This window comes from Eurosta solidaginis, chromosome 2, assembly GCF_040869045.1.
Source record: "Eurosta solidaginis isolate ZX-2024a chromosome 2, ASM4086904v1, whole genome shotgun sequence".
In the NCBI taxonomy this organism is placed as follows: domain Eukaryota; kingdom Metazoa; phylum Arthropoda; class Insecta; order Diptera; family Tephritidae; genus Eurosta; species Eurosta solidaginis.
In genome coordinates this window covers 55,804,680-55,928,280 of record NC_090320.1, presented here as the reverse complement: position 1 = coordinate 55,928,280, position 123,601 = coordinate 55,804,680, and the positions used below count along the sequence as shown (strand labels likewise).

General features: G+C 39.3%; 2 protein-coding genes across 4 annotated transcripts; both read left to right on the top strand.

Moving 5' to 3' along the window:
* The first annotated feature begins 8,933 nt into the window (after nt 1–8,933).
* Fgop2 (Fibroblast growth factor receptor 1 oncogene partner 2) lies at nt 8,934–10,757 on the top strand. Its single transcript, XM_067765380.1, has one exon. The coding sequence runs from the start codon at nt 9,289–9,291 to the stop codon at nt 10,354–10,356; it is 1,068 nt and encodes a 355-aa protein (XP_067621481.1). The 5' UTR covers nt 8,934–9,288; the 3' UTR covers nt 10,357–10,757.
* Nucleotides 10,758–41,049: 30,292 nt separating this feature from the next.
* On the top strand, nt 41,050–92,405 carry LOC137239747 (myosin heavy chain, cardiac muscle isoform). 3 transcript variants are annotated; one of them, XM_067765368.1, is made up of 17 exons: nt 41,050–41,588; nt 64,360–64,585; nt 64,653–64,726; nt 67,988–68,187; nt 70,133–70,326; nt 70,492–71,587; nt 71,651–71,830; nt 71,900–72,428; nt 79,219–80,124; nt 85,090–85,229; nt 85,515–86,281; nt 86,348–86,450; nt 88,719–88,886; nt 88,946–89,917; nt 89,975–90,202; nt 90,265–90,507; nt 92,003–92,405. In XM_067765368.1, the coding sequence occupies exons 2-17, from the start codon at nt 64,404–64,406 to the stop codon at nt 92,054–92,056; spliced, it is 6,036 nt and encodes a 2,011-aa protein (XP_067621469.1). In that variant the 5' UTR covers nt 41,050–41,588; nt 64,360–64,403; the 3' UTR covers nt 92,057–92,405. The 3 variants fall into 3 exon arrangements, with proteins under 3 accessions (XP_067621469.1, XP_067621471.1, XP_067621470.1); XM_067765370.1 differs by lacking the exon at nt 71,900–72,428 and adding an exon at nt 78,709–78,799 and having other exon boundaries at nt 41,055–41,588; nt 68,006–68,187; XM_067765369.1 differs by lacking the exon at nt 71,900–72,428 and adding an exon at nt 78,709–78,799 and having other exon boundaries at nt 41,055–41,588.
* Nucleotides 92,406–123,601: the final 31,196 nt, after the last annotated feature.

The following is a 123,601-nucleotide window of genomic DNA, read 5'->3' as shown; positions in this document are numbered from 1 at the left end:
TTCGCGTTACAACGGCAGTTCGGATCTCAGCTAACGGATTTCGATCTAATGAGAGAGATCACGGAACGCAAACAAAAACCCGGAGAGACGATTGATGATTTTTTTCACGCTGTCGGCATACTGCGGTCGCGTCTAAGGAACCCCATACCCGAATACGAAATGGTTCGGCTCGTCAAAGGGAACTTGCGGGAATCGTTGGCCAAACTAGTATACCCCATTGCGGTCTACTCTATAGAGCAACTCCGTATGGAGTGTAAGGAAGTTGAAAGGTGTTTTCCTCGTAGGGATCGAGTTCCTCAAGGTGGATTCGTGCCTCGTTCATACCAAGTGAACGAAATAGTTGATACGTCGCCGGAAGAGCAGGAGTCCCCCGGAGATGAGGGTCAAGTCTCCGTGGAGGAGCTCCGTTATCAGCGCGTTACCAAACACCCGTCATCTCGTGACCAAGCAAGTCGTAAAAACCTGGTGTGTTGGAATTGCGGTGCAGAAGGACATGCATTCACCGATTGCATGTCACTTCAGAGGCGCATATTTTGTTTTAAGTGTGGGAAGGCGGACGTCATCACGCCGAAGTGTCCAATATGTAGCCTATCGGGAAACGCGAAACGGAACGCGATGACAGCGGGGGTATCGCGCTCCACACAATTCCCGCTAGAGTAGACGCGTCGACTAACACAGTAGATGAAGACCTCGTGAGAGGGGACCAACAGCAGATATCACGGATAAAACCAAAACTAACAAATTATACTATTAATAACAAAACAAATAACCCGGCTAGACTGTCCCTTGAAGAACGTATGAGGAGGTACAAGGAAGCCCGCGAAAGAATCTTTGCAGACGGCGTGTTATTAAGTCGTCGCAGGGTGTCACGCAAGATACTGAAGGCAAGGGATCGATTTCGAAACCGGAAGATGCTACGTCGAGCAGTTGTTGCCACTGTTAAAAGGGCAGACCGAGATGACCCACGGGTGTACGCGGACATCGAAATAAACGGTGTCCAAAAACGAGGGCTACTGGACACAGGTGCATCTGTTAGTCTATTAGGTAGAGGATGCCGTGAGTTAGTCGAGGAGTTAGGGGTACCTATCGAACGTTTCATTTCGAAGGTTACAACTGCAGGTGGTGGCGCACATACGGTATTAGGAAAGATAACTATACCTGTCAAATACAAAGATTTAGAGAATAAAATAACGTTTTACTTATGTCCATACCTGGAACAAAACATTTATCTCGGGATAGATTTCTGGCGCGTTTTCCAATTGGCCCCGAATGTCATAGATGTAAATGAAATCGATTTGTCCAAGTCAGAGCAGCAGATGGTGACGGCGGAAGACAGGAATGAACGGCGTGTGCTTCATGACCTCACGGCGGAACAACAACAGCGCTTAAATCAGGTCGTCGAAAGTTTCAAAACGTTTGAAAAGGATGGTTTAGGTCGTACACCGCTGGAAAAACACTCCATTAAACTCGTGGAAGATGCAGTCCCTGTGAAAGACCGCCATTACCCACTATCACCTGCCATGCAATCTATAGTTTACACAGAAATAGACAAAATGTTAGAATTGGGGGTAATTGAGGAAAGTGAGAGCCCGTGGAGTAATCGGACCACTATAGTACGTAAACCCGGTAAAAATAGATTTTGTTTAGATGCCCGAAAATTAAATGATTTGACCATTAAAGACGCTTATCCGCTGCAGAATATAGAAGGCATAATTAGTCGCATAGATGACACCCATTTTATTAGTAGCGTGGATATTAAGTTCGCTTTTTGGCAGATAGAACTGGAAGACAAGTGTAAACCATACACCGCTTTCACAGTCCCGGGGCGTCCCTTATATCAGTTCGTGGTCATGCCGTTCGGGCTATGCAATGCGGCGCAACGGTTATGCCGACTGATGGATCGAGTCATACCACAGAGATTGAAGGCAAATGTCTTTATATACTTGGACGATTTACTTATAATCGCTCCCGATTTTGACTCGCATCTGCATACGTTGCAAGAAGTTGCCATGTGTCTTAGAGAAGCAGGATTAACAATAGGATTAAAAAAGTCAAAGTTTTGTTTCAAGGAGTTGCCTTATCTAGGATACATTGTGGGCGGGGGCATGCTAAAAACCGATCCCGAAAAGGTAAAAGCAATCGTGAACATCCCGGTACCGAAAACCACGAAGCAAGTTCGGAGCTTCCTAGGAACAGCCGGTTGGTACAGGCGGTTCATTAAAGATTTTGCGGCGATAGCGGCCCCGTTGACCGATGCCCTTAAGAAGACGAACAAATTCGAGATGACACCTCAAGCAGTCGAGGCGTTCAATAAATTGAAAAGGGCGCTTACCTGTGCGCCTGTCCTAAGACACCCGGATTTTGCTAAACGTTTTTGGGTTCAATGTGATGCCTCGGATTATGGCATAGGAGCGGTGTTATTTCAAAAAAATCACGATGATTCCGAAAACCCTATCGCTTATTTCTCTCAGAAGCTAAACGATTGTCAACGCAAATATAGCACTACCGAGAAGGAATGCCTCGCGGCTGTGATGGCGGTGCAAAAGTTTCGCCCATATATTGAGCTGATGCCGTTCACGGTGGTGACAGATCACGCCAGTCTTAAGTGGCTCATGTCGCTAAAAGATCTGAGTGGTAGATTAGCGAGATGGTCTTTGCACCTTCAAGCATTTAATTTCGAAATAGAGCACCGGAAGGGCTCTGAAAATGTGGTTGCAGATACACTGTCACGGTGCATCGAGGAGTTAGCTCAATCATCGATAGCGGGAATGGATACGGTAGAGTTTGAGTCGGAGGAATATTTAGATTTGATAGGCACGATACAAAAAAATGCTGAACGGCTGCCGGACCTGAAAGTCGAAGACGGGTTGGTTTTCAAAAAAATGATGGCGAAAGATGCAGAACTGGATGAAAACGAATGGAAGTTGTGGGTGCCGGCAGCATTGACCTCGACCTTAATCGAGAATGCGCACGGTTGCGCAACTGCTGCGCACGGGGGTATGGCAAAAACTTTGCATCGCTTGCGACGTTTATATTACTGGCCAAACATGGTAGTACAAGTCCGAAACTACGTCCGCGACTGTCAGGTTTGTAAGGAAAGCAAGCCCAGTAACGCTATTTTGAAACCTGGTATAGGATCGGAGGTGGTTACCGAACGTCCCTTTCAGAAAATTTATATAGACTTTTTAGGCAAATACCCTAGGTCCAAACGAGGCAACGCCTATATCTTTGTAGTCGTGGATCATTTTTCCAAGTTTACATTTTTAAAGTCAATGCGTGAGGCTACGGCCACCAATGTCGTGAAGTTCCTCACCGAGGAAATCTTTCATAAGTTTGGTGTGCCGGAAATAATACACTCAGATAATGGGCAACAGTTTACCTCTAAACATTTTGCCAAAATGATAGAAACGTACTGCGTTAAACACTTGAAAACCGCGTTTTACTCGCCACAATCAAATGCCGCTGAGCGGGTCAACCAATCGGTCTTGGCTGCTATCCGCTCATATTTAAAAACAGACCAGAGGGATTGGGATCTATATTTGCCAGAGATTGAGTGCGCGTTGCGCAGCGCCATACACTCCGCAACGGGTGTGTCGCCATATTTCGCCTTATTCGGCATGAACATGTTCACCAGCGGTGCAGACTATAAGCTGGCTCGGAAACTAATTTCCCTCAATGACAACGAATTACTGTTGCTGAACGACAGCGACAGAATAAGATTAATGAGAGAGAAAATTAAAGAAAATTTACACGAAACCTATGAGACAAACGCAGCTCGGTACAACAAAAGAACCCGTGAAGTGCGCTTTGTACCCGGACAAGAAATATATAAGCGCAACTTCGTGTTAAGCGATTTTAATAAAAATATAAACGCGAAGTTTTGCAAAAAGTTTATCAAGTGCAGAGTAACGCGAGCGTTAGGTAAAAACATGTACCTGTTGGAAACGTTGTCGGGAAGAAGCTTAGGTGCGTGGCATGCCAAGGACCTCAAGCAATAGTCCGTCACGACGAGGGTCAAGTCGTCCAGAGAGCAGCAACCGATCGATGGTGTCTGCCAACCTGAAAGAAAGATAAACAAAAAAGTAACTCGCTTATATGGCAGTTTTATATATAATAATACTTCCCGTAAATCTATCTCCGGCGATGAGGGTCAAGTCGTCCGGAGAGGTCCAATATGCAGTACATACATAAATGCCCGGCATAGCTCGCGAAGCAGGAGACAGTGTCAGGGCGTGGGTCGTCCCCGCGTTGGGCTTCATGCAGACCTTGGCCCGCTCGGATGTATAGAGCCTCATATGTTAGGGTGGAGTACGCTGTTAAAACAGCAATATTGAAATACATTTTTTTTTGCTCGTTCAAAATATATGAACAAAAAAACCGAAAAGTTACCAGCGGGTCCCGCCTAAACCGGGGGTGGTATCCACAGCATGGTTGCACAGAACACCATTCTGCATTGGTGGCCGTCGGCCGCGCTTATAAAACAGCACCCTGGGTAGGTCCAACACCGGTTTGGAGACCAAAACTATATCCACGCAAAGCACTTATGTTCACAGTTTTTTTGTTGGGTATTGCACAACAGAACAACAATCACCTGAAAATCACCAACTTACACTGCAAATATCTCCGGATAGAGATACAATTCTTATTTTCCGCCTTCGGAACATTGTTTTCGACGCGTCTTGGACACCTCTCGCGACAGGTTGTGGGTAGCAGTCGATCCCTCAACTACAATTTATCATAAATAAAATTTATAAAATTGTGTTTACCAAAAAGGTAAACACGAGAAACGTCAAATGAAAATGTCGCAAAAAAAAAAACACCATGGTGAACTCACGTAAGTTCACAATTGATGAAAAAAGCTTTAGGTTGAAGATTGCCAGATTGACGTGCATGATATGTTGAGAATAAGGACAGGGATAGATATAGGGTGGTTATGATTGCAATAGACAAAAGAAAGACCGTGGGAAACGGCATAAGGAAACGGTTCTTTTCAGCGGTTCGGATAGTATAAAAGGGGGTAACTGAAGGTGAACAAGAGGAAAGTAAAATATAGCAGCATATCGGGCTAAAGTGCGCGCTCCGCTTATAAAAAGAAAAAAAAAACATTTGTGATTTTTGCGTGTGATAAAGTTTTAAAATTCCCTGTGCGCGAAGATCCAGAAAGGATCAGGTTAGTGCCGATAGCAATAATTTTTAAGTTTTGATAAGGCAAATTGCCTTCAATAAAAAAAAAGCGGTTTCGGTCGATAATTTTTAAAGAAAAAGGACGACGCTGCATCCAACCATCAGGACAGGATTTCCTTGCTGCATAAGGAGGTGGAATATTTGTTTACCTGGTGAGTGTTTAAATTATGAAGATTTTTTTTTTTTTTAATCATGTAGACTTTCGCGCCGTTTGGGGTTCACGCGACCTCAATTTCGACTTCGGTCACCAGCCTCCTCAATAAATCCGCAAGCACGGATTTTCCTGATTGAAGATTCCCACTCAATCATTGTTTTTTTGCGTAATCCCAAATTCTAAAAATTTACTATCTCTTTGATTTTTCCTTTTGATTAAAATAATAAATTTTTTGCGGATACTTTCGTTTCATATTGCGTGTAGGTATGAGGGCAATATAATATTAATGTATGTGTGACATAAGGCGCGTGAACGCCAAATCGGTTTTGGGAGCCTTAATGAAAGAATTTAATTGGCGCTAATTGAGATTTCATTCTCGTAGTGGGAACCGGAGGTGGCCAGTGAAGCCTTTTTAAAGCGCCAGGGAATCACATCTTTTGCGAATCACATCTTTTGCGAATCACATTTTTTGCGAATCACATCTTTTGCGAATCACATTTTTTGCGAATCACATTTTTTGCGAATCACACTTATTACGAATCAAAATTTTTACAAATCACGAATTTTTACGAAAACTACGAATTTCTACGAATTCGGTATCAAATTTTACAAATGCAACAATTCTTTTTGCAACTTCAACATCAAAATCGTTACGAGTATCAACCATTTTTATAAAATCAACACCGTTTTTGTACAAAGTCCATATTATTCCTACATATTCGACGTCATTTTATACAAACTCAGCGGCATTGCCTACAAATCCGATACAATTCGATCTCCGACCTATCAAAACCCTACAACATTTTTTTTATCAAGCAAAAATCGTAATTGCATCTCATCACGATTTTGGTATTACCATTTCATCACCAACAAATCCTTTTATGTGCGTCTCGGAAAGCTGCGTCCAATTGGATTTTTTTATTCACCTAGCCATTTACCCTAACGTTGGAGCGACCTACCTCATTATAGCATTCAGCAAAAAAGTTCACCATAATGTAATTTGTGCAAAAGCTTTTTATGGTAGATAGAAAATTAACAAACGGGTCAGGGTAGTCTAAGAATTGTTTTTTTTTATCCCAAATTTTAAACTGTATGAAATATGAATTTTACATTGATGTGCATGGACATATATCCGAGTCACTATAAATCTTTTCCGTTTTAGTCTTAAACGTAATATTCGATTAAACCAAAATTTATAAAATTGTAAGGCGTCTATGAGTCACAAAACATACCAGAACGATTAATTAAGCTGTTTTTTTTGTCTTACCTTTTTTTTGCAGGGGGTATGAACCCTGCACCAATGTGCTCCCCAATCCCCACATAAAAGAGCTCTTTTAGGCAGGCATTAGGGTGTGTTTAAAACTACTTTTTTTATATAACTCCACTTGAGTAGATAAGAGTTTGGTGATTTTGGCGACAGAAAGACCCAGAAATATATTTGAACATTTGTCATACAGTTTTTTTTTATGGAATTTATGAGCACATTTTGATTCTTTTTAGGTTGATAATATTTATAGGCCTGTTTGCGCGTGTATAAATACTGTTTGTAATACGTTTATTTTTACTTTTATATGTTTGCACAAGGATACACATTTTTTTTTGCGAAGAAGGAACCCATATGTGTTAAATTAAAATTTACATATATGTATATATATAAATTAAGGTGTTTGAAGAAAAATATTATTGAATATAAACGAAGCTTGATTTTTTGTAAGGTTTTATTCCATTCGTGTATAGATTTTAAGATTATGTTTATTAAAAATGCGTTATTGAAGTGAAAAGAGAAGTAATATGGCTGGCTAATTTCTTTTGGGGCGGGATGTAAGGATGGAATGATGAGGAGGTAAGTGGGAGTATGGAGCATGGCATTAGGGTGACCGCAGAGTAGGTTGCACGATGCGAGCGGTCCAAGGTTGGGTGGGATTCCTGTTGTGCGGTGGGTAAGTGAACCCGAAGAGGTGAATGGAAGTTAATAAATATATGTGTGCGTCCGGTTCCAAGATGGCGGGTTGAGAACCACGGCCTGCCAAATGTACTGAGCTAGCTAGGGCCACCATCTGAAACCAAAGCAACGTGTACGTGACAAGTTTCTGCTTTCGGATTCTGAATCTTGACGCAAATACGCGTCTTTTGATATCGCTATCGACATGTGCGACCCGAATTTTCAGTGCAGGACTTAAGTTGAAATTTTACTAAATTTGGAAATTAAAAGGCTTATATTTCATAAACTAAAAGTTTCCTAGAGTTGCGGATGATAATTTTGTGATTTTTAGGACCCCCTCTACCCCTACAAATCAGCAAAAGTTTGAAAATCGTGGCACCTTATTCTAAATATTCCCCATTAAAAAGCTTATATTTCATTAACTAAGAGTTTCCTAGAGTTGCGGACGATAATTTTGTGATTTTTGGGACCCCCTGCCCCTACTAATCAACAAAAGTTTGAAAATCGTGGCACCTTATATAAAATCCAACCCTAAAATTGAATTAAATTAATCTTTGTAATTATTAATAGGTGTTCTTGAATAAATTGAATGAAACACCAAATATCTAAGCGAGGATAAGCGTTTTTTTCACGCGCAAACGTGTGTTAAGCTGGAGACATTGGTGCTTTATCGGTAACCGTATCGGTAACCTTTTAACAGCTGATTCGACCAACCTTATGAGAATCAATGCAATCGATTATTGGTGCCGCTAAGGTCGTAACCGTATCGTAGCCAACCAATTGGGTTTTGGTTACCGTCGTAACGATAAACAGCTGATTACGTTATGGATACGGATACAGCGATACGACATACGGCACCAATGACTCCGGCTTAAAAAAATTCGGCTATTAATTTACGTCGGTTCAAAACGTCAAAAGCGACGCAATGGGAGAAACTTGGTGTTCTTTTTTATTGGTGCACTGTGGCAAGCTAACTGTTGATTGCTGTCATCATTGTTTACTGTATAGTTTGGCAGCTTAAATAGAAGTTATGTTGCGAATAGAGTGGAAGGCAGTGGACTAGGCAGTCGAATGTAATATAATGAAGGAATGGTGTTCGGAGTTTTTTCAAAGTTAAAAAAAAAAAATGATAAACCTTTAATTTAAATAAAACTATTGTTTAAATAACAAAAAAAAATGCCTTATATATATTCTATATACATAAATTCGTAAGGATTATCTCACTTTAAAATTTGAGTTAAATAATCTAAAGTTTTTGTTTGAAACTGAGTCCAGAACTGTGCGTGTGAATGTGCGAATTTTCACCGATCAGCTGTCAGTTGCACTACTTGGTAAAATTTACAATGGCTGTCATTTTGATTGAATGTCAAATGCATAGTGTACCTATACCAAGTGTGTTCACTAAGCGATAAACGTCAAAACTACAAACAGCCTCGCTCACCTGATGGAAATCTCAGGTCTAGAGTCGCATTTTTAGTCTCAACGACAACATTTTTGACTACCAATCGTATGGACTTTTTCAATTTTTCAATCATTCGGAGCATTCGGTAATGGTATCCATTTTGAATTCGCTGTCATTCCGAATCCAGCGAGTGCCTGTCAGAATGCTTGACAGATAAGTCAACACACTTGTACTTGTACACTATGGTCAAATGTGACTTGACGTCTATTAGATTTAGTTCCGTGATTTTTTTTATATAAATTTCTCAAGGTAGAATAACAAAAGGCAGAAAATTCTAAAAAGCTTTATGTTAAAGAGCAATTTTGGATTTCGAGTTGGCTTATGAGATAAATAAAGAAAATATCAATTCTAAAACAAGCATTGCGTCAGCGGAGGAGCTCGATCTGTAAAGAGCATCGCTGGGAAAGGCGTATGGACGTCAACAACGGCGAACAGCAATCAATTTGGGTGCTATAATTGGTCAATCAAAGTGTTATTAAAAACAAAAATTGGATAGGAGAAAATCAGTTAAAATTTTACAACAATTAAAACGTATAACAACCAAAGATGTCAAATATGTCTGTCGGGCAGATAATTATGGACGCACAGCGTATTGCAAGTCGCGTTAAAGATTTGGAATTGTTGGGTAATGCTTTGCTGGTAGAAGCAGAGGGTAATAATCGCTTGGTGGAAAGTTTGCGACAATTTCAAGATGACATGGATTCATTAAATCGCGTTACCAATAATAAATCCAATTCAGAAATGGTAAATCGTATACAACAACAAAATGCCACAAGTTCAGAAATATTAAAAGAGAATCGTGAATTAAAAATATGCATTGAGGACTATGAACGTACCATGGAGTTTATAATGCAAAAATATCGTGAACATACAACAAGTAAACTACTCGAAAGTAAAATAAATTTTAAAGAAGTCTATAATGAAGAATTATGGATTATTATACGCGAACAGCGTGCAAAAATCAAGGAAATGGCGGTAGTAATGCAACGTGCTGCATCAGCGGATGATGATGCTGTTCATCGTGATATAGAAACAATGTCACGGTTACGCAAAGAAAACCAAATACTACGTGAACTATTACAAATTTCAAAACAATTCGGTTCAGCTTATCAACCAATAAAAATGAATGATCATATGTTCGAAGAGAAGGGTGTACAAACAGAAGGTGCTAATGATGATTCGGCCGATGAGCTATCGCTATCTGCAACATCAATAGAAAATATTAATAATAATTCAGTGATTTCTGTATCACCAAATGCAGTTGCTGAAGTTAATACCAACAGCAGCAGCAACACTAACAACACTTGCACTGCCGATATAGTAAATGATGTAGTAAGCAAACCAACAACATTAAACAATGTTGTAGAAAATAATAATGGGCCTTTGTTAGGTGTGGATGAACCGGCGGTGACGATTTCAATAATTCCTCCAATTAAGCATGCTGACGTATTAAGTACGTCAACTGCTGTGAATTCGAATACACATGATACAGCCGTAGCAAACACTGTCGCTGTGGCAGATAATACTCTGCCAGCAACGGGGAAAATATCTAATGCGTTGACACCTACAGCCAATACAACCCCAACAGTAGAATCAGCTAAAACTGCAACATGATAGGGTGTAATTTGGAGGCGATTACCATGGTATCGCCTATCCCAACTTCTATGGTGTGAACAATTATCATTTAATTCTTCATTTTCTGCTGTTCATATATTAATAATTATTCTAAAATTTATTTTTTAATATACGTAATTTTATAATCATAAGCATTCACTATCACACTCACTAACTTATTTAACGATCATGCATACTTCAAAAAAGCAAGATATATTGTATTTAGCACTTGAAACTGTTACTAATCCAACAAAACCCAGATCTACAACACTTGCGAGCTGCATAAAACATATGTCCGCGGGACAGTTGAAATGTGCATCTTTAATTCATTATAAATAAATATACAATACATGCATATACATACATATATATTTAAAATAAAAATAATAATATGTACAATAAAACTATGATTGCTTCAAATTTGTATTGAAAGGATTCTGTGCAATGTTCTTGCATTTATAAATGTTAATCGATCTGCTTAAGTCGTAGTATAATCAGATCACCCACGAGGTCCAGACAACTTTTTCGCCACCTGTGGGTTGGTCGATCTAAGCTGCATAACACCAATTTCATACAGAAGGTTAACAAAGTAATTAGTTTAGTTTTCTACATTAAAGCCCTTATTGAACTCTGCCTAAACACGTCAAACATCTAGATACCCGATTTTGCTCAATGTTTCGCTTTTTATTATATATGTAATAAATGACAATCAAAATTTTATTTTCAAAAATTCACAAAAAATAGAAAAAGCAGGGTACTGCTGCTAAATTAACGAAAGCTATTTCCAAGAGCCCCCAAAACAGTATATGCCACCATTTTTTAGATCGCCTGCCTATACCGTATGCACAACGCAACTGATCAGCATGATATACGTCACCCGTGAATGAATTATAATCTCTAATTGCAGTTGGACATTGAACTTGCATTGCCTGACCTATATGATCTCTCTGGACAGTACTTTTCTCAGTGTCATGGAAGTTGGAAGCTAACAGTATGGTCTTGTTATCAATCCATTTAAAAAAAAATTACACCGTTCATAGTTGTTCGTGAATCGAACTCGCCTCTTCATTTTCTTGTCCGCTTTCATGTTTGAAGGAAGTCCTTTTCGATTTCCTCGTACTATACCGCAAGCAAAAACTATCTGCGTTTGTAGAAAATCTAGTAGCCTGACAGATGTAAAATAATTATCAAAGTACACGTACTTATTTTTTTCCTACTCTCGCTCCCAGGCCATATCCTTCGTACTTTTCTTCGACAGCTTCGTTCTTTCCTTGGTATATAGAGAACTTTTTGATATATCCGCGTTGATCCGCCAAGCACCATAATTTGTAACCACGCTTAATTGGTTTCATAGGGCAATATTGTTTTATAGCACTTCTACCTTTGAAAAGAATCATAGATACGACAACTGATAGCTCCTTCGTTCCATGGTATACCTGAAGAAAACGTTGATTCAGACCTTCAATCATAGGGCGAATTTTGAACAGTCGATCCTTATTGTTTTCTGGAATTTTAGAATTATCATTTACGTGCAAAAAACGTAAGATTGAATCGAATCTGTTTCGGGACATGGTTTTTGATACTATGGGCACAGCCAGATCTTCGCTGGTACTCCAATAATGACGATAACTTGGCAGGTGATGGTAGCCCATAAAAAAGTGTATGCCTATAAATTTTTTCTAAATTCAAGGTTTTGTTTTTTTGTACCGCATATAAATTCGAATGAAATATGATTCCTTCCACAATAGGCTCCATATAAGATAGGAAAATTGTGTTGGCGTTTCCATATCGTCAAAAAATCCAGTTACTGGTCCCTCTGCAGAGTCAAATTGTGAAACCTCGGTGGTTTTATCAGTTTTTTTTTATTTTCGCAATGGTTCTTCGAAAACTGCTTCTTTCGTTTTCTGGCAATATATTTGTCTCTTCATTTTCTTCTTCCTGAATTTGATTTAGGACCAATTAAAAACTGATCTTCCTCGTCCGGTAAAGTCATCGCTTCATCTTCATCATCACTCTCGATATCCGTATCTTACCAAAGCGGGTTAGGGGATCAGAATATACCCGCGGTAGGTATGCCTGTCGTAAGAGGCGACTAAAATACCAGATTCAAGGGGCTGTGTAGCGCAACCTTTCAGGTTGCCAGCGCAATATATAGCTTCTGCAAACCCAATTGTCAACCTCACCTATCCGCGGGGAATCCTGTTTCACTAACAGACGAAGCTCTGGCGGCCCCAAGCTCCTCATGGAACTTGGGGGTAGGGAGGGAGGGAATGGCCTGAAGGTTTAATGTGGCCACATAAATCGTTCCAGAGATGGTCGGGCTAGCACCTTAATGGTGCTATGGTACCGGAGCGTAACGGACTTGTATCCGGCAAAGGACCATCACATCGATAACACTCCCCAAAGCCTTCGGGGAGCAACCTTATCGCAACAACAACAACAACAACATATCCGTATCTTGCTCATTATCGATTGGACTTTCTTCGATTGGAACCAACTTCATTTTCTGACAAAAATCTTCCGCGAACTCCAGCCATTATCCACTAGTATCTGTAAAAAGCTGTGTATGAAAATCAGAAAATACAAGGGCAACATAGCCGGACGGTACTTCCAAGTCTCCTTCGGAAAATAAAATATCACTGGTAAACAAAAAAAGTAAAGCTCTTTGTATCTTCAAAACTAAACACTTAATTCATAAAACGTATACCTTCTTTTTATTTAATAGAGATATTTTAAGAATTTAGCAAAATATAATTAAAATAATACACGAATTCTAATTTGTGACCGCACTATGGGAAGCACTTACTTGAAATGAGCATAAAAAGCAAAGAATCCACGAATTTTATTAAAAATCCCATTATATATGTTCTATGTTTTTACTTTAAAGTACCGTTGGTCTGCATAATGTAAAAAAACTTACTGATTGCTTTTAAAGTAGCAAAATCAGAAGTGGTACTGGAGAGTACCGTCAGATAACAAGGGGTTAAACAAAATTGTGTTTCGATTAAACACTAGCGATAAGAACATCAGCTATTAAATTTTTTCGTTAAACTTTGTCAATCAAGAAAAATGTTGTTGCATTAACGATAAGGACACTCCAGAGGGTTAGAATATACCCGCGGTAGGTACATATGCTTGTTGTTGCTGTTGTAGCAGTGCTTCGCCCCACCTAACAGCTGCGACCAATCACAAATTGTCATCAATATCCTCTAACGGGAGTCCAAGGAAACTTGCTGTTTCAACAGGGGTGGACCATAATGAAAGGGGTGTTAGAGGCGTTGGTTCCACATTACAATTAAAGAGATGGTTGGTGTCATGTGGGGACACATTGCAAGCGGGGTATACATTTTGTATGTCGGAGTTGATTCTGGATAGGTAAGAGTTTAACCTGCTACAGTATCCAGAACGAAGATGAGCTAGATTGACTCGCGTTTCCCTAGGGAGTATGCCTTCCTCTTCCACAAGTTTTTGGTACTGTTCTTTGAGTACTGGATTCACCGGGCAATTCCTGGCATAAAGGTCCGACGCCTGTTTGTCGAGTTCGAGTTGTTTTTTTGCTTCATACGGCTTAGTTCAAAGGTGCCGTATTTCTTCAAAATGCTTAGATGACTCCTTATGCCCCTAGGCGGTGCTGGCTTATCATTCAGATGTCTGTTGGGATGCCCAGGTTTCTGGGTATTCAACAGGAACTGTTTGGTTAGCATCTCATTTCTCTCCCTGATGGGGAGTATTCTCGCCTCATTATGTAGATGGTGTTCTGGGGACATAAGACAGCCCGTGGCGATTCTGAGAGCAGTATTTTGGCAGGCCTGTAACTTCTTCCAGTGGGTAGTTTTTAGGCTTGGCGAACATATAGGGGACGAGTAGCATGCAATCGGCTGGCCAACTGCTTTGTATGTGGGAATGAGCGTTTCTTTGTATTTTCCCCAAGTACTACCAGCAAGGGATTTGAGGATTTTATTACGGCTCTGGATTTTCGGAACAAATGCGGCTCACCAAAATGTAGATCCTGATCAAACGTCACACCCAAGATTTTGGGGTGTAAGACAGTCGGTAGCGTAGTGCCATCGACGTGGATGTTCAAAATGGTCGTCATTTGGGACTTCCATGTTTTAAATAAGGTCGCGAAGGATTTAGTCGGTGATAATGCCAGGTTTCGTTTGGGCGCAGACTACGGGACGTCCTAGAGCGTGAACAGCAAGGAGTCACAAAAGATTTATAGAAGTTACGTGGACGTCTGGTTTTGGGATCTAGCCCAGAACAACCTGTCCGATGCAACCATCCCTTACACGAGACACACTGAAATATGACCGTCCTAAAAAGATTCGTTTCCCACAGATGCAGCAAAACCATTTCTCAGGACCGGAGTCAGGAGACGGACCCGGATTGGGTTCGATACCTTCCCGGAGCAAGAGAATATGGAGCAGTTCCGCTGCAAGGAGCGGCTGGGAGGATGAAAATTTGTGGGAGGGACACAACAAATTAAATGAGGTTACACTGAAATGACAGTCATTGGTCGGGAAAAATCCCGAGTGGCTCCGGTACATAGAACCGACTGCCTTGGGAAGCTTATCGTAAGAGGCGACTAAAATACCGGATTCAAGGGATTTGTGTAGCGCAGCCCTTTCATGTTGCCAGCGCAATACATAGCTTCTCCAAACCCAATTGTCAACCTCACCTATCCGTGGCGAATCCTGTTTCATTAACAGCCGAGGCTCTGGCGACCCCGAACTCCTCATAGATCTAGGGGTGGGAGGGCGGGATAGCCTAGAAGGTCGCATGTGGTCATAACAAATCTTACACCCAAGGCCTTCGGAGAGTGTCCCTATCGCTACAACAACAACAACAACAACAACAACAACAACAACAACAACACTCCCGGAAGAGACTATTCGCTTCCAACACCCCTCTCATTATGGTCCACCCCTGTTGAAATTGCAAGTTTCCTTGGACTCCCGTTAGAGGATATTGATGACAATTTGTGATCGGCCGTACCTATTGGATGGGGCGAAGCACTGCTACAACAACAACAACAACAACTACTCGCTTCCCACGGCAGCCGGTTCTTCGTAACGGAGCGACCCGGGATTATTTTTTCCCGACCAAGGGCTGTCATTTCAGTGTAACCAACAAAACTGTTAATACAACAACAACTACTCACTGGAAGAAGCTACAGGCCTACCAAAATACCGCCCTCAGAACCGCCATGGGATGTCTTATGTCCCCAGAAAACCATCTACTTAATGAGGCGATTATACTCCCCATTAGGGAGAGAAATGAAATGCTAACCAAACATTTCCTGTTGAATATCCAGAAACCTGGGCATCCCAACAGACATCTGATTGATGAGCCTACACCGCACAGGGGCTTAAGGAGTCAGAATTATTGGGAAATACGGCACCTGAGAACACAGCCATATGAAGCTAAAAAACACAAGCAGGTCCTCAATAAACTCCACAAACAGGCGTCGGACCTCTATACCAGGAATTGTCCGGTGAATCCTGTACTCAAAGAACAATACCCAAATCTAGCAGAGGAGGAACGCACTCTCCCTAGGATGACGTGAGTCATCTATCTCACCTTCGATCCAGTAGATTTTTTTCCAAAATTTATTCGGAACAACATTTTTTTCACGAAGTCCCAGAAACCCACTATTTATATGCAGTATTTGTATAAATATAATGATGGATATTTGATCGTTACTTTTCATAATGCAGTTTTTGTATGCATGCTTTAATCGAGTATCAATTTTCAAATAATATTAGCGCTCAACAGTAAGAATGCTCATGCAAATCAGTCCAATGCTCGGAAATATTTGCGCTGTTGATAACATATTGAGTAAGGTTTGATTACTTTATTGATTAAAGTTTATTCAGAATCTTCACTCTCACTCTACACATTTTTCACCACTTTCTACTGGGCATTTGTCATCTCTGTAGAAACTGCAATGCACATATTCAATTACAGTAGAATCGCGAGAAAGTTAATCGCCAGTGTTCGGACCACGCAAGCTCGAAAAAAGGTGGTAGTTTTTTTATAGAAGTTTTTTTGAAGAAGCCTTTGCTTTTCCACAATTTTTTGAGAAGAGAAACAATATTATTTGTAGAAGAATAGTTTTGTAAAACTCAAAATAACACCTACCGATGCTTTGATCACCATTGATTGAAAAGATAATAAGAAGCGACGAGCTATCAAGAGCATCAAAGAATATTTTTTCAAGCTGCCAAAACTTCGAGAACAGGTCTGCGATGATACAAATGCAGAAAACGGAAGTACCGTTCCACTCTTAGCTCATACTGATCGCGACGCTAATATATTGTTGGTTGATAATAATAATGAGAAAACGTTGCATTCAACATATATGAATACTGAATCGGGTTCGAATGTACCTATATCACTTTCACAAAATTCTATTGTTGAAAAATACGACATAGGTAATTTTGTGGGAAAAAAACATTTATTAGATGATTATACGAACTACAACTTACTAAAATATCCTTGGGTACCACCGAAGGACTATATCTTCTTAAAAAAGGAAAAATAGAAAACCGATACTTTAAACATAATATTTTAACTGAATATGAGTGGCTTGTTTATTCTGAACAAAAAAAAAAAGATGTTTTTGTAAATATTGTTTCTTATTTGCAAGTGATACTGGTGACTCGAAATCGAATGTTCCTCTCAATGCACTTGTCAAAGTTCCTGTGACATCGTTTGGAAAGTTATCCGGTAAAGAAGGTGTACTAAATAACCACGCTATTAACAAATATAACTCTAAGTCAGCCCTTTTTAGTCAAGATTTCATAAATACTTATAGAAATTCAGGAAAAGAAATCACTAATTTGCTTTTTTCTCATCGCATGGAACAAGTTGAGAAAAATAGAAGATTGTTGGGGATTATTATAAAAACTATTATTCTTTATGGGCGACAGAATTTAGCATTAAGAGGCCATAGAGATGACGGTAAATTAAACTTTTCTGAAACAGCAACAAACGAGGGTAATTTTAGGGTAATTTTGAAATTTTTAGTCGCTGCAGGTCATAAAGAGCTTGAAGAAATTTTAAATTCTACACATCCAAGAGCTACTTATATAAGCAACACGACTCAAAACGATCTTATTCAATGCTGCAAAGATGAAATTCAATCTATTTTGATAGAGAGCGTTAAAAAAGCTAGATTTTTTGCAATTATTTTCGATGAAACTACTGATTGTAGTCATACTGAGCAAATCAGCATTTGTTTGCGGAATTTATATGATGGCAATATACGAGAAGATTTTGTAACTTTCCTTGATGCGTACGATTCGATCCGAGAAGAAGATGTTATAAATGGAGAAAAAAAATTGACAGGTATAGCCTTGGCACACATAGTGATCGATATTTTTAATAATTTAGGACTACCCTTCGAAGATTGCGTTGGAATTGGAACGGATGGAAGTTAAGGGAGCTGTGCAGGAACTTCTTAAAATATGTACTAATGCTAATCGTTGTCCGTGTTTCAATCATTGTCTTAATAACTCGCTAGCGAAAACGTCGAAAGTTCTTCAAACAAAGGATTGTATTGCGTTCATGAAAAAAATTATCAGTTTTCCAAATCAGTCTCCGAAACGTACCATAGTTATCAAAAACATCTGCAACATCACAAAAATTGTTGCTTCGTTTCAAGAAATTTCTACTTGGCAAGATTCAACAACAAGTTCTGAGGTCCGTTCTATGTTGAAATGTATTTGCGAGACAGAGTTCGTGATATCAATGATTTGTTAGAGCAATGTACTTTCTGTTACACGACCACTAAGCTTACTTTTGCAAACACCGTCAATAGATTTTAATCAAGCTTCTGAAGCATTGAGTGACACTTCGCGAACATTAAAAAACCATAGACTTGAAACAGGAAGTCGTTTTCCGGGACTTTACAAAAAAATAGTGGCTTTAGCAGATGAGTTGAAGTTTGATATTGTCCTCCCACGAATTGCTAAAAAGCAAATACATCGAGCGAATTATACTTCATCAGAGGCTGAAGAGTATTATCGAAAAGCAATTTCTATACCTCTTCTTGATCATATCATTCTTGATTTACAAGGTAGATTACCTGAAGATACATTGCAAGTTTTTAATCTTAATTTGCTACTCCCATCGCGAATCATCAAAGATAATGCACTGCAAAAAAAGAATTTGTCTAAAGAGCTTGTCCAAGATCTTTGTAAACAATACGCATCTCTTATTGGAGGAAATAAAATTAATCTAGATGGAGAGTACGAAGTGTGGTGAGAACGCATGTCTGATAAGCAACACAAAAAATCAATTCCACTATCAGCTGAAAAAGCTTTAAATGATTGCAATGAATATACGTTTCCATCAATATATGCTCTTATCAAAATTCTGGACACGCTTCCAGCTAGCAATGCTTGTGCTGAAAGGAGTTTTTCGACACTTCGCCGGTTGAAAATGTGCTTACGGTCCACAATGCCCCAGAACAGACTCACTGGTCTTGCACTTTTAAATACCCATTTCGATATTGAGATAGATATTGATCATATAATTGAAAGATATGTAAAAAAAGGGAAGCATAGAATTAAATTTACTGTGTGAATGTGAACCATGCAGAAGATAAAAATGATGTCAAAAAATTGGATGTACTATTGTGAATTTGAATAACTAAATGAAACCAAATATGTGTATGAAATTATTAAATAATGTAAAAAAATACTAAGAAATTTACCCCTAAAAATTACGGTCTGCTTTACGTTTCCCTTGTTGTTTTGTCTTGCATTTTCACGTATAAAGTATCTTGATGTGAACTTTGTTCAAAACACATCAGCTATCGCCCAAATGTAAATACCAGATACATAAAAGAGAAATAAATAAGCAGTATTTGTAGAAGTCTGTTCGTAAAAAGTATAGACCCTTGGAGAGATATGCGAAAGAAGCAACAGAGAGTATAAAAGCAGCGCAAGCTGAGGAATAATGATTTAAGCACGCTATTAGTGAAGTACGCGATAACTGTAATTGTGAAGTACTACTTCGACATAAAGTTGTAAATAAAGACCATTTTGCCATAATGAATATTGAAGTTATTTATTCGACAGTTCAGCGATTCGAACGTTAACAGAAGGTGCATAATAATCAGGAATTTCCCAAAATTTGTTACAGTATGATATGTACATTCATATTTGTAACAGGATTCCCCCCGTGTGGCTGAGGTTGACAATTGGGTTGCGGAAGCTCTGAAGAAATAAAGGTTTGTATTGCGATTATCAATCCCTTGAAACCCCTTGAAAAATGAAAGCCGGTAACGATTACCCCGTTACTAACGTCTAGTAACCCAGCTAACGAAGGTAAGTTGTATCGGCGGATAACACTTTTTTTCCTTTAGAAGCCGCTCTGACCCTTATTTAACCGCATATCTTCAGCAAGCAACCATCCGCGCTGAACGCAATTGACACTAAGATAAACTATGGATTTAATCAGTAAAAATCCCATTACAGGATTCTGCTCAGGTCTTTTGACATCTCTAAAGCTTGACGCTTGGCGGTTGCCGTCGTGTGATGGTAGCGTGCTCCACCTACCACACCCAAGATCCTTGGATCACACCCCGGGCAAAGCAACATTGAAATTTAAGAAATAAGTTTTTCAATTAGACCAAAATTTTTCTAAGCGGGGTCGCCCCTCGGCAGTGTTTGGAAAGCATTCCGAATGTATTTCTGCCATGAAAACTCAACCGTGATGAAGGGGTGGGCTCTGATTTGGTAATAAACAGGTCATACAAGCTTCTGGACCACGGTAGTGTATTTCAGGCGAAAATGGAAGCAGTGACCAAAGCAGCAGAGATACTTAAATGCAGTCGCGTTAACTTTTACATTGACAGATGAACTATCGCATAAATCGGGTACGTTAAAATAAACGCAGGAGATGCACACGAGAATCACTCTTGCCAACAAGATCTACTTTGATTTGAATGGGCAATTGGCAAGTAAGGTCCTGTCTTCAAGAGCAAAATCATGCTCTATAAGCATCTCATTATACATATCCTGATGTATGGCTTAGAATCATGGCTCGCGCCACCGGCCAAACGACTGGATTCAAGGGGTTTCTTAGTTTCCACAACTCAATGGTCAACCTCACCTACACGAGACGGATCCTACTACAAATATGATCGCATCATACACATCTTTAGCAGACGAGGCTCTGGCCAGCCCTCGGTAGAGAAAAACTTCCGATTCGCTTCGGTAAAAAGAACCGTTTGCCTTCGAGGCGCATGAAGAGTGATCTCCGCAAGCACTATGAAGAAATCCGGCGTTTGAAGTGATGAGCTTTATGAGGTTCTCAGCCTCATCCACGATGATTCGGCTAAGTTCAATGCCGATAAATGCCCAGCGACGCCCGTGACTCTGGCGCAACTTCGATCTGAATACTGCAATGGGTTAAACTCTTAGTTATTCAGAATCAGCCACGTTACATGTAATGTATGTCCTGCTGTTATATGCCTTCAACCATGACACCAACCATCTTTTCAAAAGGCAATGTGGAACCTGTGCCTCTACCTCCCATGTTTTTTGGTCCAACCCTGTTAAAACAGCAATTTTCCTTGGATCTCCATAGGAAAATATCGATTACAATTTATGAATGATCACACTTTTTGGATTTAGGAAAGAATTGCTATAAGAAAATCCAGAAGCCGATTTAAAAGGATCATCATGGCCATATCAAAACGTTTCCGAGATGGCGTTAGTTTTCGAAGCACACGGATCAATATATCCAGCAAAGGACCATCAGCATCTATAACACTCACAAACCCTTCCGGGAGAATCTTCGCCGCTCGAAGAAGAAGTAGAAGTGGAAAGGAATACGACACGGGCCTCGAATTATGCGGGCCAAAAGCTCCCGCGAAGATTTTTGGTGCAGTCCTTGATGAAAACGACGTGTATGGGAGGTTTAATGATGAGCTGTATGAACTTTACGCAGATATGAGCATAGTACAACGAATAAAATCTCAAAGACTTCGCTAGGTCATGTAAGATGAATGAAAGAAAACGCACCGACCCAGAAATTAATCGTATCCTAACCCGTATTCGGCAGCGGAGGAAGAGAGTTGGCGCTCTCAATTGGCAGCTGTAATCGCAAAACAGGAATATTTGGCGTGACTTCTTATACAGTGGCCAGAATCACGTTTGAGGTTAACCGCCGATTAATGATGACGATGTAGGCCCCAAAAGCCTTATCTGACCATTCAAGCGTTGATAATCCGCCAACCCCTTTGTTTCCCTCAAATTAAACGGATGATCCACCGCTGTGTAATTAGTAATGACAAAATAACAACAACAAGAAATGATTTATTAGCCACCAATTCGATTGTTTATTCCGCAAGCACAATGGCATTTCTGGCAAAATGTCTCTGCTTATAGAAGACCACTTACAGGCCCGTAAGCGCAGATGTGTGTGTGTGTGTAATGAGGATATAATGCCGGGGAAGATATGGATGTACTATATGCGAGACGAACGAGACGTATTATATGGACTACTGAATATGAGTGCATGTTGGTACATTAAAAGGAAAGCAACAACAACAATTGAGAGGAATATAGCAAATCGATAGTACCGACAAGAATATTAATTGAATTAAAACAATTTGGTCAGAGCCAAATTCCTATTACTAGTAAATATGCAGGAGATATGTATGTATGTACGTCTAAGCATATGGACGGATGTTGTTGTAATTTGTATTAACCGAGAGTTCACTGCTCAGTATTAAAATATAATAAACTAAAACCAGAGCGTAGACGATTGTCTCGAAGATCGTCCATATTAAGATCTTGAGTAGTGTTGCCATAATAACGATTTTCCTATTGTTATTAGTGCTATTTGTTTGCTTGTGAGAACCTTTGGATGTCTTTGTTGTCAACCTCACCTACCCGTGGCGAATCCTGTTTCATTAACAACCGAGGCTTTGGCGAGCCCGAGCTCCTGATGGATCTAGCGGATGCGAGCGCAGGATGACCTAGAAGGTTTCATGTGGCCATATTGAATCGTTCCCGAGATGGTCGGGATAGTACCTTTATGGTGCTTGTTACCGGAACGTACCCGATTTGCATCCGGCAAAGGACCCCCAACATCGCTACAGCAACAACAACAATATTTGCAAGACTGATTCCCTGTTAAGCTTCGATAGGGAGTCGCCGTATCTGAAAACTCATTTGGTCTTCAACGGTTTGGTTGGGTCATCCCCAATACTGATGAAATTTTAGGTGTGGCCCAGCGTAATTCGGCATAGCTGTCTGGGTGTTGCAGAAAAGCCAACTCCAAACTAAGCCGCTTTCCTTGTTTTTCCAGCAGAAGACATTGGCTCCTGGCCTCACAAATTTGCAACTTAGTCAGCATAGATTGTGAACGACTCTGAAATGAGATAAATGCATCTCTCGTCTAGGTTGGTGCCACTTTCCTAGGTGTTGCTTGCTTAGTAACAGCAACACACAGACGGATATGTATGTTACGACATGCTACCGATGAACGGACTTAATCTTCGATGCCCAGGTCTGCGATAATACATATGAACAATCTTTTTAGCATCAAGGCATACTCAATAGTTCTTCACCCTAGAGTAATAATCTCTCACGTGTCGTTTTCCGTCTATAGTAAATATCTGCTCGAGAGGCCTTCTCGCATATGTCCATATGCAATTTGACCTGTATCCAGCATTCTTTGCTACTACAACAACAACTACAACCGAACTGGCGCGGTAAAAAAAGAGTGAAAATATATAGCCGTTCTGTGATTGGTGACACCGTTTGGTCGAAGATTACATTTAGATAGAGCCAAGCTGAGAAATCAAAAGCTATTTGTGCGCAGCTTTTCTTCTGTAATAATTCGGAGTTTTACTTAAATGAGGGCTTTGATTACGCATGAGTCGACAGACTTTATGACTGCTTCCCAAGAAAGCCGGTTACGCTTTCCACGACATCCGGTTCTATGTATCGGAGCGACTCGAATTTTTTTATCGCGACCAAGGCCTGCCATTTCAGTATAACCCCCATTTAATTAGTTGTGTCTCTTCCAAAAATTGCCATCATAGGAGCAGCAACTTGCCGCTTGACTGCTCTATCCTCTCCTGGTCCTCTTGTCAGTGTGCCACATGCAAAGGATGGCTGCATCATTTGGAATGTTCGAATGAGGTTTTATGATAAGCTGTGCAACGAAAAAAATCCTGAATGCTTCATTTGCTAGGTCGTGTTAAGCGAGGAAATGTAGATGCTACAGCCCAGAACGTATCGACAAGCGGAGCTTGGAAGCAGCAAAAGGGGGATGCCTATACTCAGTGGGAGAAGGTAGAGTTAGGAAGACTTTATCTCCTTTGAACCTTCAAATTGGCTTCAGTTAACTTGAAGCAGAGATAATTGTGCACAACGGCCAACACTTCCTAGGCGCTTAAGCTGCAGTGAGGAATCAGTTGGAATCAGTCAGTTTGAATTTTATGTAGCCAATTTTAAGAAACAATAAAGCAACGGCAATGAAACGGGTAAACTTATTATTTGTGGTGTGGTGGAAGCGCTCTCCGCACACCGAAGATCCTGGGTTCATTATCGTAATATTTGTTTCATTTCTATTCTTCTGCAATACTATAACAAAAGAAAATCAAAAACTATTACATATATTAAAGTTTACAAAAATTATAATATCCGCAAGAATTCCCGTACGGGTAAAAAGAAGACTTCTTCGACAGTACTTGCACAGATACGAAGAAGACATGCCCGATGGTAGGTGAACAAAGAAGACTTGTACGACAGTGCGCGTACAAAACTCGTATCGGTATAAAGAGGGTCTGTCCGACACTACCCGTTCAGGCATGTACAGGTACAATTGGTCACTCCATAGGACAAGCTCAAACCGAAGGGATCACTCCAACCCGCGTAAAGTTATCAAAACTAGTTACAGTCACATATTTCTTTGCGACTCATCCCGGCATCATCCTAGACTAATACCATTTTTCGCGCTTCAGCCATGTAAAAGAGTCCTGTAGTTTACGTGGGGTTTATCGCCATCGTTCCCCCATTGGGTACTTACAGCGATTGTAAAGCATATCCTATACTATGGGGTCTCTGTTTAGCGGACGGCCACACAAAGAAGAACCAACCTCAAAAAATTAGAGTAGTATGCAGGCTATCAATGCTTAGCATTACAGGAGCCCTGAATATAACCCCGACGAGTGCACTGTATGCCATTTTGCACATTTCACCTGCAGATCTGGTAGCAAAGAACATAGCGTCAACAACTGCAACGAGATTCAGTGCTTGAGAGCAGACCTTACGGCCATAGAAATATAGCGTCATCAATTACACGACGAACTTACTACCCGATGGTTCCAAAGTAGTGGAAGGAGTATTGTCTGTGGTATAAAGTGCTGAATCGAAAATAAACAGATTTGCCACATCACTATAGCGTCCAAGCGCGTGGATGTGAAGTGTTCGACACCCTTGAAGCTTGCTCCTTAGACGTCCCAATTAGGCTGTGCGAGATTAAGCGAAGGCCAAAGGTGCACATGAGCGACCAAGCGGGAAAGGTGTGCGTTCAAGCGCGGGGCTGTAAAGTGTCGAAAATTATGTGTAGGTCATACAACTGTTGCGGTCACCCTGTACTACGGATCTGGACATAAAATCTGGCAACCTCTTGTCCATGCCATGTCAGCAAATGACAATCGTCAGTTGCACGCTTATCGGTGCAATTTCCGCAGCCAACTTCCTTTTTAATAGACAGCAGGGGAGGTGAACACACGCCCCGAAGAAAGTGCTTCTCACCAAAAATCACGGCAATCATAACATTCGGTTAGCCCTTTTACAGTCGGGTTTGGAGGCCATCCAGGGGTCGCAAAGTTTAAGCGTGCCCCATCGCGAGTACCCGTTTGAACACTAAGTTTGGTAATTGTTTGGCGCAGAATCAGCAGTCATTAACAGCAGGGCCTATACGTGCCTGGGCTGCAATATTCTGTACATTTCGCATCAAAAACCATATTTTTGTAAATTGTGCACGTTCGCCAGCGGAGTTGGAAAGAGGTAAGTTAATTTAATGAATGCGGGAGCGTGCAAAAATAATAGCTCGTCCCCATAGCGGCAGTCGGGTCCAGCCGGGCGAAACAGCTGACGAATCGCCAAGACGTTCGGGGCCACGAGGTTAGTGAACCAACCACGGCACCCGCAAGTAAATTGGTCGATCCGGTACGAAAAGGCCCAGCGTAATTGGGCATAGCTGCCTGGGTGTTGCAGAGAAGCCAACTCCAGACTAAGCCGCTTTCTTTGTTTTCCAGCGGAAGACAAGCCCATTGGCTCCTGGCCTAACAAATTTGCAACTTAGTCAGCATAGATTGTGAACGACTCTGAAATGAGATAAATGCATCTCTCGTCTAGGTTGGTGCCACTTTCCTAGGTGTTGCTTGCTTAGTAACAGCAACACACAGACGGATATGTATGTTACGACATGCTACCGATGAACGGACTTAATCTTCGATGCCCAGGTCTGCGATAATACATATGAACAATCGTTTTAGCATCAAGGCATACTCAATAGTTCTTCACCCTAGAGTAATAATCTCTCATATGTCGTTTTCCGTGTATAGTAAATATCTACTCGAGAGGCCTTCTCGCATATGTCCATAAGCAATTTTACCTGTATCCAGCATTTTTTGTTACTACAACAACAACTACAACCGAACTTGCGCAGTAAAAAAAGAGTGAAAATATATAGCCGTTCTGTGATTGGTGGCACCGTTTGGTCGAAGATTACATTCAGATAGAGCCAAGCTGAGAAATCATAAGCTATTTGTGCGCAGCTTTTCTTCTGTAATAATTCGGAGTTTTACTTAAATGAGGGCTTTGATTACGCATGAGTCGACAGAGCAGACAGGGAAGCGGTTTTTGTAAATTGTGCACATTCGCCAGCGGAGTTGGAAAGAGGTAAGTTAATTTAATGATTGCGGGAGCGTAGAAAAATAATATCTCGTCCCCATAGCGGCAGTCGGGTCCAGCCGGGCGAAACAGCTGGCGAATCGCCAAGACGTTCGGGGCCACGAGGTTAGTGAACCAACCACGGCACCCGCAAGTAAATTGGTCGATCCGGTACGAAAAGGCAAGAGGCGAAACGCAGCATATACGCGACCCTGTGTGAAGGTATAACTTCCCTGGGCAACTAAGGCATACCTAAAAGCGGTATAACCACCTCCAAGGATATTTCCAGCAAGACTCAGGAACGTTCATCCAAAGCGCAAGTACACTACACGACCACATAAATTTCGTGAAGCAGCATTATGGTCTAACGACCACCAGGTTTCGCTAGAGTAGGTTTAGTATCTTGGTTTAAGTATATAAACGTACTTGTATGCAGCCATATTTGGTGATTTGGTGGTGAATTTTCGGAATGTTCGGTGGCACAGCGAACGGCGTAGTCTCGTCCCTCGAAATACAAATTCAAATTTAAGTTTGGTGGGAATAAGGCCAAAGGGAGGGGTATGAAGGGAGAGAGAAATCATTCGCCACCGCGGGATCACGCAATTATCCTGAAGGTATTATCGGATACAAGACGTCTTGTAGGGCCAGGTGGGAATTGAATTTAATCGTCTGATGAACTACTCCTAGAGGAACCTAACCCGTTCGGTTTTTTGTGTTGGTTTTCTTTTGAGTTGTTTTGCAAAAAGGGGGGCGAATCTGCGCTCCCTAAAGTTGCAATTGTGTAGCATTGATGAGCTCGGTAGTGGGTACCGATAACGCCAAATGCTGGTACCTTACATATACCTTTATTAGTTTTTTTGTAACCTATGCAACCACGAATAACAATTTGAATTCTCAAGTACTGTTGATAATAATCACTCGGGAATAAGTACAGGAACTAGGAGGCATATGCATATACGCATAAGTTAATGTAATTGTTAAATTAAACATTCGTATACACATAAACTAAGACCGGTTGAACAGGTCGGCCATTATATAACGTAGCTCATAGAACATAAATAATATCGGTCGCTGAATTAGACCCTAAACTAAATCTAGATTGTAGTGCGGAAGATCCCGGTGAAATAGAGGCATTTTTCGATGATAATGCGCCCAATTGTATGAGTGCATATATATTTTAGGAGGGATTGGGTGGGGGGATAGGTGTCTGTTGCACCAGTGAAAGCGCGTGTAGGATTATAGAAACATGTGTGCCGGGAGGCTTTAAAGCATGGCTATCGTTGCCATAGATCCCACATCCCCCATATGTACATACATATATATATGCACGCATGCAAGGTCAGGTGCGAGAGGAGATTGATACATATATATGTAGATTTTAACGCTGATTACCTATAAATTTCTGAAATCATAGCTGCATATAATAGCGTATATATACATTTACATATGTCTAATATGTTGATATAATAACCATGAATTGTTAATTTGTAGATTTGGTGACAATATTATTTTAGATGCGTGGGAGACGGACGGACATGTGGACAATAAGGCGGGTGAATTTTAAGGGGGCGGATACTGGCATTCATATTGGGGTCGGCAACAACATCATTAGCCATTGTCGACCAAGGAAGGGTGGGTTATGAATGGCTGGCCAATCGTCATCTTTGGACAAAATGGGGCTTCCCAGGGCAGCGTGGTATCCCTAGAGTGGACATGGAGAGTATCAGGTATGTATTTTTTTTCTTGTAGGGTGTGGTTGGCATGTCTTGGGGCCGCAGGAACCATCCCGTAGTCCGTCGAGCTAGCTCGTGCTAAAAGCAAGCATACCCGCGCGACGACTGGGGCATGCAACATGATGGTGCGGCAATCGGGAAAAAATGGGTTCGCCCTGTCAGAAACACTGCACATAACACAACTTTAGATAACGTTGCTTCTATCATTAAAAAGAGAAGACTGTAAACTGATTACGGGTATTCTGCCTGGACACTGCATTCTGGCGTCACATGCCTTTAAATTAGGCTTGGCCAGTGATAGCAGATGTAGGTAGTGCGGGTTGGAGGACACGTGCTCGTGCCCTGCGCTTGCCAGGCTAAGACTCCAGCTATTAGGAGTGATACAGCCGTGAGATCTAGAAGCAGCAAGTGGCATAGGGCCTAAAACCCTTTTAGTATTTTCCAAGAGGACGGAGGTTTTTTATAATATAAAAAAAAAAAAACGCAAGGCGCGATAACCTCCGAAGAGATTTTAGACCGAGCTTCTCTTCCAATTTGCGTCGTGCTCCTTTTTAATTTTTCCTACAAATTGGAGGGACGGGACCTACTTGTTTTATGCCGACTCCGGACGGCATCTGCGAGGCAGATGAGTTTTCACTGAGAGCATTTCATGGCAGAAATACACTCGGAGTGCTTGCCAAACACTACCGAGGGGCGACTCCGCTTAGAAAAATTTTCTTCTAATTGAAAAACCTTATTTCTAAAATTTTGATTTTGCCTTGCCCGGGGTGTGAACCCAGGGCATTCGGTGTGGTAGGCGGAGCACGCTACCATCACACCACGGTGGCCTGGTTTTTTATAGGGTTTTTCAGTTTGGTCGTTAAACAAACTACTGGTAACACCATGGACTTATTCAGTCTATATGAGGTCCTCATGGACCGGCCAGTGCAACCTTACCTAATCTAATAGCATTTTTCGCAGCGATCTATAATGGGTGGCCTCATAAAATGCCAATTTCAAAATTCAATAAAATGCTTTTGAAAGTAGTTTTGAATAAAATTTTTTTATATGGCAACTCTAACTTAGTGTACGAGGCTTTTACGATTTCCCATACCTCAATTTTTGTGAGATTACCGAGAACAATCAGTTGAACGACGGACGTTCGAGAGTTCGCAACGATTTTCAAATTTGAGTCGAATAAGGTTCATATCGAACAAACGTGCAACGAGCTATTAACAATAGGTGCGAAAGAGATAGAAAGATGCGGTTATTTTTGAATTTGGTCAAAAAGTGAACGGAAAATAAATAAATTTTAGTTTTTAATAGATTCATTGCAATTAATAATTGAATGTTAATTATAGAGAAAGTCAACAGAAAAAGAAAATATTTAAAAATAAAATTTGGAAAGGTAAAATATGCTGGAGTGCATTAGAGTACAAAAAGTATGAAAAAAAATTAAATTTTGAATGAGAAGTGTCGGGAGAAAGAGGCGCTGCTGGCGTGTGTGATGTGTGTCGTGCCTGTGTCTGTTTCATTCGCCAGAAACTTTTAAAGTATGCGGCTATTTTTAAAACACAGCTAAATATTTTGTTGCTCTTCAACGGCAGTTTTACAGTTTTATGTGAAAATTTCAATAAACCAGTGAATTTTCGAACGGAAAGAAATGCAATAAAAATTTGTGGAATTAATTAATTTATTTAAAAAGCTGAAAAAGTTAAAAAAACTGAAATCAAAAATAAGCTAGCAGTGAAAAAAGTTTTGAAAATTTATTTAGAAAAGTTCAAATGCAGCATAGCAAAGCATATCACATATGTATGTATGCAATTTTAACGGTAACGTGTGCTCGGCCTCAATTTTTACAGCTTGTGAGTGTGCGAAAGTGTTAAAAAAGGGCAAAATTTAATTTTTTTGTAAGGAATTTTGCTAAATCCCTACAACAAATACTGTCTGGCTTTTAGTTGTGCTTAAGTACTTATATACATACATATGTACATATACATTTGTTGGTATCTGAAAATGGTACACTGAAAAAAAGTGTTACGCAATTTGAAAATTGTGCTTTCAGAATGATGAATGAAAAACGTAATTTCAATAGCTAACAAAAAACACAACAACAGCAACACAAAATAAAGCAAGAGAAAGCGCAACAACAAGAAAAAACAATAAACAACAGCAACGTCAAAGGAAAACCAGGCAAAATAACAGTTGGTTTAGCAGCAACAAAATTAAACAAAATTGGTAGACACAAGTTTTTTTTTTTTTGAAAAACAAATTTTAAGAAAAGAATTTAAAAGTTTTTAAACAGAAAATTAAAAAAATATAATGGTAAAAAAAAACAAAATATTAAACGTTTAGACAGAGTGGCTCCGAAACTCAATAGAAAGTTAAGTTTTCATTGAAAAATGTCGATAAATTCACGAAGGTTTTTGCTCTTTGAAAAAGTTTGTAACATTATCTAGGTTAGGTAAGGTTGAACTGGCCAGTCCGTGTGGACCTCACATAGACTGAATGAGCCTATAAGGCTGTCCAAAAATGTTTAAATTAAAGTGCAAATCACAATACTATACAAAATTATTTCTACACTGAAACTATTTTAAATAAAAAAAAATTTACTTTAAATTAATGAATTTTGAATTAAATTTTTTCTCAGTGCTACAATATTTTTGAAAAATTTTTTGTTGTCAATTTGTTAGTGTAAATTTGAATATCATACCGAAGTGCCTTGGCTTCATATGGAAGTATATTTTCTTTGCACTTTCATATGAAATTCAGACACTTTCATATAAAACGAATTTATTGAGGGCATATGGGAATGCAAAGAATTTTTTTTATATTCCAAGAGTGAATTTGTGTCTGTGCTTATTCTTCAGTGCAAAACAAAAACAAAAGTGCCATAAGTGTATGGGGGTTGAGCAGCTCTGCTATAGTGTTACTTGAAGTTTGTTTAACGCTCAAAAACCAGCACCTATGTTATAAAATAATTTAGTCCTCTTAACAAATTATTATTAGGTCTGGAAATACTGCGACCTTTGTGCAGATCTATTGTGCATCCTCTTAACAAATACTAAAAGCTTTCTAGAATCACTCGCTGCTTCAAGATCTGATAGCTTTAAGACTAGCCACAAAAAGTTCAAGATGTTTCCTCCCACCAAGCTGAACTTCCTCTATCTGTTATCACTAGCTAGAACTAATTTGAAAGCATGTGTCGCTAGAAGGCAGTGTTCAGTTAGAATACCCGTCATGAGCCGACGGTTCTCTCTTTTAAATGAGAAGTGTAATGGCCGCCGTGGTGTGGTGGTAACGTGCTCCGCCTAACACACCCCAGGTTCTGGGTTCAAGTCCCGGAGAAACCAATATCAAAAATTAAGAAACACGTTTTTTTATACTCAGTTGAGCAGAGCTCACAGAGTATATTAACTTTGATTGGATAACGGTTGGTTGTACAGGTATAAAGGAATCGAGATAGATATAGACTTCCATATATCAAAATCATCAGTATCGAAAAAAATTCGATTGAGCCATGTCCGTCCGTCCGTCCGTCTGTCCGTTAACACGATAACTTGAGTAAATTTTGAGGTATCTTGATGAAATTTGGTATGTAGGTTCCTGGGCACTCATCTCAGATCGCTATTTAAAATGAACGATATCGGAAAATAACCACGCCCACTTTTTCGATATCGAAAATTTCGAAAAATCAAAAAAGTGCGATAATTCCTTACCAAATACGGATAAAGCGATGAAACTTGGTAGGTGAGTTGAACTTATGACGAAGAATAGAAAACTAGTAAAATTTTCGACAATGGGCGTGGCACCGCCCACTTTTAAAAGAAGGTAATTTAGAAGTTTTGCAAGCTGTAATTTGGCAGTCGTTGAAGATATCATGATGAAATTTGGCAGGAACGTTACACTTATTACTATATGCCCGTTTAATAAAAATTAGCAAAATCGGAGAACGACCACGCCCACTTTTTAAAAAAATTTTTTTTAAATTCAAATTTTAAAAGAAAAGTTAATATCTTTACAGTATATAAGTAAATTATGTCAACATTCAACTCCAGTAATGATACGGTGCAACAAAATACAAAAATAAAAGAAAATTTCAAAATGGGCGTGGCTCCGCCCTTTTTCATTTAATTTTTCTAGGATACTTTTAATGCCATAAGTCGAACAAAAATTTACCAATCCTTGCGAAATTTGGTAGAGGCTTAGATTCTAGGACGATAACTGTTTTCTGTGAAAAAGGGCGAAATCGGTTGAAGCCACGCCCAGTTTTTATACACAGTCGACCGCCTGTCCTTCCGCTCGGCCGTTAACACGATAACTTGAGCAAAAATCGATATATCTTTACTAAACTCAGTTAACGTACTTATCTGAACTCACTTTGTATTGGTGTAAAAAATGGCCAAAATCCGACTATGACCACGCCCACTTTTTCGATATCGAAAATTACGAAAAATGAAAAAAATGCCATAATTATATACCAAATACGAAAAAAGGGATGAAACATGGTAATTGTATTGGTCTATTGACGCAAAATATACTTTAGAAAAAAACTTGGTAAAATGGGTGTGACACCTACCATATTAAGTAAAAGAAAATGAAAAAGTTTTGCAGGGCGAAATCAAAATCACTTGGAATCTTGGAAGGAATACTGTTCGTGGTATTACATATATAAATAAATTAGCGGTACGCGACAGATGAGGTTCTGGATCACCCTGGTCCACATTTTGGTTGATATATCGAAAACGCCTTCACATATACAACTAAGGGCCACTCCCTTTTAAAACCCTCATTAATACCTTTAATTTGATACCCATATCGTACAAACACATTTTAGAGTCACCCCTGGTCCACGTTTATGGCGATATCTCGAAAAAAAGGCGTCCACATATAGAACTAAGGCCCACGCCCTTTTAAAATACTCATTAACACCTTTCATTTGGTACCCATATAGTACAAAGAAATTCTAGAGTCACCCCTGGTCCACGTTTATGGCGATATCTCGAAAAGGCGTCCACCTTAAGAACTAAGGCCCACGCCCTTTTAAAATACTCATTAACACCTTTCATTTGATACCCATATCGTACAAACAACTTCTAGAGTCACCCCTGGACCACGTTTATGGCGATATCTCGAAAAGGCATCCACCTATAGAACTAAGGCCCACGCCCTTTTAAAGTACTCATTAACACCTTTCATTTGATACCCATATCGTACAAACAAATTCTAGAGTCGCCCCTGGTCCACCTTTATGGCGATATTTCGAAAAGGCGTCCACCTTAAGAACTAAGGCCCACGCCCTTTTAAAATACTCATTAACACCTTTCGTTTGATAACCATATCGTACAAACAAATTCTAGAGTCACCCCTGGTCCACCTTTATGGCGATATCTCGAAAAGGCGTCCACCTATAGAACTAAGGCCCACGCCCTTTTAAAATACTCATTAACACCTTTCATTTGATACCCATATTATACAAACGCATTCTAGAGTCAACCCTGGTCCACTTTTATAACGATATTCCGAAAAGGCGTCCACCTATAGAACTAAGGCCCACTCCCTTTCAAAATACTCATTAACACCTTTCATTTGATACCCATATAGTACAAACAAAGTCTAGAGTCACCCCTAGTCCACCTTTATAGCGATATTTCGAAAAGGCGTCCACCTATAGAACTAAGGACCACGCCCTTTTAAAATACTCATTAACACCTTTCATTTGATACCCATATCGTACAAACAAATTCTAGAGTCACTCCTGGTCCACCTTTGTGGCGATATCTCGAAAACGCGTCCACCTATAGAACTGAGGCCCACGCCCTCTTAAAATACTCATTAACACCTTTCATTTGATACTCATATCGTACAAATAAATTCTAGAGTCACCCCTGATTCATCTTTATGGCGATATCTCGAAACGGCGTCCATCTATAGAACTTAGGCCCACGCCCTTTTAAAATACTCATTAATACCTTTAATTTGATACCCATATCGTACAAAATAAATTCTAGAGTCACCCCTGGTCCACCTTTATGGCGATATCCCTAAATGGCGTCCATCTATAGAACTATGGTCCACTTCCTCTTAAAATACTCTTTAATACCTTCCATTTGATACACATGTCATACAAACACATTCCAGGGTTACCCTAGGTTCTTTTTACAACATGGTGATTTTCCCTTACTTTGTCTTCACAGCTCTCAACTGAGTATGTAATTTTCGGTTACACCCGAACTTAGCCTTCCTTACTTGTTTTAATTAGAAACGAGTTTTTCTAAGCAAGGTGCCATTCGGCAGTGATTTGCCAAATACTCCGAATGTAATTCTGCCATGAAAAGCTTCTCAGTGAAAATTCATCTTTGCCTTGCAGAGTCGGAGTCGGCATAAAACATGTAGGCTCCGTCCCGCGAATTAGTTGGAAAAATTAAAAAGAGGGCAAATTGGAATAGAAACTCGGCCTGAATTTCTTCGGACGTTGATCGCTCCAAGTACTTATTTTTATCTATGTTATAAAATAACTCCGCCCTTTCCACATATACTATAAGCTTTATAGAACCTATGCCACTTGCTGCTTCTATATCTGGCAGCTGTATCACTCCTAACAGCTGAAGTCTTAGCCTTGCTAGCGCCTGTCACAAACTAAAACCGCGCTCGACCCTTTCCTCCTCCAACTCGCACTTCCTACATCTGACACCACTGACTAGGCCTAATTCAAAAGCATGTGACGCCAGAAAACATTGCCCAGTAAGAATACCCAACCATATCGGACATCCGTCAATGGCATTACGCTGCCGACTGTCTTACACCTAAAAGTGTGTCGTTCATTCAGGATCTACATTTTTACATTACTTACTTACTTACTTAATTGGCGCTTAACCGTCTAAACGGTTATGGCCGTCCAACAAGGCGCGCCGTCGCTCCTTCGCTCCGCCAACCGGCGCCAATTGGTCAAACCAAGGGAGATTAAATCGTTTTCCACCTGGTCCTTCCAACGGAGTGGGGGCCTCCCTCTACCTCTGATTCCATAGGCGGATTCCTATAGAAACACTTTCTTAGCCGGAGCATCATCTTTCATTCGCATAACATGGCCTAGCCAGCGCAGCGGCTGCGTTTTAATTCGCTGGACATTGTTGGTGTCTGCGTATAGCTTGTACAGCTCATCATTAAATCTTCTTCGGTACTCGCCATCGCCAACGCGTAGAGGTCCATAAATCTTTCGAAGAACTTTTCTCTCGAACACTCCCAAAGCCGCTTCATCTGATGTTGTCATGGTCCATGCTTCTGCCCCATATAGCATGACGGGTACGATAATTGACTTGTATAGTATGATTTTCGTTCGCCGAGAGAGGACTTTACTTTTAAGTTGCCTACCTAGTCCAAAGTAGCATTTATTGGCAATATTGATTCTTCGCTGGATTTTAGTGCTGATGTTGTTGCTGGTGTTGATGCTGGTTCCCAAATAAACGAAGTCTTTTACTATTTCCAAATTATGGCTGCCAAGAGTAGCGTGGTTGCCAAGGCGCGTATGCGCTGACTCTTTGCTCGATGACAGCAGGTACTTCGTTTTGTTCCAGTTTGGAGTAAGCAGAACTAACAGCGCGGGTGTTTAGGCCGATGATATCAATGTCATCAGCATATGCCAGTAATTGCACGCTTTTATAGTATATTGTTCCAATGCGGTTAAGTTCTACAGCTAGTATAATTTTCTCCAGCATCAAATTAAAGAAATCGCACGATAGGGGGTCACCCTGTCTGAAATCTTGTTTAGTTTCGAACGGCTCGGAGAGGTCCTTCCCAATTCTGACTGAGCTGATGGTGTTGCTCAACGTCATTTTGCACAGCCATATAAGAAGGTGGCTTTAAAGTCGACGAAGAGGTGATGTGTGTCGATTCTCTTTCACGGGTTTTTTCCAAGATTTGGCGCATTGTGAAAATCTGTTCGATGGTAGATTTACGAGGTCTGAATCCGCACTGATAAGGTCCAATCAGCCGGTTCACGGTGGGGTTCAATCTTTCGCACAATACACTTGAAAGGACTTATATGCGATATTAAGAAGGCTGATTCCACGATAGTTGGTGCATTTTGCAGTATCCCCCTTCTTGTGGACTGGGCAAAAAACACTTAGATTCCAACCGTCGGGCATGCACTCTTCCGCCCATATTTTGCTAAGAAGCTGCTGCGCTCACGGCCTTTTTGTTTTTCAATCTGGTTATTGCTATTCTAACTTCGTCATAATCGGGCGGGGGGACATATATTCCATCATCATCGATTGCGGGATCGGGTTCTTCTGCTGCCTCCATTTAGGAGAGCAGAGAAGTGTTCCCTCCATAATCTAAGCACTCTCTGGACATCAGTTACAAGGTCGCCGTTTTCTTTCCTACAGGAGTTTGCCCCGGTCTTAAAACCTTCCGTCTGTCGCCGTATTTTTTGGTAAAATTTTCGGGCGTTATTCCTGGTGGCTAGCAGCTCAAGTTCCTCGCACTCACGCCTTTGTGCTTCTGCTTTTTTCTTCCTGAAAAGGCGTCTCGCTTCCTTTTTCAACTCACGATAGCGTTCATACACTCCTCTTGTCGCGCTCGCTTTTAAAGTAGCCCTGTAGGCAGCGTCTTTTCTTTCGGTTGCAACGCGTCATTCTTCATAGTACCAGTTGTTTTTTCATGGCCGCCGGTAACCAATTTTTTCCTCGGCGGCAGTACGAAGTGCTTTGGAGATATGCTCCCACTGCTCCTGTATTCCTTCAGGATGAGCTGTGCTCTCAGGGAGCAGGTGTGAGAGTCGAGTTGCGAAATCATTGGCAGTCTGTTGTATTTGAAGCTTTTCGACTTTCCTTGGGTTTTTTTTCCTTGGTTTTAGCCGCGTTAAGGCGGGTGCGTATTTTGGCTGCAACGAGATAATGGTCCGAGTCGATGTTAGGTCCTCGGATCGTGCGCACATCTAAAACACTGGAGGCATGTCGTCCGTCTATCACAACGTTATCGATCTGATTGCGAGTATTTCGATCAGGAGACAGCCATGTAGCTGCATGAACCTCGTGCTGGATATGACCATGTTTCGAGCACCGGCAAAGTCAATCATCTTCAGTCCGTTAGAAGAAGTTTCATTGTGTAGGCTGAACTTTCCGACTGTAGGGCCAAAAACACTTTCTTTGCCCACCCTGGCGTTAAAGTCGCCAAGCACGACTTTTATATCATGACGGGGACAGCGCTGGTACATGCGTTCTAATTGTTTATAAAAAGTGTCTTACACCTCATCGTCTTTCTCCTCTGTCGGCGCATGGGCGCAGATGAATGATATGTTAAAAAATTTTGCTTTTATTCGGATAGCGGCGAGATGCTCGTCCACAGGCGTGAACACCAGCACTTAGCGCCAAAGTCTCTCTCCCACCACGAATCCGACGCCGAAACTGCGCTTATTCGTATGGCCACTCCAATAGATGTCACAATTTTTGATCTTCTTTCTTCCTTGCTTCGTCCAACGCATTTCTTGGATGGCGGTGATGTCAGATTTTGCTTTGACGAGAACATCAAGCAGCCGGACATCTGCATCAATCCCATTCAGGGAGCGGATGTTCCAGGTGCATGCCCTTAATTCATTGTACTTCAAACGTTTGCCATGGTCGTCATCAATAGAGAGTGTATTTATCCGAGGCTTGTTGTTATATTTCATTGGAGTATGGTTTTACGTGGCGGGTCCCAAGCCCAGCGCACAATCCGCTCAGCGGGGGTGAAAATATTACTTGCACGTTTATATAGCGAGCCGCTTGCTCCAAGATTACACTGGAAGCAAAAAAAAAAAAAAAAATATATATATATATATATAGGCAACAAAACACCCCTCTCAGAACCGATACGGGCTGTACCCAGAATACCATCTACACAGTGAGGCGAGAGTACTCCCAGGTTCTGTGGAATATCCAAAAAACTGGACATCCCAACAGACATCTGAAGACGGAAGAAGTTATTTTCGCAAGCGTTATGAGGAAAAACGACCCTTAGAAACCAACCGTATGTAGATGAAGAACACAAAAAGGTTGTCAGTTATATCCACAAAAAGGCGTCGGACCATTATGCTTAGAATTGCCCGGCGAACCTCGTTATTAAAGCTAAATGCCCTGAGCTCGCAGAAGAGGAAAGCAATCTTCTTAGGGAGATGCGCGTCACTCGATCTGGATACTGTAACAAGATAAACTCTTACCTATCCAGAATCAACCACGACATACATAAATATGTCCTAAATGTGTCCCCACTTGACACCAACCATCTTTTCAATTGCAATGTGGAACCAACACCTCTTAAAACCCTCTCTTTCTGGTCCACCCCTGTTGAAACTGCAAGCTTCCTAGACCCCACGTATACCCCAGCAATATGTTACATGCAGAGGTGCAGTCGAGGCCTTCTTCACTATCTCGTCAACGTTGAGTTTCCACGACAGCTTACTGTACAGAATGATTCCTAAACATTATGAGCAGGGATTTTCCTGCAGGATCGTCTCTCCAAGCTTAGGCGTAGTCCAATTTGGGAACTTATACCTCTTAGTAAACAAAACCGTATTCATATTCCCGGCATTGGCGGTCAACCCGACATTAGATGCCCAGGCATATATATCCCGAATCGCTCGATCCATAAAAGAGCTAATTGTTTGAAGGAACTTTCCACTTATGACAACTGCAAACGTCATCTGTGTACGACGTAAGTTTGACGGATCCCTCGTCTGAATAGTTGGTTAATAACCAGCGACAACAGAAGAGGTGATAATACCGCACCTTCTTTCGTACCTCTGTCCGCCGTTTTCGTGGCCTCATACAACCCTATTGTGAAGTAACCTGCCTGCAATTTAGCATGCCACCGACATCCCTTCGCTAATGCTGGAAGTACTGTAATGTAGTAAGAACCATCTATGATCGCTAATTTAGAGACATGGTTGAACGCTCCGGATATGTCTAAGAAGACCTCTAAAGCGTACGTATATTCCTGGGCTTTCTACATGTTTGCAGTGCCGTCTATACCAATTTGCCTTTGGTGCACAAAGTTTTCCATCCATTTTGGACTTATATACATATCTATCAGCCTCTCAACGGTCTTCAGCAGAAAGCTACTAAGCTTGTAGTCTTTGACCGATCTTTCCCGCCTTCTTGGAAAACGCACACGAGCAATTTTCGAAGAGTAGGGTACATAATTCGGTATTGTGCACTCATCGCATTTTATTTTAAGCCATTCAACGATCGCTCTACTCGATTTTTTTTTTAATTAAAGAAAGCCTTCACCACCCATTCGAATTTGGAATCGGTCACCAAGCCTGACACTATGCGCTCTGTGATCGCAGTGCAAGTGTCGTCTGCTGGCTCTTCTGCATCATCTCCCGATGAGAAATGAGTGTTGAAAAGCACCTTAAGGAACTCTTTACTACTACGTGACCTCTGCCCGTTCTATTATTTAGTCGCTAGAATATATTTCCCCTTGCTCGGACTTTCCCCACCCCTGCTGTTTCGATGGAGCACTCGATGTACGCTCAGGCATTTTTCCACGAAACTCTCTTCGCTCTAGAATTTGACGATTGTAGATCCTCAATAGCTCCCTATATTCATCCCTGAGCGTTTCGCTTTCGCCGACCTTTGCTAGTTTGAATATTTCTTCACCTGTTTTCTAAGAAGACTCAGCCCCTTCCTCCACCGTGGCAGCTTTGCTTTTCATTTGAACCTTGTCTTTAAACAAGCTCTGTTGTACGCAGTCATAAACGTCTTTCCAGTTCTTTTATATTGGTAGCCTCTTTGGTTTTTTCCAGTTGTATTTCAACATGTTTCTGGAATTTGGTCCAGTTCGTTGACCAAGGCTTTCTAAAGGTTCCTTCCTTCTCTACCTTCTTTAGGGAGATGTTGAAGCTGATACAAGTATGGTAGGAAAAAGATGGATTATTATTATATATTATTTGTGAATTTTTTTATTGAAAATCTATAGAAAAGTAATTCACCCGCTTTTTTTTTTAAAATCTTCAATAAAAATGAAAAGATAAAAAGTAAAATATAAACTAAAATTTAAATTAAAAATGTTAATATAAATAAAGACTAAAAAACTTTGAAAAAGTTATGAGTTTAAAATATTAAAAAAAAAAAAACATTTAATAAAAGTTCGAATATAAATTTAAACTTTTAAGATATATAAAAGATCTAAAAAGTTATTGAACAAAAAAAAAAAAAAAAAAAAAAAAAAAAAAAAATAAATAAAACTCGCAAATTTTAATACACATAAATGTCAATTTGCCTAAATAAAGATAGATAAATAATCAAAGACTTTAATTATTTTGAAGAATTGTAAAAATTTAAAAGTTAAAAAATAAAAAAAATATAAAATATGATAAAAAATCAACTCGTCGGCAAAAAGGACATAAAATAGACCAAATGTGTCTACGAAATGGAAAACAAACGAACAATTTTTTTTTAACTATACGAGGTAATAATGAATGAGTAAATTGCTGGTAAAAGAAAAAAAAAAAAAAAATTAAGCGCAAATCTATAGAAAATTGAATAAATATGAATCAAAAAATAAACAAAATAAATTTGAATATATAAAAATTTAATCATACAAGGAGTAAACTAATTTGCTAAAGTATAATATTAATAGTATTAATAACAATATTAAGAACAATTATAATAATATGTACTAACAAAATAATAATATAATCATAAATTAAAAACCTCAACTAATTAAAAAAATTAAAATTTTGATAATTGAAAACTAAAGAGATTCAGGTTTTTAATGAAAGAGAAAAACAATTTTTTAAAATTCATTATACGAAAAAAGTGAATTTTTTTTAATGAAATAATACAGAGATAAACAAAAAGCAAATTTATTTGAAAAAAAAAAAAAACAATATCAATTTTCATTAAAACAAATTTAAAACACACAACCATAATTTTTACCCTAAGCGAATTTGCTAAATGAAATTCAATTATATAAATAGTTAACAACTCAAATTCATGGACATCATTGTATAAATAAAAAAACAAAAATTGTAAAAATAAAAAAAATTTAAGTTTAAAAAATTTAAAAAAATTTCTATTTTGAGGAAGAAAAAAAAAAACATGAATAAAATATATGAAAAGATAATACTACAGCTACTTTACAAAATTATCAATAAAAAAAATTTACCTAAAAAAAATAAAAATATTGTGTAATAAATATATTCTTATTCGTTTCAAATAAAAAAAATTTAAAAACTATAAAACAAATTTGTAGCTCAATTCTTATAAGGAAAAATTGAACACAAATAAACCAAGAATGAACAAATTGAATATAACTTAAACATATGTACATAGAAACACCGCAATAATTTCTATTTCCGGTCTCGTCTATTAGTTCTCGGTATAAGTAATATTCAACAAGTAGTATTTTAGCCATGTTCAGACATACCAACTGATTCATACAATTATTAAGAACTCTAAATACCAAATAAAGCATCTTTGGAGCATTTCTACAAAACAAAAGCACTGTGGCAATTACCTCTACATACTCGTATATTTATCAATTGAATAACTATTGGTGCCGCCACCAGCGTCACCAGCATCATCACCGCCAACACATCTGTAAATTTTTGGTGAGTATAATGAACAATGGCAGGCGCCAGTTAATGATTACGCATATGCCATCATAATTAATGCACACATATTTTAAATTTTTATGTATTTTCTTTGTATTTCGCTTGCTTTAATTTTTTTCTAGTTTCGCTTTTCTTTTATTTAAAATAATTTTTTTTTTGAATTTTTTGTTTTGTTTAACTTCTAAATGCGTTTTACCTACATTCCGGGATGAGCTAACAAAACTAGAGTATTGCTCTCTGCCTCACAACAAAGGCAAACTCACTCTGCACTCTCGCAAATATTACTCTCTTTCTGTTTGTGCCTTTCTCTTCGTATTTGATTTGCTCGCGTAAAAGATTGCCAACAGTTTTAGTGGTAACTTTGGGCTTTTTTGACACCGGAATGGATGCATGGCGGAACCAGTAACAAGTGACTGCCGGAAATCAGCTGATTGCCACTTTCTTTAGGTTCAAATCTTGACTTTCTTGACCACCAAGCCCATCTCTACTATCGCTTTTAAGAGCAGTTCCCAATGAATTACAATTAGCATCAAAAGTACTCAACAACCATTTAGCTTTAAACTGACCGACTCACAAACAAACCAAACGATATTCTTGCACTTAAAGAGCTCAGGCGTTCATCCCAAAAGAAATCTGCATACTCGTCGACGATCTGAAATCCCATGATCATCTAGATTCTTAGAAAATGTCGCCCATGAGCCTCCTACTGCCCACGGGATACCCTAGCAGACAACTGATTGACACAAATTCCGCTCCCGCGGAAAGCTAAAAGATGTCTCGGGAATCAATAAGACGATTGGCCTATTGCTCGGGTCATCAGCGACAGCCATAAAGAATTGTTGAATTCCTTTGTCTTAATCACCTGCGATGGCTGAAGAGTTCATTTACCTCAATCTTTATCTAATATACGTCCTTGCATGGGCGGCAATAGTCGCACACAGTACTTCATCATCATTCCATATGACAATATGAAGACCATAAATGAGTAAGAAGCGGCAGCAAGGGTCCTATTTTCCAGTTGCACATTCTTAAATATTTATTTTTGTTGTTTACGGCCTTTGAATTATAACTTTTTAAATATAAACGAGCTCTAGGCCAAATATTTGTATATTCTTAATAAAACACAATACGTGAATTTTTGATATACAATTATATTATTTAATTTGTCGATATTTCGACTTCAGTCTGAAGTCATCATCAGGACTAGGTACGAAAAGAACAAACATACATATTAAAATCATAAAAATACACATTTGCACAGGTACAGAACTTACATTTTTGAATGCAATATGTCGACTAGTGTAACAAAAATATAAGTTTACGAACAGTGCAAAGCAAATAACAATAAAATGTAAATAACACACAGCCGTTATCATAAACAAAAAATGAACATAAGCAGAAAGTTATCTAAATGAGTAGTGAGCGCCGCTCAAGTGATATCAGCTGCAGCCTGTTTACCAAAGAGTTCACCTGCAGGCTGCAGCTGATATCACTTGAGCGGCGCTCACTACTCATTTAGATAACTTTCTGCTTATGTTCATTTTTTGTTTATGATAACGGCTGTGTGTTATTTACATTTTATTGTTATTTGCTTTGCACCAAAGAGTTCACCTGCAGGCTGCAGCTGATATCACTTGAGCGGCGCTCACTACTCATTTAGATAACTTTCTGCTTATGTTCATTTTTTGTTTATGATAACGGCTGTGTGTTATTTACATTTTATTGTTATTTGCTTTGCACTGTTCGTAAACTTATATTTTTGTTACACTAGTCGACATATTGCATTCAAAAATGTAAGTTCTGTACCTGTGCAAATGTGTATTTTTATGATTTTAATATGTATGTTTGTTCTTTTCGTACCTAGTCCTGATGATGACTTCAGACTGAAGTCGAAATATCGGCAAATTAAATAATATAATTGTATATCAAAAATTCACGTATTGTGTTTTATTAAGAATATACAAATATTTGGCCTAGAGCTCGTTTATATTTAAAAAATTCTTAAATATTATTATTTTAAACCTTTGCCACGGGGGTCTGCTAGTTGTGATCTTCTTCTAGCTGAAAACATCACTCTGACGATATGTCTTCTATTGCATTGTTACGAATAACTAAATGAAGTGGATTTCTGGCTGCAAAAGAGTTTAGCAGTTTTTTAACTTTTAGCACATCTGTGCTAAAACCTTCGAAGTTACACAGCTGATTGGTGAAGTGAGAACAGATGCACGGCAATACTCCACATCAAGACATGAACGGCAACAGAAACAGAAGTTATTCTTCTAAGCATAATCTTATATTTGATCTTCCTTAAGGGAGTAATTAAAACTCAGATCCAAATCTTTATATCCTATCCTAGCGAACGTACAGCAGGCGTACCTGACCCTGGGTAGGCAGAGCTGATGCATATGAAGTACTCCACCGTGTTATCGTCCTATGGCAGCAAGGGCGGTAAAACAGAAGTTAAGTTTTTGTCCAAAACGTCATACCTTTTTCTAGTGATGGTGATTATATGAGACAATATATTTTTTCCAATGGGTCTGTCCTACGTATGTACTACATTGGAAAAAAAACCATTGTCACATTTTAAAGTTGAAAGGGCAGTATATCAAGAAGCTACCCTGCTGACTCGAAGCATTCCAACTTACCTTAGAAAAGGTGGAGCAGCTGCACTGAATGTGATCCTCTGTTTTTTTTTTCTTCTGTAAGGCAGGTATCCTCCCATCTGATTGTAATAAAACCAGGGCAGATGTACAGAATACGCTTGGCCGTACCACAACACTTAGGACAGGGAAGGCAGTAAGGAGACAGAACTTACTACCAGTTAAGTATTCGACAGAACTTCAGGCGCTTCCTACGCCACCCGGCTCTATGTACCGGAGCTACTCGGGATTTTTTTGTCGGCTATCATTTTAGTGTAACCCCATTTAATTTGTTGCGTCTCCACAGAACTCCCAGCAAGGTAACCAGTAGTCCAGTAGCCGTTTGCGAGAGACAGCGGAGATACTGCAATCCATAAAACAATATCCACTGCGACTTTGCTGGTAAATGTAACATAATTAAAATTACCATCATTAAATAATTGGAGTTTTATCACCTAGGCGATTGTGGACATTCTGTAGCAATTTACGGAAGTAAACCCTGCCCCGCGATAACTGACGGCAGTTGGGATTACAAAAGGCAGACCGAATTCTCTGCTGCCTGACGGAAATCCTGTTACAAATATGGATATATCTTACACATATTTAACAAACGCGGCTCTGGCGATCCCGAATTCCTCATGGAACTAAAGGATGGCGGGGCTGAATGGTCTAAAAAGTTCAATGTGGCCATTTTAACTCGTTCTCGAAACGGTCGGGCTTGTACACTTACACTTACACTTGCTACGATAACACTCCCCAAAATCTTCATGAAGTGTTTTTATCGCTACCACTACAACAACAACAACAACAACAACCTAAGATCATGAACTCAATTCCCAGGAAAGGCAACATGAAAATACTCTAGAAACAAGGTTTTCTAACAGGCTCACCGTTGGGCGGTGGTTAGAAAAACATTCCGAGTGTATTTTGGCAATGAAAAGCGAAAATTCACCGGCATTGCTGATACCAGTCGGGGACGACTTACAACGTCAAATTGGAAGAGAAGCTCGCTCTAAATCTCCTCGGGGGTATATTACGGCTAGATAATATTATTACTATGTTCATATTTGCGTTAAGCTTATACAGTCCTCCATTATACCTCCTTCGATGCGTGCCATTCGCATTACGAGCAGGATAAAAAACTTGCGAAAGAAATTTTATTTAGAACACGCCAAGTGTCATATCACTTCTTTCGACACCGCTAAAAACTCCGAGTCATAGAAAAGGATAGGTATAGAACATGTTTTTTTTTGTTGGGCGAGACAAGGCTGTGCTTTTCAATTGCTCACCCAGTCCAAAGAAGCATGTGATTGAAAAAGAAAACAAATTATTCTCCGTCCTATATGGGTTTTCTTGCTTATGCTGGCTCCCAGATCAGCAGTGACATGGCTGCCGAGACTCGAATGCGCAAATTTTTTCATTGACGACAGTTAGAACTTCGTTTTGTCCTCCTGCGCGGCACGTTACACCCTTTCAGTGGAGTTCGAATTTGCAGCTCCGTTCAAAACTTCTGAAATCGAGTTTACAACTCCTCGACAGACAATGATTCAAAAAATCTTCCATTTTTCAAATTTTGGTACAAAATTTTTTTATTATGACAACAATTTTTAATTTTTCTAAATTGCTTCATAAAACATGCGCACTTTTTTCGAAATCTCTCTTCGCGCATATTTTGGTTACTAAATATGAAATATCATGACTCTCAGCATACAATAACGTTGGCACAGCTGATCGTGGCCGATGCCTCAATGGTACATTCGTCCTCTCTCGTGTAGTATGTACTCCGTCGATCGTGTAAACAATAAAAAATTTTGAAATCGTTTCGTTCAATTTGTTGTTTTGCAAACAAGCACAAGTGTAGGAGTGTAAATATGTATATACTGTAATCTCTTGTAGTTTTTTGTGTTTGCTTCATTTGAGATCACAAATTCAAAGTGAAAATTGCATTCACCTGTTGATTGATTTTTTATGCTACTCGTTTAATTGATTTTGAATTGCTAATGGTTTTAAATAAGTATTTTAGTTGTTGTTGTTGTCCACGAATGTCTTGGAGAGTGTTGTCGATGTTGATGGTCCTTTGCCGGATGCACCAGTCCGACCATCTCGGGAACAGTTTTGTATGACCACATTAAACCTTCTAGGCCATCCCGCACCCCACCCTCTACATCCATGAGGTACTTGGGGTCGCCAGAGTCTCTCCTGTTAAAGTAACAGGATTCGCCACGGTAGGTGAGGTTGACAATTGGGTTGGAGAAGCTATATTTTGCACTGGCAACACCTGGAAGTGGTTGCGCTATACAACCCCTTTAATGAATTTGGTATTTTAGTCTCCCCTTACGACAAGCATACCTCCCGCGGGTATATTCTAAGACCTCTAAGCCGCTGGTTCTCAGGTGTTAACGTTTTTATACAGGTTTTGATAGTTCCATAGCAGTTAGCGCCATCTAATATCGGGCAAACGGAATATATGGTCTCGCGCCTGAGATTCGAAGGAGATATTGGGGTCACAATTGAGCCGGACTGTTGGTGCCAGGGTGCAGAAATGACAGCGAATACTATACACGTGTATACGAATAGTTTCAAATTAATGGAAAGGGTCGGGTCTGTTGTTTACTGCTTCGATGCAGAAATAAGTAGATTCTACAGGCTGCAAGATTACTGCAGCGTATTTCATGCGGAAATTACAGCTGTGTAGAAAGCAGCAGCGATTCTGGAGGAAGAGTGCTTAAGCTGCAGTCGTGTCAATATATATTTTGATAGTCAGTCGGTGATTAAGGCAATAATCTCACACGGTACTTCACGAAGTGTTCTGGAATGCAAAGAAGCATTGGAAAAACTGCACTTAGGCCGGACCATACATCTTTACTAGGTTCCCGGTCATAAAGGGATAGAAGGTAACGAAAAGGCGGGTGGGTTGGCAAAGGAGGGTGCAACACTCGCTGAGTCAACCATAGACGTCCCAATCCGCTTGGGAGAAATCAAAAGGAGACAGGAGTTGCATATGATCCATCAAATAGGAATGCGTGCACAAAAGCGCAGAGCTGCAACATTTCTAAGATAATGTGCAAAGTCTACGCCATTAGAGTCACAAAGTGGCTCATATCTCCAAAGAGAGAAGACTTAAGGACCCTCAAGATGGACATACTAAATGGACACTGCATTCTGGCATCACCTGCTTATAAGTTATGTCGCGTCAGTAAAAGCAGTTGTAGTTAGTGCGAGATGCAGGAAGAAACACTGGAGCACGTGCTGTGTTCGTGGTCAAGGCTCCAGAAATTAGGGGCGGTAGAGTTGCAAGATCTCGAGGCAGCAATTAAGCTTGATCCTAGAAAACTTCTAGTATTTGGCAAGAGGAGTTATTCTGTAACATAAGTCCTCGTATCTGATTGCGGCTCCTCCGTTTGGTCGTCAGACAAATTCTGGTAACACTATGGACAAATTTAGTCTATGTAAGGTCTTTATTAACCGGGTTTTGTTTCATAGTTTTTGTTTTTTGCAGATTAGAACAAATATTTTAAGAAAATTTCATTTAGGAGTATATTTTTAAAAGAAAAATGAAAAAAAAAAAATGAAAAATAAAATTTTAAATTTGAAAGCCTTTTTCCTTTCAACCGAAGCTGGTTTGCACTCCTTGGTATCATCTTTAAAATGTCGCTCGACCTCAAAAATTACACACGTGGTATTCTTGGATATGCACTGTTCGAGGATCTAGCACCGACTCGTCACAGTCAAAATACGCGCGAATAAAGGCAAGATATAAACAAGTAAGGAAGGTTAAGTTCGGGTGTAACCGAATATTACATACTCCGTTGAGAGCTATGGTGGCAATATAAGGGAAAATAAGCATGTAGGAAAATGAACCGAGGGTAACCCTGCAATGTGTTTGTATGACATTTGTATCAAATGAAAGGCATTAAAGAGTATTTTATGATGGAGTGGGCCATAATTCTATAGGTGGACGCCATTTAGGGATATCGCCATAAAGGTGGATCAGGGTTGACTCTAGAATTTGTTTGTACGATATAGGTATCAAATGAAATGTGTTAATGAGTCCTTTTAAAAGGGAGTGGGCCTTAGTTCTATAGGTGGACGCCCTTTTGAGATATCGCCATAAAGGTGGACCAGGGGTGACTCTAGACTTTGATTGTACGATATGGGTATCAAATGAAATGTGTTAATGAGTCCTTTTAAAAGGGAGTGGGCCTTAGTTCTATAGGTGGACGCCTTTTCGAGATATCGCCATAAAGGTGGACCAGGGGTGAGTCTAGACTTTGATTGTACGATATGGGTATCAAATGAAAGGTGTTAATGAGTATTTTAAAAAGGCGTGAGGCTTAGTTCTATAGGTGGACGCCTTTTCGAGATATCGACCAAAATGTGGACCAGGGTGACCCAGACCATCATCTTTCGGGTACCGCTAATTTATTTATATATGAAATGCCACGAACAGTATTCCTGCCATGATTCCAAGGGATTTTTATTTCGCCCTGCAGAACTTTTTCATTTTCTTCTACTTAATATGGTAGGTGTCACACCCATTTTACAAATTTTTTTTCTAAAGTTATATTTTGCGTCACAAACCAATCCAATTACCATGTTTCATCCCTTTTTTCGTATTTGGTATAGAATTATGGCATTTTTTTCATTTTTCGTAATTTTCGATATCGAAAAAGTATGCGTGGTCATAGTCGGATTTCGGGCATTTTTCATACCAATTCAAAGTGAGTTCGGATAAGTACGTGAACTGAGTTTAGTAAAGATATATCGATTTTTGCTCAAGTTATCGTGTTAACGGCCGAGCGGCAGGACAGACGGTCGACCGTGTATAAAACTGGGCGTGGCTTCAACCGATTTCGCCCATTTTCACAGAAAACAGTTATCGTCGTTGAACCTATGCACCTACCAAATTTCACAAGCATTGATAAATTTTTTTTCGACTTATAGCATTAAAAGTATTCTAGACGAATTAAATGAAAAAGGGCGGAGTTACGCCTATTTTGAAATTTTCTTTTATTTTTGTATTTTGTTGCACTATATCATTACTGGAGTTGAATGTTGCATTATTTACTTATATCCTGTAAATATATTTAATTTTTTCTTAAACATTTACTTAAAAAAAAAATTTTTTTAAAAGTGGGCGTGGTCGTTCTCCGATTTTGTTAATTTTTATTAAGCATACATATAGTAATAGAGTAACGTCATGATATCTTCAACGACTGCCAAATTACAGCTTGCAAAAATTTTAAATTATCTTCTTTTAAAAGTGGGCGGTGCCACGCCCATTGTCCAAAATTTTACTAATTTTCTATTCTGCATCATAAGTTCAACTCACCTACCAAGTTTCATCGCTTTCTCCGTCTTTGGTAATGAATTATCGCACTTTTTCGGTTTTTCGAAATTTTCGATATCGAAAAAGTGGGCGTGGTTATAGTCCGATATCGTTCATTTTAAATAGCGATCTGAGATGAGTGCTCAGGAACCTACATACCAAATTTCCTCAAGAGACCTCAAAATTTATTCAAGTTATCGTGTTAACGGACGGACGGAAGGACGGACGGACGGACATGGCTCAATCAAATTTTTTTTTCGATCCTGATGATTTTGATATATGGAAGTCTATATCTATCTCGATTCCTTTATACCTGTACAACCAACCGTTATCCAATCAAAGTTAATATACTCTGTGATCTCTGCTCAACTGAGTATAAAAACACAAGGAAAGCTAGGCGTGAAAGGCCTAGCAACAGACTGCCAATGATTTCGTAACTTGCCTTCCATACCTGTTCTTTGAGCGGACAAGCAGTGGCATCATATCTCTAGGGCACTTCGTACCGTCGTCGAGGAAAAAATTTGTTACTGGCGCCCACGGGAAAACAATCGAGACGATGCGCTGCAACCGAAAGAAAGGACATTTCCTACAAGACAACGTTAAGATTGCACGCAACAAGAAGGGTGTTTGAACGATACCGTGAGTTAAAAAGTGGAGCGGACGCATTTTCTGAACGAAAAAAATAGATGCAGAAAGACATAAGTGAGAGCAGCTTAAGCTGCTAGCCACCAGAAATAACATGCGCAAATTTTACCAAACAGTTCGGCGACAGATGGAAGATTTCAAGCGCGGAGCACACTTCTGTAAGAACGAAAGCGGCGACCTAGAAGCCGATGTCCAGAGAGTACTTAAATGAGGGAACTCTTTTCTGTCCTTCTGTTGTTTTTGTTGTAGCAATAAGAACACTCCCCGAAGGTTTTGAGGAGTGTTATCGATGTTGGTGGTCCTTTGCTGGATACAGATCCGATACGTTCCGATAGCAAGCACCTTTAAAGTATAAGTATAAAACGAACACATGGAACCTTCTAGGTCATACCGCCCTTACACCCCCTAGTTACATGAGGAACTTGGGTTCGTAAGTGCTTCGGCTACTAAAGAAAAAGGATTCTCCACCGGTAGGTGAGGTTAACAATCGGGTTGGAGAAGCTATAAATTGTACAGGCAACACCCTTCCTTGAAAGGGTTGCGCTACAGAACCCATTGAATCATTTAGGTATTTTAGTCGCTTCTAACGACAAGCATATGGGGGCATATTCTAAGCCCCCAAACCTGCTGGGTTCTGTTGTTCAAAATGGAGACAACGATGAAAGACCCGGGGAAAATAATAAAGAAGAGCCCGCTATCGATGACGATGCAATTAATGTTTCGCCACCCACCCACCCGACAATAATGAAGTCAGAGTGGCAATAAAACAAAATCTTCGAGAAGATTTGGGCCGAGCTTCTGTTCCGATTCGAATCGTGCTCCTATACATTTTTCCTGCAAATTGGAGGGGTGGGCCTACATGTTTTCGAAAGGCAGGTGAAAAACAGATGTTTTTTAGAAGTAAGTCCAAAAAAAGGCTTTTAAATATAACTTTTTGAAACGTTCCAATAGAAGTTAATAAATCCATCGAAACGCGGATTTATTTGGTATTAAGTTTTATTACGTAGGCGTTTCATTTTTATACTAAGTTGAGCAGAGCTCACAGAGTATATTAATTTTGATTGGATAACGGTTGGTTGTACAGGTATAAAGGAATCGAGATAGATATAGACTTCCATATATCAAAATCATCAGTATCGAAAAAAAATTCGATTGAGCCATGTCCGTCCGTCCGTCCGTTCGTCCGTTAACACGATAACTTGAGTAAATTTTGAGGTATCTTGATGAAATTTGGTATGTAGGTTCCTGGGCACTCATCTCAGATCGCTATTTAAAATGAACGATATCGGACCACGCCCACTTTTCGATATCGAAAATTTCGAAAAATCGAAAAAGTGCGATAATTCATTACCAACTACGGATAAAACGATGAAACTTGGTAGGTGAGTTGAACTTTTGACGCAGAATAGAAAGTTAGTAAAATTTTGGACAATGGGCGTGGCACTGCCCACTTTTAAAAGAATGTAATTTAGAAGTTTTGCAAGCTGTAATTTGGCAGTCTTTGAAGATATCATGATGAAATATGGAAGGAACGTTACTCTTATTACTATATGTATGCTTAATAAAAATTAGCAAAATCGGAGAACGACCACGCCCACTTTTTAAAAAAAAATTTTTTTAAAGTCAAATTTTAAAAGACAAGTTAATATCTTTACAGTATATAAGTAAAGTATGTCAACATTCAACCATGATATGGTGCAATAAAATACAAAAATAAAAGAAAATTTCAAAATGGGCGTGGCTCCGCCCTTTTTAATTTAATTTGTCTAGAATACTTTTAATGCCATAAGTCGAACAAAAATTTACCAATCCTTGTGAAATTTGGTAGAGGCTTAGATTCTAAGACAATAACTGTTTTCTGTGAAAAAGGGCGAAATCGGTTGAAGCCACGCCCAGTTTTTATACACAGTCGACCGTCTGTCCTTCCGCTCGGCCTTTAATACGATAACTTGAGGAAAAATCGAACTCACTTTGTATTGGTGTAAAAAGTGGCCGAAATCCGACTATGACCACGCATACTTTTTCGATATCGAAAATTACGAAAAATGAAAAAAATGCCATAATTAGTACCAAATACGAAAAAAGGGATGAAACATGGTAATTGGATTGGTCTATTGACGCAAAATATAACTTTAGAATAAAACTTTGTAAAATGGGTGTGACACCTACCATATTAAGTAGAAGAATAGGAAAAAGTTCTGCAGGGCGAAATCAAAAGCACCACCACTCTCTCTTAAAACCCTCACTAATACCTTTAATTTGATACCCATATCGTACAAACACATTACAGAGTCACCCCTGGTCCACCTTTATGGCGATATCGCGAAAAGGCGTCCACCTATAGAACTAAGGCCCACTCCCTTTTAAAATACTCATTATCATCTTTCGTTTGACATCCATATCGTACAAACAAATTCTAGAGTCACCCCTGGTCCACCTTTATGGCGATATCTCGAAAAGGCGTCCACCTATAGAACTAAGGCCCACTCCCTTTTAAAATACTCATTAACACCTTTCATTTGATACCCATATCATGCATTCAAATTCTAGAGTCACTCCTGGTCCACCTTTATGGCGATATCTCGAAAAGGCGTCCACCCATAGAACTAAGGCACACTCCGTTCTAAAATACTCATTAACGCCTTTCGTTTGATACCCATATTGTACAAACGCATTCTAGAGTCACCCCTGGTCCACGTTTATGGCGATATCTCGAAAAGGCGTCCACTTATAGAACTAAGGCCCACTTCCTTTTAAAGTAATCATTAACACCTTTCATTTGATACCCATATCGTACAAAAAAATTCTAGAGTCACCCCTGGTCCACCTTTATGGCGATATCTCGAAAAGGCGCCCACCTATAGAACTAAGGCCCACTCCCTTTTAAAATACTCATTAACACCTTTCATCATTTGATACCCATATCGTACAAACAAATTCTAGAGTCACCCCTGGTCCACCTTTGTGGCGATATCTCGAAAAGGCATCCACCTATAGAACTAAGGCCCACGCCCTCTGAAAATTGATGTATGTATATATATTGTATATCAAAGTTTTTAATAAAGGAAAAGAAAAAAAATACTCATTAACACCTTTCGTTTGACACCCATATCGTACAAACAAATTCTAGAGTCACCCCTGGTCCACCTTTATGGCGATATCTCGAAAAGGCGTCCACCTATAGAACTAAGGCCCACTCCCTTTGAAAATACTCATTAACACCTTTCATTTGATACCCATATCATGCATTCAAATTCTAGAGTCACTCCTGGTCCACCTTTATGGCGATATCTCGAAAAGGCGTCCACCCATAGAACTAAGGCACACTCCGTTCTAAAATACTCATTAACACCTTTCGTTTGATACCCATATTGTACAAACGCATTCTAGAGTCACCCCTGGTCCACGTTTATGGCGATATCTCGAAAAGGCGTCCACTTATAGAACTAAGGCCCACTTCCTTTTAAAGTAATCATTAACACCTTTCATTTGATACCCATATCGTACAAAAAAATTCTAGAGTCACCCCTGGTCCACGTTTATGGCGATATCTCGAAAAGGCGTCCACTTATAGAACTAAGGCCCACTTCCTTTTAAAGTAATCATTAACACCTTTCATTTGATACCCATATCGTACAAAAAAATTCTAGAGTCACCCCTGGTCCACCTTTATGGCGATATCTCGAAAAGGCGTCCACCTATAGAACTAAGGCCCACTCCCTTTTAAAATACTCATTAACACCTTTCATCATTTGATACCCATATCGTACAAACAAATTCTAGAGTCACCCCTGGTCCACCTTTGTGGCGATATCTCGAAAAGGCATCCACCTATAGAACTAAGGCCCACGCCCTCTGAAAATTGATGTATGTATATATATTGTATATCAAAGTTTTTAATAAAGGAAAAGAAAAAAAATACTCATTAACACCTTTCATTTGATACCCATATCGTACAAATAAATTCTAGAGTTACCCCTGGTCCACCTTTATGGCGATATTTCGAAAAGGCGTCCACCTATAGAACTAAGGCCCGCGCCATTTTAAAACACTCATTACCACCTGTCATTTGATACCCATATTGTACAAACACATTCTAGAGTCACCCCAGGTCCACGTTTATGGCAATATCCCGAAAAGGCGTCCACCCATAGAACTAAGGCCCACTCCCTTTTAAAATACCTATCAACACCTTTCGTTTGATACCCATAATGTACAAACGCATTCTAGAGTCAATCCTGGTCCACCTATATAACAGTATCCCGAAAAGGCGTCCACCTATAGAACTAAGGCCCACTCCCTTTTAAAATACTCATTAACACCTTTTCTTTGATATCCATATAGTACAAACAAATTCTAGAGTTACCCCTGGTCCACCTTTATGGCGATATCTCGAAAAGGCATCCACCTATAGAACTAAGGCCCACTCCCTTTTAAAATACTCATTAACACCTTTCATTTGATACCCATATCGTACAAACAAATTCTAGAGTCACCCCTGGTCCACCTTTATGGCGATATCTGGAAAAGGCGTCAACCCATAGAACTAAGGCCCACTACCTTTTAAAATACTCATTAACACCTTTCGTTTGATACCCATATCGTACAAACAAATTCTAGAGTCACCCCTGGTCCACTTTTATGGCGATATCCCTAAATGGTGTCCACCTATAGAACTATGGCCCACTGCCTCTTAAAATACTCTTTAATACCTTCCATTTGACACACATGTCATACAAACACATTCCAGGGTTACCCTAGGTTCATTTTACAACATGGTGATTTTCCCTTATTTTGTCTCCATAGCTCTCAACTGAGTATGTAATGTTCGGTTACACCCGAACTTAGCCTTCCTTACTTAAAAATAAAAAAAAGCTTTCCTTACTTGTTTCTTATAATTTTTGGGATGAGTCTTTTCCCGCCCTTTGGTGAGATGCATTGTAAACAGAATCAAAGACAATGTTACTCATACGCCATGGCATTCGTATACATACTCGTACATACATACACATTTTCAAATTTAGGTTTACCATACATCCATCTACTATATATTACTAAAACTCTTTTTATATCTTTGGTGCGGCCAATATTAGAATACGCTTCGATAATCAGGAGCCCTCGTTACCAGACGCACTGCGACAAATTAGAGTCGGTTCAAAAGCAATTCCTGATTTTTGCGCTAAGGGACTTACGATGGGACCCCTCAAGGATTCTGCCTCCCTACTCCTGCCGTTTAAAACTTATTCAGCTCCCTACGTTACGGGGTCGTAGGGAGATGGTAGGTGTGTTATTTGTAGTAAAAGTTATTAGAGTGATGGTAAATAGCCCTTTTCTGCTCGGTGAAATTGTATTTAAGACATTTTCAACCGCTTCATATAAGCACATGCAGACCGAATTTTGAAATGCACGAACCTCTTCGTTGTCTGTGCACTGACTTCAATAAGCACTGCAAAAACATTGCTACATGTGACTCACTCTACGTAATAAAAAAATATCTGCTGACTACATTAAATACGCAACGATTTGGGTGGGTGGCTTGGAATCACGTCCTTTCCAACCTATCACTCTTATCATGAGATCCAGTAACTTTGGGCGGGTGGCTTGGAATCACGTCCTTTCCAACCTCCCACACATCGCAGCTCTACTTGTTATGTGTCAAATATACATCAGCTGCTCGAAATCACGTCCATTCCGACAGCACTAATAATCAATTCCCGTTTCTCGGCATCACGGTCCATCCAGACAACTGATTTAATAATGTATATAGTCAGATTTGGGAATCAAACACGCGTCTTCGATGTATTCTCCAAAACTAAAGCTTTATTTCAAATCATTCGTTACACAAGTTATACTTAAAACTTAAACTACGCTCTCTTAATAATAAATAACCGTAACTAAAACTAAATGGAAAGTTAAATGATTGCTCTCTAAGTTCATTCGCTCTGTTCTTATTTCTTCTCTTATATAAACTTAAATATATGTATAATTATATATAAGTGTACTTATGTACACATGCTGCTTATGTATGTGCATATACTCATTATATCACTCCTCCACCACCAGATCCAGGAGTCTCTACTAGATATGTATATTTTTTACATTTTTTTCTTTTTTAGAAGTATCAAATTTGTTTTTTCATTTCACCTTACTTTCATATATTTTTTTAAACTTTTTATCATTAGATATTAAATAGTTGCCTTCTCTACTAAAATTTGTAATTTTTTTGTATTTAGGTTTCGACTTACTCTATTATTGTCCACAATATCATTGGTAAAATTATCATCAGAAATTCTATTCGCTTTTGTGTTTATCAAATTTTTTTCAGATTTTTTTTCGTGTAACTTTTGTGAAAGCTTACTTATATCTTCTAGTGAAACTAGATTATTTAGTAGATCTATAGGACGGTGCCTAGTTGTTGAATGTATTGTATTGTTATATGATACTATCGCTTTTAAAACTTGGTCTTGCAGTTCGTCTTTGTTGTTTGGATCCGTGTTAAATAACCGTATGTGTTCGTTTAACGTACCATGGAGTCTTTTCACATCAGCGTTACCAGTTTTATGATATGTAGTAGTCGTATAAAAATCTATTTGATTATCTTTCAAAAACTCCCTAATAGCAGCCGTGTCTAGCTCGTTGTCCGAAACTATATGCTTTGGCTTGCCTAAGTACTGAATTCCTTGTTTGAGTGCCTTGAGTATTGACACCCAAGTTATATCTTCCAGAAAATGAGCGGTGGCATATTTCGTTATTTTATCTATCGTTGTTAAATACACTTTTCCACGCTGAGGGTACCATATATCTACATGTATAATACCGTTATGATGTTTTGCTGTAGGACTAATATTCAAATTATGTTTTACAGGGTTTCGGTCATATTTTGCTAGCTTACAAATTTCGCAATTGTTGATAAAATTTTTTATTTCTTTTTGTAAGTGTGGATAAAGTAATCTTTCTGAATTTCTTCACAAACTTCGACAATGCCTCTATGGTTATTTTTTAAATGTGTGTTTTCTGTTATTTCTAAAAGTTGTTGTCTATTAACTACATCTTCTAGAAAAGTAGATGACTTTAGTAATTTTAGATTGTTATTTTTTGCAAAATAGTGAATGTAGTAAGATTGAAATTCCGTAAATAATTCAATATTTGGGCAAAAAATTGCTAAAAGCCCTTTCGTAGGAAGCTTTTCCTTCATAAAATTTAAAAGATTGGTATTATCAGCAATTTGTAAATAATATCGAATTTTCTTTTTAAACATTATAATAGTTTTACATGAATTAAAATTTGCGTTTTTAATGACCATTTGGTATATGAAAACATTTAATGGTTTTTCTGTTATCTTAATATAATCAGTGCTATCACTTTCCGCGCTATGTACTGTGTTAACATCTTCGTCAAACAGTTCATGAAGATTTATCACCACTTCATTTTCAGAAGGTTCGTAGTTGAGCCTACTTAAACCATCAGCAACCACGTTTTCCTTGCCCTTTATGTATTGGACATCAAAATCGAACTCATTCAGTTTTATTTTTCATCTTTGTAACTTGGCGTTGGGCTCTTTTAAATTGGTTAGCCACACCAATGGACGATGGTCTGTTTTTATAGTAAATCTACGTCCAAACAGATATGGTCGGAAATATTTTGTAGCCCACACAATTGCGAGTAACTCCTTTTCCATAGTACTATAGTTCTTTTCGTGCCCATTCAGCGAACGACTTGCAAGGGAAACTACTTTGTTGCCTTGCATAAGAACTACACCTAATGCAAAATTGCTTGCATCAGTGACAAGTACAAACGTTTTGTTGAAGTCGGGATGGACAAGAATTGGGTCTTTTTTTATTTATACCTTCAGCTTTTTGAACGCTTCTTGATAATCTTTATCATTTATATTCACCTTTGCTCCTTTTTTTAAGTATCTTACCATGTGGTGAGCTATTTTGGAGTAATCCTTGATAAACCGCCTATAAAATCCTGTAATTCCTAAAAACGACTTAATTTCCTTTTGAGTTTGGGGCAATTAAATTTTGTCTATTGTTTTACATTTTCTGGGTTCGGTCTAATACCATCCGAAATAATAACATGGCCCAGAAACTCTGTTTCTTTTGCAAGAAAAGTACATTTATCTACTTGTACTTTAAGGTTGGCTTCGCTTAATCTTCTAAGAATTTTTCCTATGGCTTCGAAATGTTCTTTGGTGCTTGTAGAGAAAATAAGCACATCGTCTAAATATACTAGGCAGATTGAGCCAATGTATTCCTTCAATACATTGTTAATCATCATTTGAAATATGTCGCTGGAGCATTTCGGAGTCCAAATGGCATACGAAGGAACTCATAATGACCATTAGCCGTTGAAAAGGCTGTTTTCGAAATATCGCCTGAATGCATTTCGACTTGGTGGAACCCCTTGGCCAAGGCCAGTGTCGTAAAATACTGACATTTTCCTAATTTGTCAAGTATATCCTCTATATTTGGTATAGGAAATCGATCTTCAATAGTTATTTCATTAAGCTTACGGTAGTCTATAACTATTCGCCAACTTTGTGTTAAAGAACTGTCTAACTTTTTGGGAACGACCCATATGGGGCTATTATATGGACTGTTTGAATGTCTAATGTTGCCTTGTTTCAACATATTTTCTATTTGTTTATTTACTTCTGCTTTATGCACCTCTGGATATCTGTATATCTTAGAATATATCGGCAGATCATTTTTGGTTATAATTCTATATTTGATTTCATTGGTAAAAGTTAGATTATCATCTTTTTTATAGAAAACGTTCTTATACCTGTTAATAATTTTCAACAACTTTTCTTTTTCGTATGCTTGCAAATGATTTGTTTTTATTGTCGAGGCTATATTATGCTTTTCGATTTCACAGTTGAATATTTCAACAGTAATTTGGCTTGTATGCTTTCTCATCATACTATTCCTCTTCTTCGGAATAATATATAGTTATAACCGCATTTTTTGTAATAAATTGTCTATTAGGAAGGTCTATAACAGAGTTTAAATCCCTTAAAATATTATTTTCTATTATTCCGTCAAATTTTTCATTAAACTTACATTCTACAAATTCGCAAAAATAATTTTTCAAATTAAATTCTTTAAACAAAGGAAACTTGCAAAGCTTTTTGATTAAAGTTTGCATTCCAAGAGCCCGTGCAGTTACATATACATCCTGCTTAAAATCAGGGTGACAAATCCCAGGGTTAATTAAGCTAAACTCAGCTCCAATATCAATTATGAATTTTAGTTTTTTTAAAGGGGTTCTTATCACTACGTAGGGTAGTTGTGTTCGCCGGAAATGGGAAAATTTACACTAGAATTTCCTATTTCCATTGGCTCAACTTGTTGGGTATTTGTGGCCGGAATATATTGCCTAATTTCGGGATGATAAGCCCTGCTGTTTAATAGTTGTTGACTTCTAATTGTCGCTCCTGAAACATTTGTTCTACGAGTTTGGTTTGTTGAACTACCAAAATTATTACCATATTGAGTGTTATAATATTGTTGGTTATTATTTCTAAGACTGTTTAAAACTTGTGGAGGTGGGGGTGGAGCAAAATGAGCATTTCCGGCATTATAATGCGGCGATGTAGGTTTGTCGATATTGTGGTTGACAGTTTGTGTGTCGTAGTTGAAGTTGTTTGTATCAAATTGATAATTTGTAACCGGATATTTATAATTTTTGGTTATCATTACTAAAATTAATTCTTGGTTTTGTATGCAAATAGTCTTGTTTAGCAGGTCCAAATTGCGTATAATTTTGATGTCTTGCATCTAATATAATTTTAAAAGCATCTTCTAACTTTTGAGGGTTTCTTGAAAAAATCATTGTACGGGTATGTTCTGGTAAGTGGTCTCTAAACGTGTTAAGTGCAATTCTATTTATTTCTTCCGTTGAATAAGTATTTTCACCATGAGTTAAATACCTGTTGTGAATTTTGTTAGCTAGTTTATTTAACTGATAGTAATAACTTTCCATGGTATCTTGCAAACTACACGTTTTTAAGTTGTCCATTAAGTCATTACTGTTTTCCTTTTCCCCAAAATTCTTTATGAGTATATCTTTTAAAATCTCCCAAGTGTTTACATTAGGATGTCTATGGATTGCTTCCCTAGTCTTGCCTATGCATTTGTTCTTTATGTAACCAAAAAGTATTTTTACATTGTTAGCCTCGAATTCTAAAACAGAAGCCATAATATCGTTGACTTGTTGAATGAAATCTGGTAACTGATTGGAATCATTTCCGTCAAAATTTTCAATGTTTTTTATACAAGTAAAAACTAGATTAAATCTCCTTATTTTTAAGGCATCCATAATTGATTATTTATGTTTGATGTGTTCAAAAGAAAACAAACAACAAAAAAAAAAAAAATTAAGATTATGTGCTATTATGCACTAAAGCAGCTAACAATACCTCGTATAAAAATCTATTATCAACAATAAAAAAGTATATGTACGTACTTACATACATGTATATATTGCATGACTAAGTACATATGTACATATGTAATTATTCTTTAAAATTGTTCGATGTTGGAGTTTAAATAATTGACGTTTCACGTTGTGCACGATCTTATACTACGTTTCCACCAAACCCAAACTCCGTGTTTGCCAGTTTCGTAAGACTGTTAAACCATGTCTAAAAATATCGCGTAAGCTATCGAAAAACACGTTTTAACTTCGGTATCAATAACGCGAAAGCAAAAATCAAAAGTTACATTTCTGCCAAGAGATATTTGGCATAAAAGAGTTGACAAACACGGAGTTTGGGTTTGGTGGAAACGTAGCATTATGCTAACTGATGCTGATGATTCTCTGCCTGCCACTATTGCGCCCGCTACTCCCACTCCTACCTCCTTGGATGTAAGAATTATATTGAGTTTTTGTTGTTACTGCTTGCTCTCTTTCTGCGTTGTATGTACATATACTCATTATATCACGATATACATATTTTATAATATAATTTTGTTCAGTTTCTGTAATCCGTACTCTATTTTTAATCTGATTAATGGTTAAATTTGTAGACTAATAAATAAAAAAATAAATATGTAACTATATAGTTCAGAAATCTTTTAACAAACCCTCTATTTCAAAATTGTTTTTGGAGAACGCCTTACCCAAGAATATCTATCTCAGTATAAATTCAAGTACGTACAACAATACTAAGATAGGAAGTTTTTAAAACAAATCCTGAGATAAGGTGTTTTTAAAAAATGTTTTGAGATAGGGCGCTTTCGAAACGGCATCCGGAATCGGGTGATATTCCACTCATTAGTCGATATAATTTATTTAAGAATATTTTAAATAGGGCAACGACTTAATAAATAAATAAATGTAAGGCGCGATAACCTCCGAAGAGATCTAAGGCCGAGCTTCTCTTCCAATTTGCGTCGTGCTCCTCTTGATTTTTCCCTACAAATTGGCCGGACGGGACCTACATGTTTTATGCCGACTCCGAACGGCATCTGCAAGGCAGATGAGTTTTCACTGAGAGCTTTTCATGGCAGAAATACAATCGGAGCGCTTGCCAGACACTGCCGAGGGGCGACCCCGCTTAGAAAAATTTTCTTCTAATTGAAAAATCTTATTTCTAAAATTTTGATGTTGCTTTGCCCGGGAGTTGAACCCAGGGCATACGGTGTGATAGGCGGAGCACGCTACCATCACACCACGGTGGCCGCCAGGGCAACGACTTGGATCAATAAAAAATCGTCGGCTTAGAGTGCACATTTGCTAAGTACCATTTTTTCAAAACATGACTTCTTGATGCAGTTTGCTCTCAATGAAAAATTCAAATAGTTTGCTGACTGCCATTTAGAATTCTTTTTATGTCGGTTAGTAGGTTTGCCCTCTAAGTCGACGAAGCATATGTTTAATACAGTACCTAGCAGACTTTATTCTGCCCGAAAAAGGGTTTATTTGTGTTTAAAAAGTGAACTTCGCTTCCCCTCTTCACTCTCTTTTCCATTGTCTTCTATTTTTGGTCTCATTCTTGCCCATCCCTTGTTTAATTATGCTCCCTTCAACTATCAAACTCACTCCCACTCCTGTTTCACTCACACTCTATATCCCACTGCCACTCTTACTCTCTTCCCACATCTATCCCCACTACAACTAACACTACCTTTCCCACTATCTCTTCCATTCCTAGTCCCACTCACTACTCCCCTCCCACTCCAAGTTCCGCTCCCACTCCCACTCATTCTACCTATCTCATCTAATTTTCTCATCTCATGGAATATCTATAGTAAGTATTGTTTACCTGCCTCACCAGACCGCCCGATTTAAATATATTTGTTCATATAAACCACTATGAAATTAAAGTTCTATTTTGAACATGGGATCCTTTTTCATATGAAAGATATAGATAGATAATTGAGACTTTTTCCGCGATGTATTCTCGCAATAATCAGAGGCATATAACATATAGTTAGATTATCAAAAAAAAAAAAAAAATTTATCCTTTAGCCTCTCCCTCCTTATCTTCTTGTTTGATCCCTGCCTTTCCTTGGTATCTTCCACCTTTCACGTTCTCAATTATTATCTCTTCTACTCCCAATTTATTTCCATTCCCTCAACCATTCCTTGGTATCTGCCCCCTTTCAAGTTCTCAATTGATCTCTCTTCTACTCCCAATTTCTTTCCACTCCTTCAACCTCGCTCTATCTCCCTTCTCTATATTCCTATCCTTCCTATTTTCCTCTCTCACTTCCTCTATTCTTATCTCCATTTCCTACTATCACTTTATTTCCTCACCCACGCCCTATATTCTTTTTGCTTCCTCTCCCCTTTCGCTTTCACCCCTTCTCCAATTCACACTCCTATTTTTATATTTTCCATTTTCTCTTTTTGTAACTATATCTTTTAGTATAATTCTCCCTTCCCACCTCGATCATCTTTTGAACCGCTTCCCCTTGCTAAAACATTCACTAACACATCCAATTTGATACCCATATCGTGAAAACACATTCTAAGGCCATGCTGGTTCATATATCTCAGAAGTGATTTCATATTTGGAACTAAAATCCACTTACAAACCATTTCCGATCTTGGCTTATAGAGTTATCAACAAATCTTGCATTAGTTTTTATTTTTAAGATTAACCTATTCAAAAGACTGGCCATATATATTTAAAACAAATTGCAAACAAATCGTGCAGGCCCTGGTCCTCTTGCCGGAAAGAAAGGCTCCGAAACATTCAGCCTGTCGAAGAGAAACCCCTGTACTAAATTTTAAGGAAATCTTACCATACAAGTTTTTCGAATAGGTGCACTGGGTTTAATTGGTTTACTTCCCGAAAAGAAAGGTTCCTCCAATATTAAGCTAGTCAAGGAAGTGCCTCTGTACCAAATTTCAAGCAATTCACCCTTTAAATTACTTCTTTTTTAGAATAGGACGACGATTCCTTCACTTTCAGCCAAGATAAGAAGGAACACGAACCAAATCATGAGTCTAAAGCACCCTGAAATCCTCTTAGTTACACACACACAAAATTTCATCAAAATCAGTCCAGTTTTTAGGAGGATTTCAATGACAAACACACCTACACAATAAATATATTGTGGCAAATATTAGCAGCTCTATACATCACTATGCTGCTACTAAATAAATGCACAACAACAATAAAGTAAGCAGGCACACTTATGTATATGAACACAAGAAAAAGAAACAATCACACATCATGTTATCATCAGCTAAGAGCAGAAGTTGTTACTCACACATACACACGCATATAGCTAAATAATCAAGTATGAGATACAACTGCTCCAGAAGGTATCTTCGTGAAAAGTGTAGACCTTAGGGGAAATATGCGAACGAGGCCACAGAGCGTATAAACGTGGCGCAAACTGAGGAATAACTAATCAGTTTGATTTAAAGACACTATTAGTGAAGTATAATTTTAGTTGTGAAGTACTACACCCAAATTAGTCTAAATAAAGACCATTTTGCAATACTGAATATTGGGGTTATTTATTCGATAGTTCAGCAATTCGAACGTTAGCAGAAGGTACATAACTATCAGAAATTTCCCAAAATTCGTTACAATATATATTAAGATAAGACATAAGTAATAACTTTACATATAATTAGTAAAATAAATGTCTAGCCAACCAAATAAAATAGTTAAGTTCATTTTTATTTACAGTTTCATATTGAACCATTTAGCATTCACAACGATTCTGCATTTAAATGCATCATCTGTATCCGTCGCTAAAAGGTGACCAATTGTGTCCCTTGGGGTTTCATCCCCAGACCCGTTATCCGACACGTTGCAAACGTTGCTTTCGTGATTACAAAGAACATGGCGGGCGGCGGGGTATTGACGATGTGGCAGTCTCGTCACCAAATTTAACAGATGGCGGCAATTCCAGGTAAATGAATTGAAGTTTTTATCAATATATATTTGTATAATACTCCAAAAACTAACGCTCTCTTTAGACCCTCGTCACGTACTTGGACTTCAACACAGAATTTGTCATCATTCAACGGCACGGGGAGTAATAGTGATATTGGTATGCATTTTGGATCATATACTCAAACCTTTATAATACCTTTTAAAAAAAAAGAGTTTAATCACATATTTTATATAAACTAAGCTTCCCGTTTTTGACTTTTGAAGCTTTGCGCCACCACACACACACTTGCACACAAACGTACCCTACGAGTATTTATAGATGCCTGGACTCATAACGCTTCGTAAATACATTAAATTTTTTTAATAATGTACTAGTACTTATTCCTAAATTACAATTTCCACTAACAAAAACAATATTTTTAAATGCGATGAAAGTTTTTCTGTTCCCCTTTAGTCAGAATTTGCTAGCCCATCTATCAAATATTTCTGCGACCAATGATAAAATCCCCTACATGGAACTGCAGCACACGTCTTATGAGAGTAGTGATAGTTGTTGTCTCTATTCCCAATGTAGGCAGAGACGACTAAGCGAAAGCTACCTCTAATAGACTTGCGCAGTCCTTAAGAGGAGGCGTGGCCACTGAGTTTCTTTGCTTGAATTGGTGTGGCCATTTAATCCAATAAAACTATCAGGTAAAAAGTTGGAAGCCTATTTCAGTTTCGAATAAGTCGAAGAGTTTTGTTCTTATCCTTACTGAGCTGATGGTGTGGGCTAATGCCGTATAAGCACTTTATGAAGCTTAAATTTAGGACAAGCAGCATACAGAAAACTCTTTCTTGTAGCGTATGGTCCTTCAAATATATTGTAACGAACTTTGGGAAATTCCGCTTATTCCAAATCTTCTGCTAACGCTCGAATCGCTAAACTGTTGAATAAATAACTCGAATATTCAATAATGCAAAATTGTCTTTATTAGACTACTTTGAGAGTACTTCACAATAACACTTATACTTCGCAACTACTAATATGACTACTCTGCTTGCGCTGCTTTTATATTCTCCGTTGCGTCATTCGCATATTTCTACTAAAGTCTAGACGTTTCGCCTTCTAGAACTGCTGTATCTCCTGCTTGGTAATTGAGCTACATATATGCGTGTGTATGTGTGAGTAACCCTTCGTCTGATTACTACATCTGTGTGTGAGTTGTCTCTTCGTTGCCTTTTATATATGTGTGTAAATGATGATTGATGTGTTCATGTATATACGCGTGGCTGCTTCATGTTTTTTTATTGTTGCGGGGTTATTTATGTAGTATCAGCTTAGTGATGCTAATATTCGTCAAAATAGTTTATATTCCTGTTTGAGCAGCTCAGCTGTCGTTTTCCGTCTATTTATCTTTTTTTAATGCTGGGATATTGCTTTCGGCATAGTCGGATGGTAGAAAATGTATTCCATCTTCAGAGATTAGCGAGTACGTTATGCATATCCCTCGTCATATAGTAATGCGTAGAAAAGTTAAAGCATACTCAGGACTCAAGTGTGCTCTAAACGAGAGAGACCCTCTGGGATAGAATCCATCTGCTATTTGTTCCCCGTACAGTTCCCGACCGTAAACTTTTCTGGTGTCTTTGTGGGCAGTTTATACACTGCATATAAGCCGCTGCGAAGTTCATGAATGCCAACCTGTTGGAGTATGTTACACCATGTAGGCTTAAATTTTGAGCTATAATACCAAATACACCTTCCTAGCCCAGCCTGGCTCTAAAGTGAGCAAGCATGATTTTGATTAATGTCATGACGTGCACAACGGTCATATGCCCTGGCTACTGTGTTCGATGTCGCAAGGCTTCATTCTTTTCCTCTTTTGCCTTGTCCATCGTATTTTCTGCATGGCGCAATTGCCAACGTTGGCTTTCACGAGGACATCAACGAGCCGGATAGAAGGGGGTCCGGACTTTTCAGGTATATAATGTCAAATCGTAGTCCTTAATAAGTTGACGGGGTCGTTATCAGAAAAGATGTTTTCATATCTCTTTTTGCTTTTTATTAGCAGTGATTTTAATATGGTCACAGGTCTGGACATGGGCCGCATATCGCATCAACAATGTTTTGTTTTTTTCATACATATGGAATATTATTTTTGAAGTACGTACTCACAATCATAGTATGATGAGTTTTTAAATATATTTGCTTTTTAATACTAAGCTTTGCAATAATTTTTTGATGAATACTATAACGAATTTTTGGGAACTCCTTATAATTATACACCCCTTTCGCTAACGTTCGAATCGCTGCAACTGTCCAACAAATAACTCCAATATTCAGTATTGCAAAATGGTCTTTATTTAGACTACTTTGGGAGTAGTAATTCGGAATTATACTTTACTACTAGAGTGTTTAAATCAAACTGATTACTGTTTCTTCGGCTTGCGCTGCTTTTATACTCTCGGTCACCTTGTTCGCCAAATTCTCCTAAGGTCTAAACGTTTCACGAACATGCCTTCTAGAACAGTTGTACCTCATGCTTGGTTAATTAGCTATATACATGTATATCTGTAGCTTATATTTTTCTTTTAGCCATATGCGTGTGTGTGTGTGAGTAAAAACTTCTGCTCTTAGTTGCCGGCTACATATATGTATGAGAAATAATATCTCTGCTTCAAGCTGCTGGTTGTGTGTATGGAATATTCTTCGTTGCCTTTTACATAAGTGTGGCTGCTTGCTTTAATGTGTACATGTAAATAAGTGTGGCTGCTTGCTGTTTTTGTTGTTGTGATTATTTACAGCATAGTGATGCTAATATTCGCCACAATACTTTTTGAAGTTGGCAGTGTCCCGTTTTATTAATGAACGAAATGATTAATTTAGTAATTGAATATTTAACTTAAACAATTAATAAAAAAAGCCAAAGATCTTAGTCATAATTTTGTTTGTATTTTGTATTTAACTAAAATATTTTATTCATATTATACCGTTAAATAACATTTCTTAATATTATCACATTTGTGTATATTTTATACGTATGTATGTATGTGGGACATTTATGATCGCTAACATCTGTGGACACCAACATTTGGTTCCTAATTTAATTTTGTGTGGATACCAATCAAACGACTTTTGTATGGAACACAATACTCGTACGCTTAACATCTTAAAATGTAATCGTTATCGTTATCGTAAACGTCTAATGCAAACTCAAATATTAAAAATGATTAATAACAAAATCACTCGAACTAAAACAACATCGTAAACGCACGCACGTATGTATCGTATCGTTCAATTGTACCGTTAATATGGACTCACCTCACGACAACGCACTACGAACTGCATCGTAAACGACAATCGCCAATGCATTGCCAAATTGCTCAAATAAAAAAAAAAAAATAAATAAAATATTGACCATATTTAACTAAATAGTTGTCAACTTCAATGTAGAACTTAAACGACGTCCACAATCATGGGCCTCCACGCCGGACATCGAGGAGGCGGAGAATCAGCAGAAGAAGAGTACCAGTACAAGTTCCAAAAGTGCCACTACAACAGAGAACAATGTGGATGTGACGGTAAATTTAAAAGTGCCACAAAGAAGGCACACAGCGGCCCTGGATCTGAAGGAGGTAATTTTCTACGATAGGCTTGATAAAAATTTTAGAATATTTTTTTTTGGTATCTGCGTACTAAATATTGGGCTGTGGTTATTATATAACGCTTAAGGAACTTAACAAAATCAAGGCATTTAAGATTTCATCAAGCTATTCTCCCCCCTCCGTGGGTCGAGGTGCATGAAATCCTTTCCAATCTCGTGCTGGTATATTCGGGCTTTGTCGCTGCTGTGTATCCTCAGACTTCACCATACGTGGTATTCAAACGTTGGGTATCGTGGGGAACATTGCTCTATCCACCGCCGTCAACCTTCAGCATGTTTTTCTTTGAAGGTTTGGAGCAACTCTCTGCAGCCATTCTAAAGTTACATTATTAGTGCAGATCATCAGTTTAACCCCATTATACCATCCAGCTGTTGCGAGGGAAGTTTAGCGCTTTAGCTGGTTCATTATCCATCATACTAATCAGCTTCCCTTCTACCTATCTTCACTTTTCGATTGACATTTACCCATTGGGGTACTGCATTCAACTAGTGCCACTGCTTCGCTACTTCGGCCATCTTCTTATCGGTGAAAACCGGAGAGTATCAGTGTTAACTCCCTTTTGTATCACCGAGTAAGCTGGAGTCTGATCATTACCACCCTTTGGCTTATTTACTTTCTATGACACTATTTCCCTCCTCTTACTGCATTGCAGTTTTTGAGATACATGGCTTTTTTCTCCTTTAGTTAATTTAGGCTAGGTGGCACACAGTGAACAGATGCAACAATCTCGAGGGCAGGTACGAGGTTCGTTCTCAAAGGACTGCCATTTCAGCAGCATTCATTAAAAGGTTCTGGGAGCTTCACTGTCATTAAAACAACAATAACAACAGTTGCGGTTTCTGCAATTGTCTATTGTACTCTTCAATATGATAGTAGGGTGGGTCAATTTGTATAGATAAAAGTCGCGCCATCGATTTTTCGATAGGATTTGGGCTTGACTTTTTTTCGACTTTGATTTTTAAGGTTTTTTTCATGACCGACCCAAAAATTTCCGCTAAAAACGTTGGTGGTAATCCTGCCTTATTATATCGATCCACCTGTCTTTAAATAATTTACCTTATATGAATAAGTTTTGGGAGGTTCTTTAAAAGGAGTACTTAAAGAAACTCGTTTCAACTTGGACAGTGCGTTGGACAATTGCACAGTAGCTGCTCTCTCTCTGCCCCGTAAAGTATGCAACTGCGATGTGAAGTACTGTGCTCCTATACCAGGCGTGCCGCACGAGCTACAATAGTGCAGTGCCGTTAAGTGCTTCAACTCATTTAAATATGCCCCTTCTAGTCGTCTTAAGAATGCTAGGAGATCCCCAGAAAAGTTCTGCTAGAAACTCTAAAGGGCTCAAATATTTTAAAAATATTGGTGGCTTCGCTAAGGCAGTTCTGAGAGAACATCCTTCGCTCCTGCGACATTATGCATTGCGTAAGCTCACAAAACATCTTCTTTTCTGACTCGCCCCAAAGAGCAACCTGGCTCTGTTAATAGTGCTGTTTGCGCCGATACCAAATAGTTACTGAAGATCACGGATTATAACAATATGAGTCCATGAGATAGATAGGGATTGGCTGGCCTGAGATAGATAGGGATTGGCAAAGATTTCCGCTGATGCTATACATGCCATTTTGTATCTATATGGGAAAACATATATGCCGACCCTTTGATCAAACTCTTCAGCTTTCCAATTTGTGGTTGTAGGCAATGGAATGACAAAAGGGAAATGTGTTGTTGGTCACGATACGAGCATAGGCTTTGAGTTTTCTAACCAAAATTTCTTTAGGTTGATTGGCCTTAGCGGGAGGATATGAAAAAGTTAGACTAGCGACTAAATATACAGCTAGAGTCGGTATAACTTTCTGGAGTTTAATAAAGATTTATTCGAATTTGATTATACACTTTGAACTAACAAATACATATTTAGGCCGAAGATTCCAAAGCAGCATTATCATCCTCGTCTACATCATCAAACTCGCGTTCTACAATTCCAGAGGATCTAATCATTCTCTCCTCAGACAGCCTCGCCGAGCGGGTACGCAAGATGAACTTACTAAAGAAGTTGCGTCAAAGTTCCCGCGAATCCAGTCGTGAGCGTTCAGTTTCCAAGAAGAGTGATGAGTAAGTTAAATGTAATCAATATGCGTATATTGCTGCTTTGTAGCTGTAGAATGTGCTTGTGCTTCATGTATAGTTTTGTCCTTGCTTTTTGTTTTGTGCACCCCACCCCACAACAAAAAATCCACAAATTATGCGTTACTAAAGTAGTGAAAACAATTCATCCAGTGATACTGAGAGCAAAGCGCCACCTGATCGACCAGAACGTAGCAAGTCTGCTACTGCAATAGCTGAAGCTGCTTCGCAGCGCAATTCCCTGCCACCAAAGAAGGTCACATATGCACCAACAACAACAGCATCAAGTTCCACATCGACGAACGCAAGCACTGCGGCGGCAAGCAGTGCCCCTGCGACCACTGGGGCAGCCACGAAACCCGTGAGCATAACGGCTACTACGGTAAATAGTGCGAAAACGAATGCCATGACACCACCGACACCAAAATCCACCACAAGCGCTTCAACAACGATGTCTAAAACAGCAGGGAAAACGAAGCAAGAAAAAGAAGAAGCACGACGGTTGAAATCAGCTGAAGATGTAGAGTTTATGTTGAAAATCAAAGATACGAAATATGCACAAAAAAGACAGACACATGATATGAGTTCGGTGACGACAGAAACCACAGAAACAACGTTGGTAGGAACGAAAGATAACGAGCTGCACGATGAGCTAAAAAGGTTGCGTGTCGACTACGAAGCGATGCGAACGCGTGCTGAGCGTGCCGAACGTGAGAAAAGTGATATTTTATTGCGTCGGCTTGCTTCGATGGACACCGCTTCAAATCGTACAGCAGCCTCGGAAGCGTTGGCGTTGCAACAAAAGGTAAATGAAATGAAAGCTGAACTCGAGAAAGTTAACGAAGAGAAACGTAAGCTGAATTTGCGCATGAAAGAGATCGAGAATAACCCTAAAGGTGGCGAATATGATTTAAAGCGTAAACTAAAGGCAGCCGAACAACTCTGCGAAGAATTAATGGAAGAGAATCAGGATGCGAAGAAAGAGATACTCAATTTGCAAGCCGAGATGGATGAGCTGCAAGATACATATCGCGATGATGACGTGAAGGCGAAAACTAATCTTCAAAAGGATTTAGAGAAGATGACGAAAAATTGTCGCATACTCAATTTCAAGCTTAAGAAATACGAGCGCAAAGTAGAGATAATGGAACAGGAGAAACAAAATGGCTACAACTCCGATCTGTTGGCGCGTGTGAAAAAGCTTGAAGAGGAGTTACGTTTCTCAAATGAGTTAACGCGTAAACTGCAGGTGAGCTCTTATAACATTGTTGTTATTTGGAAAATTCCATATTTTTTGATTGCATACTTTAAGGCGGAAGCTGACGAGCTGCGTAATCCTGGCAAAAGAAAGCCACCCATGTTGGGAGTTATTGGCAAATCGACATCAGCGGATGCAAATCCACAACCACCATTACAATTATTGCGCGACTTGCAAGACTCTGCAGAACGCGAGTCGGATTTGAAAGATCAATTGAAATTTGCAGAAGAAGAGGTAAGTGCAATTGTAGTTTAAATAAGCAACTTTTGCTGATTCACAGGTCTTATACTCGCAACACACAAGAAACAAAAGTTACTTTTGAAATTGACTGCAAAAACTGTCATAACCACTGGCACACAAATAATGGAGCAAATCGAAGTTCTAGCTTTTCCGCGCTCCACGCAAACCACAAATCCAATCTATACTGATGTTGCAATTGAGACTGAAACAGTATCCACATGTGATGCAGAGACTGATATATTGCTGATAACCTGTGTTAATGGAACCATGACAGATAATCCGGTTACTAATGAAGTCGCCACACAAACTGAAAGAAGCACGACCAGCGAGGTTTCACCAACGACATATTTGGAAGTTTGTGATTCATCTTCTGAAATGGCCCACTTTAATGTAGCTGATGCTTCGACAATGACAGAGCAGTGCAGAGAGTCTTCTATCGATACTCACATTGCTGTGCAGAATTTGAAGACTTTCTGCGATCGCGAATGCTTTCCGTTCGCGACGGTTTTTGCAACTGTTGCATCTAGAGCGACACCGAATCTGCTGTTCCCATCCGCAATGTCACAAGTTTTCATGTCGAATGCTGGAGCAGGTATCTTCAATATCTCTATTTTCTTAAACTAGTTTTGAGTTGAGAAGTAGTACGTTCCTAATCCTACTAAAGTGATTTTTATAGATTAAGGTTGAAGGGTTGCGTATGTTTCCACTAGAATTGAACGATTTTGTGCTTCGCCTAAAATTTTATCGGTTGTGAGAAATTACTGATTATGGAAGCCCCTCGCAATGATACCGAAATGCCCCCGAAACCAGTCTAATTTATCTCTAAGGTTTTTAAATGTGACTAAATGTTGAATGGGAGTACAGCTAAGGCTGGCCAAAGCACTTTATTTTTTGAGCCGGGATATTGCTGTTCTTACCGCGACATGGCCAGCACTTTCTCACAGGTTAGGTAAGGTTAGAAGGGTGTGCACTGAGAAATGATGCTAGTAAAATCAACAAATCGGTTCTGTTGTTCTTGACTTAACGGAGATTCGGTGAAATTGATCGAATTATGGTTAATTCGACCGAGTTCTTTGTCAAACAAACAAATTAGTTTAGTCATTTCAACAGAAGAGAAATTGTTGCTCTTAAGTTAACAAAATTCTGTAAAATTGACAGATTCCTGATCAATCTAACTGATTTTTCTGTTAACACAACTGATCTTACAGGTCATTTCAACGGCGATCAACTGTCAATACATGAGCAAATTTCAAAGAGAATTTTACGCTCACTTCGCGCTCTACTTTGTACTTATGACGATGGTGCCACTTGTTGAAAAAAACACCAAAATAATAAAACCATCACCGAAAAAACACACAAAATGGGAAAACTACAAAAAACTAGTTTTTCAGTTATCAATACAAAACAAAAAACCCTTTTTTGAATTTACTGTGCAAAAATTATGAGATACCGGGACACCTATCTATCGGGTACAATTTTGCAACTTCCAAGCGAAATGCAAAATTGCGCCCTCTTGTTGCAAAAGTTTTGTTTGAACGAACAGGATTTTTCCAAAGTTAGTAATATTTTGTTACAGTTTTTACGAATTTTCACTCACGCGAACGAATTTAATAAGATAATAAGAAACATCCTTTTTTAATGTTGATGTTTCCGACAACATAAAAGTTTGAGTTGTTTTGGAATCGCTTCAACTTAAAGTGTTGCGAAAATTAAATTTTCCGAATTACATGTAAAGTTACTCCAGTGGTGAATTACCTTCCTGCGATTTGATTCTTTACTTTTCTATAACATACAATTTCTCTTTTTAAAATGTTACGTCAAACATTTAAACTACAAGTTTTGTTCGTAACAATCAAGTGTGGCAACTACATGCGAAGAAGAAATTGAGAATGAGCTGAGCTGCAACTGAAAGAATTGAGAATCAGTTTTGTGACTACTATTTTCATTTCTATTTGCAAAGCCAAATTCAAAACTATAAATTAAATAAATTATAAAATATAAAATTTGGTGAAAGTGCGTTTAATAAAACAAAATAATAGAGTGTATAATGTTTCATGTGTGCCAGCATATTTGATGTAGCCCAATTGACGTTCGGTTAGTAAGTGCCACCGTAGTGTGATGATAGCGTGCTCCGCCTGCCACACCGTATGCCCTGGGTTCGCACCACGGGCAAAACAACGTCAAAATTTTAGAAATAAAGTTTTTCAATTAGAGGAAAATTTTTCTAAGCGGGGTCGTCCTTCGGCAGTGTTTGGGAAGCGCTCCGAGTGTACTTCTGCCATGAAACGCTCTCAGTGAAAACTCATATGCCTTGCAGATGCCGTTCGGAGTCGGCATAAAACATGTAGGTCCCGTCCCGCCAATTTGTAAGAAAAAGTAAAAAGAAGCACGACGCAAATTGGAACAGAAGTTCGGCCTAAAATCTCTTCGGAGGTTATCGCGCCTTACATTTATTTACAACTTTTTTTGTTCATTTGACTACTAAAACGGTCAATTACGAATCAACGATTTGTGCGTAGTTGATTCAACATCTTGTTGCGATGGATAAAAATTGACAGAAATTTCGGTTGAGTTGATCCGTATTTCGGTTGATTTTACCAGTCTTTTTCTCTCAGTGTGCATGGGAGTTTTTCACACTTCCACTTGAAGAAATGTCTGCCCATTGTGAGTTCTCTCAGTTAAAGTACTTCTTAGTGGTCCTCAACTGACCCATTTCTTTCCCTGATTAACTCTAGTAGGAGTTAAATGTCCACCTTCCCAACCTCTGCCAGACTACGGAAAAACCATGTGCCCAGAAATTTGAGTCGTCTTGTTTGCAATCCTGGAAAAAGACGGAGAATGTGATGAATCGACTCCTTTCCCTCTTCATCCTGACAATTTCTGCAGAGGTAGTTTGTTGATAGACGACACCATCGGAGCATTGGTGCAATAGCGCAATGACGTGTGGTGACACCCGTTAGTACTCTCACTGCAGATTTGTTTAGCTTGAGAAGGAAATCATCCCGATTGGTCTAAAGCGAGTCCGTTGCCCCATCTCATATTCCTTTGCTTTCCTCAGCAGATATCCCAGTGGTGGTAGAACGGTGATGTACGCCTCGCTTATGACCATTTCAGAACTTTTCCTAGCCATGTCATCTGCAAATATTTTCTTTTTATTCTATTTATTTTATTTTAATTTTATTTTTCTTACTGCAGCATTCGTTATGTATCCTCATAAATATTGATGGCAAATAGTTTTACATAAGAAATAAGCTAAAATTGCTGTAAAACAAATCCAATTTTGTTGTCAATAAGGAAAAAAAATTCATCTACTTGAATATCGGTGTGTGCACCAGGACCTTACAAAGGAAGACATATGGGTGTTTTATGGCCGCCAACTAGGCTGGACACCTCCGCACGATATCCGACTTTATTAAGTGAGATCCGAATGCCTTTAAGGCATAAATGTCTGGGACCGTACTATCCTGGATCAGTCTGGCTGCTATTTCTATGACATAGACCTCTGCCTGGAAGACACTGCACTTTGACAGAAATGGAACGTATTTTACATCACCAGGGACTCGAGTACTGCGTTGAATATATTCTACGCTAAAGAGAAGATGTGTGTGATATTCCAATACACATTTTGGATCTGTAAGCTTATGTTTTTGAATTCCACATAGGTTGCTCACCTTGCCCAGAATATTCGAACGAGTATGCAATACTGAAGAAGCGACTTTCCGAAATATAGGACAGGCGAATTAATGGACCAAATATTTTTAGATGTTAAATTGCCTGACATAGCTACCCTTACAACTAGTTATGCAACCTTTTATACTATACCCTAAAAAAATTCTTGACTCATGCATTAGGAGAGGGCGGAAACTGAGCAACGACGTCCAGTCAAAGTGTCTACAAGCAGTAAGAAGAAGAAGATTCTATTCAATGAATGGTTCCAATCAACGAATATCGACAAAAACTGCCTGAGATACTCAGCCAGCACATATGCAGAAGTATCCCTAATTAAATCTCAGCGGAAATTACTTGGCTAGCTTGAATGTCTTTCGAGGAAAGGAAAATAATTAGTAGCGATAAGAGCTCCATCTGTGCTAAATACCAGATCAAATTAAGTGGGCGCATCTAACATATGGTCTTGGTTTCGAATCATGAAAGAGTCGAGTGTAATGACAAGACTGATGAGCTGGCTCGAAAAAAATTGGGGCACAACCAACTTCGATGTGGGGATGCTTTTGGCAGTAACTACCAGAGATACCATTGAATATTTTCTGTGTAAATACCCTTTGCTACTGTTAGCGAAAACCCTTCTAGGTGTCCGGTCGGAAGATACGGCAAGGCTATCTGAAATAGATAACGCAAATCCAAGCTCTGCGTAATACCAAAGGACTATTGCTTCTAAGTTAGGAACAACAAGTTAATGAAAAGGCAGATAATGTAGCCAATAAGGGTGCTGTAACAGCATTCTATGATACAGAACCCTTCTGTCGACTCACAAAGGCATGCACTAGGGAAACCAGAATTAACTGGGAAACAAAGCAGTTAATACAACACTGGATTTTATGCTTGTTGTTGTTTTAGCGATAAATACACTCTACGAAGGTTTTGTGGAGTGTTATCGATGTTGATGGTCCTTTGGCGGATATAGATCCGGTACGTTACGGTAACAATCACCATTAGGGTACAAGCTCGACCATCTCGGGAACGAGCATTAAAAGCCTTCCCGCTCCCACCCCTTACTTCCATGAGGAACTTGAGGTCGCCAAAACTTTGCCTGCTGCAGTAAAATGATTCGCCAGTGGTAGGTGAGGTTGGCAAATGGGTTGGAGAAACTATAAATTGCGTTGGAAACCCCTTGAATCATTTTGGTATTTAGTCGCCTCTTACGACAGGCGTACCTGCCGCGGGTATGTTCCAAGCCTACTAACCCGCTTGGAGAAATTGTTTATACTCCTACTACAACCTACGCCATAAGTTGAATTGTGATTGTGACCACTTCAGATGGCGAAAAGGTTAATTTACTAATGACTATTTTAGATTTGACTGTTTGACCTTCTTGCCATTTCGGGGAGCGCAGAAACAAACAAAATCGCCGTTGGTTTGAATGCACGACTTGTTGAATGTTATTTCAGAGAAATCCTAGTCGGACAAGTTTTTAATCCAATTTTCCACTGCAACGAAACCAGAATTTAGAAAACGCCGCATATGAATGCCCGTTGACTTTATGTCACCCTTTCAAATGTATTGTAACAAATTTAGGGAAATTCCGCTTATTTGAGACCTTCTGCTAACGTTCGAATCGCTAAACTGTTGAATAAATCACTCAAATATTCTGCATTGCCAAATGGTCTTTATTAGACTAATTTGGGGGTAGTACAATTACACTTTACTTCGCAACTAATGGCGTGTTTAAATCAAACTGATTAGTCATGCCTCAGCTTGCGCTGCTTTTATACTCTCGGTCTAAGGTCTAGTAATTTCGCGAACTTCATGCTTGGCTACCAGCCATGTACATGTATATTTGTAGCTTGTAGCCATATGCGTGTATATATGTGAGTACTACTTCGACTGATGATTAGATGTGTTTGTCAGTATCTCTCCGTTACCTTGTATGTATGTGTGTAAATGATGATTGATTTGTTTACGTACATACGAGTGGCTGCTTAGTATCAGCTTAGTGATGCTAGTATCACTAATATTCGTCACAGTATGCTGCTAAGCGTTTCATGACAAAAATACATTCAGAGTCTTCGTCTACTTATTGTAGAGGTACGACCCCGTTAAAAAAACACCATTTTCCTCGCAGCTTCATGTTTATCTTACTGTAGCGTATAGTCTCGGTATGTCCATCATCATTAATTTACGCTTAACCGTTTAAGCTGTTATGGCCGTTCGGTAACAAGTCACGCCAGTTATTCCTGAGAAAATTGCCGCCAATTAGGAGCACCAAGGAGGGTAAAGTCTTCTTCCACCGGCCTCTCCCAACTTAGTAGAGGTCTCCCCCTTTCTTTGTCTTCATCCGTTCGCATAACATGACCTAGCCAGCGGACCCTTTGGGTTTTTATTCGCTGCACTACCTTCATATCTGCGTAAAGCTCATACATTTTATCATTATATGTACCACCTTCGATATTCATTCTCGGCATCACGGACAGGACCGTAATCTTCCGGAGCACTTTTCTCTCGAACACTCCATCTCATCTTCTCTGTTGTTGTTGTAGCGATATGGTTACTCCCCGAAGGCTTTGGGGAGTGTTATCGATGTGATGGTCCTTTGCCGGATACAGATCCGGTACGCTCCGGTAACACAGCACCTTAAGGTGCTAGCCCGACCAACTCTAATCTTCTCTTGACACCGTCTATGATTTCGTTCCATACATCGAGAAAAGGATAATGAGCGACTTCTAAAGCCTGATATTTGTTCGGCGAGAGAGAAATTTATTATTTTATTGCTTATTCGGTCCAATGTAGCTCTGTTAGTTAGAATAGAACAAGTAAGGAAGTCTTAGTTAGACTAAAACCGCACATTATATACCGATTTGTAATCTATTTACTTTTTAGATACCTATAGCCACGTCACAGTTGACAGATAGAGACTGTGAAGGCTTTCGACTATTTGGAAACCCACATTTACAGCAAAAAAATGCCAAAAGGAGAACAACTCTTGCCATTTTTTTGCTGTAAATGTGGGTTTCCAAATAGTCGAAAGCCTTCACAGTCTCTATCTGTCAACTGTGACGTGGCTATAGGTATCTAAAAAGTAAATAGATTACAAATCGGTATATAATGTGCGGTTTTAGTCTAACTAAGGCTTCCTTACTTGTTCTATTCTAACTAAGATTGAGTACTAATCATTTGTTCTAATTGCACAATTTCAGGCTGAAAATTTGAGGAAAAAACTTGCCCGTTACGAGGATGAAAATGATTCGTTAATGATGCAGTTGAAAAAAATGGCAACACGATCCAGAAGTACGAAAACAAGATGAGAAAGAAATAAGCAAAAATTTTATATTCAGCAAATTATTTTAATAACCCGCATTTTTGAATTTTGCACATTTGCACACAAATCCTTTTCCAAAAATATGATAATACACGCATACATATACACACTCAAAATTTTACAATTTACCAATTCGATACAAACTAACTTTAGCTTCTTAGCGCCAAGTACTTGCCATTTTTTACAGCTGCTCATCACCAAAAACCACTAACACATTGACAAAATACACTTACTCAATAATTAAAGCTTTTAACATCGAGCATGCAATTTCCAAACAAAGCCTAAAACTTAAGCTTTTGCATGCTCAAGTTTAATTAATGTCGAAAAGTTTATGCTGAGCTTTTATTTATCCAAAATCTTGATATATCATCTCTTCACAAAACTTTAGCAACGCGCAAACTCAGTCCAGTACCGCATCGTTTAGCGCCCGAATCTGCTGCCGAACGTGATGAAGGCATTTCCGATGAGGATGATCCCGCTGAGTTACGCATACTCTTGGAGTTGAATGAGCAAGAGGCATCAATTTTAAGGAAAAGAGTTGATGACTTAGAAAATGAAAATCGTGAAACCAAGAAACAAGTGCGCGAGCTACAGGAACGAGTGCAAAAAGCTGAAACAGGCGATATAAAATCTTACTTCTCATCGTTCAACTCCACATCAACGAACGCATCCGACAAGCGACTGAAAGCGCTCAACGAGGAACTAATGCAATTACGTAAATCGCAGGCCGACAAAGATCGCCTCATCGAACGTTTGCAGACGGAGATTGCTGCCAAAACTGGCTCGGCGCTACCTGCAGACGCCAGCGTAGATACAAAACGTCAATTAAAATTGGTAGAACAAGAAGCAGCGGTGTTACGTATGAAAATTACAACGTTAGAAAGTGAAAATGAAAAACTGCTAAAAGATAATAAACGTATGCAATTGCAAGCGTTACGCAAGAGCACTTCGACTGATAAAAATAATGTAAGTGGCGAAGAGTTGGCAAAGTTAAAGGAGTCACTAGCCTCAATGGAACGTGAACGCGATGAACTTGATGGTAAATTAAGACGCATATTGCAAGAATCTGAGGAAAAACTACCAACACGTACGCCGAAACGTGTAACCGATTTGACGCCTAAAAATCATTTGAAGAAATGGGTTGAAGAGTTGGAGGATGAGATACGTGAAATGAGAGTTATAGTACTGAATAGTGGTGCGGATAAATTGAAGGAGCTGGAGTTGGAAAAGAAAACACTGGAGGAGCAATTGCAGAAGTCTAAGCAGCGTTTGTCCATAGCTGAGGGTGATATTGGTGAGTAGAAAACGATGTATAGATACAAATGTAAGACTGAGCTTGTTAGTAAAATTAACTTAAGCTACAAAGTGAGGTTAACTTAAAGGGATACTACGTTTGGCCGAAACTCCAATACCCTTTTTGGCCGATCTTTGATTTAAACAAAAGTTTATTTTCTTCTATGCCTTTCTACGCAATTGCGGGCCTTCATCAGGAAAGACATTAAGCTTGAATATCCGATGATGAAGGATGGGTTGTGTTGTTTTTCATGTGCTATTGTACTTGTTTTTACCCATACCTGATGAACGCGCGTAATTGCTTCGAAACGCGTAGACATGAACTAGTCCATTATCATTGCTCTCAGTACCTTGATAGCAGCCTGGCGCCAACTTCTTTTAACAATATTGTAATACACAGGAAACGCAATATTTATAAGCTACCCGAACCATTTCCCGCCATTTGTGTTGGTACGGTTTGGGGAAGTTTTAAGTAAATTGAATCCTCTTCTTTGCGCAGGCAGAGAGAATGCAGCCAATAATTAGTCAGCCGTAAGGTTACCGAATGCTTGGTTTATTTGCATGATGTCACTAAAATATATATCCGATTCATATCCATCGGAAATCATGGATTACTCAATCCAAATTATCGCGGTCGGTAGTTGATATCTTCTGGAAGTTTTACTAGCGCGCCCGTATGATACATTCTCCTTGGATGCCATAGATGGCTGAAAAGATTTTATTGTTAATGTAGGTTTTTCATAGGATTATGAGAACGAGTACAAATGTATCATCTCCTGTGAATCCGAGGTTTGCAGCTCTTCAGCCAATCACTAAAAATCATCCATTTCTATTTCAGGAGAGCCTGGAAAATGTATATATCTCCAAAGCAGACGGGTGCTTGAATGAAGCTTTGCTTTGACAGATATTACTGTTAAGTTTCTCTTGAGTTAACGTGGTGTGATGGTAGCATGCTCCGCCTACCACGCCGAATGCCCTGGGTTCACACCCCGGGAAAAGCAACATCAAAAATTTTAGAAATAAGGTTTTTCAATTAGAAGACAATTTTTCTAAGCGGGGTCGCCCCTCGGCAGTGTTTGGCAAGCACTCCGAGTATATTTCTGCCATGAAAAGCTCTCAGTGAAAACTGAGTCGGCATAAAACAAGTAGGTCCCGTCCCGCCAATTTGTAGGAAAAATTAAAAAAGGAGCACAACGAAAATTGGAAGAGAAGCTCGGCCTAAAATCTCTCGGAGGTTATCGCGCCTTACATTTATTTATTTATTCTCTTTAGCCTTTCGTCTAGCTAACGGTGTTTTTCCGTGCAGCATTTGAAAAATTTATCGAAGTCTTGGAACTATATACAGGTTTTGGTCTGCTTCATTTCGAAAATTCGAATTAATAGTATCAACAAGAGCTCCGATTTCACATAAGTTGACGTATTACGTGGTTTACTGATTAGGTAGTACCGATTGGCGATGGATCTCAGGTTCTCGTTAGTTAGGGCGTGGCAATCTTCCACGATCTCCACCCACATTTATTCCAGACTATCGATTACTTCGAAAAACTTGAAATAGGTGTAAGGGAGACATCCCTGATGGAAAGGAAGGGCAACACGATATAATTGATTAAAGCTGTGCATACTCCGATCTCCTTTTAGTGCCTTTGTAGCCTGTTTACTGCTTGGACCAATATGTTTTAATGAAAGCACGCATACAAACCAGCTGTTATGGTTTTAGGTATTAAGATAATAATATATTCTGTACTTCTTGACTTTAGCGGCGGCGGAAAAGTTCCAAGGTACCCCGTGTGAACGGTGATCTTCAACGCTTTCTTGGCACTCAGACAGGGTACTTCGATAAAAGTATTCCAATTTTTGATAGACTTATTACTACGGAAGTTATTGCAAGAGAGGTCATAGAGCCGCATCATTCATAGACTTTATTTTGTACTGAAAGATGCAATAATGGCTTAGTAGCTTTAACACTGGGTTAGTTGGGGTGCTTCCAGACAAATACTACTTCTCATCCTTCCACTACCGATCTTTCTCCCTCACTTTGTTTAGTACCGGGGCACAGCGATATTGAGGCAAATGAATTTGCAGATGAGATGACGAGGAAGCTAGGCGGACAGCTCCATAAGATCACCACTGTGTTTTCTACTGAGGAATATCGAGCAATATGAGTTTAGGGCACTCGCTGTGAACCAACTGGTATGATTGTGAGGTCTCAACGTCCTTATGGTCATGTTTGGGTAGAAAAGGACTTACTGTCTTCTGAAGGAAGAAGAGATCTTTCACTCCTAATTATTGATGTTGTTTTTATTTTTATTTTCGGCCTTTCAAAAGTTATATCAAGAAGAACTTCCCAGCTCTAGGCCACACATATATATTAATAATAAAAATGAAATTAATTATACCATATATGTTGTATTTATTTATTTTGTCGATATTTCGATTTCAATTTGAAATCATTTTCAGGGCTGTAAAAAATAAATTTTTCTATGTATAAAAACCACAAATGCACAAACATAATCTAACACGTACACTTGTGAATGCACCTTGTCGACTAATTTAAAATTTCAGTGCAGAACACAGAATATCATAAACAGAAAACAAAGATGTATACAAATAATAAACAGTAATATAAACAAAATATCTGCTAACAACAACGTATATATTAACTTGTTGGACACCCTCAGCATTATTGTTGCTAACTTCTCTTCATTACCAAATGTCTGTATGCGTGAGGAATGTTGTCGGTGTCGCTCTTAAAATACTTGCGTATGTCATTAGGTGCATTGATAATATGTAACATTTCGAGAGTGTACCGCTTGGAATATTGTTTTTCTTCTTGCAATATTGTAACATTCTCTAAGTCCGGAGAGTGTCCCGTGGTCTTGCAATGTTGCGATAAAGCCATTCTGTTGTCGTTAGAGTGGTCGCGATTTTTGATGTTCGATTTGTGAGCGGAAATCCTTGTCTTTAGTTTTGATTTAGTAGTACCCACATATACTTTGTTGCATACGTGGGACCCGTCGCCATTACATTTAATTTTGTATATTACGTCGGATTTCTCGTATTTTTCGATTTTGCTTTTTGTATTGCTGTATATTTGTTGTAGGGTATTTTTATATTGGAACGCGATTTGAAATTTTTCTTTGTCATACATGTTTGAATGTTTTATTCGGTTAGACAAACCAGGTACAAATACGGCAGTCTTATATATTTTGTTTATGTTTTGTTCTTTATTTTTATTCGTAGGTAAAATTGGTGCATATAACCATTAATAAGGTGGATCGGAAAATCGTTGTTTTGAAGTATTTTTTTGATGATGCTTATATTTTTCGGGTGGTATATTCTATCGCTGATAGAGAAAACTCGCCTGATAAAATTTTTGGCAGTGTTTATTATTGTACTCCTATCATGTTTCGAGTTAAAATTTATTAACCTCCCGGAAGCCGTAGGCTTTTTATAGCAGTCAAAGGTTAGGTGGTTGTTATTTCTTATTACTACCGTGTCCAGAAACGGTAACATTCCATTATTTTCCATCTCAGATGTGAATTTTATTGAGTTATGAAATGAGTTCAAGAGGCCCAGCATTTCTTCAACGAAATCTGTTTTCACAATAGCGAATAAATCGTCAACGTACTTTGTGAGCAGACGAGGTTTGTGCCGTGATTCTTCCTCAAATTTCAATAGTAATTCATCCATTACTATATCGGCTATTACCGGTGATGCTGGTGATCCCATAGGCATACCCGATCGTTGTTCATAAATTTTGTTGTTGTACTTAAGGTATCTGTTATCTTTTATACAGAAGCGTAAAACACTTAAAAATAGCTCTTGCAAAAAGAAAAACAATATTCCAAGCGGTACACTCTCGAAATGCTACATATTATCAATACACCTAAAAACATACGCATGAATTTTAAGAGCGACAACGACAACATCGCTCACGCATACAGACATTTGGTAATGAAGAGAAGTTAGCAACAATAATGCTGAGGGTGTCCAACAAGTTAATATATACGTTGTTGTTAGCAGATATTTTGTTTATTATTTGTATACATCTTTGTTTTCTGTTTATGATATTCTGTGTTCTGCACTGAATTTTTAAATTAGTCGACAAGGTGCATTCACAAGTGTACGTGTTAGATTATGTTTGTGCATTTGTGGTTTTTATACATAGAAAAATTTATTTTTTACAGCCCTGAAGATGATTTCTAATTGAAATCGAAATATCGACAAAATAAATAAATACAACGTTCAGGACCACTAGAAAGTAACTTGGTTGGACGAATGTGCCGCCACCAGGCACTCTCTAGGGGTACTCACAATGGACAAAAATGTTTCAGAGTGAAAGTGCGAAACATGTCCACGCACGCCCTCTTTACCTTACATTATTTAAGCTTCTTCCTTCAAGATCTATTATAGTTGTCAGATACCCGCAGATATGAGTCCTCTTTTTGAACATATGACCCGTATGCAATTGTTAGCCACTTGCTGTAAAAACTATGATGACGAAAAATCTTTATGATCGCAAATGTAAATGTTTTGTTCAGCAACAGATAAATTTGGATGTTCTTGGACATCCTTACTTGCTATAGTGCCTCCTGGTTATATTACAAAAGGAGATTTTGGGGAGTGTTATCGATATTGGTGGTCCCTTGTCGGATGCATATACGGTAGGTTCCGTTAATAAGCAGCATTAAGGTACTAGCCCAACCATTTCGGGAACATGGAGGCTTCTAGGCCATCCCGTATACAAGCAGAGTTCTAAGATCTTCGGTTGTCACTTTTATACTCATAGTCTAGTTTCCTACGAATGTTCCTCTTTGTAGGATTAGACGCGTTGTATGGTATCGAAATTCTTCGATGATTTGGGTCACATCATTTCTATCTGCCCTATTTTTGCTTCCCCTGTTTTGTTTTTCTTAGTCCCATAGTTAAAACCTAACTCTTTTCTTTCCCGAATTTCTTTACTAAGTACGATTGAAAACACTTACGAGCTCAACGCCCAAGCTTAGTGAATTGGAGCAAAAGCTGAAGAAATCCGACGATGAAGCTAAAAAATTAAATACAAAAATTAAGGATTTGGAGGACAAAATAAAGAAGCAAGATAACCAGGTAGGAGAGTCCACGAGCACATATCTATTGCAAATAAGAACCAAGGCGAATTCAGTGCCAGGTGTTGTTATCCCAACAGCTGATTGCTCCATCTTGATTATTTCCCATACAGCGCCTTGTAGCTTAATATGTCAGTTAATTGAAATCCGTTAAAATTTTCTTTTGACTTGACATTCTTCTGCACGGCGAATTGGTTGAATTCGCTTTGCCACCACTTGGTATGGATTCGTCCTGATAGAAACATTATTAATGTTGGTACTGTATAATCGTCTCTTTCACACTTAGATCAAACAAGCTGAAGCAACAAAGGCTACGCTCGAAACACAAACCAAGCGCGACAAAGAAAAACTAGCCGCACTAGAAAAAGACAATGAAAAGGAACGTAAAGAGCGTGAAAAGCTCGAGTCGAAGTTTGCACAGTTGGAAGCTGATCTAAGCAGTGCTAAAAAGTCAGCCGAAAAAGCTAAAGCCGCGCATGAAAAAGAGATGAAAGAATTGAAAACTAAATCCTCAAAATCAGATTCCAAACAAGTGCAAGAACTCAAAAAACAAATGGAGGATTTGCAAAAACAGTTGGATGATGAAAATCAGCGCTACAAAGATTTAAATACACTATGGGAAAAACTATCCGAGGAAACGATACTCATGCGTGCCCAGCTAACAACCGAAAAAGATAATATGCAATTGGAAATCAATTCGTTGAGACGTAAACTTGACGAATTGGATGAGGTACGCAAGCAACGTACCGAGTTGGCGAAGAAGGTTAGCGAATTGCGACAGAAATTGCAAGATGCGGAGGCTAAGCAAATCAAGAATGGTGCCTCAGAATATGAAAAGACAATGTTAAAGAATAAGTTGGCAGAGAAAGAGCAAGAATATGATCGTTTACGACGTGAGAACGAGATGAATATAGACTTAGTATTTCAGTTGCGTAAGGAAAATGAAGATTTGAATGGTAAATTAAACGATTTTAATCGCATCGAGCAAGCACAGTATTCGATAAATGAGCATAGTAGCAATTTGCAAGCGGAAATCAAAACGCTGAAATCGAAGTGAGTATGAGCAATGTAGGTGGGAGGAAATTCAGTTATTTAAAAGCGTTTTTTCTTTTTTTCTAGGTTGCAGAACTCTGAATTGCAGTTAAAGTCCGAGGTAGCATCCACACGCTTGCGGTACGAGCAACAAGTTAAGAACTTGAGCGGCGAATTGACCTCCATGCAGGTAAAGTACGCAAAAGGGGTTTTCTATTTAAAGCAAGAGCCTTGGAATAGCTCCATCTAAATCTGATTTGAAGTTGTCCAAAGTAACTATTTTAAAAGAACCCTCCGTTTAAAAAAGTTTTAAAGTATGCTTTCGTTTTTCAAAACATTTCCAGTTTCGGGTACGTTACTGGGACCCCCTTAGAGTTTTGGTTTTAATATTCAAACCAGTTTTCGGTTCCAGTTTATTCTCCTTAATGTTGTCCGTTACTGGTCTTGGTTTCGGTCTCATAAAAAGTATAAGATATTCAACTAGTAGCAATTTCGACTTCAATGGCCGGGAAAATCGTTGTATTTAGAAAAACGGAAAGCGAAAGCTTTTGAATTTCGCTCAGATCTGAGCATTGCGGAAGGCTATTCGAGAAGTCTCGTTGTAGCTGTCTTTGGCATACACATGCGATTGAGTTTTAATATCTCTGTATGGAATTGCGTTGTAATTGGTAGCCGAGCAGCGAATTGCCTTCGACCTACTTCTACGGCCTCACGGGCTCATTTCAAGGCCTCGCTCTCTCGGTCGGTTGAGTCAATCACGGCTCCAAAGCGCTGGAAAATTTTTAATGCTGCCTTGGTTTGTGAGAGGGTTATTTAACTCGTACTCTTATTCTTTATACTTTTTGTTCCTATACGCCTACCGACCCGTTACGGATCTCATTGACATTTCGCTATCTTGAATCCCCAAGTTCAACTCTTGTTGTAAAAGCATACGCCCTAAAAAATACGTTTTGAAAGTTTTGGTGAGTGTTTGGGACGTCGTAATTCCATTAACGGATGTAGGATACTAGTCCCACTATTTCGGCAACGATTTGACATTACCATGTTGACCCTTCTAAGTCCTAACATGGTTATAGGAAACTTTATCTATCATACTCTTGACATTCTTGGATTTAGCCGAACCTTTAATATCTGAAGCCTTAATAAGGCTGCGGGTCGAACCTAGCTGAGTTTAATCATAATTACTTGCTTGTAGAAGAATCAAATCGAAGCTATATAGTTACCGCCTTCCCTTAACGCAGGTTCACTCATCAGAACAGATTGAGGTTGACATAACTAAATCCTGTTTTTGCTTTTACACCCTCAATCCGCCGGCACAAATACCGCACATGCATAGTCAAGAGTCTACCTCTCATTTATATGACTTTCGTCTGTCCTTGGAATGACATAAGCCAAACCCTCTAGACTCTACCTGAACTCTGTATTTTCTGCCCCGAAAGAAATGGTAGAGCTCACGTCACCCACTTTAAGAACGATGATGCTGCCAAAAGAACTCCTGCAAAGAGTATAATCCGGTAATCGGAGCTGCTTCTACCGCTCAATATCTTCAGTAGTCTTAGTGGAGTTAGAATGGTACCCGAATATACATCTAGATATCTGAAACAGTTGTCCTTCTGACGGACAGCGGACCTATCCCTTTTTACTCATTTCCTGTGGACTTACCCTCTTTCGACAAGTATACCCACTTCGACAAGTATACATTCAGGAGTATTTTAAGCTTTTTCACCCTCTGGGATACCCTAGATCCTTAACATATAGTTAAGGTTCAAGTTAAAGTAGGAGGTATCTGCTCATCAGACCTAACGGGGCAGAAAGTTCGCACATACTTTGTTTGTTGATAATGCAAAACTTCCGACGAGGATATTGGTTATGTCCGCAGTAAATATATTCTGGTTTACGTAAGATATCCCTTGCTTTCTAGGATTTCATAAACGGCATTACTGTACTTAGAATGGGAATCTAAAAGCTATTCCTGAAATGGGCTTGTAGATGATGTTAAGCTTTGAGCGGGTATCAAAGCAGACATCTCAGGAATATTGCTCACTGAACAGGGCGTCCAATCGTGGGAGTAGGTTAGAGGCTACACCTGCTTACCGGCTATCAGCTTCTTTTCACACCGCTGTACTTTTTTGATTTTCCATACTCCAATTCCAAAAGTTCTAATATATCCCGACGTTGCTCTTTCTGGACTTGAACTTAGGACCTTCGGCTGCTGATAACCTATATTCAGCAGCTGAAAGTGTATTAACCTGCAGAGTGTAAACATCCTTCAGATTTTGAGCTAGAATACTAGATTGAGAAAAGTGGCTGACTACAAAGTTGATTTCACTCCCACAGTCAATTGTCGGAACGATTTAGGGCGGCGGAGCGGAATTAAGGCGCTTTATTGCCTTGCATGTATATTTACCTTGCAAAAACCTCAGCATGCTTTTATATTCCTCTTCTCTCTATCTTCTAGCGCCAATGTGAGAAGTTTAAGAAGGATCGGGATGCCTTTAAACAGATGTTGGAGTCCGCACAGAAAAAGATCGGTGATCTCAAATCTAACACAGGTCGACAGAGTCGTGGTTCAATGCATAGTAGCGATGATGACGACAAGAGCAAAATAGCGTATCTCGAACAACAGGTTTGGAGCTTTTTAATTTTTAACTGTCAAAAACCCATTAAATAAAATTTAATTTTAAGATCGGTTGTTTGGAGGATCAATTAGTCGAAGCACGCCTTGAAGCTAGTAAAGTAAAAACAGAGCTTGTATCGGAGCGCAGTGCAAATGAAATAAAAATATCCGAAATGCAATCCAAACTTAATGAGTTCGAAGAGGAGCGTGTTATTGGCTCGGGGCGTACAAAAATACCAGGAATGAAGACAAAACTGGAGCTTTCATGGCAAAAAGAACGCGAAGATCAACAGCGTTTACTACAAGAAACATCTACGTTAGCGCGCGATCTACGACAGACGCTCTTCGAAGTGGAACGAGAACGCGACAAAGAACGTTTGGAATCTAAACGCCGTTTGGATCAAATCAAACGTTCTACCGAAGAAGAAATGGAAGAAGGTAGACGAAAAGTCGCCGAACTACAATGCGACTTGTTGGAATTGCGCGATGTCCACGCCAAGCTACGAACATCCAATGAAAAATTGCGACGCGAACGTGAGCGTTACGAGAAAGAGTTGGTGAAACGTCGTATGGAGCAAGAGGGTGGTGAGCGTAAAGTGAGCGCGTTACTGCAAACTGTGGACGAGTTGGTGAAGATAGCACCTGATCTAAAATTAACTACAACAAGTCGTTCAACCTCAAGCAGCGGCAACAGCTTGCGCCCCGATAGCGCAGGCACGCGCCGCAGTCGCAGTCCATCGCCGAATGGAGCTTTAAATAATACGCAAATAGCAGGTGCGCTTGCACGTCTAGCTGAAGCCTCCGAAGAGTTACGCAAATTTCAGCGTCTCAGTGAAGATGAGAATGAACGAGCGCGTATACGACGTAGTAATTTGCGTCGCGCTGCTTCGCAAGAAAACGATCCACATGGCAGTCAGAGTTCGGTGGCGAGTGCAACCGGCTCAACACGTAATGGTCCGAAATTATCACGTTCCTCAGCGCATAATGGTAGTTTGATAAGAAAGAGTCTTTCGTTAGATCACTCGATACAGAAAGATCAGGTTGGCGCATAAAATAGATTAATTGTAAATAATGAAATTAATCGATTAATATTACAGAGCATTTGGCCTCAGGATGATGGCAGCGTCTCATCAATCCAGTCTATCGATTCCGAATTGGGTGGTATGGTGCGTGATAGCAGCTTAGACTCGCGACTTGATTCACGTCTGTCGGGTGGTTCAACACAAAGTGATATACAACGCGGTCCGCGTAAAAAGAAGAAGAGTTTAATGGGTAAATTGCGTAGTCTAACGAAGAGTAGTCGTAATTCCGAGAGTGAAGTGTCGGTAAGGTGTTAAAAGCATGAAGCGTGTTTAACGTAGTTCTTACTAATTTTATTCTTCCATAGATCCAGGGATCCGATTCGGACATAAGTGTGGCCAGTGATATGCGCGCCAGCAAGAAAGACTTACGTGGCCGTTTGTCGGGTATGTTCAAGCGCGCTGGTTCAACCGGTCGAAGTGAAAGCACCGAACGTATGGCTGCTGAAAATCGTCCAGTAGCAGTGACAGTAGTCGGTGATGCGGATGGCCCTCAGCCACGAGAGCCACCACCTGCAAATGCTGCCACAGCGAAGCCAATACGGGCGGCGGTAAGTTGGATTTCGTTTATTAACAGATGGCGTTCATTTTAAGGCCGTATTGGAAGAGGAAGGTAGAACGGATACACTTGAATCTAAGACTGAAACTGGTGGCAATTACTTGCACTGTGCCAATGAGTGAGTCCGTTTGGACAAGGCGTAGGTTTGCTACTGATGATTATTTTAAGATAAGATGGCAAAGTCGCTATCTGCAGCCACAAGTGAACAACTTCTACCTTTCTACCTCTGCGTAAAATTCGTGCGCTTGCCTTTGAATGGCTTGTTTATATATCGAGGCTGCCGATATTTCTTTTACTTCAGACGACTGCTCTCAGCGCTTTCAAGGAGTTTTCGACTGCCACCAAAGAGGTGGCGTTGCTGGTGATATATCCGACCTTAACATTTGTTTAAAAGCCGCTTCTGGTTATTTTTATTTGTTGTATAACTAGCTGTTGAGGTAAAGAGGAGATGGCCGGAGGCTTAGAGGTACCTAAGCCGCTGAAACAGCCTCGGTTAAGGTGGGTTATTAAAACATGTAGGGTTAAGTAGGCATTCGTTTGGTGTTGGTGTTGCACGGATGGGCTACAGGGGACATAAATGTGATGTGACGATGACGGAATGGTCTTTGGAGGGATATAAGATACACAACTCTGGAAAGCATTCAGACTATAGTACTAGTATTAGTTAGCTGGATACAAAAAAAAAAAGATGTTCATTTATTCCTTTACTCTTGCCTAGGAGACGCGAGTAGTTCTCCGTTCTAACATAACTTCGCGACTTTAAGGACTGTCTGATAGTCGATTTGAAGTTTGAGTCCTACCTGAAGTGAAGAATTTATTGAAAATTTTGAAGATAGCTTTTTAACTGAATTCTTACAAGTATTGTCTGCTCTCCTGTGTAGACTACCGTCTGAAAATACTCAACAGAGTTGAAAGAAGCACTACTCTAACCCTGCCACAGAGTTAATCAATTCAAAGATAAAATAATACGACGTTTCAATAGGTTTTTGTCACGTCCATGTTATATAGGTTTATTCATATCTGATTTGATGCTATTAACTGCCTTCTTGAAGTGGAGATAAAACTTCTACTGAAATTGTATGGTCCTGTCCTGCTTAGTGATAAACTGTATGCGGTTTAGGCAAATATAAGCCAGTGCAGAGAATAAAGGACCAAAGACTTCGCTTGCTGGGTCATATTTTGAGGATGAAGGAAGACGCTTTGGCTCAGAAAGTATTCCTATCGGCACCTCTAATTTGAAGCAGAGTTGGGAAGGAAGGTGGAGGAAGACTTGAACTCCTTTGCTGCTCCCAAAATTTTTTTGAGTCTTTATTCTTAATATATCTTCCTCGCCGTCACCCTTCCCTCTCCCTCTTCATCCTCATCTCCATCTCTCTTCGCCTCTTCCTCTCCCTTTTCCTACCCTCCTCCATCTCCCCCTCCCTCTCCCCGTTGCTTTTATCTATATTGATAAAAAATTTCGAGCACTTTTATTTTTAACTTTTCAGATAAAACCACCAACGCCCACAACGCCTTTGACGAAACGACGTGCCGCTAAATAAATACGCTAAAAATACATTTACTGTATAAGAAACTCGTTCCAAGCTACGGTATTGCTAAACTCCTACATCTGTACAATTTTATCAGTTTTGTTTACCTTTCATAAAAATATTTTAATGAAGCGTTTGCCTTGACGATGTTCAAATTGTGTCCCATTCCTGTTTGTTAAGGGAGTTTCGTTTCACATCATCTTGAGCTCAGTTTCATCTTAAGCAATGAAATATTTTATTTATATTTGTTAATTTTATTTATTTTAAAATATTCACTTTCTTATTGTATGATTATCATGAATTATTTTTATGCCATAATAAAAATCATTAAATACTTACATACATATTTATAATAGCCAATATGAAATCGTGGTGTTTAATTATTTTGGCAGCTTTATGAAGGGTCTTTGGGTTGTCTCGGTCACATACTAGCTAGCGAGTACATGGATGCTAGTGCTATTATATCCTCTAACGTAAAATACTTCTGAAAGAGATCTTCTTTGCTGCTGTATGCATCCCAATAAACGACTTAGATGGAGAAAGGAAGGTCCAAAAGGCCCAACCACTCAGCCACTGCTGGCTTGATTTCGGGAGGTTGTAGAAGACAAGGCATATTTACTTTCCAAGGTGGTGGCTTTAGTCAGAGACCGTGATCAAATATGCTATACCGAAGCTGGTGATTTCCGAATCAGGGAGCTTAACGAAAAAACATAAGAAGAAAAAGTGGGAATAGAAATTAAGGACTTTCGCGGTTCCAACGGGTCATGTTGTGATAAACCTTGATATCCATGTGTTACACGATTAAGAACAAAAGTTTAGTAATAAATTATTTTCGGCGAATGTGTACTGCCCGGCCTGAGGCGATGATGAGGCAAACACTACACGAGGTACGGCACCACACAACAGACACCTGTTTGATAGCAGAGGGATCTTATAACACCACAGAACGTTTGATTTGAGATAATATTATTACTCTTTTGTCGTTTTGACTGAAGAGCAGTCAGTTATCACCCCATGCTTTTAAAGTTCGCGAGACACGTGCATAACTGGTAGCTTATTATATGGTTAAACTTAACACTAGTTAGGCCAATGCAAAGCGCCGATACCACTACTAGGAAGATAGAAACCGCGAGACGGATAGATCTAGCTGGATGCAGTGGAGTTCAAGTCATAATACCCACTCGAAATTAAATACGATTCTGAACATACAGCTGGTTGACAGCCTGATCCTTACTGTCTCTTTGAGACGACACATGGTCTACAGGCTTGCGAAGTACATTTTGATAGCCGTCCGGTGATTACTGTTGTTGCTGTTGTTGCTGTTGTTATTGTTGTAGATGCAAAAACTTCATTCAAGGTTTTTTGGGACTGCTAAGGATGTAAAAACGAACTGGGTCGCTTCAGTACCAGCACCTTCTGGTACCAACGGCACTGCCACGCAATCGATTTATTGGTTCTGTGGATTTTAGTCGCACTTAATTTTTTAAACGAGTTGCCACGCCGTATCGAATCCGGTTACTTTTGCCAGCGTCACAACCTACGGAAGGAGGTAGGTTTTGAATATTTGAAAGCTTCATAGCTACGATATCCACACCCTGCACCTCTTTTGACTTCAATAGCAGCTTCCATTACAGCTCCACTGAGCACCTTTGCTAGCATCGATGCTCCAATATGAGTATGAATAAGTTGCCAGTGACTGGTGAGCGATAAGCGGTAAAACGGTTGATGGCTACAAAAAACTACCAGTGTAATTTGTGAATGTTGAGCGGTGCATGGCTGATGTCAATGAAGGGAACAAAGGTCGAGTGCACTTAAAATTATTTTGGAATTGGCCAACGTCGATTCAGTGCATGGCTAGCTTGTTATCCGTATGACCGTACGAAATGGTGAATGGTGTAGAGGCTGATGGTGAGGTGTATTTGTGAACCGGTGAGTGGTTGATCGGTGTCAAAGCAACCACTGGAGATAAAACAGGGGACTGCTGCAAAAAACGCTGGTCGGTAGTGGAGGTAGAATATATTCGATGATCTTGTCTGGTATATGCCCACTTTGGAAGGGATGTGGACAATGGCTGCGGACTTACCAACCCAACTCCCCCTTTTCTGAAAACAGCTTTCTGAGAGGCCTCAGTGGTTCATTGACTTGTCAACATCTGTGTGGAATATCACCATATCTCGGAATATCACCTTATTTCGACTACCCTTTATTAAGGCATGTATCTTAAACACCTCTGTGGTACTTTGACTTATCGACACCTGTGTGGAGTATCACGGTATCTCGGCTACCAGCTCGAAACGCTTTATCTCAGAATTTGTTTCAAGAGCGCAACACCTCGTTACCTGGTTGGAGAAGGCTCTATATTTTTCTTATATTTCCACAAACGCGCTATCTCATCTAAAAATAGATTGAGTTTTTGCCGAGATAGGATCATTGCTGAGATTGGGCGTTTTCGAAATAGCAGCCAAGACAGTATGGTATTCCATTAAGCCGTCAATTTTGGAAGGATTAATTCGCCAATAAATAGTTATAGAGTGCGGTAAGGATTGAATAAGTGGCTCCTAATTACTGAGCACTAGATATAACGCTTTTCTTTTAGAAGGCCACTTCAATAGAATAGGTGCGGTCAGTGATACCCTATACTTAATATAATGAAGGAGCCCGTGTGAACAGAACAGGACAAAAAATGTTAAAACGAAAATGGAAAATTTACCCACAAAATAAATTTGACCCACCATAATATGCACGCATGTCATAACCTTCCTTGAAAAAAAAAAAAAAATGCGGATTTAATTTCAAAGCAACAACCGCATAACTTAAACTGCTGTCAAAACCACTTCCTGTCACAAATTGCTGCCGTAACAAAAACAACAACAAGAATAAACTAACAGCATTAACCATTTCCGCACCACACAGTGCAACAGCAAGGCCAGCTCAGAGCTTTTAGTTCTATTTACGCTTTTTATTTAAATTTGTGTTTGAGTTTGTTGTTTTTGTCGATTTTATTTTTTTTGTTGTTTGTCCTGATGTTTGCCCGCGCGCAATCAATTAAAATTGCAGCAAACAAAAAATCAACAACAACAACCAACAAGTAATAAAACTGAGATAGCATAGTGCCCCGACACGCGTTCACAACTGTAAAAATAACGACAACAACTCGGTACACAACAATGACCCGTTCCATATTCGGTTCATTCGATGGTAGCCGAAAAATTAAAATTATAATTAAATTGTCAACCGGAAGGCAATATTTAGGCAACTACACATAAAAGTAAGTACCCTGTAGGAAATGGGAGCTGGAGAATGAGTCTTTATAACTCAAAAAAAAAAAAAAAAAAAACCAAAAAAACAATAAAAATAAAAACAAGACACCCAAACCCTAGTTATATTTTCCGCCGATCAATGAAATGAGGTCCTGTCATAAGGTGATAGAAAAGAACTAAGTTTATATTATGTTCCTTTTACTACTTATTTCAGGACCGCGTTTGCACAGGACAGGGGACGGAATGAGGACAATACTGCATAAGGTAAGGTAGGGTGGCCTCAACTAGGAGAGCCATCTCTCTTGAACACTCTAACGGTGCCACAACCCATTAATGACAAACCCATTAATGACAAAGTATGATATAGCATACGTAAAAAGGGCTTTTTTTTTAATTTGTCAAAAATCCGGCATCACATAAAGGATTTTTTTATTTGCAGTGTGAGTGAGATAAAAGACATATTCTTGAAGAGCAGCTTTTAATTTGTCATTTAAAGCTCCCTTGTTTACGTTTTTCGCTCCGATTTATGCAGTATTTTTCGGAAAAGTTAATAATGGCACGCAGTTTTATATATTTATAAAAACTAATTTAACAAAATTAGATAACTTAAAAGTACATAAATTCAAAGTTTAAGCCACCAGCTACCGACTACGACCAAAATGTGTTGACAAATTTGCCTTGGCAAGTGTTTTAACTGTTTGTAGATTATTATGTATGTTTTATCATACGTAAACGTTAGCCCAGTTTTAGCTTTCTGGAAACTAAAACATAATGTAACGATTTTTACTTGCAATTCCCCTTATTTGCAATCCTCTGCTAAGTTCGAATCACTAAACTGTTGAATAAATAACTCCAATTTGTAATAATGCAAAATCGCCTTTATTAAAGTACTTCACAATAACACTCAAACTGTGCAACGAATATCTTGCTTAATAACCACACTGATTGATAGCTCAATGAAACTCTACTATTCAAAATAATACTGCTATTGCTCGCTAGATATCATCTTAATCGAAACTGCTTGACAACTCAAATCAAACTGAATTACAGCGCCTCTACATCTGTCGCCTTTTATACTCTTTGGTTTCCTCGTTCGCATCTTCTAGAATCTACTAGCATTGTCCATGAGCTCTCAAATTTCTCAGCTATAACTAAAATTGCACAATTTTATACATCTTCTACTCGACTCTCCGGTGCTCGTATACGTACATGGTACATATATGTAGACGCAGTTATTGTTTCGTTTATGTAGATACATAATGATTGAATTATTGATGTGCATTCACGTCACTGCTTAGCATCGGCTTAGAGACGGCAGCACTCCTTAGTTTTGCTAATATTCGTAACACTGCCCTCCACCTAAGTCTGATCGTTCCGATTAGACAAATCTCTCGATTTAACCGCTGCTAGCCTCTCCAAATGAACCACTTTCATTTTGGTTCGTGGTTTGCCAATGGTTTGTGTGCGGTACACTACATCGTTGATCCGTTTTACAACTTTGTATGGGCCTTCCCAGTTACACTGCAATTTCGGGGACAAACCTTTTTTCGTTGTGGGTTGTATAGCAGCACCAAATCTCCTTCCTGAAACCCTTCCGAATTAATTGCTTTATCGTACCTCGCTTTCATCTTGTCACTCATAATCTTTGCTCGTTGCCTTACCAGATCGTGTATCTCTCTCAGCTCTTCTTCCAAGACACCAGTGGATTTCTTGACATTCCTTTCCGCATCGGCATCTATCCCATACTTCAAATCGGCTGGCAGTCGAAGGTCATTGCCAAAAATTACCTTTGCGGGAGTTTGGCCCGTTGTGTCAGGTACTGCCGATCGGTAGGCCATCAAGAATAATGATATGTGTGTATCCCAGTCCTTATGGTACTTGTCTACTACTTTCCTTAAATGCTCATTCAATGTTCTATTGAAGCGTTCCACCATACCATCGGACTGAGGATGCAATGCAGTTGTCCGTGTTTTTCGAATGCCCAACTTCTTGCACATTTCTTGGAACACAGCTGATTCAAAATTCCTGCCTTGGTCAGAATGTAACTCCATTGGTACACCATACCTTGCAACCCATTCGTTTTTAACCACTTCTGCTACTGTTTCTGCTTCTTGGCTTAGGATTGGGTATACCTCTGGCCATTTACTGAAATAATCCATAACCACCAGTACGTATTTGTTTCCGCGGTTGCTAGTAGAAAATGGACCTGCGACATCCATGGCGATCCTTTCAAATGGTGCACCTGAAATATACTGCTTCATTTGGCCATGACTTCGGGTTTTGGGCCCTTTCGCTCTGGTGCATACCTCGCAGTTGGCAATCCACTCGGTGACCGACTGACGGCAACCAACCCAATAGAATCTCTGCTTAATTTTTTCGAGTGTCTTCGTGATTCCAAGATGACCTCCACTTGGACCATTGTGCAGCTCGCTGAGCACGTCAGGAATCCTCTTCCTGGGAACAACTATCAGTTTCTTCTTGCATTGACCATCCTCACTCTCCCATACTCGATGCAAGCAACCGGATTCTAAACTGTTCCACTGTGCCCAATATGACTTCGCAATGGGACTCTCTGCTGACACCTCCTCTCTGCTTGGTCTTTCGTTTCGTTCGAGCCCTTGCATAGCATTTGACAGATCTGTATCTTCTAGCTGACACTTTCTTAGTTGTTCCTTGTCCCATTCATGCGTACACGTTATAGTCATTAGCCGGACATCTATAATGTCTTCTTTAGCCTCGGCCTTTGAGCAGTGCTTGCATTCCAGACTACATGGTCTTCGTGACATTGCATCAGCATTTCCATGGGTACTACCTTTTCTATGCTCAATGGAAAAGTCGTAGCGTTGTAGTCGCGCGATCCCCCGTGCCAATTGTCCTTCCGGATTACGGAACTGCAGAAGCCATTTCAACGCTGCGTGATCTGTCCTGACACGGAATCGCTGGCCGTAGAGGTATTTGTGAAAATGTTTAATGCACTCTACCAATGCCAACAGCTCTCTCCGTGTAACGCGATAGTTCCTATCTGGTTTTCCAATTGAACGGCTGTAATATGCAACTACCTTCTCTTGTCCATCGACCAGTTGTGATAAAACGGCTCCTATAGCATATCCGCTCGCATTTGTATCTAGAATAAACGTTGCTCCTGGAATCGGGTATGCCAACATTGGGGCAGTGCACAACCGCTCTTTCAATGTTTGGAAAGCTACTTCTTGCTCCTTCTTCCATTCAAAAGCTTTATTTTTTCTTGTTATCTCGTGGATACTATGGGCTACGCTGGCAAAATTTGGAACAAATCGGCGGTAATATGTGCACAGCCCAAGGAAACTTCTCAATTCATGCAGATTCTGTGGTCTTGGCCAATCCCTTACTGCCCCTATCTTTTCATTCGCTGTACAGACACCTTCTGCCGTTACGTTGTGGCCCAAATAATTTACTTCCTTTTTAAACAGCGTACACTTTTTGGGACTTAGCTTCAGACCAGCGCCAGCTATTCTCTGGAAAACTTCCTCCAAGTACTTAAGATGTTCATCAAAATTCTTGCCCAATACGATGATGTCGTCCAGGTACACCAAGCATGTTTTCCAATGTAGTCCTTTCAGTACCTGGTCCATGAGTCTCTCAAAAGTAGCTGGTGCATTGCAAAGTCCAAAAGGCATCACTGTAAATTGCCAAAGACGATCACCGACACTGAAGGCTGTTTTCTCTTTATCTTCCTCCTTCACCTCAACTTGCCAGTAGCCGCTTTTCAAGTCCAGTGTGGAAAACCATTTCGTACCAGATAGCGAGTCCAGAGTGTCGTAAATTCTTGGAAACGGGTAGCTATCTTTTTTTGTAACGTCATTCAACTTCCGGTAGTCCACGCAAAACCTCATTTTTCCATTATTCTTCTTTACAAGTACTACCGGTGAGCTCCATGGACTAGCTGATGGTTCGATGACGCCGCTGTCGCTCATTTCTTGAATGATTTGACTCACAACTTCCCGCTTCGCCAGTGGAACACTACGTGGAGCTTAACGGATCGGCCTCGCATCTCCAGTGTCAATTTGATGTTTCACAACGTTGGTGCGGCCTGGTTTAGAATCATCCTGGTCAAATATGTTCGCGTACTTTAGGAGCAGTTGTTTTGCATTACCCTGATATGCTTCCTCTAGCCCCTGCGTCCATGCCGTGATGTCATTTGAAAGATCAGTATTACTAGCTGAAACGTGTTCCTGGAGCTGTTCACAGTTAATAACTACTTCAGCCTCTTGGCATCTTCCCAAAATAGCTCCTTTAGTCAGTTTGAGTGGTGACTTGAACTCATTGAGTACTCTTACCGGAATACGTCCATCTTGTTTTGTCATAGCCAGGGTTTTTCCTACAAGTATGTTTAGTGCTGATTTGTTTGCTGCTTCGACAACCCACAATTTGTTTGTCCCACAATCTCCATCAACCTTTGCCCAGATGACTGCTTCGGATTTTGGTGGTATTTGCTGACTCTCTTCCACCAGCACTCGTTTACTGCTGTAGCCTCTCTCGTAGCCGAAATTAAGTGGTACATCCATGTTTTTATATCGCATCGTCTTGCTTTGCATGTCGATCTTGATGCCCTGGTCGATTAAGAAGTCCACTCCAATTATGATTTCATCAACAATTTCTGCCACTATAAAATTGTGTACTACCGTGACGTTCCCAATTGCGACTTCACATTCTACTTCTCCAATTACCTGGGTCGTGGCTGTACGTAATCTTGCTCCAAGCAATGGTCTTATCTTTTTGTTGACTAAATCCGCTCGAATGATGGAATGAGATGCACCCGTATCTAAAGTCAGTAAACGTTCCTTTCCGTCCACATGTCCTCCAACAGTAAGATTGCTCGATCTTCTTCCAATCTGCGTGATAGAGATTATGGGGCATTCAATTGCGGGAGCCAGCTGTCGCCCCTTGCGGCTGACTCGATTTAGTTTAACGATTGAGTGGTCTTGGAGATTTGCTCATCACCTTCTGCTCTGCTTTTAAGACCACCCACATTGTTGGAGCTATTGGGACGGCTGCTGCAATATCGTGCAATATGACCTGGGTTGCCGCACTTGAAACATTTAATAACTCCGGCATTTTTCTGTTGTGATCCCTTCAGTGCCTCCAAAATTGTCTTCTGGTCTTTCCACTTCCACACGATGAGCTTTGTATGCTGGTTTACTCAATAGTGAGGCCGTTTCCTGAGTCAATGCATGTGATACCGTTTCAGCAAATGTCAGCTTTGGGTTTGCGTATGTAGCTCGCTTCGTTTCCACGTCCCGTATGCCATTTATGAAACTCTGGATTTTTACACTTTCTTTGTATTCCACGGGTGCGTCCACATTTGCAAGATGAGCCAATCTTTCAATATCTGAAGCAAGCTCCTGCAATGTCTCATTTGCTTTTTGGTAGCGGTTTTGTAACTCAGTTTGGAATATCTGTTTTCTATGCTCGCTTCCATAACGTCGTTCTACAGCAGCCATCAATGCTTCATAATTGTTCCGCTCTCCTTCGGGAATCGTCTGTAGGATTTCCGCTGCTGGCCCCTCCAATGCCACGAACAGTGCAGCAACTTTATCTTCCGCATTCCAGTTGTTCACTGCTGCGGTCTTCTCAAACTGTAGCTTGAAGACTTGGAAAGGAACAGAACCGTCAAATGATGGTGTTTTTACTTTTGGATTGCTTGCTGAAACAGCTGGGCGGTTTAGTTGTAACTGCTCCATACGACCTTTTAACGCTTCTATTTCGGCATCAATTTTGTCCTCGAGTTGTAAAATTTTTGCATCCTGCTCTTCCAGTTTCACAAAGAGCTGCGATGATACCTGTTCCGAAATTTGTGCCGACATTTCAGATATACGTGCCTCTTGCGCTTCCAGTTGAGATGCCAAATATGTCTTCTGTTTTTCCAATTGTGATGTTATACGGGTTTCCTACGATTCCAGTTGTGAAGAAATTTGTGTTTCCTGTGCTTCAATCTTCGCTGTTATACGGTTCTCCTGCGATTCTAGTTGTTTTTCCATCTTGGATGTTATTTGTGTCGACATTTCTGAAATACGTGTTTCTCGTGCTTCAATTTTCGATGTTACTGTCGACGTTTGTGCAGATATTGCAGCCAATATCACCTTCAAGTCTGTGCTGGTAACTGTCTGCGATGTTTCATTTTTCTCTTCAATTTTTGTTGTCTCCTCGCCATCAAGAGGGAAGACATACTCTTCCACGTTAATTCCTTCTGCTTCCATTGCCTCTCGTAGTCATGCTTGAAGTTCGATTTTAATGCCGCTTGTATTCAATCCACGGTTCTCCAACTCCTTCTTCAGCTGCTGGATCTTCAATTCACTCCACTTTGCCATGTCCAAGTTGTATTCGAAGTCTTCGGAATTTATTCAACAATCCCACTTCTGACACCAATTGTAACGATTTTTACTTGCAATTCCCCTTATTTGCAATCCTCTGCTAAGTTCGAATCACTAAACTGTTGAATAAATAACTCCAATTTGTAATAATGCAAAATGGCCTTTATTAAAGTACTTCACAATAACACTCAAACTGTGCAACGAATAGCTTGCTTAATAACCACGCTGATTGATAGCTCAATGAAACTCTACTATTCATAATAATACTGCTATTGCTCGCTTGATATCGTCCTAATCGAAACTGCTTGATAAATCAAATCAAACTGAATTACAGCGCCTGTACATCTGTCGCCTTTTATACTCTTTGGTTTCCTCGTTCGCATTTTCTAGAATCTACTAGCATTGTCCATGAGCTCTCAAACTTCTCAGCTATAACTAAAATTGCACAATTTTATACATCTTCTAGGCGCTTCCAGAATCTACTAGCCCAGTAGCTCTCAAACTTCTCAGCTGTAACTACAATTGCACAATTTTATAGTTTTTCTCATTGCATACTTATAGGAGTATCTCAGATATATGCATGTGTGAGTGCATTGACTCTCCGTACGTACATGGTACATATATGTAGACGCAGTTATTGTTTCGTTTATGCAGATACATAATAGTTACGTTCCATTGAGGCTTGAGCGAGATACGGATAGAAATTTAACATGCAAATGCAACAACAACGTTGTGATCCTGATATTTATCTGGTTCAATTTCTGATCCGTATAGCAGTTCTGTTCGTTTCGTTTTCTGTAGTAGATTTTTTGACAGCTAACCACTTTTGAGTTGGTAGCACTCATAGCTCAACTATATGGTTGGCTCATCTCTACAGCAATAACATACCTTTGTTCACATTGCCAAAATTAGCGTATTGGGGTTAGACGAATGGAATGGAATGAAAACATAAAACTTAGCAGAATTTGTAAGTAGTAAGAAAATGTTGTAAATTCGTTGATTTCTTTTTAAGTTTGCCATCTGCTTCTGACAATCCCTACTCCAGTGAAATGAAAAAAATAAAATCAGCTGGTGAGATGAGCCAACCATATAGTTGAGCCATTGTAGCACTGAACTAAATACGTGTACATTTGTGTATACATAAAAGATCTCGCCATATTTAAAAGCAAAAACACTGAAAGAGTAAACAACTTGAAGATGATGTAAGGAAAATAAATAGTTTGCTTACGTGCGAAACTATTTAAATGTTAATAATTCTATCAGTATCTTAAACATTTTTTTTACGTTTCTTCTTATTTTCTACAAAACAGATGTTTTATATTAGTGCTGCCAGCTCTCATAAAGTTGATCCAGATCGTTCCAATGAGATTTGAGCCAGAGCCAGAGCTCGATAAACCAATGGAGCGGCCCAAATGATTGAATTATTGATGTGTATTCACGTCACTGCTTAGCATCGGCAGCACTCCTTAGTTTTGCTAATATTCGTAACAATAATATATGTTTGTAGACAAGCAACAACTGAGGAAATAATTGGATGGCTGGATGATCTTGATGAAGATGACGATGTAGACATTATAGAAAACATCAATAATGCCAATTCAATCGATGTGACTTTATTCCCACCTGAAGAAGACGAGTTATCCGATTGCGATGACGCAGATGAAGACGAAGAAGGTACACTGGGCAGTTTGGGTGGTGCGGTTCTAAAAAGGCCATGCGAAATAAAAATTACCAATTCAGAAGTGGATGAATTACAGTTTTTGAATGATGTGAGCAAAACAAACACCTCAAAGTCGGGGACTTCGGCTCAAAGGAAAAAGAAAAAGGCCCCAATTCGTCGAAAGTGGTCAAAAATAGCATTAAAAGCAAGTGAAAGTACAAGCACAGCAATACGCGCTCATACTCTAAATATTATAACAGATATTTTAGATAACGATTTGAGTCCACTGCAACTTTTAAAAAAAATGTTTGATGAAGAGCTTATGCAGCATATACAAGCACAGACCATAAAATACGCTGTCAGCAAAGGAGATGAAGCTTTCACCGTAAGTCTTGATAAGTTATACACATATTTAGTTATCCTTATACTGAGTGGATACAACAAGGTGACTGACTATCTAGAACCTCAACCCCACTTGCTTACTTGATAATTTTATATTTGGTACTTTTAGGTTCCATCTACTCGGATGTACTGGGAGACAGAAAGCGATGTTTACAACCATTTAGTGGCGGGTTCAATGGCTCGGAATAAATTTGAAAAAATACATCGTTACCTGCATTTCAATGATAATTCACAAACTGATGCGAACAATAAAGCATTCAAAGTCCAGCCTCTTTTGGATAATTTAAACACAAAATTTAAAGAGCTTGGAAAACACTTTGGAACATCATTTTCTGTAGACGAATCGATGGAGCCTTATTTCGGTAAGCATTCTTTCAAGCAATTCATACGAGGAAAACCTATTAGATATGGATACAAAATTTGGTGTATGACTACTTCAGAAGGGTATTTGTTGAACTTCGATTTGTACACCGGAAAAGGTGCTACTCGATCTAAAGAGCCATTAGGTTTATCTGCAACAAAGAGTTTATGCTATGGAGTAGTTCCCGAAAACAGCACTGTATTTCTAGACAACTATTTTAATAGTTTCAAATTATTAGAAGAGTTTGATTCTAAAAATATAACAGTAGTAGGAACAATCCGCTCGGACCGTATAGAAAATGCTCCTTTGAGCAATATGAAAGGTAAAATCCGTGGTGCTTGCGAATCAGTTAAGTCAAAAAATATTACCTTAGTTAGGTGGAATGATAATAATAACGTCACCATAGCAACAAACTGCAAAAACGACAATATAACGACTACAACCGGACTATGCAAATTATATGACCGGCGGCAAAAACGCAGACAAGACGTAATGCAACCACTAATCATCAAGGAGTATAATTCCGGAATGGGTGGCGTCGATCTCTTCGACCAGCAAAGGACAGCTTACCGAACTTGAATTAGGTCAAGGAAGTGGTATTGGGCCATTTTCAGATTTTGCCTAAATGGTGCATTGTAAACTTATGGATGTTATTTCGTAAAGCATATCCACAAGTAACTCTTCTCGCATTCATAAGACGTCTCACAAGAGGCATACTTTCAAAACCAATAGAACTTCATCCAGTTTCAGCACGAAAGAGGAAACGAGAAAACGAGACTAGGTACGATGGAGTCGAGCACTACGTGAATTACTCAAAAACTCAGCGCCGATGTAAAAACTGTGGAAAGTGTACAAAATTTATATGCATGAAATGCAATTTTGGATTGCACCCAGATAACTGTTTTTACAAATATCATGTCAATTGACTATGCAAATTCTAAGAAATCTAAAATGTGTCAACACTTAATATTATTATAAATAAAATATCGATTTGAGTTCAAAACCCATGTAAATGATTTTACTTTATTTTCATAGAATCTGCTCTCCGTATACGTATGATATATCATACGCTCCACCAAACCCACATTTTTAATGTCAACAAAAATATTTGCTGAAAATTTCAATCACCTATCTCAAATGGTTTTATGTGTGAGCACTAATGGATTAACTATATTTGCAGACAAGGCAAGCGTTGACCTTCTATAATTCCTCCGCGGATGCGTAAACGTCCATCCCGATATACTGTTTACGCCTCGTTCTTGAATAAGTTGGGTAAATAGGCCAGAATTTACTAGATTAATACCCCTCGTCATCTTCTACGCAGCTAACACAGCTGGAACCGTGCCACGGCGTGGATTACCTTCGGGCAGTGCCTATCAATACTACAATTAATATTGAGAAATGGGACCTAGTGAACCTTGATAGTTGCGTTGAGCATTTGGCCTAAACAACAGGCCGAGAAGATATCGAAACCAGGCAAGAGGGCCTCGCATAACTAACCCGCGGCCAATAAGAAGCAGACTTCAAGTGACCAGCGGTGCACCAAAGTCCCCATTGGCATACAAATTCGAAACCCTGATATATTTTATAGAAAGGCAACTTGATGCGACCGCGAACGAATTCACTCACCCAATAATTTCTCTTGACTGCGCAGCTTTGGAGCACAGTGCTTTAATAACCGTCTGACTGATGTTGAACTCTCTAACACAAGACACATTGTATAGCATTCCGCCAACTGTGTACTTCATAGCGTTGATCTCCTGCCAGAATGCTTGGGTACGTCAACTCCGTAACTCCGTACTAGTCACTATGAGCTAATGGGATGTATATGGTTTTTCGAGAATTAAAAAAGGGGAGGGACCCGTCTTGTTGATGACTCAGTGAATGCAAGGAGTGACACCGCCTCACTGCATAAAATGCGGCGCATGAGGCAAGGCGTACAGGCTGACAGGCTTTTGATTATTGGATGTTCGAAACAGGCAATTAAATGCAGGGATTAGTACAGGTTTTCGGCAATATTTACTGCTATTTTCCGGGATTTGTCTAGAATCTTTTAAATGCAGAGATTCTCAGAATAATTTCGTATTGTTTTCGGAGCTTTTTAGAAACACTTTGGCATAATTCTGTACGAATTTCGTGACCTATTTCGATATCAGTTTAGCTATAACCTTGTGATGATCGTCTATTAAATCTCGATAAACTGCTGTCGATAACGATTTATCTTCTTTATTGCATTACTTTGGTACTATCCTAATAAACTAGGTCATACATCGATATCAGTTTAATTATATCTTAGGTCTCTTCGGGTCTACTTTCGAGGTATTTCGGTAGAGCTTCGTTGGCTTGTTATTGGTAATAATCGCCAAAGACGAGTTGTTTTGTTATGGGCTCATTATTGATAGCGAGATTATCGTCGAGCTATCGGTTCATTTTCAGTTTTTTATTCGCTTATTATCGAAATGATATCTTCGTATTATCGATTTCATGTAATTGTTTTATTGGTATCTATCCGTGTGATAACCAACTAATGTGTCGTGGATAATGTTGTTATCGATAACAAACTGAAAATACGCTTATAACCTATATATAATTTTGCGATAACAAATCGATACATTTTAGGCATCAAATACATATTTTTCAATAGTAAATCGATACATTGTCTACAAAAATCAACTACCGGTCCATATAAACCTCATAACTCATCGATAACATTTTTTCTATAACAAAGCGATAAGGTTTTGATAACTCCTTTATACTTCGTCGATAACAAACCGATAAATAAATGAATACCAAACCGGTAATGCGTCGAAAAGAAATGAAAAAAACGCCATACCGCATAACCCGTCGATAAAAAGATAACTTGTCTATAAAAAATTGATAACTCGGCTATAAAAAGTGGTAACCCATCGATAATGTGTGTCCAAAATTTTTCTATAATGAATCGATAGCTCGTTTATAAAAAGTCGATACCCCGTCGATAAAAACAAGATAACCAATCTACAACCTTTGTTATCTATAAAAAAATGATATACATTGTCGATTGTACACCGATAACCATAACAAGCCGATAACTCCGCTAACAGAAATGGATAACCCGCACACAACGCGTCAAAAACAAACCCATAACTCAACGACAACGGTTTTAATCGAAACTTTTCTATAATAAATGTATATCCCATCGAAAGCAAAAGTCCAAAATTTGCCGGTTTCGCACCCCGGCCAAGTAACATCAAAAAAACTTTAGAAATAAGGTTTTTCAATTAGCGGGGTCGCCCCTCGGCAGTGTTTGGCAAGCGCTCCGAGTGTAATTATGCCATGAAAAGCTCTCAGTGAAAACTCATCTGCCTTGCAGATGCCGCTCGGAGTCGGCATAAAACATGTAGGTATCGTCCGGCCAATTTGTACAGAAATCAAGAGGAGCACGACGCAAATTGGAAAAGAAGCTCGGCCTTAGATCTCTTCGGAGGTTATCGCACCTTACGTTTTTATTTTTTAAATAGATAAATCGCCTATCAAAAACCGTTGACTCATCGACAACGTTTTTTATCTATATTTGTAAAAAATCTAGTTAATAGGAATTCAAAATGGCCGATAAACCTGTTGCGGACACGGTTCAACCGCCATGAAATATCCATATACTTACTTTCATTGCGAAATCGCCAAATTTCCAATAAACCACTACTTTCAGAATCAATGGTTTTGGAGACACTATTTCATTGCAGTTGGGTGTTGCATCCCAATCTATTACAAAATCAGTAAACTATCGAACTCTCCCAAAAACAAAAAGAAGTGGGCTGAAATTAGGGTTAAAGAAGCTGCCGAACATCAGCACTAGATGTAGGGGATTGCAATGCGTCATTTTAATATAATCATATATTATATAATATCAAAGCTTTCGAAAACATGTGGATATAAATAGAATGCTAATGATTCCAAACAAATAATAAATTTATCAAACATAGATAGCAAGTCGGTAACTCATCTATACTTGTCGATAACATACCCATAACCAACAGATCACAAATGAATAACAAGCTGTTAGCCCCGATGAAAGAAATGGATAACACGTTGACAAACCCATAACTCATCTACAATGGTTGCAATCGATAGAAAACAAACCTTTTTTTAATAAATCGGCAACTCATCCATGAGTAACGTTTGTTATCCATGCAAACTTTATAATAGACAAAGGTTTGGTTTCTACTACGGTAACAGTTTCAATTTTACTTTTTCTCCTCTCCATCTTCTTTCCTTTCTATGCCCTTTCATTTCTATCTTCCCACTACTCCCACACATTGCATATACACCTACCCTGCACTTACATTCAGTATTCCTCCATACATCATACTGCTTCCGCACCTTACGCTTAGACTTATACCATCGGTATGGTAGGCAAGCACACTACCTCTTATTACATCTTTTCGAAGTGTATGCAGGAATACGCCGAGTTCACTATCTTAATGCAAATATAACCGGTGAAATACACAGTTAAATAACTGGTGAGCTTAACCTCGAATTTAACTAAACCTTTTCAATATAAATACATCAGCTCACGAGTACAGACCCACTCCTCCTATTTCCTATGGCTTAAAAATACTGCATCAATAGATTCAATTCCAGCTGGGTATTTGGTATGAAAATGTTGGTACTATTAAATTTAAGCTGCAACGACATTCCACATAATCGCATACTTATTATAGCTTCCGATGCACATATGCGTTTTTAATTGCAATGCTTGCAATACAAATACAAAAAAAATAATGTGCGAATACAAAAACAAACAAAAAACGATATGTGCGCAAAGCTAAAACCCACAGTTTGGCCAAATTAGAGAAAACAGCTGCTTTTTAAAATCAGGCATAATTAAGACTACCACCGCCATCAGCAGCAACAATAAAAAAAACCAACAACAACCCTATAATCAACGCAAAGTCAACGCAGTAACGAGATGAGGAAAAGAGAATATGCACATACATATAAACATACATCACACATAAAAGCGCTTACACATATCCAAGCACCGCTGCATACACACACAATTTTTGCCGGTGTAAATAAACCAAATAAAAATTAAAGCATATTTTTAGGTTATTATCAACGATTGATAAGGAAGCATTGAAAACAGAATTATGCACGCGGTCATTCGAATATTATATACACACATATTAACGGTATATATGTATATATATATATATATAAAAGATTATAGAAATAATCAAAGTGAGAGAGAGAGAGAGAATATTGAATGAAACGCGCAAAGTCACCACACAGTGAAGTGTGCAGCTGTGGTGAGAAGAGAAGTGCTTTTAATATAAAACTTTTGAGCAAGAGTACGCCGTTTAATAGATAAGGGAGAGGAAAAAAGGTATGAAAAGGGGCGGTCAAAAAGAGGTGTTTACACAGCAAAATCCTATTTGAAGCTCTTAGAAAATAGTAAATAGCTCAGAGAAATAAACTCTCAAATTACTAATATCAATTTCTTCCTGAGCGCCTCAAATTATGCTGCATTCTAGAGAATTGCAAGAAATACTCAAAAAATTATTTTTTAAACTAAAGTAACAAACGTATAACTAAAGAAATTTTCTCACGTTTCAATTTTTCGCATGTATTGCTATCAATTTTAGAGCGAGAATGAGAGGTATTAATAGAGAGCGCATATATGCATAAATATATATTAAATGTCCGTTAAACATATTTAATAAACAAATGCAAAAATAACACACATACGTCATAAATTAAGGTCAGCTAAGAAGCACGTGTTTGATAATGGCATACAAACAGCTATACACATATACTGTTATGTATACTATATATATGGATGTATGCATACTTTCAGGTGTGCGGTTTATTAAGTATAAAGCATACAAAAGTCATCATCCGGTGGCAAAATCCTGAGCCAGATAAATAATTTTGCATGTAAATGCAACAACAACGATTTGAGCCAGATAAATCCAGATAGAAGTCTGGTTCAATTTGCGAGCCAGATAGTTTGTTAATTATTTCTTTTTAGTTTGGCAACGCTGCCTTTAATAAACCTACTTTTTCAAAAATAGATGTCGCTGCTTAGCCTTTCGCCGTATGAGTTAATTGAAAAACAGTGGCGACATCTGCCTATCACATTTCACGTGTGCGCCAATTTCACGACATCTGCTTCTCAAGTCTCTCAATGATCCAGAGCATTCCCGTGAGAATTGAGCGTGAGCCGGGAGCTGTAAAACTCACTGGTTGATAGCAAAATATGCGCTTAAGTCCATAATTATAATAATATGCAAACATACGAACGCAGATAGAATTTAAATATCATTTGTATACATATATGTACATATCAATAACAAACAAGTAAGGAAGGCTAAGTTCGGGTGTAACCGAACCTAACATAAAAATTATCTTTTCCATGGATACATAATAATTATAGCTGCATTGGTTTCGTAGGGTTTATAAGTGGTTTTTAATTCCATGTCACATACGTTTGGGCAATAGATCAAATTGTAGGCCAGGGGTGACGATTTTTGGAACGATTTTCCTTCATCCTTTGTCAAATAAGGGCAAACCACCATGTAGGAAAATGAACCTAGGGTAACTCCGGAATGTATTTTTTTATGACATGGGTATCAAATTATAGGTATTAATGAGGGTTACAAAAAGGTAGTGGCCGTTAGTTGTATATGTGAAGGCGTGTCTAGATATCGCCCAAAATGTGGGCCAGGGTGACCCAGAACTTCATCTGTCGGGTACAGCTAATTTATTTATATATGTAATAACACGAACAGTATTCCTGCCATGTTTCCCAGGGCTTTTCATTTCGCCATGCAGTACTTTTTTTTTCTTCTACTTAATATAGTAGGTAGGTGTCACACCCATTTTACAAAGTTTTTCTAAAGTTATATTTTGCATAAAAAAACCAATCCAATCACCATGATTCGTCCCTTTTTCGTATTTGGTATAAAATTGTGGTATTTTTTTCATTTTTCGAAATTTTCGGTATCGAAAAAATGGGCGTGGTCATAGTCGGATTTCGCCCATTTTTAATACTAAGATAAAGTGAGTTCAGATAAGTGCGTGAACTAAGTTTAGTAAAGATATATGGATTTTTGCTCAAGTTATCGTGTTAATGGCGAGCGGAAGGACACACGGTCGATTGTGTGTAAAAACTGGGCGCGGCTTAAACCGATTTCCAGAAAACAGTTATCGTCATAAAATCTATGGTCCTACAAATTTTACAAGGATTGGTAAATTTTTCTTCGACTTATGGCATTAAAAGTATTCTAGACAAATTAAACGAAAAAGGGCGGAGCCACGAATTAATTTAATTTTATTAATTGTTTTTTAATTAAACATATAGTTTGATTAATTTAATTTAATTTAATTTTTGTATTTTGGTTAATTAAATTTTTTCAATTTCTTCTTCTCCGTGTTTCTTTTTTTCCCTTTCCGTCTTTTCCCTCACTTCTTGTTCGCTTCATATAGCCCTATCTCTCTATCTTCGTCTCACTCTATCTCTTTCACATTTCTTCTCTTTCCCACTTTTATCTTCTCTCTAGTTTTTCTAATTCTTCTCCATCCCTTATTGCCAGTCCCAGAGGGTAGTACATATGTATTTTGTTTCTGTCCCATTCCGAGTCCTAATCCCAGTCCTAGTCCCAGTCCAAGTCGGTCCCTGGTTCACTTCCCGGTAAAAAGGATCGCAAATACGAATCTAGGCAACGGACTACACTTTAAGTGACACCATAAACAATGACCGATAATAGCCGCACGGAGTTTATGCGACTGAGCTTGGACATTTCATTTGGGGCGTATGTACATTCTAGGGGTATCCGGGTTCACGTTTTGGCCTATATCTCGAGACCTTAGCCATCTAGCCAGATAAAAGTATGCCTAGGGAGTTTCATGGGGAAAACTACATAAGCATGCGCATGTTTGCATTATTCCTTTGTTCAGTTTAGGCGCATTCGCATTTATATATATAGATATATATATATATATATACATACATATATAAGTATTATTAAAAAAAATGTCGATGTATTATCGAAAACCGTTCGATAACGATCCGATAACTCGTCGATAACTTTTGCGAAACCTGAAGGACTGTAATAAAAAATCGTTAGGCTTAGGAAAACCCTATCTAGGTATCCCGCTCTTTCTTGGATCCCTGAGGGATTTGCATGGTGGTTGGACGATGAGTAGCGAGGAATCAACAAATTTAAAAATAAACATATCTCACCGAGAACCCGTTACTGCAAGACCTGGAAGGGTCTAACCTTCCGCCAAGTCTAAAAAGGTGGACCGCAAATTATCCGTCTAATCGGCAGGCATCGGTGCAATTCAGGAACGCAACATCCAAACCAAGAAGAACTAACAAGGGGCGCCACAGGGTGGTGTCCTATCCCCACTTCTGTTTAACATCTGCATATCAAAGCTACCTTCACCACCATAAACAGTCACTATCGTTTCCTACGCCAATGACTGCACAATAATGGTCACAGGCCCAGGTCCACAGATGGATGAGCTTTGCAACAAAATAAACGGCTATCTCCCTGATTTCTCCAGTTTTTTTCGCCTCGCGATACCTGAAATTATCACCGACTAAATCATCGGCGACCTTATATACAACATGGACGCGCAAAATGTCGACCATATCGAACATCCAAATCGATGGCATCACGCTACCGACTGTCTTACACCCCAAAATCTTGGGTGTTACGTTCGATCACGATCTACATTTGGGCAAGCATGCAGCCGCAATTGTACCGAAAATCCAGAACCGTAATAAAATCCTCAAATCTCTTGCTGACAGTACTTGGGGAAAAGACAAAGCAACGCTATTTACCACTTACAAAGCAATTGGCCAGCCCATTGCATCTACGCGTCCCCGTTATGGTCGCCAAGCCTAAAGAATACTCACTGGAAGAAGCTACAGGCCTGCCAAAATACCGCCTTCAGAACCACCACGGGTTGTCTTCTTATGTCTCCAGAACACCATCTACATAATGAGGCTAGAACACTCCCCATTAGGGAGAGAAATGAAATGCTAACCAAACAGTTTCTGTTGAATACCAAGAAACCTGGGCATCCCAACAGACATCTGATTGAAGAGCATACATCGCCCAGGAGCTTAATGAGTAATTTCCGTAAGCATTATGAGGAAATTGGGCACCTGAGACACAGCCGTAAGAAGCTTAAAAACACAAGCAGGTCCTCAGTCAAATCCACAAACAGGCGTCGTACCTCTATGCCAGGAATTGCCCAGTGAATCCCCTACTCAAAAAACAATACCCAAAACTAGCAGAGGAGGAACGAACTCTGCCTAGGGAAACGCGCGTTACTCTAGCTCAACTTCGATCTGGATACTGTAACAGGTTAAAATCTTACCTATCCAGAATCAACCACGACATACAAAACATATGTCCTGCTTGTAATGTGTCCACACATGACACCAACCATCTCTTTAACTGTATTGTGGAACCAACACCTTTAACACCCCCTCATTATGGCCCATCCCTGTTGGAACAGCAAGTTTCCTTGAATTCCCGTTAGAGTACATTGATGACAATTTGTGATCGGTCGTACCTATTGGATGGGGCGAAGTACTGCTACAACAACAACAACAACAACAACAACAACAGAGAAAGCACTTTTTTGTTCTTGGCTATCAGTTGTTATCCGAGTTGAACCGACCTTTTTTTGGTTAGCCGGTCTGGAAAAAATCTGGAAAAAATCTGGAAAAAATCAACACACTGCACTTCTGTGCCTAGCTGCCATATGACAAACGCTAGTCAACAAAAAAAAAAAAATCAGATTCTTTGCATACTCTGTTTTGCATAGTCGAGCCGAACGACATGGCGTATGAGTAACAATTTCGTTACCTTTCTGAAAACAAAAAGGCCATGTGATTACGAAAAGTGGGACATATGCAAATATTTTGTTTTAATATGTATGACACAGTGAAGAAATTAGGTTATTAAAACAAACGATGAAATTCAATTAGCATTGCATATGTGAAAGTGGAATTTATCATCGATGTTGACATAGTTGCAGATAAACACACGCACACATACATACATTGGAAAGTTTATGGATATACCCATACATATATGTATATATAACTAAGGAAGACATACAAAATGGCGAAGATTTATCGAAATTATGGGCATGAAAACTGAAGTTACTGGAAATTCGACTGTATATGTAAATGGCTATCAATGAAAGCTTTTAATGTTTAGCTTTCACCCAAAAATGTGCTACCAATAAATTTAAAGCAACGTAAGTCATGAGGTCAAATAGATCTTTCAAATAAAAGTTGCACTAATTCACCGAAATCGCAATCACAGGCATGTAGGCCTAGGAGAAATATTTTAAAGTGAAGAGGCCACAATAGATCAAAAGTTTGGAATGTAGTCAAAAGAGTACCGATCGCGTTTAACATCTCTTTTACTTGCAAGTATTTTATAAGTACCTTTTTTTCTGTAATTGAACGATAGACTGCGACATCGTCATTTGTATCGATGGATATACGAGTCCGGCTGAGAATCTACGCTTTTCATTGGCATCCATATTCCTATGAGTAAGAGCCCGGACGAGCGTGGTAGGTGTAGAATTGTTTGCTGTTTGTGCACTCTTCTAGAGTCACTTATGTACTTGGAAGATGTAACTAAAGAACTCAGCGCCAAGAGTACTGTATGTCTGTCGGAATATCATAATTTCCCTCACATCATTATTGAGTTTGCCAAACATTTTTTCCTTTAGATTCACAGAACTTCTGCTTTTAGCCATGTTTGGAAAAAGATGAAAACTCAGAACAGTATTTTTTCCGTATATGTAGTGGAGCGAGATTTTCCCCTCTTACCCCTACTTTTTCGAATCTGAAGTACCTTCTCCAGGAGAATGTCACCTTCATTTGTGGTTACGGTTCAAGCCAGAAGATGTCAAGTCTGATGCTTCGTCTACACCGAAATGCTGTGTGAGGACTTAAGCATGGTCACGTTGCTTCTTACTAATGTTCCTCGAGTGCTGATTTAGTCTAGGATTTCTTTATTTGCGGATATGGCCAGTAACCATCGGCATACATGTGTATTGCTTCGTATGGCACTTGCACTTTTGCGCCAACCTTCCACCTCTATCATAGTTTTAAGAGACCCATCGAAGCGCAGGTAGGAAAATAGAGAGGCTGTATGTCCAATGTTTGCTGACACTATACTACTATGCTCGTTTGGTCTGCGCTTAAGCTATCCTGAGGCATTGATTTTCGTTGCAGTTGTTAACGCTATTTTTTAGCCATCAGGTCTACAGGTGCTATCTTGGTTGTTTTCAGGGCTCCCGTTATGCTAAGCTTTTGTTTTTGAGGTACTTCTTTTTCGAGTGGCCGTTCAGCAAAAATGGAGTCCATAGTAAGGGATGGTTTTACAGTCGCTGTAAATACTTATCCTCTCCGTTGAGTTGCAACGAAAATTTACTGTCTAGAATGATTCCTAGATAATTGATACAAGGTTTCTCATGCAGGATCACACTTCAAGAAGTGCTATGCATGTTGCGTTACTGCTTTGCTAACTGTTGTAGTTATGTTTGAGGTTACGAGGTAAGTATATGACTAAGGTTATGTTTATCAATGACTAAAGTTATGGTTATTATTGTTGTTACTGTCCTAACTACGGTTTCATATGCTGTTAAGTTAAGATAACGGTTACGGTTTTCAAAATTGGCTCAAAATTGAGGTAAAGGTCACGCTTATGTCTTAAGCTAAAATTATGTATACGGTTTTGGTTACAGTTACGGTTACGGATTTGTCAAAGATTTCGATCGAGCACCACCGTTACGATTACGGATAAGATTAGAGTTTCGGTTACGGTTATGGTTGCGATTACAATAAATGTGATGTTTAGGATTAGTCTTATGGTTGTGGTTTAGTTAAACGTTACGGTTAAGTTAACAGTGCTGTTACGCTTAAGTTAACGTTAAGTTATTTTGGTTAAGATTGCGGCTACGTTGACATTTGTGGTTTTAGTTCTTGTTTTGATGAAGTTAAAGGTAAATAGTAAGTAGTTGCGGTTATGATTGCGGAAAAGTCCTTGGCTTCCGTTATGGTTGTGGCTATGGTTATGGTTATGATTATGGTTATGGTCATGGTTGTGGCTATAGTTATGGTTATGGGTTATGGGTATTATTATGGTTATGGTTATGGTAACGACTATGGTTATGGCTATGGGTAAGTTTATGGTTGTGGTTGCTGTAACGTCACAATTACAACTAAGGTCACGGTAACAGTCTTCTAAAATTTACTCTATTCTGTTTTATTCGAGTTTTGCGAAAAATGTTGTAAGCAAAGGATAAATATTTAGCTTAGTCATATTAATCGGACTTGATTTCAGTTGAGCCAAATCAGTGAAGTTCATTATGACTCATGACTTTAAGAAAGATGTTTGAATTGAAAATGATGAGATCGTGCAAAAATTAAAACGTGAGTGCCTTTGGGTTCAAAACAAGGCTACCGTTGTAGGTGTTGTAACAACGCCTCTACGTCAATGATATTGCAGGCTTCTCATTGCAAAAAAAGCGTTTATTCACACGGATAACGGTTTTCTACTCATGCACTGGCGGTTCCGGTCATAGCTGAAAAAATCAAAGTTTGCTCCTTTTTGTTAAAACTAAACATGCAGCTAATACACCCACATACACACATACATACACATGTAAATCTACTACATATATGCAAGTTTGTACCATTAATATTCCTATTGTCAGTTTTATCAATGTGCACCTATTCATTCTACACTTTAATTTTTTCATGCTAATACGAGAACGAATCTGTAAAGGCCTTGTGACGCTCCGGTTTCCATTTCACAAATAAAATCAGACAATCAACTGAAGAACAAAATGTATGAGGCTTCCGAAGCTTTTGTTTTGTGGTGCTTGAATTGCACATACACACAAACACACACACCCACACTGCATAGTTTGTGAAAAAGAAATAACTGGAAAAATAAAAAAATCCGAAAAAAGTAATACATTGAAAAGGCCATATATACGTATGTAATAAGTGACCATATCTAGTTTCTAGTGAGTTGGAAAAAGGATATGTGAATGTATGTGTTTGCATTTCAGTTTGCATGTATGCAGTTTCGTAAGAGTGCTTTGAGGAAATGATACGAGCAAATAAATGAACTCAATCGAAAATAACTTCCTGAGATGAAGAAAGTTTGAAATTTGTATAACAAAAATACATTGATATTTGTATATATGTATGTATGTGTACTTGATAACAAGAACATGTCGGTTAATAAATCGACCCAGTCTAAGGTATATGCATGGCTATTTTAGTCAAATCAGTGCACTATCTCTCACACACTCATTGAAAAGCTTTGATTTTCTTTCGAAATTTTGAAACAAAAAGGAAAACGAAATTTTCTAAAATCTCAATATGTTCCAAAATATGTACACGAACTTTGCAAAATTCCTGATTATTCTGCAGCTTCAGTTAACGTTCGAATCTCTGAACTGTCGAATAAATAACACAAATATTAAGTATAACAAAACGTTCTTTATTTAGACTACTTTGGGAGTAGTACTTCACTAAATCTGATTGACCATTCCTCAGCTTGCGTTGCTTTTATACTCTCTATTGCCTCGTTCGCATATTTCTCCTAAGGTCTAGACTTTTCATGAACATGCAATCTGGAAAAGTTGTATCTCATATTTGGTTATTTAGCTATATGCGTGTGTATATGTGAGTAACAACTTCTGCTCTTAGCTGATGAGAACGTGATGTGTGATGGTTTCTCTTTCTTCAAGCTGCTGGTTATGTGTATATTAGGGCGGGTCGATTTAAAAATCGCTCATTGCTCTGTGAAAATCGTATTCGAGGGATCAAAATAAGAAACTTTACCGAAGGAACCATACCTCTAAAACGAATTCTGATGTCCCCCCTTTGGGTCGAACTTTTGGGTAGGGGCAATTTCTGTTCTACCTGCTGTATCTTGTGGTGGCTTAAAAAAACCAACACAAGCAATTTCACGATCTGCAATTGTGGCACAGTGATACCTTCATTTTTTAAAACGGTTGAATAAAAAACCCACACAACGGTGTTAACGACATGCAAATGCATCACAGTGATGCCTTGGTTTTAAAAGGGGGTTGTAAAAATGCTAATTTCTAATAATTTTTTTTAATTTCTTTTCTATTACTAAGTTAAATTCATTTTTTCACTTACATATGTTCTGACTAAATAAATTTCTAAAGAGAAAAATAAACTCCAAAAGGAAAAAACATAGGCATTTCAAAGTGGGATTTTTCAAAATTTGCCCCTACGACCCAAAGGGGGGTTCAGAATTCGTTTTAGAGGTATGGTTCCTTCGGCAAAGTTTCTTATTTTGATCCCTAGAATATGATTTTCACAGAGCAATGGGCGATTTGTTTGCCTCCCCACAAATCGACCCGTCCTAGTGTATATGTGACGGCTTGCTATGATGTGTTCATGTACATAAGTGTGACTGCTTACTTTATTGTTGTTATGCAATTATTTAGTAGCAGCATAGTGATGTATAGAGCTGCAAGGATTTGCTACAATATTTTCAGTTTCATGATTTTGATGAGAATTATCAGCAGAACTATTCCATTAAACTCTGCAAAAACAGACAAGTGCGGAAAGTAGTCTGCAGCCGGCGGAATAAAAAACATAGGCTGTACACATATCAAATAGGAAGATGGTGGAGCAGGACACTATTAGAATCGGTCGCCAAGACATCTACACGCTGCTAGCAATACAATACTTGGGTATTATGGTAGATATTGTCATTCAAAACCCACATAGAGTATGCCAATGAAAAGACAAAGGAAAGCAAAAACCGTAGCAACATTAACTTGGATAATGATAAATACAAGAGGACCAAAGCCACGGTGGTGCCAATTACTTGCTGGTGTTGTAAAGAGTCAAGTACTTTATGGAGCTCTTGTTTGGTACTAGGCCATGAATTATACATCATACTTTCGCGTGGTAAAATTAACCTACCGCCTGCATGCGCCACGCGTCTGCAATGCCTGCAAAACTGTCTCTGACGACGCAGCATTACAAAACGCAGGAATGTGTCCTATAGACGTATTAGCAAACGAAGCAGAAACGATTAACCAGGAGCAAAACACACGTGAGGGAGCACGACAGATAAGCCTGCCGCACTGGCAGCTCAGGTGGAATGCCTCAACAAAGGGACGCTGGACAGACGGATGTATCCAAAATATTAATGTATGGATATCGAGAAAATACGGTGAGGTACATTTCTACCTCACAAAGTTTCTGAGGGGCCACGGATGCTTCATGGAATATCAGCACCGATTGAATTACGACCCTAATAACATTTGCGATCACTGAGGGGCGATACAGTAGAAAATGCTCATCATGTATTATTCGAGTATCCTAGATTCTACAGCTCAAGGTGAAAACTACGCAGCATTTTTAAGAGGATTACACTCCTGAAACATTCTTTAGATGCATGCTACAAAGCATCCTATAATGGTCCGAGGAATGCGATGTAATAGCGGAAAAAAGAAAGTGGTTACGAGGTCTGGAAAGGCTTCGGCGTAGCAGCGAACATTAAAGAGTCCAGTTTTGCGGTGCAGAATAAACTGCAAAGGTGGAGGAGATTGAGCTGACTCCTTATTGAATACAAGGCCGCCGTATAATAAGTGGGGTCAGATTGAGAAAATAGAAAAAGGTCGGAATATAGTAAAGATAATAGAAAATCAGGCGGCGGATTGGAGAAAAGGCCTCTTTAACCGTTTGAAAACAACGCCAGGATTGGAGACAAGGATGCAGGGATTGGAGACAAGGCCTCTCCAATAGTGCGACCAGAGGCAGTTAGGATACACTGGCGAAATAAGAAAATAAGCCATAATGGCAATCCTACGGATTGGACAAAAAGGCCTCTCCAACAGTAGAAATAACGATGTGGGAGCGTAGCACCAGCGGGTTAGGGGGCTTAGAATATATCCGCGGTAGGGATGCCTGTCGTTAGAGGTGAATAAAATACCAAATTGATTCAAGGGGTTGTGTAGCGCATCCCTCTAAAGGGGTTGCCAGCCCAATATATTAGCTTCTCCAACCCAATTGTTAACCTCACCTACCCGTGGCGAATCCTGTTTCATTAACAGCCGAGGCCCTGGCGTCCGCGAACTCTTGATGGATCTAGGGGGTGGGAGGGCGGTATGGCATAGAAGGTTACAACAACAACATGTAGGAGCGTAGAGGCGATAGCTACACGTGTAATCGGGATTTACACGCGGATTGGAGACAAGGCCTCTCCAAACGGTTGAAGTAACTACATGGGAGTGGAAAACCGTCGACATAAATTGTGAACAAATAAAAAGGTATTAAGGTATGTATGCGAATAGTTGTAGATGTAGTATGTGTCAACAAATTGGCTAGTAAGCAGGGCTGGATTGAAAGCGACATATACGCAGGCGAGTACCAGTTCCTTAAACTATGCCGTGCGACTGTCAAAGTACAGCAACGTGACACCGACAGACGTAGAGCTTAGTGCTCAACCTACCTGCCGACGGAATACTTGACGGTAGTATCGTGGGGTAAATAATACTCAGACGGTAGGTAGTTTAGGGCGGTTAAAGTCCCACACTGACTTTGAGGCTTTCGATGCTTCCTCCTCGTAAAAAAACACTCTGCAGTTACGCTACAATTCTGAATAGGCGGCATACCCTGAAAATAGCCTTATCAGTATTAAAAAAATAAAAATAAATGTAAGGCGCGATAACCTCCGAAGAGATCTAAGGCCAAGCTTCTCTTCCAATTTGCGTCGTGCTCCTCTTGATTTTCCCTACAAATTGGCCGGACGGGACCTACATGTTTTATGCCGACTCCGAACGGCATCTGCAAGGCAGATGAGTTTTAAATGGCAGCTTTTCATGGCAGAAATACACCCGGAGCGCTTGCCAGACACTGCCGAGGGGCGACCCCGCTTAGACAAATTTTCTTCTAATTGAAAAACTTTATTTCTAAAATTTTGATGTTGCTTTGCCCGGGGTGCGAACCCAGGGCATATGGTGTAATAGGCGGAGCACGCTACCATCACACCACGGTGGCCGCCAATATCAGTATTACCTTGGTTCAAATAGAGCTCTATTTTACCTCAACTAAATTTCTTGTAGAATTTCCTAATTTACAAACCTCTTCGGCATATCGGAAGTAAAAAAATGATTTGAAATCCTTTTTTTTAACAATTTCGTTGATGTGTAGGTCGAGCGGTCAGTCGAACCAGGGATGCAACTAATTGCTTTGACAGAAGGACTCACATTTACTAAATGCAAACAACCCACAAAGTGCGAGGAGTTTGAGCTGCTAGCCGCCAGGAATAACGCCCGAACATTTTACCAAAAAATACGGCGACAGACGGAAGGTTATAAGACCGGCGCAAACTCCTGTTGGAACGAAAACGGCGACCTTGTAACAGATGTCCAGAGAGTGCTTAGATTATGGAGGGAACACTTCTCTGCTCTCCTAAATGGAGGCAGCGATTCACCGCGCAGAGATGACGAACCCGATCACGCAATCAATGATGATGGAATATATGTCCCCCCGCCCGATTATGACAAAGTTAGAATAGCAATAAACAGATTTAAAAACAACAAGGCCGTGGGCGCTGATGGATTGCCTGCGGAGCTATTCAAGTACGGCGGCGAGGAGTTGGTAAGGCGCATGCAGCAGCTTCTTCGCAAAATATGGGCGGACGAGTGCATGCCCGACGATTGGAATCTAGGTGTTCTTTGCCAGTCCACAAGAAGGGGATACTGCAAAATGCACCAACTATCGTGGAATCAGCCTTCTTAATATCGCATATAAGGTTCTTTCAAGAGTATTGTGCGAAAGATTGAAGCCCAACGTGAATCGGCTGATTGGACCTTATCAGTGCGGCTTCAGACCTGGTAAATCTACCATCGACCAGATTTTCATAATGCGCCAAATCTTGGAAAAAACCCGTGAAAAGAGAATCGACAGCACGAAAAGGAGCTGCCTATATGCCGCTTTGTCTGAATTTGGTTTCCCCGCAAAACTTATACGGCTGTGCAAAATGACGTTGAGCAACACCATCAGCTCAGTCAGAATTGGGAAGGACCTCACCGAGCCGTTCGAAACTAAACGAGGTTTCAGACAAGGTGACCCCTTATTGTGAGATTTCTTAAATTTGATGCTGGAGAAAATTATACTACCTGCAGAACTTAACCGCACTGGAACAATATACTATAAAAGCGTGCAATTACTGGCATATACTGATGACATTGATATCATCGGCCTAAACACCCGCGCTGTTAGTTCTACTTATTCCAAACTGGAAAAAGAAGCGGTAAAGATGGGTTTGATGATGAATGAGGACAAAACGAAGTACCTGCTGTCATCGAGCAAAGAGTCAGCACATACGCACCTTGGCAACCACGCTACTGTTGGTAGCCATAATTTCGAAATAGTAAAAAATTTCGTTCATTTGGGAACCAGCATCAACACTAGCAACAACATCAGCACTGAAATCCAGCGAAGAATCAATCTTGCCAATAAATGCTACTTTGGATTAGGTCGGCAATTGAAAAGTAAAGTCCTCTCTTGGCGAACGAAAATCATACTCTACTAGTCACTTATCGTACCCGTCCTGCTATATGGGGCGGAAGTAAGGACCATGACAATAGGAGATGAAGCGGCTTTGGGAGTGTTCGAGAGAAAAGTTCTTCGAAAGATGTATGGACCTCTACGCGTTGACGGTGGTGAGTACCGAAGAAGATTGAATGATGAGTTGTACGAGCTATATGCAGACATCCACATAGTCCAGCGAATTAAAACGCAGCGGCTGCGCTGGCTAGGCCATGTTATGTGAATGAAAGATTATGCTCCGGCCAATCAAGTGTTTCTATAGGAACCCGCCTATGGAGGCAGAGGTAGAGGGCGGCCCCCACTCCGTTAGAAGGACCAGGTGGAAAACGATTTAAACTTCTTTGATGTGACAAATTGTAAGTAAGTAAGTAAGTAAACAACCCAAAAAAGAGAAAATTGACCATGCTGAAATATCTATCTGTTAAAATTCAGTGGCCATATTACTTCGTTGTAATGAATTTTTTGAATTTGTTTCTCTGAATCTCTATCAAACTGAGATACGCCTGAGTTACGCACAGCACAGAAACCATTTGCAATCAACACATTTTTATCCACATGCACATATTTAATTTGTGTTAGTGCGTAACATACCCTGCAGGGAAATTCTTTTGGCAAATTGGATTTTTGTATTAAACTTATTTGGCCCAACCCTCCAAAGGTGAAAACTTCTGAAATTGTCTTACATAGTTGAAGATAATCTAGCGTAACCTAATGGGGTCCAGCCAATAGAAACACGCACTTCAACGAAATATCTGTGGGTGAAGCTAGACAGTAAGCTCACATTCGCGTAGTACATACGAGGGGCCTGCGAAAGGGCTGCGCAGACAATAACGAATTTGAGTAGACCAATGCCAAACACTTTGGACCACCTAAGCCATGTACAA

Bases quoted from the DNA above. Each gene is read 5' to 3' on its own strand.
- Fgop2 (XM_067765380.1), top strand. From the start codon at position 9,289: ATGTCAAATATGTCTGTCGGGCAGATAATTATGGACGCACAGCGTATT.
- LOC137239747 (XM_067765368.1), top strand. From the start codon at position 64,404: ATGCATCATCTGTATCCGTCGCTAAAAGGTGACCAATTGTGTCCCTTG. The intron at 72,429-79,218 runs GTATCTTCAATA...ACAAAACTTTAG, and splicing joins CATGTCGAATGCTGGAGCAG to CAACGCGCAAACTCAGTCCA. The intron at 85,230-85,514 runs GTAGGAGAGTCC...TTTCACACTTAG, and splicing joins TAAAGAAGCAAGATAACCAG to ATCAAACAAGCTGAAGCAAC.